Source organism: Amblyomma maculatum, chromosome 5, assembly GCF_055883805.1.
Source record: "Amblyomma maculatum isolate TAMU_Amacu chromosome 5, ASM5588380v1, whole genome shotgun sequence".
NCBI classification, from domain to species: Eukaryota; Metazoa; Arthropoda; class Arachnida; order Ixodida; family Ixodidae; genus Amblyomma; species Amblyomma maculatum.
Window position 1 is genome coordinate 36,402,936 of NC_139348.1, and position 143,253 is coordinate 36,546,188.

The 143,253-nt window shown below is 45.2% G+C and overlaps 6 protein-coding genes, 1 non-coding gene and 1 pseudogene across 11 annotated transcripts; 4 read left to right on the forward strand and 4 right to left on the reverse strand.

Annotated features, from left to right (window-relative positions):
- The first annotated feature begins 2,844 nt into the window (after nt 1-2,844).
- LOC146188030 (uncharacterized) lies at nt 2,845-10,240 on the forward strand. Its single transcript, XM_084603610.1, has 3 exons — nt 2,845-3,176; nt 4,759-5,056; nt 8,296-10,240. Exons 1-3 carry the CDS (start codon nt 3,146-3,148, stop codon nt 9,260-9,262), a joined length of 1,296 nt encoding a protein of 431 aa, XP_084459736.1. The 5' UTR covers nt 2,845-3,145; the 3' UTR covers nt 9,263-10,240.
- A 6,342-nt stretch (nt 10,241-16,582) lies between these two features.
- On the reverse strand, nt 16,583-18,844 carry LOC146188031 (uncharacterized). The gene has a single exon (XM_084603611.1). It carries the CDS (start codon nt 18,624-18,626, stop codon nt 17,205-17,207), a length of 1,422 nt encoding a protein of 473 aa, XP_084459737.1. The 5' UTR covers nt 18,627-18,844; the 3' UTR covers nt 16,583-17,204.
- A 439-nt stretch (nt 18,845-19,283) lies between these two features.
- On the reverse strand, nt 19,284-19,386 carry LOC146188032 (U6 spliceosomal RNA). Its single transcript, XR_014707748.1, has one exon. It is a non-coding gene; the product is annotated as a U6 spliceosomal RNA (small nuclear RNA).
- A 1,311-nt stretch (nt 19,387-20,697) lies between these two features.
- Rpp21 (ribonuclease P protein subunit Rpp21) lies at nt 20,698-28,646 on the forward strand. Its single transcript, XM_084603617.1, has 4 exons — nt 20,698-20,791; nt 20,894-20,994; nt 23,242-23,324; nt 28,419-28,646. Exons 1-4 carry the CDS (start codon nt 20,738-20,740, stop codon nt 28,538-28,540), a joined length of 360 nt encoding a protein of 119 aa, XP_084459743.1. The 5' UTR covers nt 20,698-20,737; the 3' UTR covers nt 28,541-28,646.
- On the forward strand, nt 28,463-79,971 carry LOC146188034 (uncharacterized). Of its 2 annotated transcripts, none has more exons than XM_084603612.1 (3): nt 28,463-28,603; nt 72,104-72,251; nt 79,032-79,971. In XM_084603612.1, the coding sequence occupies exons 2-3, from the start codon at nt 72,122-72,124 to the stop codon at nt 79,841-79,843; spliced, it is 942 nt and encodes a 313-aa protein (XP_084459738.1). In that variant the 5' UTR covers nt 28,463-28,603; nt 72,104-72,121; the 3' UTR covers nt 79,844-79,971. The 2 variants fall into 2 exon arrangements, with proteins under 2 accessions (XP_084459738.1, XP_084459739.1); XM_084603613.1 differs by having other exon boundaries at nt 28,492-28,603; nt 72,109-72,251.
- LOC146188035 (methionine-R-sulfoxide reductase B1-A-like) lies at nt 46,099-63,190 on the reverse strand. The gene is made up of 3 exons (XM_084604979.1): nt 63,139-63,190; nt 47,479-47,621; nt 46,099-46,304 (listed from the first exon to the last, which is right to left on the reverse strand). Exons 1-3 carry the CDS (start codon nt 63,188-63,190, stop codon nt 46,227-46,229), a joined length of 273 nt encoding a protein of 90 aa, XP_084461105.1. The 3' UTR covers nt 46,099-46,226.
- A 2,023-nt stretch (nt 79,972-81,994) lies between the features above and the next one.
- On the reverse strand, nt 81,995-105,590 carry LOC146188036 (methionine-R-sulfoxide reductase B1-like; annotated as a pseudogene). The gene is made up of 4 exons (XR_014707479.1): nt 105,376-105,590; nt 91,266-91,414; nt 87,217-87,337; nt 81,995-84,251 (listed from the first exon to the last, which is right to left on the reverse strand). The product of XR_014707479.1 is annotated as a methionine-R-sulfoxide reductase B1-like (transcript).
- A 79-nt stretch (nt 105,591-105,669) lies between these two features.
- On the forward strand, nt 105,670-135,110 carry LOC146188037 (ubiquitin domain-containing protein UBFD1-like). 3 transcript variants are annotated; one of them, XM_084603615.1, is made up of 10 exons: nt 105,670-105,809; nt 110,182-110,322; nt 113,709-113,873; nt 116,837-116,872; nt 117,943-118,089; nt 123,672-123,700; nt 123,956-124,021; nt 132,370-132,475; nt 133,025-133,107; nt 134,749-135,110. In XM_084603615.1, exons 1-10 carry the CDS (start codon nt 105,776-105,778, stop codon nt 134,845-134,847), a joined length of 906 nt encoding a protein of 301 aa, XP_084459741.1. In that variant the 5' UTR covers nt 105,670-105,775; the 3' UTR covers nt 134,848-135,110. The 3 variants fall into 3 exon arrangements, with proteins under 3 accessions (XP_084459741.1, XP_084459740.1, XP_084459742.1); XM_084603614.1 differs by having other exon boundaries at nt 105,767-105,904; XM_084603616.1 differs by having other exon boundaries at nt 105,769-105,908.
- Nucleotides 135,111-143,253: the final 8,143 nt, after the last annotated feature.

Below are 143,253 nucleotides of genomic sequence, written 5' to 3' on the forward strand. Positions count from 1 at the left end.
GGTGCGGTAATACGACGCAGTAAGCAAAACACGCAGCAAGGGGAGCGGAACGGAAGGCTTTGAGCAATGCGACACGCTTCTTGGGGGCAATAAAATCTCACCTTCACCGCTCAATTAAAACCTGCAGCGATACGCCGCTCATGCAGACGTGTATCCGTAAAACAAGCCACCACTTTTGCGACGTGCCTGGGAGGCCGAGCCGAGCCGCCGAGCTGTGACGCAGCATTGTCCCATCGTCCGGAAATGCGCACATGCAGCGGCAATCAGTTTCTCATCGAGCACAGACAGTCTTCCCCTTGCAGTAAAGCTCTACCAAAACCAGCAGAATGAAATACTGACAGATAACCCACTCTGTACGCAGCACGCAACGATGAACGTTGAACCGGGGCCGACGACGCACCCAATCCGCGGATGAAAAAAGCTTTGGCCTGAACTGCCTGAACAGCCTGAACCATATCTGAGCTTTGGGGCTTTGGGCAGGCCGCGGAAAGTCAGGGGCACTTCCGTCCCGTCTAATTCTCCCAAGCGGGGGCGAAAGGAGGAAAGAAAAAGCTGAGAGGAGGACTTCTCCCTCGCGCCTAAATTTTCCCCTCGCACTGACGGCGCCGCCGACTGCGCTGCGTGGCTTGCTTCGTCGCGTGAACCGCTGCAACCGTTACGACTCCGCTCGTTTTGAATTAGAACTGTCGTCTGCGTCGGTCGTCTGCGTAGCCTAGCGCTGTGAATTCTCTGCGTGTTGGCTTATCGGCCAAAGTCGCGATTTTTCGTCGCGGTTCTTTTACTCTGTGCATCTCATTCCTGCTGGCTCTTCGCCCCTTCGTGAGACGAGAGACTTGTCTGCGTGCACCTCCAGTTCCGTGGACCCATCTCGTCTGCTCATTGTGCTGGCCATTACAGTCGGCGATATCCGCCGTGTTGAACTTGTTACCTTCATGTACTGTGGAAAGACGTGCGTTTCGAAGAAGACGGTTCTTCCAGGAAGGGTAGTGTAAATTTTTAATCATGCATTTTGGTTATGTATAGCGCAGTGACATGTGATTACTTGCATCAAATACCAACCACTAGGTAACTAGAACGCAGGTATTTGCTCATGTTTCTACATTGCTTTGATGGTATGGAATGCGTAAAATGAATATGTGCATCATTTATTTAATTTCATATCAACTGTACACATGCTGACAGAAGCAGTGCCGGCAAGCTGGGTTCTTTTGTAGTGATAAAGCAAGAATGCAAGATTACAATGTTAGCGCAGAACGCATAACACTACTGTAAACTGTTAGCTATGTAAAGTGCGCATGTGTGAGGGATACCTTGTCGCATCTTTTCATTTTCTGTTTCACGTGCAGTTAATAAAAAAGAGAAACGATATCTGCTGTTCTCTGTGCTATTTCTTGCTGCGGTCGGGTACGCTTGCTCGCGAGCGCCTGCGCCCTCGAAAGCGCTATGTTTGTGGTTTTTCTTTCCATCACATGCCCCGCCGGGGTGGTGCAGTGGTAAGACGCCCGACTACTGTGCCGGAGTTCCCGGGTTCGAACCCGACCGCGGCGGCTGCGTTTCGATGGAGGCGAAACGAAGAGGCGTCGTGTGCTGTGCGATGTCAGCGCACGTTAAAGATCCCCAGGTGGTCGAAATTACTCCGTAGCCCTCCACTACGGCTCCTCTTTCTCTCTTTCCACTTTCATTCCCACCTTCCTCCCTTCCCCTACGGCGCGGTTCGGGTGTCCACAGAGCAAGTGTGACAGTTACTGCGCCTTTCCCTTCCTGTGAACCAATTTAACTTTAACTTTCCATCACACTGTTCCTGCCGCGAGCCGGTCGCATGGTCGCGCCGCGGCAGAACGATGATGCGGTAGAAAATCCACGGGCAGAGCGTTTTCCCGGGCGCGGGCGCACGCGAGCGCGCGACCCGCGCTGCTTGAAGCAGCCTACCGACACCCCCTTCAGCGCACCGTTTTTTTGGACCAGTCCGCTATACGGCCTCCCCCGTCAAGTCCATTTTTTACGCGCCCCCGCCCGCTATAATCCTATAATGGGGAGTTTGGCGCTAGCGTCTGTAATTCGTGGCCGCTGGGAGGTATAGGGAGTTTCACACCCCTGCAACTACGCAGCGGATAATAAGTGGCCGAGAGAGGCCGTTAGAAACAAGTTTAAATATTATTAAAAACGTGACACGTTTTTTTTTTACGCAAGAAACAAAAACTGCATTCATTCCTGAGCGCGAATATTATGTTTACTTTCTAGTTCTTTGGAGTTCTGGCAGATCTTATTTTCTGTGCGTTAGTAATTTGCCTCACAGTTCGCAGGAGCCCTCATCATCGAGTTGATGCCGCTGGCAGTAGGCAGCTGCACGCGTTTTCTTCCGAGTTGCGCGACCAGTTGTACATTGACCTTAGTATATTCTAAGCACTATAGTCTGGTTATGTTCCCTGGCTTTCTGGATGTCCCCAACCAAGGTTTGTTGTATGCTTCCATTACGGCATAGAGTTCCTTGGTAAGAAACTCTATGCACTACGGGCCTTGCTCAAGGGATGTGGTCACGTGGTGAACGCATTACTGCTGCGTTAATGGATGCATAAATATAGCAGGCATAAAATATTTTGTCAAAAAATAACTCAAATAAGAAAATAAAATTTTAAACATTAATTTTATGTACTTTTGAATAGACCCGATCATAGAGTTAATACAAAGACTTTTGTATTAACTCTATGGGCCCGTTATTAACCAAAATACAACAAGCACAAAAAGCAGGGGCGGCTGGGGAAATCTCTGACTGAGCCAAACAGCCCAACCTAGGTACCCATCGTACCCATCAGCCGTCATGGGGAAAGTGGGCGGAGCCTCGCGGGTTCAGCTCACTACTCACTACTATTTCTCCATGTCTCTGTTTATTGCGCTCCGTTTTGCCAGTTTTGCCGTCCGGCGCTCACTGTAACGCTTACGCCAGCGTTTACTGTTACGTGACTGTGCCATGGACCGAACTTTGTCATATAGTTTGTTGAATTTGCTTCGTTTCTAAACCGGCTGAACAGCGTCGGTAGTCATCATTTGCTGGGGAGTTGAGGTTGAGTCACTCAGCGCCTGTGCATTTGTTTTTTGTGTAGTGTTCGTGCAGTACTTGCGTACGCTCCTGGATTTGCGGTTCCTGATGGCATCTTCAAGGCCCCACCGGAAGTGTGGTATGAAATCATTATTTACAAACAACTAACGCGCCGCGAAAGCCTGCTTGCCTGAAACAAGATAATGGAATGCTTGGACGCGGGTGAAGTTGCGGTAGGCGCGCCATGTAGGCCTTTGCGCGTCTCGGTGCCGCGGTATCAGTTCGTAGGCCTTCATTGTACCCATGTGACTGGCTGGCACTCTGTGAGGAGCAGTCGATCGCGAGCCGCTGCGAATAATTATTGAAATAGGGCTGTTATACAAGCATCGGTGATGATATGAGCATGTGTGCTCGCCGTGAATGCGGCAGCAACGAACGCGCTGTAATAATTTTACTTTTATTTTGCACTCGACATGTATATAACCAAATGCATCAGTTCTGCGAATTTAGTACGCGTGTTACGAAGATGACGCGTGATATGACTTGAGAGCTTTTTGTCGCATATGCATGCGCGCGGAGTATGCCTCTAAGCGCGAAAGTGCAGTGGATATATGCCACTTGAGAGTGATATTATTGGGAAATGCTTAATTTGCCATTTGCGTTTTCGAATACAGTGCTAGCATATACATTGTGTTCACTGCATGCCTTGCGGGCTGACTATCGAAAGATGATGACTATTCTGCCACAGGCGGAAAATTTTCCTGTGCAAAATTCACCATGCAGTCGGCTCTAATAGGCTACAAAAGGCCATGTGACATTTTTCCATGAAAACAGTCGTCGGTGACCGATTTTTCATTTTGTCATAGTAGTCTTTCAGCAAACAAAGTGCTCCTACGGTCTGTTGTGTACACCGTGCAATGTCCTGAAAAATTGCAATGCATTTTGAGCAGTCAGTGACTGCAAGCAAATGACATATGTCACCTGCAACCAAAGGATGTGACATATGTCCTTTGCTTGAAGTAGCTTGCTGTCCAAAAAGACAAATACTGTATGTGGGCTGTACTTGTGGTGGTCTTCATGCATGTTAGCCACATATCTCTCATCTTTCCAAGGGAACAATATTGTCGCATGTAAACGTAGTGTAATTGAATTAAGTGCAGCCCACTGGGAGCTGACTGATGGGAAATTGTGTGCATGAAATAGAAGGAGCAAGAAAACACTATAGAAAGAGCAAAAAACACTAGATAGCTCTAACACTTGAGAGCACCACAGTGTGGTCAGTGCACCACTTTAAGGAGCTACCTTAACAAAACCTAGCTGCACCTTTTTTAGTATCTCAATTGAGCATGGCTTATCCTTTTCGTCTTACACTTATATATAATTTTTTTATTTTTTCCACCGCGGTGGTGCAGTGGTTAATCGAATCTTGGCTGTGGCAGCCGCTTTTCGATGGAGACAAAAAGCAAGGCGCTCATGTGCTATGCGATCTCAGTGCATGTTAAAGAATCCCAGGTGTTCGAAATTTCCGGAGCCCTCCACTGTGACGTCTATCATAGCCTGAGTCACTTTGGGATGTTAAAACCCATAACTAAACCAAATTTTTGTATTTATGTGAATTATATATATCTTTATATATTTTCCCTTTTATTTTTTGAAACCCATCTTAAAGCAATTTTTGGAGACATTGCTGATGAACATTTTCCCAATTATATTGATTGCAGTGAGACGGCTGTCGCAAGATGCAATCAGCGAAATCTTGAGTGACTTCTCTGACCCGGATGATGACCCAGACGACCCAGACTTCGAATTAGAGGCTGACACGACTCCTAAACTTCCTCGTGTTGCGGCAAAGAGGCTGCGGCCATCTGAATATTCAGACAGTTCCAATGACTCTGTGCAGTCAGTAAGGAAGACAGTTGAGGTGCCTAAGCTGCCAGTGCCTACACCTACTACTGGAAGCACATTCACCATTTACAAGCCAGGCTTCAGTACTGTGGGCCAAGACATCATGCAACATACGTAAGTTATTTGGTACTCAAAACCAGCGCAATTTAAAGGGACAATAAAGTCAATATTAAACATCATTTATTTGCTTGCAAGGGGACCTCTTGGCCATACTATTTGTTCTTTATGTGCATTGAGGCTATTTTCATTGCAAAAGAAAGTAACATACAACCTTTCTTTAATAGATTGTATTTTCTGCTCTCTAATGCAACCTGATTGTAATACTTTAAATAATGTTATTGTAAATGCAGGGAAGGGTTAAGAGTTTGTGTGGTACTCACCCTCATAGAGGCCATGTGCTGGTTTCAATATAGCAAGGACACTCAAAATATTGGCATTTATTTTATTTATTTATTTACAGGCACTGCCAGCCCTGTTATCAGGCCTTAGGCAGGAGTGGACAATATAAGTTGACAAAAGCAAAAACAGAAAACAAGATACTGTAGACACTGAAGGATAAATCAGAGCAAAACACAGAATATTTACATGATAAAGGTCATTTGTGGTGGAGAGGCACATTTAACATGATTTATGCTCAAGTGCATAGAGGAATGAGGAAATTGTTGGACAATCAACAGCAATGGCGGGTGATGCATTTCTTTCACAAATAGTACACGGAAAAAAAGGAGTCTCTAAATGCGTTAGTCCTGCACGAATTATCTACAACTTCTTTGCTGTGATACGATGCCGTGGAGCGGCAGAAGAAACTCTAGAGAATGGCCAAGAACTCTGTTATGTCTACATGCAACCACATTCAATATTTAATATCTAAGAACTATATTGAACTTCTTTAAAGAATTTCATTGTTTTGCTTTTTTTTTGATGTTAGGAGTATGTGACGAATCATTTGAATATTAATATGATACTGCTGTTATATCTTTGATAAGCACTCCAGGCATTTTTCTTTACCTTGGGAATGACAGTGACCCTCATCATAACTACACTGTAGAGTGGCATTTTTAGTCTTATTCTGAAAAAAAAATAAAAAATCTGCGGGCAACGAGTTTTACTATTAAAGTGTCATTTTGCTAAAATTTAATGGCTATCCAGCAAAGTTCTTGCATTGGCATTTCTATAATGTCTTGAAAAGTTTATTTTAACATGTTTCATTGAGCCACCACTGCTTGAAATGTGAGGAGTAGCTGTATTTCCTATGTGAGCACTAAATTGAGCTTCTAGAGAAAAAAAATATTAAGCGGAAGCTCTGACTTAAACTTCGACTGCAACAGAATTTTTTCTTCGTAAAAGGAGACTTTTCTAGCAGTATGTCAGGAGAAAGTACTCAAAAATTTTGCATTTGTAATTGAAGCTAATCGCACGCAAAAACTGGTGGTGTTGGAACTGAAGCTGTACATTGCTAAGAGCCGGAAATGATGTCGAGACGGGCGCAATCGGACCCTCTGGCACCAGTTGTGGCATTTTGTGCTGCCTGTAAAAAGCTCTGCCATTGGGCATGTGTTATATTTGGGTATTCTGAGATAGGCAAACGCGGATTGAACAAATTTACATCACTGCAAATGAATGCCAACCATCAGTGCAAACTTGTAATTTATTTAGCACTATGTTTTCTGCACTTCAGAGACGCTCATACAGCATGTGCATTTTTGCATGCTGTGTGTGTTCGTGCCTTTTGACTGCACAGCATTTTAGTATGGCATTCGCGGCAAAAATAAGACTTTGCAATTGCAATAAGCTTCAGCCTTCAGCTCATTACCGCATATAATTGGTTCACAGGAAGGGAAAGGCGCAGTATATGTCACACTTGTTTCTGTGGATACCTGAACCGCGCCGTAAGGGTAGGGAGGAAGGTAGGAGTTAAAGTGGAAAGAGAAACGCATGCCATCAGCAATATGTTCACCGGCAATGGGCCCAGCTTGAGCAACAGCGTTGGAGTGCTGTTTCTCCATCATATTTGGAATGTTGCCCAACTCCGAAGCACGCCGCCAGTGCCTGCATCGTCTACTACACAGATTTTGAATCGTTACGATCAGTTGTAGGGTTCATCGATCACAATAACAGGCATTTTTGGGCAAAGCGAAAGCTTATTGCAAATGGCATTAAGGGTATGATGCGACAGCATTAATGGCTCCCATTTGTCGGCCCTGTTTGCGGATCTTGTTTGTAGACATGCCCTTTGGTATTCACTTAATCACTTATCTCTTAATTTGTGCTTTCTGCTATCCTACACATATTCATTACCAAAAGTATCGCATTATATGAAAGTGTGCCTAATATAAAACTCCACTTCAACCAAGCCATACAGTCGTGCCTGCATGGTCTTCGGGCAGCGAGGATCCAAAAGTGCTTTCCGATCTTGAGAGGGCAAACTTGAGATGACACCCGACAACCAGTCAGCTCCTGGCTATGTCACCTTCCTTACTTATCACCTGCCAGAATCACACGTGTGACTTTTCACTCACATCACTGATGCCAACTTTTTTGGAAAAGGGGCCTTTAACATGTTAAAACTTCTAATGCTACCACATTGAAAGGTCCAGCTTGCATTGCACCGTATTCCCAATGCCATGTTTTGTGCAAAATTTACATGCAAGGGCACTGCTGAGTGCAGTGAAACATGCCGTAGCACCTGAGCCAAGGAGAATAACGATAAAAAGTTGATCTTGCAGCAATTTTTTATACTTTGTGCAGTGATGCTGCATGCTTAACTCTGAAGCAGCGAGAAGTATTTGTGTAATGGACACCCACGAACATTGGAGATATTCAGTGGCATGGCACAATCTATTATCCAAACGCCTTCATCTTGTGTACCATTGGGATTTAAACTTTTCATAAATACCTACTATTACGAGAGTAGCCCAACTTGTGGTTTCATCAGTGAATTAAATAACCCTTGAGCCGTGCAGCTGATTATATCAGCGCTCCGAATACAACCAGCACTTCATCCAGTCACTGTCATCAGCTGAGCCGCACCTGCACCATGTGAGCAGAGCTGTCTTTGAACCATAGCTTGCTTTTTAAAGTTCAGAAAGAGAGGTCTTTGTGTTGGAGTGATTGCGTACAGGCTGATGGAGATATTAGCAATAACCACTGAGCATATATACTTTCTACGGGCTTGTCCGTGTCACTGCCAGGTGAGCAGAGGTACTTTATTCACCTAAACTTGTATTAGACTGCAGATGTTTCATGTCTCTTTTAGTTTAGTGACTGAGTGACATTGCGTGGTCGGATATCAAATAATTCCCATGCAACCAAAATGCTGTGATTGAATATATCTTTCCCCCCTTGTGATGCAGGCCCACTGACCAAGGGGTCAAGTATGTCTGCTGCGTGAAGGACTGCTCATCGGGTGGCCTGAGCAACCTGGACGGCTTGTGGCTGTTCCCCCTGCCCGAGGAGAATGAGACACGGGAGCTTTGGATCCAGGAGCTTCCCATCGACCTCGATGGCAATCGACCACACAGTCCACGTGTCTGCTTCCGTCATTTTGACAGCTCCAAGTTTGTGAAACGTCAGCAGCGCCTGCTGGGTCTGCTGAAAGATGCCGTTCCCTCGGCCAAGGCCACTGGGGGGACTTCTATTTTTACCAGTAATTCCAAATATAACCGCGCAAGGAATTCACTTTCAGGCAGTGTGAGCACTCCGAAGCAGTCCACACCTACTCACACACAGCCTAATATTGTGACGGTGGGGATCACTCCCTCGACCTCGGCATCAAAAGCTTCTGGGAACCCTGGCCAGTCCAGTTCAAATTTGACTCCAAAGTTGGGGACAGTCTCATCCAGCGCGACTTCCTCGAACTCTTCCCTGCGTGAGCCAAAAACTGAAGTTTTTATTGATCTCACATCAGAGGAAGCTGTGATTAATGATGATGAAGAAGTCAGTAAGGGAAGCATTATGGCTAAAGGATATACCATTGGAACCTCCTATGTCGTTGAATCTTCTGCAGCGGCAAATGGGGCAGAGTGGATCGAAAGTGCTGGTGGTGTAGATGATGATGCATATGAGCTCACACTTGAAGACATCGAAGAAGAGCTTCCATGGGTGGTCCCCGACATGCACTGGGACTCCAGGCTAGAGAATGATGAGCTGCACTTGGTCTGGAATAATTCACCTGATCAAAACAGATGCAAGAAGGTAGTCCTCGATAAGCGTTTGGTGGTGCACGTGTTTGTGGGCGAGCAAGAGGTGGCAATGGGTGTGAAAAAGATCATGACTGTCGAAAACTTGAAGGAACTTTTTACAGAACTCGGGAAGCTGTGAGTGCTGACCTCAAGTGCTTTCACACCCTTTGAGTTTGTTGTGCTTCTTTTCTTTCTTTCTTTCCTTTTTTTTTTGTGGTGAGGATGGGCAGAGCACATTGTTCAGAGATGTGCATATTGGAAAGCTCTGTGCTCCGCTGGTGGAACTTGAGAACTCTCCGTGTGTGGCTGTTTCCTCTGTGCATTGGCATTCTTGTCACCTCCATTTTGTGTTTTTTTCATTTTTGTGCCCTTTCCATTTCCCTTCTTTAATTAAACATTGTCTGACATGTTGAACAAAAAGAGAAGGAGAATGATTCAGTTTGTCAGTTACTGCCCTAAATGGAGGATATTCCAGGACTCCAATGGCAATGTCCAGGCCCACTGGACAAGCTGGACTGGCCTCCTGTAAGCTGATGCTGTCACAAGGCAAGCTTTGGATGGGGCTTGAGGTGATTCTCGGTAATCATTGGCAAAGCCAAATCGTATGTGACAGGGATATGGGCGGGAACATGATAACATGATGCCTTTGTACCAAAAAGAACATGCGGCGTTGAGCTGCAACATTTGATTTTCCTTGTTGTCCTAGTCACTGTTCATTATTTCTTCAACAGCAGAGCAGCTACGATTTCAATGTGGGGGATGTAGTGAGCTTGCTGGGGGCTAGTTGAGAATGACAAAGCATTGTCATGCTAGCCCAGTTTAGTGTCATTCGGTTTTTATGCCTTCATCTTTTGTGTGATATAACTTGCTTTGTAATTAGCCTTTTCTGTTCATTTTGTTCTGCCTTGCTGCCCTTCGTGATCAGCTTTTAACAGCCAGGACCAATTGTTTCGTTTAAACTGTAACAATTTCGTTGTCACATTGATGATGCAGTTTTACCTTTGTAGCATATGTTGTTAGACAAGACTGCATTGTACATCTTAATTATTATCCATAAGTAGTGGTTTATGCACTCAATAAAAAACTGTTCACGTTTGTGTATATGCACACATATGCACTTTCTGTAGCTTGTTTTGAAGCCAACAAGCTTCAGATTTTGATAGTTTCCTAAGCCATGAACTAGAGAAAGGTACATGCTGCTGAACTACCAGGAACTGCTATTGTTCCTAAAGAAAATCTGGGAGGTGTCATCATTATAATCGCTTTTAAGATCCTGAATTGCTCTAGGTTGGGCATTACACAAGGAGGTGGCAAAAAAGTAGACTTGCGCTAATATTTTTGTTTATGTAGAATGAAAAACAAAAAGGCATGGTTACATTATACATTTACGTGGGACCTTGCATAAAGAATATGTTGAAAACCAAGTGAATGACGAACTCCCATGCGATTCATGTTCATGTTTACATGTGAAGGCAGGAGCACAAAGAAACCCATCTGCACAGCTCATGGAAATTCCTTACCCATTAATACCAGAATAGGAGCTCGAATGCAACATTGAGAATCTCAAGGAAGACATGCTTTGATGCTGCAAGCCTTGCAAAAGGAGAGTACTCTTGCAGTTAAGATTGAACTTGTGCTTAATTGAAAGTCTTGAACAGACATGAAAAACAAAAGCTGCAGTTGCAGACATGCTTTTTTGGGGCATGATAAGTGCAACAAAGTTTTTTCAGCCCAAAGTATGTGCATAGTTGACTGCTTGGCCATGTGGAAGAAGAGTCAAAAAGCATGCCTTATCTATAGATCTTTTAAATAGTGTTTTGTGCTTTAAATCAGTCCACCAGATTTCGTGGCTAGGCAGTGCTTCTAGTTCGGCTACTTGTTTTGAGAACATGTAAGAGGCGAGACCTTTTTATTTTGTGGTGACGCTCAGTTCGTTTGTAGGCTCTTTTTATTAGCAGCGTTACTTTGGGGTAGAGCTCCAGGATGGTAAAGCTCAGTTTGGTAGCGGAGTCTGCTACCTAGCATTATTAGTTCCCAACTTCGTGGTGTCTAGCCACTGCTGCTGCAGGGGCACTGATCTTTCTTATTCTATTGCCATCCTTTGGTGGGCAATCTCCTAAAAACAGAGCCTCCGCTTGTGGGCTGTTGGTTGACATTGGTAGCCTTGTGTGCACGCCAGACACACAATGGAGACTTGTTGCAGTAGCAAACGTGTCATTAACATGATGGATGTACTACACTCGCCTTGCTCCGCTAAGGAGTTTATTTTTGTCTGCGTTGAGAACAAAAAAAAAAAAAAAAAAAGAGCACTTTAATAGTGTGGCTTGCTCGTTGTTAAAAACGACGAATATTTAGATTCATTTAGGGCTCTGCCAGCTTAACTGTGCTGCATATAAACTGCTTACATTTGCTCATATTTCTAGCGCACAGCTACTGAGGTGAAAATACTGAAATAGTAATTATTTGGGTTAAAATAGTTTGTTTCATTGTTAACAGAACATTTTACTGGTTCTCTCTCAGAGTGAGTCACAGAGTAGTTTAAGTTCAGCTGTTCCTAGTGTTACTTCCAGTAACAAAAGTTGCTTTCTGGTGGGTATTCCTAACTGCACACCATGGTGACACTGGCAAGGCAACCTGCAAGGCATATGTGTTAGGCACTGGACTGTTAATCTGTGCAGTATACAAATGAATACCAACACTAACAGTACACTTGTGGACAAGTTTGTTGGAGTCTGGTTCATGAAAAAAAAATGTTTGATTTCTGTGTGGTCAGTCCAGCTCAATGTAAGCTTAAAAGCACAATAAGACTGCTCAGTTCACTAGAACAAATACAAGCTGACTGTCTACTGAGCTGATAGCGGAAATTGTTTTCTGAAAATCGGCGTCCCGCTGACTTTTGCCCATAACTACTCCGGTATGTTAGCTGTTATGTACTTAACCGAGGTATAAAATCCTTTGCTTTCAGGGACCTATGCAAAAATTGCCGTATCATTCATCATTATCAGCGACGCTTTATCCCAGTTTGGGGTCAGCGGCCTTGATCAGCTTCCTCCATCCTGGGCGATTATCATATCATTGCTTCATGTAAAAAGAATGCTGCACCATGTATAGTACCACAGCATGTGCTTATGAAGAAAAGAAACTCAGTCAATTCCAGTACCTGAAGTTGTGAAAAAAAACAAAAAAACTCTTCCTTTTATCTTGCATTCATGTAGACACTAACACAACTTATTGCAGAAGCAAATCAAGAAATGCCCTTTGTATAAATGACACAGCTATTTTATGTGGTATGTAGGCTGCCATGGTAACTACCACAAAATTTTAAATGTTTCTTGAATGTACGATTTGGACGGCAGTGCAGAGAAAAGTCTGTACACTCTTTTCTTTTTGGTAAAAAAAAGGGACTGAAATAGGAGTATGAAGACAATGTGTGCCTATCTCAAGAATACAACGTTGCCTGTGCCTGATTCTTGAGCTTATATGAATTTTCTAAAAAGCTTTAAAAATATATATATATATATATATAGTGCCTGGTAAGTGTTCGACTCGTTCTTGAGTCATTGCACATTTTTGAGTACGTAGCTGTGTTTGAAATTTCATGGCACAGCACCCATGTGCATTTTTGTTTTTAACTTTCTGCAGAAATTTTCTTTGTGAGGTATTTTATTTTAAGAGTTAATGCTTTCCCTATTTGTGTCAAAGGATTAACATGCTAAGGCACAAATGTATACTATCATTACAATGTGCACCCTCTAATTATTTCAACTGGATCAGGTAGACTAGGGTTGGCTGGAAATATCTGGCCGGAATCGAGCTATGAGGATGTCGTGAGCAGGTTTGTGGCCTAGAATAAATATGTCCGACACAGAAGAGCATTCCTGGCAGCAAAAGCACAAAGGAATGGCTGAAGAATGCTCCATGCCAGCCTTTCACATTAAAAAATATTGACATCAGTTTTTTGTGATTCGCAGAAAATTATCTGCACTGATTCCGTACCGAAAAGAGAAACCATTAATGCTGTCTGTTACTTGCAGCTGTTACAGTGCCTGCAGCAAAAGGTCTTGAGTTGGATGCAAATTAGAACACTGTGTCCTGCTTCCACATGGCAATGCACCGTGCCCCACCAAGTGCAGCAGCAACTTCACACCTACATCTTCAAGCTCGTCTAACAGTTGCTGTATTCCCCTATATGTCCACCTTCAGGTTGCCATCTGTTTACTGTTATGAAGGCACACCTTATAGGCACGTATTTTCCGAGTAATGATGATGTCGAGGATGATGTGATCGAGTGACTAGACTATAGACTAGACCCAAGAACATTAATTATTTTTCGCTAATGCATTGGAAAAGTTGCTGCATCAGTGGAAAAAAAGTGTATTCAAGCGCAGATGCACTATGTTGAAAGTAGTGTGATGTTGTAGCCTGATGTCAAATATCTTTCCTTGTCAGTCCCAGAACTTTCCAGCTGTTTGTCGTACATAATTGCGCATCTGTCTTTTACAGCATTTAAAGCAGTATGAATGCCACTGGGAATCAGAGGCTACCCACTCTGCTCCCACAGTGTCACCGTTTCGAGAAAAGTTTAATTAACAAGCAGGGTGTTATGAGAAGCCTACCAAATTAGTTGGTTTGTCGAAATAAGTTTCCTGCTCCCAATGGCCGAATACTTCCCCAGTTTCTTGTGTTTGACGCTGAGATCGGTTGCAATTTAAATAGCTTACATTTGAAACACATGTTCTGTTGTATATTTGTTGAGCTATGTGTGTCATAAATAAATGGGGGTTTGACATTTCATTGTTTGCTGAAAATTTGGCAGGCACTTTTTTTTTTGTGCTGTTTGGAACATGAATTTTTTTTGGGTGGGGGTTAAAAAATGTTGGTTAAAAAAAATAAAATAAGCCACATAATGGGCTTCTGCCGCATGAGGTTGTCTGATGACGGAACGAATACAAAGGGGGATTTCCCTCAATATTCAATCAACACCATTCCCACTTCGAGTTATTGATGCACTCGCTCTCGCCCTACCATCTGACCTGCTGACTTTCCTGGTTAGTGCAGTTGGTAGAGCGACTGCCCCTGAAAGGCGATGGTCCCGGGTTCGATCTGCAGACCAGGACGATATTTTCTTTAACTACGAATTTTCTGAGGAAGCTGTATAGCTTTCCTTTGCAGCCGCATGGCTGCGCTTGGGTTGATGCCAGTGAATAATTACTTCCTTATTAAATCTACTCCACCTTGAGGGATTCTCCTAAATATTCAATCAATAAATTAATCATGTCCAAAGCTTTCTGAAACAGAGGTTTGCTCATACAAGCAGGAAATAACATTATGCAGCATTACATATCAGGGAGCCAACAGTCACTGAGAAGTAGGGAAGCATAGTGGACATTATTATTTCTTTTTTTGTTGATTGATAGTGTAGTCATGGATGTATTTGAAAGTAGAAGGACAAATGATGGTGTTCCTGACGTTATAGGTAATGTAAATGCGCAAAGCACCCGAATTGTTAATCACATTCCTCGTGACAGCTAGTTGTGATCCGTCCCACATCTGCTGCTGTAGATGAGGGTGGCACTGGCCCTCTCAAGGACAGGTTGCATGCAGCAAAGATAACTAAGAAAGTAGCAGATTGAACAGATATTACAGTAGCTCAGTTGATAGAAGACCAGCAGCCAAATATGAAGGCCGTGAGTTTGGTTCCCACCGGTGACGTGGTTGTTTTTCATCTACTTACGAATCAATTATATTCAGAAATATATTATTACTTGACATTTATCAACACAAAAAAGAGTATTATATATACCCTTTATGCTTTCCTTTGTGTCAATGGCTCCCTTACAACTAGCTGATAGCAAAGCCCCTCATTTTTTCTACACTTGTTTACTGATTATGCAACAATGTCAAAATGCATCAAAAGTTAGTTAAGAATTCATATAAAGATTGCTGTCCATAGAAATAATTTTTTTTTTATTGCTTTGGGAAATGGATGAAGAGGGGCACCTTGAGCTACAACGCAAGTGACGCCTTAATTGCGAGGTTTCTTCCATAGTATTCCATGACACCCAAACCTTGAATTGTGGGATGGCGCCTAAGATGAGGCATGGGCTCCAGTGCATCGGTTTTGCTGCCCTAAAGCTTTGACTGCAGTGGGATTGTAAAGGCTGTCGAATTTTAATCTGCATCAGAGCAGTAATCTTGGCAGCAGTATTTTCGTCTGGGCGTACAAATATGACATCCAACTTATCAGACTCATCAGTTTTGGGACCTAATTAAAATTATGCCTATAATCTTTTGTGCTGCTTTGATGATTTACAGTAGTGGTGGTCATGCTAAATGGAATCATGCATTCTTTCACAAACTTTCAGGAAACTCTCTAAGTTACACTGTGTGTGCTTAAATGGGGTGTCATGCATTACTTGAAGTCTTATACTATTTGTGTGTTTATCATTTATCTCAGATACCTGTTGCGCTAGCAGCATTGCCATTGGGCAAGCGCAAGACAATCTTCACAAATAGTAGCAACTACTTGGGACCTTGTTAATGTAGTTTGAATCTCAGAGTTTGCTTTTGGATGAACTTGCTTCCAGTCCTGCATGGTGTGCAAGATCAGCATAGCCTGGGTCAGTATTCAGTTTGTGTCCTTATTGAAACTGTCACTAACTTGGAATACGGACCCTGAAGGGTGAGCAATAAAGAATGACGATCTTGGAGTAAGTGATTTTTGATGGCGCGGTATTCCAGTGCGGTACTTTTTGCAAGTATTCTGAAAGTGCACAAATTGCCCGTACCACTAAACTGTTCCAGGCTTTTCTGCAAAAAGATGCTCTTGAATGTGGCTACACTCCTGGGGCAGCAGCAGCCTCAACTAGTGAGTGTGGCAACCATTGTTGTACAATATTAACCGGCGTCTCATGGCCAATGAAAAAGGATAGCTGAAATCAAGGACAGGACGCTGCACCTTGTACATGTACTAATTAGCAGTTTGTTAATTTAAATTGGTGCCTTTTCCCCGGCTTCGACACATTCTGAAGTTATCCCTGACCGACAAACAAGTATGCTCCACCACCCCACTACCTCTTCATGGGAAGCTACTCTGTCCAGCTCTGGATTAATTGTTTGATTAACAACAGCTGACTTGTGTGGGCCTGTAGGCTAGACACAGAAGCTATCAAAGTCCTGCACTGCTGACCTCAGCCTTGAGGGCAATCCACTTCTCCACTCCCAAATTTCCTTGCACACCTGCCATGAGCCAGGTAACTTGAGACCCTGTGACAATTAAAAGTGGACTACACTCGAGAAGGCAGTGACTGTGAGCAGATGTCTACATATTGTTATGAAAGGTTATGTTGAAAGCAGATTAGAGTATCTCCCATGCAGTTACCGCATGTGCAGTGGAAGACCATAAGGTGCAGGTTACAGCAGCATACAAGTAAGAACACTCAACCAAACTTTTTCAGAAACTTCAGTTGTATTCAAAAGGCATTTGAATTTTTCAGGACAATGGTTTTGGCAACAGACTGGATTCGGTCAAGAGCATCACTCTAGTCACGATAGAGAAACAACACAAACGTGCAATATACGTTGACACTGTACACTTCTATCAGATGCCCCTCTGACAATGCGGCAGAAGTTTAGTAGTGGCTTCAGCAGCATTTTTGAATGCATGCTGTTGCAAATCAAAAAAGCACCATGCAAGCGTACATAGTATATCACGCTGTAGGAACTATGCAGCTAAAAACAAATAAGTAGGTAGAGGAAAACTTAACCAGTAAGGCTTTCATAACAAGTACACATTTCATTGCACATTATTGCATCCAGTACAAAATATTTCTCAAAAATTCCTCCCATAGGGCCTGTTTGCAAACAGGCACTCACTGATCTTAGCAATATATTCTTGTTGTTGATCAACAGACAAAAGTACCAACGCCTGTCAACAAATCAAATAAACCAGAGACACAGCACAATAAACACGAAAAAGCAGCCACTGTCCAAGTCAAACAAGTTCAGTAGCGTCACAGTTGACATGAGTGTCTTGACGCCTGGCAATGAGATTGCTGAAAGGAACAAAGTTCAGGTGTTCTCTACCCCCAAGGGTCCAGTGCAGGTGGCTTCAACTGTAGGCTGTGTGCCCTACGAGGCTTTTTTCTATTCGGTGGCGTCAAACCAGCAGTGCTCTTTAAAGCTTGTGGATGATCGCTGTTGGAACGTACAGCGCAGTTGTCTTGCTTTACATTATCACTGCTGCTGCGCCTGAACAAGAGAGACTCTACAAAAGACGGCCGCCTCTTGACTTTAGTCTTCTCGTTCTTTGTTGCAGAGCCTTGTGAGGCATTCATTTCGTTCTCCTTGCTAGTGTTGAGTAGTCGTTCCAGGGCACGCATGAGAGAAGACCTGCGTCTCAGCTTACTCTTTGGTGAGGTCTGTGTGCCCTGTGACACTAGTGATGGCGAAGAGAGCGTGCAGCCTGCGTAGTTTTGTTGGCTTCGAGCGACGAGTGGTGACGCACTCCCAGTCTGAGCATTCTGATTGAATGGTGTCAGAACCCACGTTGGTTGATGGTCGAAAAGAGGCCCCGTGCTAAGCTTCGTTCTCAGGGTCGGAGCAATGCTAGCTGGTCCCAAGTTCGGTGCCGGTGGCGTCACAAACCCACGGGGAGTTACCGCGCCAGGACCAGCCAGAAGCCTTGGAGGTAACGTTGGCGTCGGGGATGACAGGGGTGTAGTCGCAGTTGGTATCGGTATCGCAAAAGGCTTTCCGTGCTGTACCCTACAGGGTCGTTTCGAATGCGTCACCTGTGCCTTTTTGATAACCCCGTGGTCTGGCGCGGCTTCGTTAGCCTTTTGTCGCTTCGGCGCCTGCATTTCTTGTGGCTCGTTAGACGGCGGATCGCCGGCAATTGCTTCGCGGTAGGACCAACTACGACGCAATCTCCTCTTTATGGCAGCCGCGCTTACGACGCTGCAGTTTCTCGGCGATCCCAACTTACGAGGTGACGTTGCAGAGCGTGCATCTACCGGCGGACTTCTCGCCGTGGACGTCACGAGAGTCGCGACCCGGACTTGAACGCCGCCTGCAAGTTTCCTGCCGGCTACCTGCGGGAACACTGTCGTTGGACTGTTGCCACGCTTGGCCCATTGCCTGAAACTACTTGGAGGCGTAGCCAGCGCAGGCGTCGATGCTTGGGGTGTTGTCGAGAGCACCAAATCAGGCTGCGTGGTCGCTTCGTTCGAAACGCCGTTCTCACGAATGAGGTTCGTCTCGAGCACGCGACGCCGCAGGTCATACCGAGGCGATGCTTTCGTGACTTTCCTGCGCGACCTGCCGAATCCCTCGTGGAGAAGCAGCATTTTACGGGCAGCTTCCAACTTGGGTCGGTGCAGGTTGCTGCCTCCGTAAACTGCCGAGACGGCCGACATCGAAGCCCGGCAAACCGATGGCGGCTGACCGTTTGAACGATGAACGAGATCCGCGGGGGACGCGATGTCGTCTTCTCTTGTTTGCATGTTACAACTTTTGAGTAGACGCAACGGTCTCACCCCCAGCACGATTCGAGTGGCCCTCAACGGTCGTCAGAACGCGGGAGAAGTACGCGCACCATTTGCGAACTTCGCGCTGTCATGTGCTATTGACCAATGGTGCGGCGCCGTTCAAGGAACATCCAACCACCGCACAGCAAGTTCTACCACGTGGCCGCGTTGCTCAGCCGTTCAGCCCCGACGGATAAAAAAAAAAAAAAAAAGAGAGAGAGCGATGAAATGCGAGAAGAAAATAAATACACAACTAATCGACCGGTTGCGGAATGCGCCTCCTCGTCTTTTCGTCGATCGCGTTCAACGTTCAACCGTGTTCAATCCTTCCGCATGTTCATTTGAGCAGCCCCTGTACGTAGGTACCGTGAGGCAGAAGACAGGGCATAGGACACATGGGCGATTTTGAACTACATAATGTGCCACATTGTACTGCCAGTACAGTGGCCATACTGCCAGCAACAAATAATGGCGAACTGAAATATCGACACACGACCTTTGTACAAGATATATTCTAAATGACAGTCTTTGCGCCTTCGAAGTGGCATCTATTATCTTAACATTTTCATTTTGCCGTTTACAAAATGGAGTCAGCATTTTTTGCAAAAATTATAACCGAAAAGAAAAAAAAAAAAAAATGTGGAACGCTTCACGATTTTGCGTGTCATCCTTGCGCAGGGGCCATGCTAATCTTCTCTGTATCGTTCCAATTTTAGTATATGTACTTTGGAAGTACAACCACATATTTCGAAAAGCTGCATATATACTCACGTTCTAACATTGAAAAACTGGCCCAGTGATATTTGAAACGTAGCTATAATTTTTAACCCAGTGCAAAAATTTTGACTAAAATAAAAAAAGCTTGAATTTGAAAGAGTATTTGCATTGAGTTCTTAGCTGTAATCATGACTTTAGGACATATCAAACGTCAGAAACGATAAAAACTTACTTAATTCATAGAAGTTTCTGGCTGCCACTGTTGAGATACTCCCTGTAGTCTACTCTATTGAGATCCGGCAGGCAGATCGAGCTAAATTTGGGAGACTACAGACTGTAGTGCCACTTGCGGCAGCAGACGAACTGCTCAACAATCGTTTTGGTACAGTTTCGGTCGGACCTCCGGTAGATGATTTTCCGTTAGATCTAGGCATTAGATAGCCAATTTATAGCGTTATAGTAATCGTGTAGAGCACATATAAATAGAATAGACAAAGCAGAATAATGCGTCTCACTAATGGTGTTTCACACCAAACTGGTTGCAGTGTTCATATCAGAAAATAGATGGCGCTTACATATAAAAGGTGTGCTAACGCGAGTTTACAAAATAAGACTTTCTTTGTTTTCTTACTCATTCCACAGAAAAACTTGAATAACAGTTTTGTACAAAAACAACCAAAATAGAAAAAATATGTTTAGTTTTAACTTGAAATGCCGTAAATTATGCGCATTTTTATAACACTCAGTGCAGCTAACTAGCCTTACATAGGCTATCAGAATGTCTCCGTATAAAAGCAAAGCAATTCTTAAAGTAAGCGGTATCCGATGAGGAGCATTGCTGGAATTACCGTATGATTCGTGATTATAGCTTGTTTACTGAGGATGCTTGGTATTTTAAATCAACAAAGCTATGCAAGCACGGCACGATTGCTGCGATCACCGTACTGGCATTTCAAATCTTACCAAGGTTTTGCGAGCACGGTGCGGTGGTAACGCGCATCCAACGCTAGCTGTGCGGAAATTATTTTGCAACGGCAGCTGTGCTGATTTTGCTCAATGGGACGAGAAATAAGCAAGCTACGCATGGAGGAAGGATGGAGGAAAGAGTTCTTTCCTTCCTCCATGAAGCTACGTTTTGCAAGCACGGCGCGGTGGTAGGCTACACGTCAAAAGCAAGCTGTGATGAAATCATTTTTTTGCAACTAAAATAAAACTATCAAACATATCAAATTGTATGAGCCCTTTCAGAAACGAAACCGAAAGTTGCTAGCTTACAGCCTCTCGGCTAGCCATGCCAGTCCGATACAAGCCAGCTTTTTTGTGAGTGATTTTTCCTTCTTTTTGTAGTAGTAGCATTGGTAGTTGTAGTAATGTCTTTGGTGAAAGGCGGCGACGCATTCCAACGCATGAACTTTTTGTATCAGGTGCCGTATTGTTGCTTATGTGCGACATAAAACATGCAAAGCGAAAAGTTGTGAACAGGTGCAAGAAGTGCGCGCGTTATTCCTCTCCAAATTTCGTTTCAGGTAGCTGGCAAAGTTTTGGAGAATGGTTCGTCTGCCACCAAGCTTGCTTCTTTTTACGGTCATGTGCTGCACATGATTTCTCGACGTGTTCAGGCCAAGCTGTAAGTGCAAACTTATATAACCGTTTCCCTAAATATTCCTATAGCCTGATTTCGCTTGCTGTTCAACACTTACTGCCAAGTCAGTGTGAACTAAACAGTGCAGCGAATTTCGGTAGTTCAGTGACATTTCTGTTTCAAATGCTTTACAAGTGAAAAGGTAGGCACCAAGGGTAGGTGGAGTCTGTTTTTCCTGTCGGCGCTAACTGTGCGCTCTATAAGTGCAACTGTGACAGCCTGACGACTACACAGCAGTGCCGTGACTCTCTCTTTGCAAGCTTTGATAGCTGGCGATCAGACTCGTGCTAGCCAGTGATACCTACATGGTCACGATTTTGATGCTTGGTTTCATTGATAGGCTCCGCATACAACCGATACAACTCTGAAGTCATCCTTCGTTTATGGATACTTGTACCCAGATACTTAGTACTGCCCGCAAAGCAAATTTATCACTATTAATATAATCGTGAAGAAAGAAAAAAATATGTTATGAAAAAAAAAAAAAAAAAACTTACTAGTACGGACTGCTTGGGTACATAAATGTTAAGTAGTGAAGTTGAGGAAATCTTGAGCTAGAGGTGATCTAGTCACCACTATTTTTAAGATGATGTAGTGCTGTTTCACTTGCCCATTAACACACAGCACACAAGCTGCCACAGGGTGGTAGGATGACACATCTCCTAGTTCACATCCTACGAATTGATAATGCTTAGCCGTATCATGGCAGCTGACAGCTGCTGATGGGGACTTTTAGTGACATGCGAGCTGCAAAGGAGTTTTCACTGCCACTCATGCAGTACGGCAAAATTCAAGGTGTGACGATTGGGTCCTTTGGCACCACACAAAGCTCGAGAAAAAAAAATCTTGCAGGATGCCTCATTATCGTTAGCCGTAACAAGGTGACAGTGCAAGGGCTTCATTGTCAGCTTCCATGTTCAGCCACACATGCCAATGTATTACAACATGCACATTGCATGACCATGCATATAGACTGAATGGCCGCACACACATTTAACTTGATCAGAATGTTTCTCCTCTTGCTGCCTTCTGGTCTTTAATCAGAGTAGTTGCAGCTGGTTCTTCCATCTACCAACCTTGGTAGATGACAGGAGGCAAGTGTGTGGTACTGCTGGCGTTTTATCCCAGTGGGGCTCTTATGCCATCGCATGAAAAAAAAAAAAATAGTTCGATCATTTCTACATTTGCACTGCCTTTTGCTCGTGTCAATACCGGGAAGAAAATACCTGGTTTGGGCATTTGAAGCTTTGGTTTTATCACTGGCCATATATGGGCTCCAATGGCCTGAGTACATTTAAAAATCACCCCATCTCTTGTGCGGACCCTGAGTTTTCATATTAGTAAGGCTGAGTACATAGGAAAAGCTTGGTTCCCACAAAAACTTGTGGTGTACAAGAACCGGACTGAAAATAAGTGCCTGGTGTCCATATATATATATTATCAGGTCTGCTCGGTGAGACAGTAATGAGGTTTTGCACAGTTAGAGGTCCATCTTGCCAGGCACCGAATCTGCACTGCTCGCGCACCGCGCGTGAGCTCGCGCTTGTCGTCTTCGGCTGCACCATCATCGCACATGGAAGGACACTACAAACTGTTGACAATTCTAGTTGTTCATACTAACAGTCAACATATTAATGGTGCCCGACTGTACTTCCGTTTGGTATTGACCACTTGAGAACATCAGCATGCCCAGTATATAGTGTGTGAGAAGACACTGAGTGCATCATTTGCGTATACATTGTGTCATCACAAATGTTCCTTGGAATTATCTTGTTCCTCTGCATATGCGCGTCAGTGTACAATAATGTTCTTGGACCTTGGTGGTCTTTGTTTTGTGTTCTGTGAAAGCAGTGGTGACATGCTAGCAGTGTTCGTGTAGCACGCCTTGTTAATGACCAGGAACAGATCCTTGAGAATGTATATGATGTGTGCATGCCATCCTTTGCCTTATCATTTCACAGTGAAACTTTACTTACTCCAAGAAATCATGTGACAGACCTTTTTTTTTTTTCCCTAAAGTGGCAGTGCTGAAAGAAAGCAGCAAATGCCTTTTTTCTTTGTTTGCTTATCCTCTTACAGTGGGCTAAGGAAGTCTTACTGTAAATCTGTAAATCTTACTGTAATGACTGTAATGAAGGTATTACTGTACGTCACACCCAATTTGTGGCACAACTGGCAATATTGTAGCGCAGTTTTGTGTGAAATATTGATTGCCTCCATGACTCACTGCAGAGACCCGAGCATAAAACGCAGCCTGTGCAAGAAGTGCAGTGTCCTCCTGTGTCCTGGGGTCACCTGCACTGAACGCCTAAGAGGTGAGCAGTTGTCATGGTACCAATGGAAATTTTAATAGATTTTATGCTTTAACTCGACACTATGATGACTTGCACTGTTGGAACTGAAAAGCACCCTGTGATCACCTTCTTAAAGTTAATGCCATTGTAGCTTAGTCTCAGAAGTTCGTGCAAAAAAAAAAAAAGCGTTATCAAGGCTGCAGCTTGCTGGTAGAGATGGGCAAAGCAGCTCACTTTAATAAGCGGCTCAGAACGACTCAGCTCACTGAAGTGAGCCAGCTAATTTCAACGGCTCACCGGCTCGCTTAAGACTGGGCCGTTTAGGAGCGAGCAGTGGTTCTATTGGAGAGAGAGAAAGCCAGCTCTGTCTCTCACTCTCTCTCTCTCGTTCACTCCCGAACCGTTCCGTTGCAGCTGGGTGGCTGGGTGCGACTTCCACGCTTCTGTTAGCGGTGCGACAAAGCAACTGCTCTCCCGCCGTTCCTTGTAATAGTTGCAACCACTCTCGCTAGAGCACTGTACCCTCCTCGCCTTTGGCTGTCTTTTCAACTGCTCTTATTAAAGAACGAGTGAGCCGTAGTTTAGTATAAGTGAGCGGTGGCTCTTTTGGGCTTTGGAGGGCCGGTTCGCCCTCTCATTCAGTGAGCCGTCCCGAACCTTTCTTCAGAGCCAGATCTTTCAAAGCATGGCACCTTACTTTGACCACTGCTGTTCGAACGATGAGTATGACTTTCACTGATCGTGCATCGTGTGCTGGTGCAACCGTTCAAAGGTATCAGTGAAAATATAACACGGTTGTTCAATAAGGCATTTATGCTTCTTCAAACTGTGTTAGTCATGAGTAAAATAGGAGGGGGGGAGGGGGGGCTCTGACCGGGCTCTGACCGATGGCAGTCAACGGCATGCAGAGGATTGTGCAGACGGCAGTCCTTTTTCTTTTCTTTGTATGCCTGTTCGATCCACCCCTATCGTCTCACTGGAGTTGCCTTCCCGCACTGCAATAGATGGCGCTGAAGTCGCAGCAATCAGAAGACCCGACTCAGGCAGAATAGTTCCTGATGGCTCACTGAACGGGAGGCTCTCCAAAAGAACCGCCGCTCACGGTTCCTGACGGCTCAGTGAACAACGGCTCTCCAAAAGTGTCGCCGCTCACTGAGCCGCTGGCTTTCCAAAAGAGCCGCCGCTCAGTGAGCTGCCGGCTCTCCAAAAGAACCGCTGCTCAATGAGCCGCCGGCTCTCCTAGAGCCACCGCTCATTCTCGCTCTTTGCAAGAGCATCTCAAAACACAGCCGAAGGCTAGGGGATGCGAGGGGATGTTTAAAACTCTTGTGAGGAAGGGCGGGAGGCCATGCAGGAGAGCTGTTGCTTTCTTGCATAGTTAATAGATGGCGCCGAAGTCTCACCGAGAATATCCGACTCCCAAGCACGAATCGGATCTCTGAGCGAGAGAGCCGGCTCACTAAAAGAACTGCAGCTCACTTTTAGTGAGCTGCCGCTCACCTGCTCTTTTGAAAGAGCCACTCAAAAGATCCGACTCGCTCCTGAGCGACACATCTCTACTTGCTGGTGAACGCCTGCTTTTTGTTTTCAGAACTCTTCTAGCTTTCTTAATATTTCAGTGAATGCACATCACTTGCGTGCCAGTGAGTAGTCAATGTTGGCCAATTTTAAATTTTTCTTGTCCCTCCAAACATTGTTGCTGAGCATGCATGTGGGAAGCAATACAGTTTTATGCGTTTATGCTGCAACTAGTAGTAGTAACAAAACCATAAGAGTAGGGACACCAAATGTATTGCTTGCATACTGTCAAGAAAGACATTAAAATGTATGGATCACCCTATAATGCTTGCCTTCGATCACAAAGTGAATTAGAGTTCAAATTTTTTTCTCGTGCTGATTTGGCTTTGGTTGCATCAGCCGTGGCAGCCATTAAGGGGGGACCCTGGTCTTAAGACAATATTTTTTATTTACTGGTAGATTTTGATGAAAGTTGTACCATTTATGCAGCTTTTTGTGCTGATTTCAAATATGCACATTAATTTTATGTAAGCCATTTAGTTCTGAATATATTGAGCACTTTATGTTCTTTGTTTGCAGGTGAGCTGTCAATAAAACTACAGGAGTTATAATAAAAACTGACATATCAAATCAATTTAGAACACACAGAGAATGCAAAAATCAAGATTGAATGTCCTGTTTCCATTTTAACCAAAGTTACAGCTTGTCAAAGTTCAGAGACCAAAAAAGCCACCTTGACACTCCAGAAAACATGAAAATTTTAAAAACTTTCCTCATTAAATACCACAAATTCATTTATATTTTTTGCACTGTACATGAGTCTACCTTTCTGGTGCAAAAGGAATTACAGCAATATCATAAGTAGAACCAGAGATATCGCACCTCCAAACATGTACCGTCCTCAATATTTTGATTTTGAGAAATTGAGGAAAAACGTGTTGATAAATTTCTGAAGCACCAAAGCTAACAGTAACTTATTAAAGTGGGTTCTGACCAGCTTCTGATGCCAATGCATCATTTACCATCGATATAATTCGCCCTCAAAGAATGAAATTTCCAGCGAACGGAACGCATGGTGCGGAGGCCGCCACCAAGACGAGTGTGTTTGCATTGTGACCTCCGTAAAAGTTGGTGCCAAGTTCTGGCGCGCGATCGCCATTCTCACGTTCATGCAGTAAACGCAGTCGGCCTGCAACTAGTGATAAGCGACCGTTGCTCGTCTTGCACCGCGTAGCATTCAGAAGAAAGTTTATTTCGACAAGATTTGGGATTCCGCACAATCTTCTCTATGTTCCGCGTGTCGCGGGACGCTGCTTCGCAACTGCCGCTGCGGTTGGTCGCAGCACTGCCTCACAGGGCAATCCATCCCGGCATTGAAAGCTGCACTTGCTCATCTGCACCCTCACAGTTCCGTACGCGGCAGATTGTGCCGCTCCTCGCTATCGCACTGAGCACGACCAGCTATGCTACGCCATTATCAGGCCATCGCGGACTTCGTCATTGATTGCAGATAACTAGATGCGGCGATGCAGCGTCCCCGGCGCGTTTATCTCCTCTCGCTACTTTTTTTTTTAGGCTAATAACGGAGCGTGAATCTCAATATTGCGCGCTAGGTCGACTAGGCCTAAAGGAGAGACCTTTTCGAAATGGCGCCGGACCGCGAGCAGTCGACGCCGCCAGCCAACCAAAGCTCGCCTTTTGCTCACGTGCGGTGGGAGTCCAATAGCAGGCCGTGTTTCACGCAATTTTGTTCCTTTGTTTTCCACTTCGGTGGGCTCGCTTATGGTCACCAACCGAGATATAGGAATGGCCTTAATCGCGATCTTTCGAACGACACCAAGATTATGCCCGCGGATCGCGGATTTCTCGAACTGCGGGAGATCCAAATTCGGCACGATTTGTCCTCAGTTTAAAGGGCCACACGCTCAGATTGTCATCTTTGGAACGCTGTAACACGCAAAATAGGCGATATTTTTCAACGAAACTTCGGAGATAGCTGCGGAAAGATCTCAGAATCGTGAAAACGATGATTGAAAATCCGATTTTCTGACCGATTTTCGGCTGCAAAGACCCGGGTCCCCCCTTAAGAAGGAAGATGGGAGTCACACATCAGGAGTCCATGTCGAAAGGAGCTTTATTGCTTGAGCATTGGGTATTTGTGTGCCCAGCTCATGTGCTTGATGATGATAGAATTCAAAAACAATTCACAGACAGAAACCGAAACCGGACGAAAACAAAACTAAAACAGAATTGATAGAACACACGATAATAACAGGTTTCATTAACTGAGTGATGACTGTGACGTGGAAGTGCTTAGGTCATATGAGACATGAAAAAGCTGCAATATAACCACTGATATGTCGTTTGTTGTCACTTCAGCTCCTGAAGCAGGTGGCTTAAGCATTGCAGTGAATTAGAGCAGTTTTTCTGCACATCAAGTAATCGAAAGCTCTTTTACAGGTCACAGACATTGTTCAGTTGTTGAAACCAAAAGAGCACCAAGGAAGAAATTCAGTCAGAAAGTATTTAGCAGTTATAGGCAGATACCGCAGGTTTATCCATCTAAGGAATCGCATTGCTTCATCCGCTCGGGTCTGCCACAGTGCAATGTCATGACATCTCTAGTTACCTTAAAGGGCCCATGAAAGCTATTTATGAAAACTGGAAAGCACGCACGAGCAATAGGCATCCCATCAATCGTCCCTGCAATGCAAAAATTGTTAGGCTACCTTTACTGAAGATATGGCCGATCGAAAATGATGCTCCTCCTCTCCCCCCTCAACTCAGCCCCCGCCGGCACGCAAGGAAAAAAGAATGAAACAAGTCGTGATGGCACCCATCACGCCCTGTGCCGCCTGCGTAACTTAGGAATATCCAATGAGCAGGTGTGCCCTGCAACCCCGTGAGGTTTGCGCGCAGCACGCATGGAAATGTGTCGCCCCAATCAGTCTCGAGCAGTCGCCAGTTGCATTATTTGAAAATTATGTGCTCTATGCAAAGCTCTTAAATTTAAGTTTAATACTCATAAGGACCACCTTTATGGATTTCTTTCGTTAGAATTTTACCGCAAGCAGCATTTCAGGGTTCTTTTAACTGACAAAGGCAGGCACCTGTGGCACAGCATCACATGTGGCATGACTGCTGTGGACACTGACAAGACAGGTCTCCTGCTCTGTGTCCTCTTTGGCCTTGGGAACTTGATGCATTCGAATGCTTCAAAGCAGATCCGCATTCCGCTTCGCAGAAACCTATCCCACAAGCTCGTCCCATCTGACCTCAGAGCGTATTGCCTGCCCTAGCACTCACTCGTAATCCCGCTCTTGAATTAGATGACTTTGATACTTTAGCATATGTTTTTTGCTTACCAGTGTTATTGTACCAGTAAATGCCATTTTTTACCAGTAAATGCCATTTTGAGGCATTTATTTCAATTGTTTTAAAGACCATTGTACGGTATAGTTGGCATGTGCTTGATAGTGCTTGCTGATGTTTACGTATGCAAGTCCCACCCTGTTATGGCCCATGTAATGGGGCTAGCGGTATTGTAAGTAAATAAGAGTAAATAAATTTCATGTCCACTACGAAATATATTTGCAGCTTCTGCTCGGCGTGGTAAGCGGTTGGTTGTTACCTGCCTCGTGTGCGGCACCATCAAGCGGTTTCCAACTAAGAGGGGCTACCAGCTCTGGTACGACACCGCAGAAGCACTGGGCAACTAGACCACTGTTCCTGAAAAAGGCACCACTGCTCCAGTTGCCAGCACAGCAAACTAGGGCAGTTCGGTAGGGTTCTTTCTTCTTGTAGCAGTAAACTGAATGCTCCATATCATGTGTGCCTGGGAAGTCGTGCTTTGAATGGACTGTTTTATGTGAAGGGTAACAGTTTTTACAACCTAGCTGGGAGGAGTGTTGATCCTACATCCTAGTATTGTTAGATGGCCTTGTCTGAGAAATTCACACTGCCCAACCCCTGACTTATTCTGGATAAGACGAGTGCAGAACTATGCAGTGTCCACCAGGTACACACACACTACATTTGCCATAGGCCATAAATGACACTGAATAGCAAAAGCTCAAACTTATGCATCCAGAAACTTATGACAGATACTGCGCCTTTCCTTTCCAGTAAACCAATTATAGAACGCCGGTGAACTTTGATGTGTTCAACAGAACACATCAAAGTTCTGTTGTGTTCGACAGTTCGAAAGTTGGTTGTGTTCGACAAGGGGCGTGCGGTGTACCATGTGCAGCAGCGATGTTCAGGCTTTCACTGCAGATTCTGCTGTGTTCTAGAACTTTTTGATTTATTGACGCTCATTACACACTTCTAATCACTATCACACATTTATTTGCCTCATTAAGTCAGAAACACATCCACTTCTGGTTGGCGTGACGTCACATCGTTTGGATGTAGACATTAGTTGTATCTGATTGATTTTTCTTTTACATTTTAGCTCTAATTAATTAACTAATCATCCTATTGGCATGTTTTTTTTCTGCAGCATCCTCACATCATTCTCTATCAATCACAACCATCCGCTTTGATCCTAATTCTTCCGAGAACGACACAACGGCTGCGGACATGTTCTGTACCTGCGACCTTGCCGACATAGCTTAGTAATGCCTTCGCATTAATAATCTGGATTTATTGCACGGGCATTGTTTTTATACGCTCATATGCTGACACCACGGGCGTTAGACGGCACGGTATTGCTTGAGATGATGTCATAGGACTTTCTGCCTGCAGGCAGTTGGCGACACGCTTGCACGACACAGCATTTCCCACGTATGTTGTTCCCATCACAGTGGTTTTGATTGATGACTGTACAGGGCACATCCAGAGAAATCGTGGCTTCATCTTTGTGTTGTCCAATGTACATTGCACACACCTGATACTCCAGTCTCTAATCCCATGACTAGTAGCTTCCTAACCCCATGATTGATCCAGCACATCTGTCTGCTCAAGCAGTTGCAGAAAAAAAAAAAAAAAAAATCTGTTGAGCTTGCTGCTGTGTAAACGCAAGTGTAATGGTTTCAACACAATCAACATCCATACTCCTGTTCTCAGTACTAAACATTTTATGCTAGCAGTAACATTTAATACTAACCCTACTGTTACTTAAAGTCACATTATGCTATAAGGATAATGTTTGAGGAATTTTATTTTACATGCCATTGTCATGTGGTATTCTCTAAAATCAATGCAGCAAGAAACATGCATTAGCTTCTGACTGCCCCTATCTTATTTCTACGGAAAAGCTTAAGCACCTTTAACGCGACATGCCTGTGACTTGTGTATCGTTTGCCACTGTTTCGGGGAACCAGAGCATTGGTAGTTGCCGTCAGCATTCGTTACCATAGTTATCTTTGTAGCACTGCCATTCCAAATGCTCTTTCACATGACTGAAAATCTTGTGATTTTGGAATGGCCCTGCCATGGCCGGATATAGCTTGTTAAAGTAGTAGACACCCCTCCAAGAAGGTTTTCCAAACCAGTATATGTCACAAGTCCTCGCCTTTATGGTCAACAGAGGCGTGGGATCCCCTTTACGGTTACCTGTCGTCCCTCTATGAGGCTTGAGAACGCAGTTAAAAGTTAGGCCGGTCAACTCCTGAAGTATGTGTGCCGATGTGCGGTTGAGGAATAAGTTCAAGGAAGTCACTTTTGATTTACAATTGGATATTTATAGCTAGTAGTCCAAATTACACTGCATAATATTGGAAAAAAGAAGAAAACGCCAAGACACAATATAGTGATTAAAGACGACTCGGTAAATGACAAAAGGGAAAAGTGACAATGAATAAAACACTGCGATAAAACAAGACTATAAAGATAACAAAGCAAGTATTCCAGATATAGTAAGTAGGGGCAAGAGTGAGACAGAAACACAGCGTAAAATACTAAGCCAGATGAAGGTTTAAACAAAGGTGAAAACAGTATTAAAAAATCTGACAGTCTGTGGCAAAAAGGAATTCTCATGGTTTTATTGTTCGATGAGGCGTCATAGTCGCAGAGTTGATGGCTAGTGGTGGCTGTACAAGATGAGGATAAACAATGAGTTGATCGCGGGCTCGGTGAAAAACAAAAGACATTTTCCCAGAGCGAGCGGCTGCGAAAGAGGCCCGGAAGACTGAATCTTCCCAGGGTGCACTGCCGTGGGCATGCTGCGGTGTGCTCTTTTATACTCTCTGCTAGTTGCGCTGCAGCCCATTGTCAAGGACGCGCGCTTGCAGGTCGCTGCCCCGGAGATTCGCGTCGAAGCATGCTCGGAGGAGCGGTTAAATCCTGTAAGTGCCGCTCTATATGTGAGGCAGGAGATCCCGTAACTTCTGCTCTACATGTGAGGCAGCTTGTTACACAGTAGCACTAACTCATAGTCATGACCCTCTCTGAGGTGTCGCACAGGACGCCACGCAACCCGAGCACCCACGCTTAGCCGTGCGTGGCATCGCCATGTCCGGAAAAAAAGGGATCCTGGTGGTTGAGCCGATGCCAAGTGTTTGGACCTTTCAGGTTCCTTGTTGCAGGCAACACGCCAATTTGGCCCCCACCTCCTACAGACTGCACCTCTGGGTTGACCGGACCAGCGGAAACTAGAAGTTGCCTTTTCCTGTCCTTCTCTCAGTCTTTCACTTTTTAATCTTCTTTTTCACAACTGTCCTGTCTTCTTCTCCCTTGCTTTTTTCCTTCTTTTTTTCTGGTGGCAAGGGTTAACCATTTTATTGCTAATCACCATGTGTTATGTCACATTTACTGCCAGCGTGTACAGCTAGGCTGCCCCCTTCGAAATGGGAATGCATTGAGTGCACTGGACAGTTCTTCATGAAGAGCCAAAATAACCTTTCCAAAATTCCATGTGATTCCTAGTGAACATGCCAAAGGGGACAGCACTCATAGTACATCACAGGATATTCTATGTCTAAGCCTTGTTCTCGCGGCATAAATTTTACCTCTGAACTGCCGGATGACAAAGCCATTAGGTTCCATGACTTGTAGCTAACTTCCATGACAATGACCATGTTTGCTGGATGTTTTCAACATGGGCAAAGAAGGCATTGATGCTGTATGAAACTGATCATTCAAAGCTGATCAAGAGATGTGTAGTGATGAGACGCCTTCTGGATGCAGTGCAGAAGGGCTGTTGCTACAGGATGTCGTGTAGCCTGATGCAGCAAGGAGAGAGGTTGTTGATGGCGGGTTTTCGTTTTCTATTTTTGGTCTTTAGGGCTGTTGTTGAAGCCTGATTGCGAAGAGTGAAGGGTCTTGCAGGTCAGAAGATGCTTATATTGGAGCAAATGAAGAAATTCGAAGTCATACCTTATGATATCAAGGACGCGCGCTTGCCGGTCGCTGCCCCAGAAATTCATGTCGAAGCATGGTCGGAGAAGCGGAGAAGTTCCGCTCTATATTTGAGGCAGGAGATCCCGTGGCTACCACTGCTCTACCATATAGCCTCACCTATATGGTAGAGCAGCGGTGGTGTAGAGGTAGAACATCCGCCTTGCATGCAAGAGGATTGTGGTTCGAATTCCAATGTGATGCAGTTCTGCATCGGATAAAAAAAAAGAAAAAAATCCACGTGTCAATGGAATTGCATAAACAGGTTTTGGGTGCGACCTGATGCTGATGAACACCTCCGACAACACACTCCCTCACCATAACAGGAGTTGGCCACCCTGGTGCAGTAATTGGTCGCAACCTCCCATGATTAGTCCTATAAAATCCCGGCCCTCAGTCACCAGCGGGTGCAGAGCGATTCATCTAAAACAGCGCACATAAAACACGAAACACAGAGAAGAGCAGGAGTGCTCTTCTCTGTGTTTCGTGTTTTATGTGCACTGTTTTAGATGGATCGCTACCAACTAGCCCAAATTTCAACATTACCGAGATGCGGAGCAGCTGACCACGGCGGCAGTCAGACCTGTGACGCAGGGGGGGGTGCTAAGAATCCTTGGCTCCGCTGGACAGGCCGCCATTGGAAACTGACCCTGGCAACGTTTAACGCTAGAACCCTGGCTAGTTTAGCAGTGCTGTTAGAGGAACTAGAGGGTATGAAATGGAATGTCATAGGGCTTAGCGAGGTTAGGAGACCGAATGAGGCATATACAGTACTGAAGGACGGGCATGTACTGTGTTATCGAGGTTTACCGTAGAAGCGAGAACTAGGAGTAGGTTTCCTTGTCGATAAGTATATAGCTGGTGATATAGATGAATTCTATAGCAATAATGAGAGGGTGGCAGGCCTCGTAATTAAGCTTAATAAGCGGTATAAACTGAAGGTTGTACAGGCCTACGCACCTACGTGTAGTCATAATGACCAGGAAGTTGAAAGCTCCTATGAAGATGTAGAATTGGCAATGCAGAAAGGAAAGACGCAGTATACTGTACTAATAGGCGACTTCAATGCTGAGGTAGGGAAAAAGCAGGCAGGAGACCAGGCAGTGGGTGATTATGCTATTGGTTCTAGGAATAGCAGGCGGGAGTTACTAGTTGAGTTTGCAGAGCGCAATAACTTAAGAATCATGAATACCTTCTTCAGCAAACTGAAGAACCGGAAATGGACATGAAAAAGTCCTAACGGGGAGACTAAAAATGAAGTTGACTTCATAATGTGTTTAACCCCCGCCATTATGCAAGATGTAGAGGTAATCGGGAAAGTGCGATGTAGTGACCACAGGATAGTAAGGTCTGGAATTAGTCTAAATCTGAAGAGGGAACGAAACAGGTTAGTAAGAAAGAAGTCCATCAACGAATTAGCGGTGAGGGGGAGAGCAGAAGAGTTCAAGATCTCGCTACAAAATAGACATGTAGCTCTTACCGAGAATGACGACATTGGCCTAGAAGCAATGAACAATAATTTCAGAGATATCATTACTGAGTGCGTTGTAGAAGTAGGCGGTAGGGTTGTTAGAGAGGATACCGGTAAACTGTCTAAGGGGATGAAAGATTTGATTAAGAAATGCCAAATGTATGAAAGCTTCCAATCCAACAGACCAGATAGAATTGGCAGAGATATCAAAGTGGCCGATATAAGGAAGTATAACTTGGAGAAAATTGAGCATGCTGTAAAGAACAGGGGAAGCCTTAAAGAGATGAAGAAGAAATTGGGCATAGGCAAAAATCAGATGTATGCGCTAAGGGAAAAGGTTAATAACGGCAATTTCATCACGATAGTCAAAGTAGCCGAGGAGTTCTATACTGATCTCTACAGTAGCCAAACAAGTCAGGACAGTAATGAAATTGGCGGTAGGTGAAATGCAGTCAGGCGTTCCGCCAGTGATGAAGGACGAAGTCAAGAAAGCATTAGAAACTATGAAAAGGGGGAAAGCAGCTGGAGAAGATCAGGTAACTATAGATTTGTTGAAGGACGGGGGGATATCGCGCTAGAAAAACTGGCCACCTTGTATATGCAGTGCCTGGTGTCATCGACGGTACTGGAACCATGGAAAAACGCAGATATTGCCTTAATTCATAAGAAAGGGGACGCTAAGAACTTGAAAAATTAGACTAATCAGCTTACTGTCTGTTAAGTATAAGGTATTTACCAAGGTAATCGCTAATAGAATCAGGACAACCTTAGACTGCAACCAAGCAAAGGATCAAGCAGGGTTTCGGAAAGGGTACTGTACTGTCGATCATATCGTTACCATCAACCAGGTGATAGAAAAATGCTCGGAATATAACCAGCCCTTATACATAGCATTCATTGATTACGAAAAAGCATTTGACTCAGTAGAAACCTCGGCAGTCATACAGGCATTGCGAAATCAGGGTGTAGATGAGCTGTACGTGAAAGTGCTGGAAGATATATATAGCGGGTGCACAGCAACCACAGTTCTGCATAAAGAAAGTAACAAAATTCCTATAAAGAAAGGTGTTAGACAAGGAGACACGATCTCCCCAGTACTATTCACAGCTTGCTTAGGAGTAGTATTCAGAGACGTGAAATGGGAGCAGTTGGGGATAAGAGTAGATGGAGAATACCTCAGTAATCTGCGATTTGCTGATGACATTGCCTTGCTAAGCAACTCGGGGGATGAGCTGCAAAGAATGATTGATGAACTAGACAGGAAAAGTTGAAAGGTAGGCTTGAAAAATCAATATGCAGAAGACCAAGGTATTGTTCAACAGCCTCAAGAAGGAACAGCAGTTTACGTTGGGTAGCGAAGCACTGGAAGTAATAGGCGAATATGTCTGCTTAGGACAGGTAATAATTGCAGATTGGGGGGGGGGGGGGGGGGGGTGAAAAAACTGACACAAGAGGCCAGGTTGGAAAAGTATTTATTCTTTACATATTAATGTGACGTGGTGACGACAATGCACAGTAGCACTGAAATCAACAATTTATTGGGCTGACTTGCATCCGCAAAAGAAGTGACATGGTGGTGGTGACAGCAGCAAACGTTCTTGCTGGTTGGTGAACCACGAATGCCCGTCGGGCTCGTTAGTGGTCAGTTTAAATTCAGTGATGAAACATCTGGATAGAGCCGCAGCAATCATTGGGGACGCAACTTGGCGCATCTTTGAGCATTCGCAAAAAAAACAACAAAAAAACAAGACCTTCGTGCCATTGTGTAGATCATTATGCGTGTGTTGGCAGCAACAAATAAACAAAAATAGTCAATGACAATAATGTCTGTTAGTGAACATGAGTCAATCTACCTACTGCTTCCTGACCTCAGGGAAGAGGTTTTTAGAGTTATTATTTAGCTCATCTATATTTAGCGATTTTAAATAGAGACAATCCATATGGAAGCGATCATGCACCGTTTTTTATTGGCTTGTCACCCTTGCCTGCAGTCACCCAAACCAAACCTTGGCATTGGAAGCTAAATTTAGCTCCCCGATTTAGAGAAAAAACTACTTTGTGGAAAATATTTTCAGAACATCATACTATTGACGAACAAAACGAGAACTTCACAACATGTATCTTTGCTTCCACTTGCCTCACCATTCCTCAATCTACGGGGATTGTGAAACAGAATCACAAAACGTGGTGGACACAAGATTGTAAGGAGGCAAAAAGGCAACAAAATAAAGTCTCGAGTGCCTCCTGTACATACCCAGGACATGAAAACCTCTTCAATTAAAAAAAAAGCAAGTTCGAGAGCCTGGTTTATTTGCTGAAATGCCTTCCGTACATACCCAGGGCATGAAAACCTCTTCAATTTAAAATAAAAGCAAGTGCGAGAGCCTGGTTTATTTGCTGAAATGCCTTCTGTACATACCCAGGACATGTTTCAATTTAAAAAAGAAAAGCAAGAGCGAGAGCCAGGTTTATTTGTTGAAATGCCGAAAAAAGCTACTTTGCCGGAAAAAAACAATTATGTTATCTATGAGCAGCTCAGCCTAGAGGTGTGCATGGCCTCGGGCCGGCCCAAAAAGCTCGTACCCGGCTTGACCCGCGGGCCATGCTTTGGCTGCTCTAAAGCCGTCGGGCCGGGAACACCGATGCCTTGTACACCCAATTTTTGTGAAAGCGTGATGTAGCCATGGCACCCAAGGCATCTCGAACGCACAACATTCCTGCATCCTCCCATGCGACAGCATCTACATTCTCACCAGACTTCGATCCGCCTGTCCAATAGGCGTCCCCCGCCATTAACAGGCGTTTTATTATCAGCTTTGAGATATGTGCCATGCTGTTTCCTCTCGCATCTCTGTTGTGGCTTGCTGCTGGCCGCGGTGGAAGCAATGCGTAACTTCTATAGTCAAAGCATCCGCCGAGCTGAAGTTGCTTTGTGTTTGCTGAGTCCAGACAGTTGCGGTGTGCCTTGCCGGCACCGTGAAAGGCACATGGTGACCAAGACAAGGTCAAAGAGTATTCGGCCACCGAATTAGTTCTTTGCTCATATTTCGAGCACCTGCGCTTTAAGGAAAGCAAGAAAACTGTGTACAAAATTTGTTTTTCTTCCTAATAATGTATTAATTATTCCAGTCACAAGTTAGAGCAGTGAGAGTAACTTCAGTGTTGCTGGATTTATGATCTGGATTTAGGCCGTGCCGGACCCCGGACTTAAGTCTGAGCACAGGGCCAGGCCGGGCAAAGTTTTTTCTAGTGTCTGCCTGAGCCAGGCTAGGACTAAGAATTTCGGCTAGTGCAAACCTCTAGTTCTGCCTTTTCAAAAGAAATATGGGAGCAGGTGCAAGAGGTGAATAGGAGGTACTTCCCGTTCACTGTCCTGCTCTTGACAACGCCTGGTATTCAAGCAGGTGTAGAGGAACAAGCAGACATATTGGGGAACATTTTGCTGCAGTGTCTAGTTCTTCACATTACGCAGTTATTTTTGAAGTAGGAAAACATAGCTGAAGAACATAGACACGCAACAAGTGACAGCAATCATGAACATTAAAGCAATGAAATTAATCTCAAAGAAGTTGATACCATCCTGCGTGCTGTGAAACACATTGCACCAAGTCGTGACGAAATCCACTATGAAATGCTGGCCCGTCTGCCCGAACGTGAGCGGACTTGACAACCGAAGGTATCGTTAAGTGTTTGTGGCATCTCCAGTGACGCTGACGACCTGAATGAAGGTGACTGTGGGCCACTCAGCACCGAAGAGGAGAGGTGATATCGAACGTCAATGTTTTAATGCATAGGAACAAAATATGTACAGCCTTTGCCAAAAATATATGGCCCAAGGGGTTTGCTTCTCACCCTTGTGATGAAGCTCCTGGAAGCAGTACAGGAATATATACGTACGCTTGAGTAGAGTTAAGACAAAATGTGTCATCTACGAGATTTTGAACTCTGGAAACGCACACTCCGTCACAGGTCTTAGAAGCGATATCCTTGGTCTGTATATTTTTAACAAAGGCTGTACCTTCATCACTTGGTGCAGTGACATTCCAGATGAGGTGCTGCGCAAAGTAGAAGCTAAAGAGACATTCCTAATCGGTTGTGTTTGCTGCACGCACTAGAAGAAAATAACCAATTTCTTCAAATGAAGCAGCTTTGAAATGGGTGAAACTTTTCATTTGAGAGTTTGCATGACTGCACGTGTGTCCACTGCTAAGGTACGTCATTTCCATTTCTAATTTTGATTGCTGGCTTATACATGCAAGGTTTTCATTATGATATTTCAAAATAATGAACACAATTTTTGCTGGTCCCACGTGGTTCGTTATATAGAGATTTGACTGTACCGATTTTATTCTAGTAAAAATGGGGAATCCTTCTTTTTATATTTTTCTAAGACAAATCTAACATAATTGCATATTTTCAGCATTCATTCATTTCAAGGGTATTTTTTTTTTTTTTTTAATTTGGGGGATTCTTGGGGGTATGCATGGCTGCGTGTAGCTTCTGTAAATGGTGCCAGCTGTACTATTGAAGGGGCAATTGAGCTGCATGATAAGCTATGTTTCAGGCAGCCATACTGTGGCAAAACTGTTGGCAGAGGGACACGGTTACAGAAGCTCTGCCCCTGAAGCTTTCCCTTCACTCCCAAAAATTGTCTTTTATGGAGTATAGCGGCTATGGAAGGTGCAAGGCAGTTGACCGTGACGGGCCTTCTTTGAAAGGAATCTGCTGCTTTATTCTGGAATTGTTTTGACTATAATATATTCTTTGCCCTTTGTAACAGGGGTGCTACAAAAAATATGAATGGGTTTGTTGCAAATATTTCCTAGATGGCCAGGTTACCGTGTAATTAAGAGCAGCAAATGTGCAGGCCTAGTCTGTACCAATATAGGACAGCATGCTGTAAGTGAACAAACTCATTTCTTGCATGCTGTTCTCAAAGAATAGCTGTGCATGCAGTGGTGTGACGTTTTGTGACAGTCAAGAAACATTTCCTGTTTGCTTCAGCACTGTGTTGCAAACAGTTGGCTTACTGCCCACTGCATCGCCGTTTTGCATTGGCTTAGTGGCACTTGGCTGCTGAGCTCAAGATTGTGGGAGCATATCCAGACCACAGCAACTGCATTTCAGTGACGGCGAAATGAGTTCACATGCTTGTATGATGTTGGCGCTTAATTTAGAGTCCTCAGCTGCGCCCTTTCTCATTAATGACTCGCATGCAGCATTGGGATATTCAACCTCATGTGCCTGACCCTACGCTTGAACCATTTCACACATTAAAAACATGTTTTGGGGTATTGGTGCACCATTTATTACAAGATGAACTGTGACTTTGCACTCTTCCGCTTGCCCGTGACCTGGTCAGGCTTTTTCGGGCAGACTTCATATGGTGAAAACCAAGCAGTCCATTACAGCAGCCTGGACTAGGAACAGACGGATTGCCTAGCTTCTACGTGCCTCATGTTGCCGATTTTGACCTGGCTGGTCCTTTAGGCTTCTGGCTAGGCCTTGCAGAAATAGGTTCTGTTGACGCCACGTCGCTCTTGCCTTGCCCTCCTTTGGCCTGCGTAGTATGGTCAGGCAGGTTTGTATTGTCTTCTGGCTTCGACTTTGCCTTGGCCTTCTGGTCCGCCTTGGTTTGGGAACCTTGCGAAGACTGTTTGCCCGGTCATCCTGTAGGCTTGGTTTCTGGCTTGACTTCTGGCATGGCATCTGGCTTGGTTCCTGACTTTGCCTTTGGGGCTGCCTTAACGCGAGAACTTTGGGCGGATCGCTTACCCGGTCAGTCTATTGACTCTGTGCTTAACTTGGACTTTGAGTCTGCCTTTTGAGAACCTTGACCAGACTGTTCACCCTGACATTCCTTCGTCGTAGAGGCAGGCTTTGCCTGTGATTTAGCAGAGACCTCCTCTGCAGATGGAGAAAAAAAAAAAAAAGGGAGGGGGGCAGGAATGGTGACAGAAATAATGTCACTGTTTATCAAATACTGAAATTTGTATTTGTTACAGATAGCATTTCTACTGTACTTTTAGCTTAGATGATGTACTGTCTTGGATATCAGAACTGATCGTAGTGGCCACAATTGGTCTTTGCCAATCAGGTCTGTTGGAATCTTAGTTGTCATCAATTTCTTGGGCAAGGTTAAAAAAATATCAGCAAGTTACCAAAAAAATTACAGGACTGTGCTTATGTCTGCTTAAGAGGGGAAATGGCAGAAGCCATTTCACAGGACTGTTCTCACTAACTGCATTGTCCCTGTCATCATCACTAGTAGAAAAATGAACACTTTCCAAAATAAGGAAGAGGATTCTGGCATCATTATTGTCATCATTGTCACTGACTACATCGTCATTGTCATCGCTACTATTATCTCCATGCTAGACGAGGACAAGGAGAATTACGATTGGTTTCTTACGAGCCCGGCGTGGCCTAGTGGTTTGAGTGCTCGGCTGGGGATCGGAGGTACTATAGTGGTTCGATTCCCGGTGAAGACGTTTTTAAGGTGAAAGCCTTTAATGCCTCATTGTTGTCGACAGAAGGTTGTCAGCAGAGGTGCCACGCTTTCGAGAGCGAGAGTTAAACATAAATGAATAAACCGTGTCTCCACCGGGAATCGAACCTCCATCCCTTGGATCCCCAGCCCAGCGCTTTACCAACTGTGCCACGCCCCGGATCATGAAACGCTCTTCACAATTCCCCTTGTCTACCATGAGGATGATAGCAGGATTCCACGAGTGACAGATACTGCGCCTTTCCTTTCCTGTAAAAGAATTATAGAATGCCGGTGAACTTAATGTATTCAATGAAATGCTGGTTGTGTTCAACAAGGGGCACGCGATGTACCGTCACGGCAGGTTATGACGTCACCAGGCGATTCATGCATATACGAAGCTGACCCCACAGGGCGTCTGATCCAGGGGTCCATGCGGTGCCTTTTATTTGCCCTTTCCTCGAATGCCGCACCACACAGCAAACAAAAGAAGACCCAGATGTCTTGGAGGCGTTTGTACAGCAAGCATTAGTGGTGTTTGAAATTGATTTACAGGATAGAAAAGGTGCAGTATCTGTCACAATTCTCCGTGGACACATGTACCATGCTGTAAAGAAAGGGAGGAAGGTGAGAGTGAAAGAAGAGAGGGAGATCGAGAGGCCGTAGTGGATGTCTATGATCCATCGCACTATAATGGCTTTCGTCTCATCGCACTTTAGTGGTCAAAAGTGCCCTCTAGAATTTTTTTTTTCTTATTTGTCAGTTCGTGTGAACATTTCCTGCTCACATTTCACAGCTCAAGAGCCTAGAAAGGTCTTCGCCTTATAACTAGGTCTGTTCAAAAATTTATGCTTAAGAGCTGCCTGACACTTGAAGTAAATGTCTGATTGCTCTCAGTAAGCCTTTCATTTCAGCTTCCTGGCTGATATTGCTTTAAGTTCTGTAGGAAGCAGCTTTACATGAAAGATGTTACTTCAGTACCACATTGTGTACGGTCCCACAAACTGAAAGATATTTTCTTTGTACTTTGCATTTAGGTGTGAATTTCTAATTCTATTTCCCGATTTTACAAGGATATTGTGGTGGAAAAGGATTGGTGTGTAGTTTGCTGGTAACTAGAGGAACATGGGCCCTGCCCCTAACTATATTGGAAGTTGATGAACTACCTTGGTCAAATGCTGCAGTGAGTGACTGGAAACTACCGTATAAACCATATTATAGGTCGAGTAGGAATATAGGTCAACCCCTTTACCTTGAAGTGAAAATAAAAATGAAATGAAGAAAAAATGCGGAGGAGCACATATATTTTTATCGGCTGTGTCCCTGCATCACCGGAGCTACGATCTTGCTCCAAACTTTCAGCAGCGTAGTCGGAAGACAACTCTTTGCTGCTCACCGCCTCCCAGAGTGTGTCATCTAGTTCCAACAAGTGTGTTGCTTACGCAGCATTTCTTGAAAGGCTACATGCAAACAGCTGATCTTGTCCGAGGCACCGCACGCTGAACCGCCAACTTTCGCTGAGAGAGCGGCCATGTAGCCGTTTGCTTCGGTGAACACCAATTTTTCTGGAAAGCCACTGTAAACTGCCTCCACATGTCGTTATTCATTGCTAAAGAGGTATTTTATACTCTCATAGGTTGAACGAAAAAGTGCGCGCAAAGATAAATGCGCTTGGGACGGGAAAACAAAATGCCAGCAGCTGCAGGATATCGATACGGCTTTGGCTGTCCATTCATGAGCAGACACGCCACTTGTTGCCAGACTGTGCCTCAAATTCAGCTAAAGACCGCTGTATAAGACTAGAGGCGACATTAGCTTGCTTTAAAAAAAAAAAAAAAATCTCGACCTATATTCCGGTTTATACGGTATTATGCATGGTGTTGTATGGCTATGGTGACCACGTCTTGCTCCTGTTATTATCTGGTGGCATGTAACCGTGACACTATCATCAATAGTCTCTCCTCGACCTTGCCCTGACCTTCCTGAGCCTTCTTTGTCTTGTCCCTACCCCTGTCTCTGCTGCCCTTGGCAATGTTTCTTTTCCCTTTGTGTCCACTGTGTCATCTCCACATATTCCTGGTTACCGATTTTGCAAGTTGCATATCTTTCCAGAGTCCATGCTTTTGTTTCATATTGATTTTTGTTGCGATACCTCCTTCAGGTGCAAATTATCACCCTGGGTAGCAAACACGTTCATAAATTCACACCTCGTCGGTGCAGTGCAGTGGTTAAGGCGCCGACTACTGTGCCCAAGGATGTGGGATCAAGTCCCGGGCGCGGCGGCCGCTTTTCGATGGAGGCGAAAAGCAAGGCGCCCATATGCTGTGCGATGTCATTGCACGTTAAAGAACCCCAGGTGGTCGCAATTTCCGGAGCTCTCCACTAGGGTGCCTCTCATAGCCTTAGTCACTTTGGGACGTTAAACCCCGCAAACCAAAGCAAACCAGTTGTACTTTTCTTTTTTTGACTCATTCATGTAACGGCGAACCCTGATGGAAATAAGTCTGCATGCTTGGGGAAAATTGACACCCACCAGAGCCATACCATAGATATTGTAAAATATGAAGCCATGCCTTGATCAATACATTGATAACAAGTGATGGCATGACAGGCCACGAATGCATGCAGTTCCTCCACTAGACACAGTTTCGATATAGGCGGGACGTCTGTTGAGTGTCACATGACCTAATCCACAGATAAGCGCTGCTAGCCTAAAACACTGACGGTGAGGAACTATTTCTGTGAAGATTCGCTACATTAATCTGAAATGCTTTGGGGACAGCTTTCAAGGACAAGCTCTGCTCATGCAAAGCACTCTAAATGTTGATGGGAATGTGTGCCGCAGATGTGCATTTGGCATGCCACCTGTCACACCGCCGTAATCGCATTGCTAGTGCACTTTGTCAAAAAAGGTGATGACGACAATGATCACCACCACCACCATCATCATCATCATCAGCTGGACTATACCCACTGCAGGGTGAAAGCTTCTCCATTAAGCCGGTTCTGTGCTAGCTGCATCCACTTGGCCCCTGTGAACTTCTTAACTTCATCTGCCCACCTGACTTTCTGCCACCCCCTGCTACGCTTTCCTTCCCTTGGTATCCAATTTGTTACCCTTTTCAACCATTGGTTATCCTCCCTTTGCAATACATGCCCTGCCCATGCCCATTTGTTCTTGATTTTCACTAGAATGTCATTAACTCGAGTTGTTTCTCTGATCCATTCACTCTGCATGCTTCCTATCTCTTAACGTTACACCTACCATTTTTCGTTCCAAGCTCTGTGGACAATGCAGAGAGCCATGGAACGGAATAAAAATCCAAAAGGATGCTTCTCTGTGAAGTCTTTCACTCCCGTCTCCACCCTTTACCTCACACTGCATGGTTTGAATGTTGGCCATGACTGAGAAAATCACACGACACCTTTGTTTTCTTCATAACATTTACTGTTAAAACTCTGTCAGGTTCATCATGTTGTAAGGTCGAAAGTTGATTTCACAATTGTAACCTGCAGGCAAAGTAGCACAGTAGTATTTTTCAAGCTTTGGTTTCCGGCTTGATCCCCTGCAGCCGGTATAGTGTTTCTTAGTCAAACCAGTGAAGAAATTTAAGCCTCATTGGGAGTTTTTCATTCGTTCAGCAGTGTTTCCTAAAGAGAAAGCTAAAAGAGCGTGGAACTGGGAATTGCAATGACAGGCATCATTGTTTTTTGTGATTCGATTGAAAGGCTCTATGATCGTTGTGTAGCTTTGAAATTTTCAGCATTGTTTTCGACATCTTTCAAAGAAACCTCTAATTTTTCTTTGTTTGTTATTTTCAACAAATTTTTATGCCTCATACACACAAGTTTTGCACTGAATGTGATTCAGTTCGAACTAGTCATGCCTCCCTGTGCATAGGCACATGCATGTTCTATGTTTTATTATGTTGCCATTTTTACTGTGCATGTCTTGAAAAAAGAGCGTTACTGCGTTCAGCATAGAAAATTTATTACTAAGCACCATTGTTTGAAGACAAAAAAAAAACAATTCTTTTCTTCCCCCTTGCTTGCACATTGTGGTCTATAAGAAATTGTAGTCCATAAGATAGCAAAAGAGAATTGAAAATAGGGTGATGTTTTCAGTGTCTGTGAAAGTCACGGTGTCGACTAAAGGGATGACAAAACCAAGACCGGATTTGCCCCGCCATAGTGGCGCAGTGGTTACGGCGCTCGACTACTGTGCCCAAGGGTGTGGGATCGAATCCCAGCCCCGCCGGGTGCTTTTTGATGGTGGCGAAAAGCAAGGGGCCCGCGTGCTGTGCGATGTCAGGGCGCGTTAAAGAACCCCAGGTGGTTGAAATTTCTGGAGTCTTCCACTGCGGCGTGTTTCATAGCCTGAGTCGCTTTGGGACGTTAAACCCCACAAACCAAACCAAAACACCTGATTTAAGAACTTAGAACTGCAGGTTCAAACTTCTTGCTCTATTATACAGTTGCTTTATTATTGAAAGCAACAAGTTTCATTCAGCTGCTCTGCATAATAACGCAGATTGTTTCCTGTGAAGTTAAGGCACCCTTGCAGTCATTGTCAGCGCAGTTGTTTACCGCAGATCAAAGGCCTTTCTCAGTTCCTTTCAGCTAGCCCCATCATGCTTCAGCCATGGTCCCTTTATCCCTGCAAAATTTCTAGTCTCATCCGTCTACATGACTCTGTGACACTCCCTGCTTTATGTGCCTTGTTCTAGAATTCATTGTGTTACCTAATGGACCGTCAATATCTCCTCTGTGAAATACATGTCGCGACTGTACCTATCTTCTGTTCATGATTTTGACCTTGCTCTTTTCCAGTCTCTTTATGTTATGCCTGTTATTTTTCTTTCAATAGCTTGCTGCACTTTGCTCAGCTTAATCTGAAGTCTTTTCGTTGACCTCATAGTTTCTACCCTGTAGTTGATTGCTGGTGACTTACTGTGCCGTTTCAGACTGTGTGGATGTGACTGCCTACAGAGCATGCTAAAAGTGCTGTGTACAAGTGCTTGAGCTAGGCAGGGAAATGTGTGTGACATTTTAAAAAATTTTTTTGGACAATAGTTTGGGCTATGAGGCACGGCTGCACAGCTGCCAACCTGTCAACTGCTGGCACTGCATGGTCCATCATGTACACTAGAGAACACAGAAAGACATCCACACTGGTGAAGCGCACACTACCAACTGGCACTTCATTTCTAGTATAAAGAAAAATGGAGAAAATGTTTTGTGACTGAAGAAAAAAAAATGGAGAGGGAACCATAAGAAGGAGAAAACTTGAGAAGGGGGACAGAACATCAGAGGAAAAAGAAAATGAAAACAAACAATATAGGAAAAAAAGGCAAAATCTTGAGAAAAAAGGTAACAAAGACAAAACATCAAACTATGGAAAAATGCGTCTATCTTCTGCTGCCGTCCTGAAGAAGCAGCTGCATCTCCTTCCTGCTGAGGGCTACCGATGGTACACTCACACGAAGTCATTCTGAAGGCTTCGGTAATCTCTCTCTTCAAAGTATCCCTGGATCTTCTTAAAACAGTTGTCTCCCCGAACCTAGCCCTACAAAAGCTTCAAGGTTAAATATTTTTCTGTGACACCTTTTCCATAATGGGAGCTGTGGGTTGCCAAGTTTCCTGGAGCTGACAATGTACCCAGCAGTTTACAGATTCACGTAACCAACTAGCCCGCACGCTAGTCTTTTTTGAAGCTATTGATGGTTATGCTGCTTGTGTAAATTTCATCTCAGCTCTGCAAGTTGCTGAGCGGGAAGCAACTTTATTTTGTCTGAGTGGAGGTGCTGAAGCACTAGGTTTTGGAGATTATCCATGAATGTTGAGAAGGCGAGGTTGGTTTCTTAAATTAAGAGGATGTTTTCTGTTCAGAAAAATGTTTAAGAAAAGAGTAGGAAGTTGCTAGAAAAGTAGTTTACGCATAGCACAGCAAGGGTCTTTCAGCTTTATTTTCGCTACTGAATTGAAGAGTGAGTGTCCTCTGAATCGCTGGTCAGTTCTGTTGGACCAGTATACTAGTAGTTTCACTGGTGAATTATGGTCATTTCATTTGCTCACCTTTTGGGATGAAAGAGAGGGATTCTGAGAATATTCAGAAGCGCGATTTCCCATTTGGTCCTTCACCCAGGAACTCGTGGCCCAGGCCATTGTTGCACTTGCTGCAGTAGACCTGCGAGGTATTAATATACTGGGTGCTTCATTAAAAGCTTTCAAGGACCCGGGGAAAAAAGGATCGTCAAAACGAAAGGAAGTTTTAGAAACCGTTGGCTGCAGGAGATTTCAGTAACCTTGATACCCATTTTAATTATCTAATGTCTCTTTTAATAACTAACGTTCAGTAATCAAAGTTTTGAAGTTAGGGCAAACAGTGAGCTCGTAGTCGCGAGGAAACCTGGTGAATTGTTTCACAAGAGATTAAAGCATAGTGCAAGAAGTTCAGTGCATGTACGTCATCTGCTGGCAAGGCATTACACTGCCTCTACGAGGTTGTTTGAACCATCTGTGCTGTTGTACTGCAGCATGTACTCATTTCGTTGCTTGGTGCAAGAGAAAAGATTGTTGCCGCTAACTTTGAAGGTGAAAGCTGAGATTACGCCAGCTAATTGGAACATTGTTTAGGTGGATGATTCTTGAGTGTGTTGCAAGTTTGTTGTGAGGAAGCCATGCGAACAGAAAGGAGACGAGAATGTGCGACTTCCAACTAGTGTTCAACAGCTCCGCATCTTCTCATTTCCTAGTTATTGTTCTCTAAACTCAAAATTCCAAGGACTGCAGACAATATCCAGCTAGTGTCTTCCTATTTGTCCAGCGTATCAGAAAATGAAAAGATGTGGTGCTGTTGGATATTAGTTGTTGGAAGACACTTGTTGGATAAAAAAATTGCACTCCTTGGAATCTTGAGTTTAGAGAAGACTAACTAGGCGCCCAAATTGAATCAAATTATAATATTTTGAATTTGCGATGTCAACTAGTTTGAAGTATGGTATTTTCAATATGGCACATTAGCTAGTGTAGTGTAGCGGCAGTTAATTTGCTTCTTCGTAATCGGGGCCAGCGGTAACATGTCCAATGTACAGGGTCCATTTTCAGAGTTTGTGTCATTATCGAAAGTGTCGCTATCTCCCTTACCTTGGGTCAAGATTAATGAAATGAAAACGCTGGAACAGGAAGGCGCAGTAACATCCGGTTCCGGCATTTCCACCAGTCAGATAACTCAAGGTCAGGGAAGTAGCGACACTTTCGATAATGATGCAAACTCGTAATACAGGCCCAGGAGCGATGCATGACTACTTATTTCTTCATTTATTTTGCTATGTTGAACATAGCAGGTGGGACATGCATACCTTGAGCACGTTTCTGTGCTCCTTGACCTTGCGCACGCTGTCGGGCCTTGTGGTGCGGCTGAAGGCGGGCCATGGCGAGCTGTGGGCGAACTTGGAACCGCTCTCGAACAGGTCGTTCCCGCATGCGGCGCACACGTACACACCTACACGAGAGACATGTATACATGTGCACTTGACAGACAAACATGGGCCGCCCTGTGGCCAGGCCTTATCGGCAAGCGGTTCTAGGCCACTGCCTTATTTGACCCTGGGCTGTGGGAGCGTATTAACATGAAATACTTTAGCTCCCATTGTCGGTGACGTTAAGTTGACCTCGAGTCAAAAGTGAAATTTGGCCACAATTGATGTTCAACCTAGTTTGAACATGGTGGACATGGTGGCCTCCAAGTTTAAATGGGCCGCACCCAAAATTTGGCCCTCTGGACCCCGAAATTTGACTGTCTGAGTTAGATCAAAATTGGTGTCCAACCTAATTTGAACATGGAATTTGACATCAAATTTAGATGGGCCACTCCCTAAATTTGGTCCTCTAGACTGCAAAATTTTGCTTCATTCAATTTGGTCAAAATTGGTGTCCAGCCTATTGAGCATGGCCAATTGAGTGGTGACCTCCGAATTTAATTTTTCTTTTCGCCAGCTTTCATATTTTCCAATGCATGATTTGCGAGGGGTGGTTTACGTAGCCAAGGACTGTGAGCAGACAAGGATTAGACGACCCGGTGAAAATTCTGTTGACTGTACCCAAGATTGCATTGCAGCGAGGGCATGCTCGGTGTTCTGACCTTCCTCTATAGGTATTTAAAATTTAAAAGTGGACTTAGGCTGGTTGCTACTTATGCCTATATAGTTGATAAATTAGCACTGCCACACTTCGACCTCTGGCGTTGCTCCACGACATGCGCCTCCTCCTCACTTTCAGCTAGTACTAAAGTCCCTAGACTGCTTTGTTGAATGGGAACTTTAGCCAGAACCACCCAAGTTCATGAAGAAAGTGGCAGGCGCCTCTGGTATGGACCGTTGCAGCCAATGGCATCAATTGATTTTCAGTTAAGCCGTGGTGAATCCCCTTTCATTTGCCGGACCATGTGATGTCACTTGAGCAAGTACACGGGAATCATCTGCTATGTCAAGGAAATCTCTTGACGCCATTGAGTGGACAGTCTAATTTGAGGGGCAATTGCACTTCGTTCTCGAGTTATTTTACACTAGGTGGGCCCGGCCCAATGCGTCCTTGCCGGTCAAAACGGATTGTTGCCCGCTATTCTGGACGATGATTGGTTCCCCTGCTTTGTTACCCTTGAAAATGTGCATACCTTGCGTTTTTTTCTTTGATGCCATTTTCCCGAAGAGCAACATCATGTCTGGCACTGTGCTTTGTGTTTTGCTGTACCACTGTGCCATGATTTTGCATGATTAACTGCAGCTAGTGGCCTGAAAACGGTTGCACAGTTTCTATACTGCACTGCTGCATAAAAAAGAAAAGGAAAGGTATGGTGGTTTCTGCGAAAAACTATGGTTCCCAACTTAAGAAGGGAAGACTAAAAAAACTATTTTCGCCAAAACATAGCTGGTTTGCCGCTGTAGAGTGCGGCTCTCGTCCACAGCTCCAATACCCTTGTTTTCAGAAACTGTTTTTTTTAGGCGCATAATTGTAGCTCAAGTTTAATCCATCCCCGTTTCAACATTTTTTAAGGCGAAAGCCTTACTGTAGCTCCATATTATTACACTCGATACTCAGAAAACTTTTTAATGCAAAATGGCATTTTGTAGACAAAATTCTATCGGCGGCTGTCCATTGTGATTGAGAGGTGGGCATGGTGGCAGCCCAGCTAGGCAACGGATGGGGAGGCCAAGCATGCTGTACGCAAGATCAGATGGCTTCGCGGCTGGTGCGGACGAGGCATGTAAGCAGAAGAAATGGAGCCAGGCATACATTTCGACATACTTCACTGACTACAAGGCCACGATTGTTGACCCGATTCCGCCGCCTCCACCACCGCCTCACCTGCTTCATCGATAAGACTATACATGCCAGACTTCCTAGTGATGACGGGGACATTAGAACGACATTTTCAAGACGGACTTGCCCCTTTAAGCTCTTATCGCCTAAGAGTAAACGGCTGTTGTTCTCTTCTAATTTGTCCCCTCTCATCGCTGGTCGGCTCCCGTGCTGGTCTTTATGCAGAACAAGCAACACAGATGAACTATCCTGAAGAAGGAACTTTGATGAGAGAAACTCGCAAAGAAGTAATGCTTTCGCACAATCCCACACGTGTGTCTACCTAATTTGTTTCGTTCTGCCTGCTTGCTGCTCATTCTGTCTGTGTCATTGGCAGGGTAATTTCTCTTCGCTGTATTCGTTTGAAAATCTTCCTTCACGTCTATGTCTAAAAGAACATTCAGCACACCTCACACTCCAGCTGTGATCAATGTGGCTGCTGCCACAGCTTGGTGGCCTTGAAATTAGGGAACTGTCACCTCGGATTTCTGCAGTGTGAAAGCCTTGTTCGTGTCGTAAAGCTACACATGTAGATGCCGCACTCTCAACCAGTCGAGGAAGTGATTACAATCACTTCATCTGAAATGCAAGCAGTTTCAGTGGTCAGTTACAGCCCATGATAGCCATTTGAACAATTCTAGATAACTAATTCGACCACTGTTATGTTATTTTTTGTACATCTTTTATTTCAATAGCAGAGATATATGCGGGCGAAATGCTATGGTGCACTTGCTCGATCTATCTAGTCAGTGGACGTGTTTGCAATTTCGCCTGCTGCTGTTTTTCTAAGCTCTCTTTGGCACATTTCTTTGTGAACACATCGGCGTGGTGACACTGAAGAGTGTCTTGATGTATGCACCGAAGGAGAACGGTCACAATTCTTATGGCTGTAGATGCTTCAACATACGATTTTGCGCACCACCTTGTTTGAGGGCACAAGTCGCGGGTTTATTAAACATGACGCTTCTTTATGCTGTCGTGTTGAAAGGCGAAGCACGGAACACGCGGATGGTCTGATGCAGGATCTTGCACGTGGAAGACGGCTCTGTGTACGCGGCTTTTTCGAGTTTTTCTGCAAGAAAATGGCATCCTCAGGATGATGTGCCGAGTTGTACATTGTTCATCCTGAAAATGAATTCCTTGCTGGCCTTAATACTGGCCTCTGTTTGCTATACAATATATGTGGATGACTTGCAGATCAGTTTTCGGTCTTGCAATTTGGCTATATGCGAGAGACAGGCACAGGTGACGATTGACCATCTAGTAAAATGGGCCTACAAGAATGGTTTTGAATTTAGTGCTGAGAAAACTGCCTGCATACTTTTCTCATGGAAAGGAGGAATGATGCCAATGCTTTCCGCCTTTCTTGGCAGGCAGGAATTAACGGCAACGGGGGAGTAAGAATTCTTACGTGCCGTCTTGGACAACACTCATATTTTTATTCCACGCCAAACATAAAAAAGGAAGTGCATAAAAGCCATGAACATCCTAAAGATCCTGTTGCACCCTTCATGGGGTGCCAATACAAAATACCTTCTAAAACTTCACTGTTGTCTTATTCTTTCAAGAATAGGCCATGCATGGGCCCTCGCCTGTCTGCTGGTACATTCAGAGCCAGTTCATCCAAGCAGCCACCATACCTATTCATGATGTACGCTTTGAAGGTCAAATCGTTTAGGGACCACCCTTCTCAGAGTTCATGAATTGAAACCTCAGCACTGAGGCTGTAAGCAAACCAGTCTACCAGCACCCGTTCCTCATACGTGTGAACAAATTAGTGGATGAACCTGAAGTGCCTTATGACTGTCCAACAAACTGACCAACAAATAGCTTGAATGAAGTGCCAGTCCTATGGTCAACTCAACTAATCGAATGTGATCAATCATTTTTGGTTATTCTCAAAAAGAAGAACCCCTTTGAAGCTATTCAACATTTTCTGTGACTTCAAGAAAAATACAGCTGTGAATTGTTCTACACTGGTGGATTGAAAAGTGCAGATTCTGTTGCTAGTGCAGTCGTTAGATATTCTAGGCAACAGACACCACCATCAAGGATGAGACAGCTGAAATGGTCACGATCCTCATGGCTGTAGATTATATGTTAGAAACAGAATAATAAAATTAATCCCCCATGTGAATACCAGGTGTGACATGACAGAACTAATGGCTTCTGTGTCTACCCTTGGGGATCCTTGTTTGAGTACATGCACTTTGATGCTCGCTTCATCACTCCATGACCACATTACTCCACGACCACATTATTTGAAAGACTGGCCATAATAGATAGGAAGCTGCACTTTAACCAAGCTCTGTGCCTGCATGGCCGAGGGGTACCATGTCTGACTCTTCTGCAGAGTTCCACTGTTTCCACTCCAGTCTCAAAAGGAGCTACCCACACACCACCCACCAAGCAATCATTGCCCAACCATGTCACCTGCCAACTACCACCTGCCATAGGCATTACAATAATTACAGTTAATTGTTGCAATTAAATTATTACAATAGTCAATTGTGATACTTTGCACAAGTGTGTGAGTCATGACTGATATATAGCAGGAAGGAATTCTGAATAAGAAATCTGCGTTGCCTATATGCCCGGGTATAATTAGCAGAGTACAGATAGGCATGTGGCAGAGGCTGATGCATGCTGTAAATTATCTTGCAACGGAGTGTAAACCAAGTTGGCAGCTTTACCTCCTGCTTTAAAAATATAGTAACGCTCACTTTATTGTTTCCTGTTCAAGCGACATAGAAAAAGTGGCCTGTACACATTAACGTTACTTCCTGCGTTCTCGGTCTGTTGTCGCCGTTTTTCATACAATATCGAGGCGATGAAATGACCCTAAAATGCGCTTTCACTGCCTGCTGCGGCTGGCCAGCGAGTACTTTGAAGCAAAATACGAAGAGGAGAGTGTCGCTGATTTCAATTTTTCAGTGGGCTTTCACAAGAAGGACGCCACAGAAACAAGACATTGAAATGCTACGCTTACATGCGCTGTGTTTATTCTCCCATGTCCTGTTTCTGTGAACGCGGCGCAGACATTTCCTTGACCTAATGGCTACCGCATACCATGGCTAAACACTATAGTCACGGCTATCGGCTGAACTCTTCACGAGCAGCTACGAATCCCCTGCCCCCATTAACGGCAGCGCGCAATTTTCACGCGAGTTGCGCGCGCTGTTAGGGAATTGGTGAAGGAGAGGGCACACTGGCCACCCCCTCCGCCTCCCAGTCTCCCGCAGCGGGTTTCTTTCCCTCTATCCTCCCGGCCTACTCGGGACACGCACCCCTTCTCCCCGGTCCGAGGAGCGCGTCTGTCGCAAATCCCTCGGCGTCTTCGATGGTTGAGCGTGCACGCGCACGGTTGCAGTTTCCGCCGAGGCTTTTCGGCGGTTGAGCGCGCACGCGCGCAGTTCATGATTTCCGCCGAGGAGACCACCGCCGTCACCGAGAATCGCCCAGTCACCTTACGCAGCTGCCGCAACGGACTATGAGCGCGAAGCCGCGCCAGGTGATTAGACTTTCTCTCACCTCCTTGTGTGTGCTTCCCCATTAGGTGTTCCACCCCCGTACGCAAGCGGGAGGTTCGCTGGCTACGGCGGTTGTATGTGTTGTGCCCTAACTGCCGTGTACTCTAGCACAATGAACTCTGTTCGAGTGCGTAACTCGGTGTTTGTCTCCTCTGGCCCGAACCCGCCGCAGTAGCGACTTCTCGCACCGCGGGTTGGGGGTCACAGCTCTATCTGTTAGGGCTGTCACGCCGGGGATAACTCGCATACTCTTGGCGCCCAGAATAACCCCCATACTCATGGCCACCGCGCTCACGGCCCGTTGCGGGCGATACTCGGTGACGGCGGTAATCTCGCCGGCGGAAATCATGAACCCCGCGCGTGCGCGCTCAACCGCCGAAGAACCCCGTTCGAGTTTTGACGGACGCGCTCAGCTCGGACCGGGGAGAGGAGTGTCCCGGCGGAGAGAGTGAAGCAGCGGTAGCGCAGCGCCATCTAGGGTAGCGTCGCCGTGGGAGACAGGGAGGCAGTGGGAGGTGGCCAGTGTGCCCTCTCCTCCGCCAACCTCGCTAACCTCGCGCGTAACTCGCGTTATAATGGAGGCAGGGATTGTGAATCCCCACACGTTTTATCATTATCATCATCATCAGCCTGATTATACCCACTGCAGGGCGAAGGCCTCTCCCATATTTCTCCACTTAACCCGGTTCTGTGCTAGCTGCATCCACTTGACCCCTGCGAACTTCTTAATCTCATCCGCCCACCTAACTTTCTGCCGCCCCCTGCTACGCTTTCCTTCCCTTGGAATCCAGTTTGTTACCCTCAGCGACCATCGGTTATCCTCTCTTCGCACTGCATGTCCTGCCCATGTCCACACGTTTTAACCAAACCGTATACGACACATGGCCTGGAAGTAGCATGTCGGAGATTCCCATCTCAAAAAGAACTGCCCATACTGGCGGCTCCTGCCGATTCTGCCATGCCCCGTTGTCTCGTGACGTGACACAGACAGTGACTGACCAATCAGTGCCGGGCCATGTCACATGACAACTAATACCGCCTCCTATATGGTTTGGTTTTGTTTGTGGGGTTTAACGTCCCAAAGCGACAGGCTATGAGAGACGCCGTAGTGGAGGCCTCCGGTAATTTCGACCACCTGGGGTTCTTTAACGTGCACTGACATCGCACAGCACATGGTCGCCACTCCGTTTCGCCTCCCTCGAAACTCAGCCGCCGAGACCGGGATTCGATCCCGCGTCATTGGGCACAGTAGTCGAGCTCCTTAACCGCTGCGCCATCCCGGCGGCATGCCGGTCAGAAGGGCACACACGGTGGCTTTTCGATGGAGGGGGAGCACTATAGTACCCCTGCGTAGATCACCTTGAGTGCCACTGCACATCATGCTAGCACATTAAAATATTATAACCCAGTAACTCGGAAGTGTATGGCAATCCCTATACGCATTCACTGAGTAGGAAAAGACGCTTAGGGGCCGTGCCCGTCTTCTCTGTGGCTTGCCCACTCTAGGCTTGAATAGGGTCACTGTCTTCAAAGTGCCGTTGTGCCTGACGCTGCAGAATATCGAAGCAAACTGATGCAAGCACAGAGGGATCTGGAGGCGCTGCTTCGCATGGCTAGCACTCGGCTTCTGTGCGCGGCCGGGCTGGACGCGATGACGGTTTCAAGACCGTGTTCGGACTTGGCGACCCTCGCTTCCTCGTTACTGAGAAAACGATTGTCTGTTTCTGGCAGCCATGGAGACAGTGCAGTCGTGGCGCCCATAGGCATGCGCATAGGGGGCCAGCCTCCTTCCGCCCCCCCCCCCTATCGTCTCGTGAGGGGGGGGGGGGGTCGCCAAGTGGTCCCATACCTTTACCCCATCGCATCTGTCCCATCATTTTTAAATGTGCAGGGCTATGGCCGTGAAGGTTTTTTGAAGATACTGATGGCAGAGGATCCGAGATGTGTTGCACGAACTGTTTACTTGCCACCTTTACCTCCGGAAAGCCTGTGGCTCAAAGAACCATTGTGAGAAGCACATCTTCGCGTCATTTTCAATTTTGCATCCATGGCGAAGCTTGTTTTGGAGGGGGAAACGCAAGCGCACTGATAAACGCACACGGAACGAAGAAAACGGGGCTAATTCTTATGAGATTTAGCGCTTGCCCTGTTGTTTTCTTCGTCCCGTGTGCGTTTATCAGTGCGCTTGCTTTTCCCCTTCCAGAACTATGTACCATACAGCCCAGATGCAAGTTTTGTCAATATTGTGTACATTGCAATTCCTTCGCATCAAAATAATGATCTGGCCATTCCTCGACATTGCTCTCTTGGAAGAAGGCAGCAGAGATATATGACCAACTAGCTCATCGTTCGACTCTATTATTGTTCCTCGACATTGCGCGGCGTTTTGGCCGTAGGGGTCTTGGTGGGAATGGGAATCTGGAAGGGGAGGGGGGTGCGCTGGGGTGGAACTTTGCTCCCCCTAATACAGAACTCTGCGCACGCTTATGTACGCGCCTGTAGCACGAGCGGTGAGTTGAGATCTGAGGAAGGCGGCTGACCCTGCCAGTATGGAAAACCGGGCTGCATTGTCTCTCATTAGCAACGAAACACGGCGCGGTCCGGTCTGTGTGTGAAGATTCATGTAAATTCAAGTAAAAGAAAATCCGGATTGCGGCCACATTTCTCAAGGAGATCCTTGTAACCAAAATGAAGTAATTGACCTGAAAATTCGGTTAATGTGGGCATAGGACAACCCTGCAGTGGCCACAGGATTGGAAGAGGTCAGTTTACATCCCCATCCCAATGAAAGGCAGTGCCAAAGATTGTTCCAACTACCGCACGATCGCGCTTATTTCGCATGCTAGCAAGGTGATGTTGAAAATACTTCAAGGTAGGCTGCAGCAGTATGTGGATCGGGAGCTTCCGGACGTGCAAGCTGGGTTTCGCAAGGGCAGAGGAACTAGAGACCAGATTGCCAACCTTCGCTGGATCATGGAAAAAGCAAGAGTTCCAGAAACCCATCTACTTCTGCTTTATTGATTATGCGAATGCGTTTGACTGCGTAGATCCCAGCAGATTGTGGCAAGCTCTCCAAGAGATGGGAGTTCCAATTCACCTCATCTGTCTCCTCAGGAACCTGTATGAAGGGCAAGAGGCCACAGTCAGAACTGGGCATGGTCTTACTGATTGGTTTCCGATTGAGAAATGAGTGAGACAAGGCTGCATACTGTCGCCCTGCCTATTTAACCTATATGCTGAGTGCATCATGAGGAAGGCCGGTCTGGACGAGTCTTCAGCTGGAGTGAAGATTGCTGGAAAACGTATCAACAACCTCAGATATGCGGACGGGCAGAAAGTGAAGTGGAACTCAAGAGACTTCTGATGCGCGTACAAGAAGAGAGTGAGAAGTTTGGGCTTAAACTGAACATTAAAAAGACAAGGATCATGGCGTCTTGCCCTATCAAGTCCTAGAGCATCAAGGGACAAGAAGTGGAAGCTGTGACGGATTTTCTCTTCTTGGGCTCCAAGATTACCCCGGAAGGAGACTGCAGCCATGAAATTAGGAGATGCCTGCTTCTGGGAAAGAGAGCCATGGCTAGCCTTGACCGCCTAGTAAAGAGCAGAGATATTACACTGCCAACCAAGATCCGTATAACTCGTGCTATGGTCTTTCCAGTTGTGATGTATGGATGCAAGAGTTGGACTGTGAAGAAGGCTGACCGCCGAAGAATCGACGCGTTTGAATTGTGGTGCTGGCGGAGACTTGAGAGTTGCTTGGACGGCCAGAAGATCAAATCAGTCGATATTGTAGACCATAAACCCTGACTGCTCATTGGAGGGTCAAATTCTAAAGTTAAAGCTCAGCTACTTTGGTCATCTGATGAGAAGAGAGGAGTCGCTGGAGAAAGATTTGATGTTGGGAAAGGTTGAGGGTCACCGGAGAAGGGGTAGGAGCGAACGCGATGGTTATTAGATGGCATCCTCGAGGCGCTGCAGATGAAGTAATGTATGTTAGGAAGATAGTGAGAGACCGGAAAGCGTGGCGTGTAATGGTCCATATGGTCACGAAGAGTCGTACACGACTGAACTGAACTGAACTGAAATGTAGGCATAGGGTGGGAATTGAATCCAGAACCTTCGGGTTGGGAGAAGGGAACGCTGCCTCCGAGCCACTAATGCAGTCAAATATAGTAGCGATAGTGACGTCAGGTGGCATTGTGACCATGGCCCTTTTCATCTGTCATAACATGCGCAGAAACGGCACTAGCAGAAAATATTTAATTGGCGGCGTACTACATATGGGCCATAAATCTTTCAGAGCACACAAGCAGTTATTCGAAACCTTTTTTTTTTCAACTGCTCGGAAGCAATTAGGCGTTATTTTACGAGAATTGGGAGCAATGGTGATGAAAAGCGTGCTTTTTAATAAATTTTGAATATACTTTGCTCTTAGTTGACTGTCTGTCTTGCATCCTTGTGTGCCTATGCACGTTTTCCCCAAATGTATAGAATTAGTTTACTGCTTGCTCCCGTTGTTTTTAAAGCCCATGAATATTTTTCAAGCGCGAAAATTTTCAAATGCTTCCGCACTTTGAGGTGGTGATAAGTCGCTCAACTCTTGGACTTGTAAATAAGGTGGCATATGGTATACAGCAAAAGTGATTTATGTCGGCGATGAAAAAAACAGAAAGCTCATTTGAGATATTTAGGACCGCCTACGTGTCCTATGGCGAAAGCTATGGCTCGTGCGATAAGCTGCCGCGACGCGATGCTCTCATGCTCTCTGCTCTTGTGGCGTCCGCCACCACGTGACCGCAGTGCGCGGAGAAGTCTTCGAAGGCCACATGGTGTGGTCATGCCAATCAACCCTGAACCTCGGCTTAAAACTGAACCCTACCCGGGAGGACTGGGAGGCAGCTGCCCTGCACGGCTGCTCCAACCTGTCGCTCCAGAAGGCCCTGGTCGGCCGAGCCCGAGACGCGGTGGCCGCCAACGGGCCCTGTAATGAGGAGCTTACCTAGTGACTGATTTGGTTTTCGTTTGTGGGGCTTAACATCCCTAAGCGACTCAGGCTATGAGATACGCCGTAGTAAAGGACTCCGGAAATTTCGACCACCTGGGGTTCTTTAACGTGCACTGACATCGTACAGCACACGGCCGCCTTGTTTTTCGCCTCCATCGAAAAGCGGCCGCCGGGGCCGGGATTCGATCCTACAACCTAATGATTGTAAGAGATGGATTGTGAGAGATGTCCCCGACCACCTCAAACTTCATGTTTTTCAGACCATGTGATCGGTAGCGCGATGCCCGCTTACTATTTTCCTTTCTCTTATGATTTTTGCTTTCACCACTCCCGCTGCGCTTGGTCACGTGGTGTGTTGAATTGATTAAAACATACAATTGGCGGCACACAATGTTGCGGTTCGAATCCATATCGCCAACTGGCCTGCAGCTTGGCTACCAGATGCACGCGAAATGGGGAGCGAAATGGTATGACGTTGCATCGGCGTTTCCGTAGCTCTTTTAAGGCGAAAGCCTTTTATGCCTCATCGTTGTCGACAGCAGGTTGTCAGCAGAGGCACGGCCGCTCGATGGAAGCGCACTAGGTGCGGCCTGCTACTTCGCCCGAAACCGGCGGGAGGCGCCTACTTCCCCTCGCCACCGCCGCGGCGCCACCGTTCGGGGACAGCCGCGCGCGGAGAGCTGTGCCTGGCTGCGCTTTCAGGGAGGCGTCGGCGTGGTAGGAGCGCTTTATTTTAAGGATATAAGAGCTCCGCTTCATACAATTTGGCAACACGAATTAGTATATAATGTCATATCTAGTGTGACCCTGTCAGCACCTAGCGCTTGCTCGGCAACGATGCATACTGGAGTGTACCCCGAAAAACTTAATGTGGCGGTGGATCAAGGCCACTCGATTGGAGAGCTCGCATTACCGTGATGTTGCATTCGGATCAAGTTGTTTGTCATACGAAAATGTCACCTGGCTGTGAACAATTCGAAGCTGTTCAGCTGCCATGGTAGCCTAATGCATAACCACTTAACTATGTCGCGAATTCCGTGGGTCATTTTCATACCATTTACTCATTCCTGCATACAGCTTTTATACACAAATTTATGTAAACCTTTTCTAAGCTGACAGCGCTATCCAATAAAAATATATTGTCCTACTATGAGCAACCTCTGTGAAAATGTGACATGTAACCTCCCTTTCTATCTCATTCTGACAAATGTTACGTTGGAAATAGGAAGATGTTTGTTAGGTCAAATCTACATGATAACCTGGGATCTCCGACTCAGTTGGAGACCCTAAACTTTTTACGCCAGAAGGCTATCCGTCATAGCTTCTCGCATTTCGCATGACCGAACTAAGCGCGCTTCATAGAGCCGGGTTGCCCCAAGGTGCTACGTATATGCGCCGAAAGTTTTTATTACCATTTTTATTGGCTGCTCGCAAACCCGCACAATTTTTGCTGGTTTGTAATTTTCAATGGAAGAACGCGCATCGAGTGTTCCTGTTGTGAAACTCTTAGCTGCGATCACAAGAATGTTCACGCTTCAGAGCGCAACTGCAGCCGAGATTCAGCGAACAGCCGAGTACGCTTATTAAATGGCCACACAAAAACGGAAGAAAATTACCAATCGCAGATGGAAAACCTTTCATGAGAGAGGTTTATGCCATAGCCACAAATGTCGCTCCACTGTTGAGTTGACATTTCCAGCCCAGCTCGCTATCAGTGGGTTATATAAAAAAACGCTTCGTACCGTTTTCTGATATGTCCTCGCAACATAACCTGCGAGAAAAGCTTCTGGTGCTACCTCATCATGTTCATCTGCTTCACAAAACATCGTTAAAAATCTTTGTCCACTGGCCAGCTTCCTGGTAACTAAATAGGTTAAACAACGTGACGGAAACACAGGAAAAGAGGACGACACAACTAGCGCGGTTGTGTCGTCCTCTTCTCCTGTGTTCCCGTCACGTTGTTCGTACTGTTAACCTATAATTGATCACCAACAAGTCCAATCTGCTGTCCCTTGTAGCAAATTCAATGGCAGCTGATAGGGCATTATGCTTTAGCATCTGGACTTTTAACCTCAGCGCCGCTTTCATTTCAGAGGAAGCGAGTGCATTTCCACTCCTCGCTACTGCCTTTGTCTGAAGCGAGCTCAGCATATAAAATTTGAGGGTCTCTTAGATGTCTCTTAAGCGGAGGACGGCGAAAGCCTACCCTTCTCCTATCATTTGCCTCTCATCGTTTGCCACAGTTCGTCATTTCAAGTCGTTTAATATATTGGTCGTTTCCCAGTCATGATGAGTCTACCTGCGTAGTCATTGTAGCCCTTACTACTCGTAACTAAGCAGGTTACTCATTTAGAATCAGCAGTGGTCATTACATGTCATCCTTTCACATATTGGTTATTTCGTAGTAATTAGCAGTAATGATGAGTCATGCCTAGCTATATTCATTACCACACATCGCTAAGCACTTGTACTCATTTCTAATCAATTGCGGTCATTACATGCCACAGTTTGATATACTGGTCATTACAAATCATTTTAGTCATTATTACCCATTATTAGTCATTAGCATTAGTCATTACCTCTATCAATGTCTATTTAAAACTTTTATTGATTACCTATCACCATCAATCATTTTCATTCTTAATCTCCCTCTTTGCACGTCCGCTTTTGCGACTGACACACCAGGGCACAGATGCGACGCACAGATTACAGCCACAGCTTCTGCGCACAGATTTCCGCTCCATGAGCCTAGAACGGCTTTCGCCTTAAAAACAAACGCATCCCGCCTCAACGTTAAAGTGCTTGCACACGCGCACACAAAATTTTGCGTTTACCACGCAGACACGAGGCGAACGCGTCCTGAAAGGAAGCAAACCGCACGCTCAGAGCCGGCGACCCCGGCGGCGACGTGTCCCCGAACAGTGGCGCCCTCAGCAGAAATAGCGGGCGCAACTGTAAACTCCCCAAGGACGCGCTTGCCCATTGACGGCGGCGCGACGCAGCAGGCCGCACCAAGTACGGTGCGCTTCCATCGAGCGGCCGTGGCAGAGGTGTCACGCTTTCGAGAGCGACAGTTGAAAATAAATTAATAAACCTTGTCTCCACCGGGAATCGAACCTACACCCCTTGGATCCCCAGCCCAGCGCTTTACCACTGTGTTATGCCTCGGATCGTGAAACGCTTTTTCCCCCTTGTCTACCGTGAGGATAGCGGGATTCCGCGAGTGACAGATACTGCGCCTTTCCTTTCCTGTAAACGAATTATAGAATGCCTTGAACTTTAATGCGTTCAATGAAATGCTGGTTGTGCTCGACAAGGGGCGCGGGTGATGCGAGGAAGGGTGGCTGTTCCTGGCCCTACGGGGCTGGGACGATACGTCAACGCCGCTTGCGGCGGGGGTTAGCCAGCCACCGAATTTTTATCTGTTGTAGACCGTCATTGCACCCGCCACCGCTTAGGTGGTGGACGACGGCTGTTGCGGCGCGCGTCTTTCTCTCCCTCTTTTTCTTCTCTACTTTCTCCCTTCTGTCCGCACGAGGCAGCGGAGGTGGCTCAGCTACAGAGCCAGTAGCAGGCCCGTGCATTTGCTTTTCCACAACATCCATAACAACAAGGGGCGCGCGATGTATACCGTCACGACAGTTCATGATGTCACCTGGCGATTCATGCGTATACGAAGCTGACCCCGCTGGGCGTCCGATCCAGGCGTCCGTGCGGCGCATTTCATTTGCCTCTTCCTTGAATGCCGCACGACACAGCAAACAAAAGCAGACCCAGATGTCTAGGTGGCTAGTACAGCAGACATTAGCGGCGTTTGAAATTGATTTACAGGATAGAAAAGGCGCAGTATCTGTCATAATTCTCTGCGGACACATGTACCACGCTGTAAGGGAAGAGAGGAAGATGGGAGTGAAAGAAGAGAGGGAGATAGAAGTGCCATAGTGGAGGGCTACATCCACCGCGCTATAATGGCTTTCGCCTCATCGCACGTTAATGGTCCAAAGGGCCCTCTGGAATTTTTTCTTATTTGTCAGTTCGTGTGAACATTTCCTGCTCACATTTCCATAGCTCATATGGGCTTAGAAAGGCCTTCGCTTTATAACTAGGTCTCCAACCGCCAACCACAGCAGCCAGCCACATGCAGCCAACCGACGATCGTACCGCGCACGGCTGTTCAGTTGCTCTTCCTCCGATGCCATGGCGCGGCAACCCTCTATATTCGCGATTGACGTCAGCGATCATGTTTCTCGCCACGCAGCTGCTCACGCGTTAAGCTACTTCCCACGTCAGTTGACCTTGACATTTATTGGGAACATAGCTACCCAAAGTGATTGTGGCTTAAGTTCCAACATGACCTCGAAGCTGTTTGAGGGCCATCGGAAGCACACGGTGACCTCGGATTTGCCTCGCGTAGTGAAGCTTTCGCTTCATAACCGAGCGGTAAAGCCGTTCGGCGGCGCAGCATGAGTGCGAGGTGTTGCGACTGTAAGAAGGAAAAGAAAATGCACGGGCCTGCTACTGCCTCTGTAGATGAGCCATACTCCGCTGCCTCGTGCGGACAGAGGAGAAAATAGAGAAGAAAAAGAAGAGGGAGGGAGAAAGACGCGCGTAGCAACATCCGTCGTCCGCCATCGAAGCGCTGGCGGGTGCAATGACGGCCTACAAGAGGTACAACGGCCGGTGGCAGGCGAGCCCTCGCCGCAAACGGCGGGGCCCACCATTTCCAGCCATCTTACGGTCAGGAACAGCCATTCCCTTTACCTCAGTGCGAGGTGCTTCGGGCAGCGAAAGTTGCAAAGCGCATACAGGCCGACTGCCGTCTTGGACCAAATCCTTGGCGCTCTGGAGTGAGAGCGTAGGAAACATAGGGAACGTCTGGGCGAAAAATTGAAATCACCATTATGCAGGCGCCGGCTCACCAGTATATCGTCCTTCCAACCATTTGGCAATGACTAAAAGATGTCACTAACTGTTTCTCACGGAAGTCCGCACTGGCGTTCAGTAAGCTTTAGGCAGTGTTCTAGTGACTGCATGCTGAAGGTCGACAGAAGTGCCTGCGTGGAGAGGGCCTCGAAAGTACGCTAATGCCGTCTGGATGCCGAGGCAACTATATCGGCCGCTCTTACCGGCTTTGAAGTGGTCCCGGTACGCCTCCGACCCCTGCCATCGGAAGAACATGGCGCCTCCCGACCAGGCGCAGCCGCGGTCCGGTCAGGACCGCACCCCAGCAAGTGGCCAAGCTTTTTCCTTTTCTTCTCGCCGCTGTAGCCTTTTTTTCCTCGTCTTTCTCCGTGTACACGAGGGAGACTCGATGCGCCCCGCCGCGGTGGCTCAGTGGCGCGCTGGACTATACTGATCCGGCATTTTGATTTGTGCCCCCATACTGCGCGTTAAAGGGGCCCAGGTTAGCATGAAATTATCCGGAGCCCTCCACTACGGTATTGCTTATAGACGATATCGCTTTAAGCCCTATAAACCGAATAGAACCGCGATGCACTACGTGAGTCGTTTATGTTATGCAGTTGAAAAATGACACATGCCTGCGGAGAACATCGGCCGCATATAATTCAGCGTACTAACACACGAGACCACACGAGGCAAACACAAAACAGTCACCAGCTTGTCAACTTGAGCTTAGAATGAAAAGACAATTGGTTTTCAGAGAGAAAGAAAAGAGAGAACTTTATTGAAGGCTTTTCTCGTGTCTCACATCTCGATGGAGACCTCAGCCGCGCCTTGAGGTAAGGGAGTGAATGAAGAAAGCTACGGTTAGTAACCGTTAAGCAAGTTTTGCTGTATTCGTCTATTGAAAGACAAAAGCCTCCTCTCTGCGACCTCCGACAAGAGTCAACCTGTCGGCAATATTCGTCAAGCCCAGGATTCTGGTACACCTAATATGTGAAGCAATTGTGGGATACTGTAAGGTACTGTTATACACACGCATTTTGGCGGGAATAGTCTGCGTGCCAAAATTTTGCTTAAATGTTTTCCTGCGATCGCACCGAGCTATTTAATCTACCGTGTACAAAACCAGTCGGGTGCGTTTTTAAACGACTGTTAGGCAATTCTGAAATACTGTGAGGTGCTGTTATATATTGACAGGAATGTAGCAAAATCTTGCTTCTGAAGGTTGCGCTACTCTCGCAATTAGTAATAAATACTAAAATGTTAGGAAGATAGTGAGAGACCGGAAAGCGTGGCGTGACATGGTCCATAGGGTCACGAAGAGTCGGACACGACTGAACGACTGAACTGAACTAAAATCAGTGAGGTACGTTTTTGAAAATACCACGAAACTAAAAGCATTCCAGAGAGGGCCTGTGAATATATTGATTGTTATTGTTAAAGCCTCTGTATTGTCCGCCGGAGCGAAAGAAGGGATCTGGTTATCGTGAAGTTATGCAAAATGAGTAAAAAAGATCGCGTCCAAGAACTGTTTTCCATGTAGGAAATGTCCAGAATTTTCGAGTATTGATCCCGTCACCACACCTAACCCTGCTGCCGCTGTGTGCGTTAAAAATAATGCGCAGCATTGCAATCACGGATTTCGCCGATGTCTGTCCGACGCCGCTGAGGCGGAGCGGCTGTGTACAGCTGCAGCCAAATAGAGTGTGGCGCGTGTCACAGTTGCGTCAGTCACAGCGCGCACTAAACTTCGGCCTTCCCTCTCCTCAGTCACCTCTCAGCCTTCACGGGCAGCAGACGTGTACTCACGGTGCTCGGCTGCGCGCTGCAGGTCGCATCGTAAAACCGCTTAATTGTGTTCATCTCCACGCCTTAACGGGCCTTCAAGCGCATGGCCAATTAATAGAGTCAAGTCAATCAGACATCGCAATAGCCAATGAGGGTAATGTCGACGTTCAAGGGGAGCGACGTGGTACCCAACTTCTATGGGGTATTGCGTCATAGGGTGACGTCACGAACCGAAGCCTCATTCGTGGTCCTGCTTTCCCTACTAACACTGATTTCCCTAGAAACATGCATCCAGAATTTAATGTCGAAAGAAGGGCCAAACGAGCCGAAGCTCTAGAGCGACGGTTCAAGAACATGGGAGCGAAGGAAGTAGTCTATGTTGATGCGGCAAGTGGCAGAACAGGTGCGGCTGTAGCCTCGGTAGTCGATGGCTGAGGGGCGCTGGTATCCGCGGCAGCCATCAGAGGCCGCAACATAGACTGCGGAGGAAGTTGCGATAGCGTGAGCTTGCGTAGGTATACGGAAGCCAAGTTGATAATTAGCGACAGCAAAACTTATCCAAAATTTTGGAAAGGGGAGGATATCGCCGGAGGCAGCCAAAATCCTCACCCAAAGAACGCTGAATAGAAAAATTCAGTTAATTTGGACACCCGCTCTCGCTGCCGTCCCTGGTAACGAGACGGCTCACGAGCTAGCCCGAGCTCTCTACTTTCGGATAGCCGTCGAGCCCCCCGAACACTGGGCATACGACGAGTGTCTGCAAAATTACGGGGAAATCATCGACCATTATAAATTGGGACGTAGACTGGCACCCCCGTCAGATGTTAACCTAAATAATAGAGAAGCTGTCGCGTGGAGGCGGCTACAAACTAACGTTCATGAACCCGGTCTGGGCGTTTCACGCGCTACCAGACCTTAGGGACAATGATCTGTGCAAACACTGGGCCGAGAGGGACCCTCGACCACATAATTTGAGAGAGCCCACAATCTCCAGGGATAGGACAAAATATTACAAGTAGAGAAACCTGTGATACCCTGCTGCGAAGCGCGGACCCTGCGATCCAGCACCGCGCACCGTCCATCTGGCGGAAGAGGCCGCAACAAGCCAAGGGCTACCTGCCAGCCTCTAATCCGCGGGCGCACGACTCCCCACGTGCCGGGGGCGGGGAAGAGGACGCCCATTTCCGATGGAAATAAAAGTTGTGCAACCAGCCAACCAACCTCTTTCGTGTCACTCCTGCTTTTAGAGATTTCTAACTATTCAACGTAGGGGGATCTTTAACGAGGTTTTTGATGGTAATGATGATGTCGTCAGTCGTATTGGCACATACCAACGGTGGGGGATTGGCCAGGTGCATTGCAGATACAAAAGACTCGTGGACAAAGAGTGGATTTGAAAAGAACAAAAAAATAAATAAAAAAGAAGCAGTTTTCATTTTTGAAGGTGGAAGAGTGAGCAAGCGTTCGCCTGTTTCCGTCTCCATACACGAGCGGCTTTTAATTCCCTCCTATGCGCCCCAAAAGGGAACTATCGCTCACTTCTGGACTTCATAAAATCAGCCAACCTTTTTCCATTCATTTAATCATTTATTCATCCTTCATCTCATAACCTACTGATGCCCTGAGGCAATAAATATCGACTAAAAAAAAAAGGGAACTAACCCACTAACACTAACCCAGTGAGACTCGTTATGGCGGAGTGTGTTTCCACATCCAGACCCATGGAGGAAGGAAAGAACTTAGGAGAGGCCCTGTCGTCATTTTTTTGAAGCCGGCGCGGCCGCGCCACGACCGGACGCTGCAACGTCTCTCCTCCTCCTTTACCCTCCGCATTCTCTTTCTTCGCGACGCTCACGCACCTAGGGCCCTTAGCAACGCTGTTGCTAGTGGCCCGAGTTTTCATAGCAACAGCGTCGCCGTTGCTAATGGCCCGACTTGGCTAACCCGAAATTTTCACGTCACTTCCGCCAAACTTTCTCCAATGCATTCCTCCATGTCCAGACCCCTAGTGGCGGAGGAGGCCGTCATCGCTGCGGCCATCGCTTTTACTAATGCAACAACCATATAGTAAGCGACTCCAAACTGGCAATCAGTAACTTTGCTAGAGGTAAAGTCTCCAAACCCGCCTCAGTGAAATGAGAGAATCTCCTCTCGAGAGAGATATCGAATTAGCATGGACCCCAGCTCATGCGGGGAATCCGGGAATTGAGGCTGCCCACCAATAATCTCGAGAATTAGCCGACCAAGCGGTGGCGCAAAATTAGGAACCGGAACCCTTCGGTGAGCCAGCCGTATCATACCACAAACTGACTGCGCATTACAAAGCAATGAGAACATTCCCACCACCCCATAAAACACTGACCAGACAACAAGTAATATGGAGACAGCTACAGACGGGGACCTTCCCCAATCCAAACTACATATCAAAATTCATAAATAAGGATATGAATCCCTTCTGCCAGTTTGCGAGGAGAAAGACAACTTAGAGCATATTGTCACGTCTCGGTAGAACACCAAGGAGAACCTAGCAATAGATGGTTTGAATGGTAGACCAGAACAAGTCTTGCGTTCAAGCTTCTTTCACTTCCAGGCTCGCGCTTGTCATCTCAGATGTCATCTTTTGCGTCGTCTTCTATATGCGTCAATATGATCTGGGCGTGCAAAGTCCATAAGCCTCCCTCAGAACTCTTGCCTGATCCCTCTAAAGAAACTTGGGACAAGCTAAGGTCCAGCGATGACCCTGGCATTCAGTTCAAGGCCGTCGAATGGGCCGGCGTTGCCAAAAGTCTCCACGGCCTGCGGCACACTAGCTGACTTCCCCTATTCCTCCCACTTATTGTGAATAAAGTTTTATCAGCTTCAGCCAAAAGGGGAGCTTGGGGTATATCTCGCAAAGTAAAAACCGGAGGAAGAGGAGGATGATTTCAGTGGCAAAGGGCCTGCCTTCGTGTGACAACTTACTCTGCTGACGCTTTTGCTGTTTGCCTTCCCTGTGCTTGCTGTAGTGTACGTACGTCGCTCTAATGGTACGTCCTCACTTGGACTTTCGGCGTCAAGATCCAAGCGCTGCGCTCTCCTCTTTGCTTAGCCTGCGGCGACGCGGTTACGTACCGTGCTTTCGGCCTGGTTGCCCGTCAAGTGGCGGCGATTTAGAAATCTGTTGATGGTAAATAAATGCCAGGTTGTTAGCTGAATTCTTGCAAATTTTCCCCACGAGTCTCGCGAGAGGGATATTTTAATAATGGCGCGTTTGTTCATATTCTCTGAGCAGTGCATGACCCGCCTTTACCTTGGCCACATATGCTGCAGGAAGCAGTCACCTTCATAACGGATATCATTGTCAAGGGGGAAAGGAAGATGCGAATATTTACTACGTGAAATGAGCGAGGTGTGTGTGTGGAGGGGGGGAGGGGGGGGGGGGGGCGTGCAGCTTCACTTTACGCTTGCCAACATTTCGGCTGCGTGATTTGTCGAATCCAGTTGAATGCAAATCCTGTTGTATGCCCTCCTGTATACCTTTATTTTTGCCGCCAAAGACTGTGATTGTTCGTCATCGCCACATATAGGGACCACTATTAGTGTTTTGTAATTTCTTTCGATGCTTCTGTCTCCCTGTTTCTCTGAAATTTTGATGGTGATATTGAGGCCAGTTCCTAATTCCTCCCGTCCTCCTTGGGATACACCTTCAGCGGGGAATCGGGCATGCAATACGTGCATTTAACTGTGTTCTTTTCAACAGTGCCGTGGACGCCATTGCTTGTAGAGATTGTGTGGCTGTGGTTTTCGTTTTAGTGGCCGAAACTGTTTGTGCAGATACAAGGTCATCTCCTTGTAATGCGGTGCTCGCCATTGTGGTTTGGTTCACGTGCTGCGAGAGGAATCTATTAACTTGTTCGAGGTACCCCCGAAAAGCCTTCGAACAGAGGGCATATAGTGGAAGGTTCTATGTCGTGCTCAGAAAAACGCCAGGACGCGCGAACAGTAACGGAAATGGGCTGTGTTTCAGACACGCATCATTGGGCAGTGATAAGAGAAAATGGCCCCCTTTATTACGACGATGTTTCATGTACCGCATGTACCGCTGACCACATTATTTGTGTCATCGCTCTGGATGGATGAGTGAAAGAAGCGTGCTCACTCGTCAGCTTCCAGACAAAAGTGAGCACGCTTCTTTCGAACTCTAATATTAGAGTTCGAAACCACCATATTGACACATGCCATTCATAGGCGACGAAGATTTGAACCGGCGATTCGGAGAAGACGACGAAGCGAAACAGTGCTCCGCTTTCGTGCTGCCCTGACTGGCTGTTGGTGTCCTTCGGTGTCAGAGTGCCAGAACGCCTTCTGTGTAGCGTTACGTTACAAATCTGGTGGAGGAATCGCCAGGTATCGATCCAGTCCTGCAGAATCAACCTGCCAATACGGAGCTTACCCCCGTACATCAACGCCTCGGCCGCCGCCTACGTGGAGAGCCCCCTGAATTCGGACCCCTTCCGGCTGCTACCAGAACGACGCATCCTCAGACGGCCGTCGAACCTGCTGCCATAGACGGGCCACGGCATACCACCCACAAACTAATGGCTTGGTGGAAAGGCTGAACAAAACTCTGGCTGACATGCTGTCTATGTACGTGGATATAGAGCATAAGACCTGGGATAAAATCCTCCCATATGCCACGTTCGCATATAATACGGCACTTCAGGAGACGACGCGGCTCACACCCTTCGAGCTTGTCTTCGGCCGTCGAGTGACCACTCCACTGGATACAATGCTGCCCGTATACACCGACGACGAAGATGAGCTTGACCTGGACATCGCTAGTTTTACCCAGCGTGCGGAAGAAGCACGGCAGCTGGCAAGGCAGCGCATATACCTACAACAGCAACTAGACGCTGACCGTTACAACAAGGGACGGCGCTTCGCTGCCTACGAGCCTGGAGACTATGTCTGGATTTGGACGCCCGTTCGTCATCGTGGGCTGTCTGAAAAATTGCTGCGCCGGTACTTCGGCCCATATCGTGTCCTCCGCCGCCTCAGCGACGTTACTTACGAAGTTGAATCCGCGACCCAAGATCCCGCAAGCCGCAGACGACGCAAGTTCACTGATGTTGTACACGTCGTCCGGATGAAACCCTACCACGATCGCCCCGCTGACTATTCTTGAGACTGATGGTGCCCCGTTTTGTGTTGTGGTATCCCACACCAACCTAGCATAACATCTGTCAGCTCATCGCATCAAGCAGCATTTGCAGCATCGAGGCGATGCTGCCAAGAAGGGGGGCAATGACACATGCCATTCATAGGCGACGAAGATTTGAACCGGCGATTCGGAGAAGACGACGAAGCGAAACAGTGCTCCGCTTTCGTGCTGCCCCAGGTCTCCTCTTTAGGGTTCGCTCCGCTGGTGCATAAATGAGGCAAGGCAGTAACATCGTGAAGGACGGCAACAGCCGTATCCTTGGCGAGATGCCGCATCTCCTTAGCAAAATTTGTCAGGAGGACAGTAGCACAACTGTTCTGGAGTTGTACGAGTCCTCGAGCAACGGCTAATTCCTTCTCGAGTAGTAGCGGAAGGTGCCCATCCGCGATGCCCTCGTAATCGTGGAATAAGTCATGCTTTACAAGAACCAACACACTAGAACGTGCCGGAACCCTCACGTCATCGTCGACTATACGCAAAACGTTCAGACCCGGATCTTCGTTTTCAATGCGCGCCACGGCTCGTTTCGTCGAAAAGGAAACACGCGCTTCTTTCAGGTCAATGACAGCGCCGTTGGTCTGCAGGAAGTCTAGACCGAGGATCAAGCTCGAAGGGTGTGAGCCGCGTCGTCTCCTGAAGTGCCGTATTATATGCGAACGTGGCATATGGGAGGATTTTATCCCAGGTCTTATGCTCTATATCCACGTACACCAACAGCCAGTCAGGGCAGCACGAAAGCGGAGCACTGTTTCGCTTCGTCGTCTTCTCCGAATCGCCGGTTCAAATCTTCGTCGCCTATGAATGGCATGTGTCAATATTGGAGATGAAAGTTAGACTCGCCTGTTCTATAGTGTACAAGTCAGGTCACATGTTCGCTGGCACACTGCATTTACACATCGGTTGAATCACCAGGACTAGCGTCGTGTATTACAGCATGAACTACCACTTGGGTGCAACTTCGGATTCCCCCGCTATTTCGAATCACCTCGACCCGCCTCGGTGGGTTCGTATCTAGGTGTCACCCGAAAAGTGAGGTACATGCTCCTTCTTTTTTTTAAAAAAAAACCGACTTTGCGAAAAATTACAAAACCGAGGAAAGAAAAGGCGGTGTTAAATGCGCTATCGCGTATAAGTCGAAACTTGAGCGTCCCACTAATTCAAGCCGCGTATAAACTTGCTAAACATTGTAAAAGGATGCTTATTAGAGCTTTCGCTCGTATCACTAAGTTCAAGCCATGCTTAAACCCCCACCATTTTGTTTTCTCACATCGTCAAAGCGTTCACGGCAATAAACGTGTTAATGCCGTCAAAAACACTAGTAAACAGTACATATATCGGGTGTTTTAGCGAACTTTCAATAATTCCTTTAAAGAAGGATCTTGTCCTGCAATTATACTTTTTCGATTTCAAACTCTGAGCCGTGTGGACACAATTTGCTGCAAAACTCTTCTAAATACACAACCAATACAAGCAGCTCGAGGAAATCCGACGCGTTTCCCCGTAGGAAATCGAAACTGAGCGTAACACAGGAAGCTCGGTGCAAACGTGACGTCCGAGACGACGTATGCAATGGCACCAAATTTGAACTTGCAGGTTTGCTACGAGGTGTCATAAGCTGTCATGAACTTTATTTTTCCCCATCGCTGGCAAAAATAATGACCATGCAGTTGACAATGACAGGCCTTTCCCTTGGATTAAGCTGTGAGGGAAGAAACCGTCATCACCGGATGTCTCATCACCAACGACCTTTCTACGCGTCGCTTGCGGTCAGTTTCGGTTTCGCAAAGAAAAAAAGCGGCGGATTTCTCCGCGCTGCAGGGCTCTAGAAAATGAGTTTTCTTCATTTCAAAAACTGATATGACATCGTCTTGTCCACGACTTCAAACTCACCCCCTTTGGACTACCCACTCAATTGTGATAATTAAAAAATAATTAGTGAGCTTTGCCAATTACACGGACAATCAGAAGAGTTGTGCAGCAAGTTGTGACCGTCGCGGCTGAGAGTTCTTTATGCAAATGTTTTTCTGTTTCGAACTCGATATATGTTCAGGGTAAGCCACACCGACAACTGACGATTTTTTTCGCAGCGCAGTCTCACGTACGTCTTGCGTGGCAGTCTTGAAGTCGTCCGGTTGTTTGTGATCAGCTGCAGGCTTTGTTGTTAGTATCGTCCTGCATTTTGCTCCATTTGCACGCAGCTTAGCCGATACAGCACCATGAAGCGATGCGCTGTGCCCGACTGCACCTCCCGGAGGGGTCGCACCAAGGACGTGTTCTTCCACGAGTTCCCCGCCAACTACGAGCGCCGAGAAGCGTGGGTCAAGATTGTGGGAGCCCTGCACAATGGCAAGCGCACTCTCGATAGTTACCGAGCGCTCCTCCCGCGTGGTAACCCAGTGGTTTGAGCGTCCGCCTCGCATGCGCTTTATAAGGGTGAAATGTCCGGAAATGTTCTTTGGCGTGCGTCTCTTCGACGAGTCAACGATTCGGCGAAGCTTGAATTCGCCGTGTGTGATTAAAACGCGTTACAGGTTTTTTATCGGAGCGCAATGCATTTGGCAGGTAGCGTAAGGTCACGAATAGCAAGTACAACCTTATTCTGTAAAGTTGGGGGGATCAGGCCATAAAAGAGACGTTCAGCATTATAAAGCCATCCCGAGTGCTACCCTTTCGAAGTAGCTTCGATAAGCAGTTAAAGAGGAGGAGGAGGAAACAACTTTATTTAACGCATTGCATTAAGCGTTAAGAATGTCCTGGGCCAGGGTCACCAAGGCCAACTGATCTTGCAGCTGGTCAGAGGCTAACCAAGCCCGCCACGTTGGGGGAGGAGGGTGTGGAAAGTGAGGAGATTGGAGGGCGACAGGGCATGAAAAGATGCAATGCTCCAAGTTTGCATAGTGTTCTGGGCAATTTGGGCATGCAGGGGAATGTATGATTCTGTATAGAAAAGATCGGGCAGGAGTAAGCAGTGTATTTAGTTGTATATGCGTCAAAGATTGCTTTGGCAAAGCCGTGAAATTCTTCGTCGTGGCTCCCAGAATACCTTTACACTATCCGTCCGGCGCCTTGTTAGAGTTCTCTCCACGAGTGAACGAAAAAGTCTGCTGACTTTTCAACTTTTTTTCTTCCGTCATTCGAAAGCTCCATCCCCAAATTAACGAGTACCCGGCTGTAGAGCTGAGAAACGCGGCAGAACAATTTAAAACTTATGTTTTTCATGTGGTAGTCTCGTTTAATCAATGGTAGACGGCGTCTGCAACACACTGTAATCGTGGACACGACATGCACTTGGCATAACTATGCAGCTTCCAGTGCCGCCTAGGTTGCGTGCAGAAACCGTCAAACCGTCAAACCGTCAAAAAAGCTGTTCAAAATTCTCCAGAGGCCCTCATCCACTATGAGGGCCTCTGAAATGCTACTTCGGGCAAAAAATCCAATGCAAGTAATTCATAGGAGGGATCTTTGTGAGTATTCGAGTCAAATTTGAAAGGTCTACGTGGAGCCAATAATTTGCAAATAATTTTAAAAAAGTGGTCCTGGCAACCCCTCGCAGCCGATTTTGGGCAGCACATCGCCGCGCGCAAGACTCCCCACTGACATCAGTGGGGATGCGTGGCAAGCCCGCTCATTGGACGTTCTCAAGTTAGGCAGGCGGAACGGGGCGTGGCGGGACGCCGTCGTGACTTGTCTTCTCTTTTTCTTGTGCGCCTGCGTGGGTTGAGTTGAGTGGGGAGAGGAGGAGCATCATTTTCGATCGCCCATATTTTGGGGCTAATGTTTGTTTTCCCACGGCCGGTCTCGAGGGAGAGCGCGCGCTCTTTGCAAGAGAAGCGCGCGCTCTCCCTCACTCTTTGCAAGAGAAGCGCGCGCTCTCCCTCGAGACCGGCCGTGGTTTTCCAGAGAGGATTGATGGAATATCTATTACTAGTGCGCGTTTAATAATTTTAGCAAATAACTTTTCATGGGCTCCTTAATGATAGCAGTTAAAGGTTGACCTACAGAGCTGTAATACTCTCTGTTCGGCTGTTATTCGAAACAGCAGTAAATAGCATTTTATGAGCAGTTTAAGTCGAATGAAATGAATGAAAATTAACTTAATAAACCTGGTGATATCTACTACAGATACCAACCGCCGTTTCTGACGTACTGCCCTTAGCCTGCGGGGCGTGTCTCTATAAATATTATAACTTCCTTGTTCTGTACGTCGTGTCCACGACATCAGACGCCTCTGCTGGGTATTCTTTAATTTGGAAATGGAGCTTTCAAATGAAGCAAAAAAAGAAAGAAAAACATTGCTGAAAAAGTTAGGCTCGACACATAAAAATTCACCCGCGACAGAAAGTAGTTCGTTAGGATTTTTATGGCTACCCGAATAAAAATCTAACCGTCGGAACAAATTGAAAGCACAAGAATTTTGATGTCTCTTGTTTGTTTGGTATTGTCAAATATTAAAAATTGATTTTATGTGCTGTTCAGCCGAGTAATGCATACGCCGCGTACCAATGTTTACAGACCTTATAAACGAAGCCGCGTACAATAGTCAGCAAGTGCAGTTTTTTTATATATACGCCGGTAACGCCGGCTACCGGTGGTAACGGATCAGCACATGTTAACCGTAAAAGGTGACGCTACGCACGCGCACCAACATATTATTTCTGGGCATCGCTTTTACAGAAGAAAATATACCAGTTTCGGAACTTTGCTCACAAAGGTTTATATACAGGGTGTCCCAGCTACCGTTGACCAAGATTTAAAAAAAAAAAAAATACATCTATATAAAGGATGTGCAAATACTCGAATAACTGAATACGTATCGATTAACAATTAAGGATGATCGAATATTCGATATGTTTTGTGTCAGGCTCAGTGCAGGTGCGTTAATTCGACCCCGTTAATTCGGAAATTCGAACAAGGTGTGCTGTCCGCGCCCATGCAAATCTGTGACGTCGAACGCTCTTTAATTTTGACAGGGGAAGGGGGGGGGGGGGAGAGGGGGGACGACCTGCGAACTCAACGATCGTCCAAATAGATCTTTCTGAACTTGAATTGCTTGGAACAGTGGTGTTCGTGCACCTTGGTGCGCGCTGTGTAGTAGGCGCAACGGAGATCGGCAATCCCCGATTGCAGAAATTAGCCCAGCACTATAGTTGCAGTTTCGCTTCTCTTTAATCCCGTCGATGCAGTCTGGACAGCGCACTGGCCAGTCGTACCGTTTCGGACGCTGTTTTGCGCGTCATTTAGTTTTATCTTATGATGGCGTCATGTCTTTCGGACGCCTGCACGCACTTCCTCCGCGCTTCAAGTACGCTGACCCGACGCGTTTTGAGGATGCTTCACTGCGCGCACGTGTGCGTGCGGTGAAGCATCTTTTAAATGCGACGGGGCCATTTGCGAAGAGGCACCACTGCTACTGCGTCGCGCTGCTAAAACAGCTGCGGAAGCACTGGTGATTCTGGTCGATATGACTGACAGTGTGCGCAAAACTGAGCACGTCACGAATTCGTGTAATATCGTCGCTGTAGATTAGTTTTCATCGAAACCTATAGTGTTTACCAGTAGATGAGATCACTATGATGATGCAAAAGGTTCGTGGCATTTCTTTAGGAACAATCTATAATTCGATACTACTTCCGGATGGTAATTTGAACATTTTTTTTTGTCGCGTGAAGGCGCTACGTATGTTTTATTATTAAGATATTGAGGGAAAAAAACGAGCATGATAGCAACTGTTATCACCCCGTTTCAAAGGGGACGCTCCTATATCCATCCATCTATCCATCCGCTGAACAAAGTTCAGTATTCGATTTATTCGATTTGATATTCGTTTTTTTTCTTGTTTATATTAAATATTTGAGTTAATGGTTTGCATTTGCACACCACGAAAAAAAAAAAAACCCCTATAAGTATTCGATCTTTTCTATTGAAGCGGATGTTGTTAGGAGCCATGTAAAGGACATACTGGTATTTTTTTCCCGTTCTGTCCATACTTGAATAATTAGCCCGACATTCATAGGCGTGCGCAGGTGTCTGCATGAGGGGGAAAGAAGTTTAAAATCCTAGTTTAAAATATTGTGCGCTTAAAAAGCAAAATGAGCTTCACAATGGATGCAAAATTGAAAATGACGCGACGACGCGCTTCTCACAACGTGAGTAAAGGTGGCAAGAAAGCAGTTCGTGGAACGCAACATCACCCCCCTCCCCCTGTGCGCGCGCTTATGCAGACATCAGAGAATTTTAGCATTATCCGGTCAGCCGAGGTACAGTACGCGTTGTCGTCGTTGCCAGGTTTGCCCAGCCACATTTGCCTTGTGGTCGCAGTTGCCATGGTTAACGTACAGCGGAGCTGTGTTTAACCATAGCCTCCTTTGGTTAACTAATAAACATTTAAATACTGCTTACTTTAAATATGAAAGTTATCGAGCGTCACGAAAATTGCCCGACCCATCCTGCTTCCGACAAGGTATACCTTTAGCGTAGCCCTCCTGATCTGGTGAATATGGTCCTAAATGCGCAGTGGGGTAATAAACGTTGCCAGGAACTGCTCACGACGTAGTTCTTACTACTTTGGTACTGGTTGCGAGATAAGAGTCAAAGACCGATAATTTCCGGCACGTCTAACGCTGCCGCTTATCTTCGAGCCAGCGTATCTGGCACTGTTTTACGGTGAGAGCGCTGTTCTTGCGGCGCATGTGGGCGCAAGGAGCGCGTTGTCACGTGGCGATTTTTAAACTTCGCGGGCTTTCGTTTCGCAGTATAGTAAGGCTGCACCGTCAGAAACACCTGGATTGGACCATTTTTGTGGAAGTCGACAACTTTTCTCTTCTTACTCAAGAGTTGAGCGATATTTAAAAAAAAAAAAATGTTCATTAGTTAATGTTTATGGATTCAAGTTGATGGAACGAAAAAAAAAAAATGCTCGTGGATACTTTACAAGACTCCAAGTAACATTCAGTTGACTTCAGTTCAGAAGAATGCTTCGTTTATTTTTTTTTTTTAAATCTTAGCCGATCATAGCTAAAGCATGGTAGAAGTACATAGACCTTGGCTAGAGCCACTAGAGCACCGTGCATACATACATGTTGCACCTTGCCAGTACTCACACATATGGGGCAGAAGTTTGAGGACTAAAGAGGTTGAATATAAATCGAGATCTGCCAGTGGGTGGAAGTGGATCTTTCTGTGAAAAAGGTAGCCACGGCTGGTTCAGGAAAGCTAGGGGTAATTAGAGGTGCATGCGACGGGAGGCCTTGGTCTTGCAGAGGATGTATGATGGTTTCTGTACAGAGGGTCCACACTTACCAGAACGGGTACTCTGGTGGGAATTTGTTCAGGTGTAAAAGTGGTTCCAGAGTGGGGCAGGTGAGATTATAGTTGAATAGTCAACTGGATCAGTTTCATCTAGACGAAGTCTGCTTGTGGTTGTGCGTGGATAGACTTCCATTTCAGTCGACCGGCAGGGCTGTCCTAGAAATGCCAGACTGCTAATGCTGCACTTTTTTCAGTGCAGCAGCCGCGGCTCAGCCGTCTCACGAGGCTATGCAACTTGAAAGAGGCAGCCTTTGTTGTTTGAAGTGCTGCTAGTGCTACAGTTGGAGTGTTCAAAATTCTCCGAAGCTGCATATGGGCTATTTGGGCAGTGCTGCATTACAAGGTTCTGGTTAAGTACGGTGATGTCACACAGCACTTTGTCGTGTTTGCATTTCGCCCACACTGAAATGCAGCTGCCATAGGTGGGACTCGATCCTGCTACCGTGGGCTCAGCAGTCCGACTCTATAGCATACCATGGCAGGGTGCACTGTTCGTATTGCCAGTTGATGCTATCTTGTATGCACGAAGCCCTCAAAAGACAGCACAGCTGATTTCAAGCAGTGATGCTGGTGTCATGATTAAATTAAGCACCCATTTTTTCCCTTTTATTGCAGCTTCAAGAAATAGGCAGTGGTTTTTTACTTATATCATGAAATCATTGGTTTATCAGAAAGCTAATGGCATATTTGAAACCGGCTACAAGACTAGATGGGGTTGCGGAGTTTTATTAAGGATCTTCAAAAATCAAAAAAATTTATTCAGTCTGCAGAGCATGATTAGGACATAAGTGTGCATCCGAAAGAAGGTAGCGAACTTTGAAAAAGTGTGAAAAGTTGGGTAAAATGTGTGCATAGGGTTCGGTAGCCATTTCAGAGTTCAATATTGTTTTTCTTCCTCTCACTAAAATAAATCCTTTCTTTTTTTCGTTTCTTCAGAATCAGAACGCATTTCATGTATGCCTGCAAGTTTTTTCAGTGAATTTCTCAGCACCCAGAGCAGCTAGAGCTACAATAAAACTGCGAGTTAAGTGAGTTGGTACATAATTAAACAAAAAATAGCGCAGCTACGGAGACAAGAGAGAAGAAAGTGCTGGGCCCCGTCTTCTTTCTTCTCTCTTGTCTCGTTGTTGCGCTGCTTTCTGTTTAATTAGAGCTACGATTCTTTTTGCAGTGTGAAAATATAAAAAATGTACTGCTGGGAGTAATTTTGTTTACTTACACTTCTGTATAGTTTTAATTTTTTCCATCAATCACCTTGCCATGAGCACCAAGTTCAGTGGGCTTCTAGACCTCTATTTTAGCTCATTTTTTGTAAAATGCTTATAGTGTCACACTCCTTGTGTTGTATGTATTCTTTGGCCATATATATGTAAAATAAATTTGCAGTGAGCAATTTTTTTTATTGCTTCAACAGACCATGGCAAGAGAGTTCTAATATCCTGGGAACTGGGCTTTGTGTAATTGAAATCTGCAAGGAAAGAAAAAGCTGATCATGTCTGTGCGATTTCCTAAAATTTGGTCTGTAAATAAAAAGTTAGTACTCATGTCCCCCTTCGTTTGCTTGCCTAGCCGCATTTGCTGTATGGACGTAGTCATTGTAGGTAGCATATTTACTGTACAGCAGTGTGCCAAAATCGGTGCTTTCAAGTGCATCATCACAAAGGAAGGAAAACAGCGGCCGAGGTATTGGGCTATTGTTGGTCCTAGCCTACCTGAAAGAAAGGGTCTTAAAGAAGAGATTTGCTCAGTGACAAGTATTTTCTTCGTGCAATCACTTGTATGTGAGGCATTGGTGATGTCTTCCTCACATTGTCACAGGTGCCAGTGATCCATGGGTTCCAGCCGAGAATGCGAAGGTCTGCAGCAAGCATTTCAAGCCAGAGGACTATGTTAAGGGTGCCAAGAGGTGCCTCCTGCTGCCCTATGCTGTGCCTTCCCAGTTCCAGCCGTCTGCTCAGCAGAAGCAGACCCAGTGTTGTAGGTTTCATCCGAGGAGGTGCCAACAGCTGGCACTAGAAGACTGTGGTTCCGCCGCCTTTGGCGTTCAGCCTAAGACTTGCACAGAGCCTGTCAGCGGCAGTGGACAGCAAGCAGGATCTCTGAGGGACAATTCTTTGGAGCATGATGATGACGGGCAGCAAACCACCGGTGTCAAATTTGGCTCTCATGTTGGGGTCGCGACCTTGCCGATGGTCATACGACCTCTCAGGGACAGTGCTTCAGAGTGCACATGTAAAGGCCAGCAAATCGCTGATGGTGAGGTTGGACCTTCCGTCAGGGTAATAACAATGCCAGGTATGGCCAACAGATCCCCGAGGGACACTATTACGGGGATGGATGGGCAAGGCCCAGTGTTGACCACGAATGCAGTGGAGGAGAGCAATGGGAGCAGAGGAAGTGATGTCAGCGATACGCCTTGCAGTGTGTCTATTGCGGCAGGGAACTGTGTGGAAGCTGTGCCAGTGGATGCCTTAGAGACATCGTCCGTTGCCTGCCAGACACACGTGTCAGGGCTGACAATAGCTGCATATGAGGAACAGATCAAGTTGCTGAAGAAAGAATGCAAGCACCTACGGGAAGAAGTGTGCGAACTGAGAAGACGTCAACTCTGCACGGAAGTGACACAGTGATGACTATGCTACTGCAGACGCTGTGGGTCAGTCTACCGATTGCATTTGATTTCGCTAAGCAAAGCACATTTGAAGACTTTTTTGAAGACAGCTTAGTTTTTACAGAATTAAAGTGCTTTATTACTGACTACAGTTGTGATGTGCTGACAATGTATCATTTGAGGTCATCCTTTAGTTTCAGTGTCAAGCTCTGGCAAAGAAACTGACATGGAGCCAAATATGCGTCAGTTTCTGACTTTTGACGTGAAGATAATCACTTAAACCTAAAGGAAAAATCTTTGTTATACTATTTGCGTTAGTCTGCATGCTGTCTTCCTGCCCCACCCCCTCAAAAAAAGCACGGTTAACAAATTTACTTAATTGGCAAACAAATTAAAGCATTCTCTCTCTTACCTGGTGCCCACCGTAGATACCAATAAATTCCCAGGGCTAAAAGTAATCTGAAGCAGGTTTCCTTTTTATGAGAATTTTGGACCCTCCTTAAAAAAAAAAAAAAAGGCACACCCCTATATACTAGTTTCTTTTCCATTTTTACCACATCTATTTATCGCTGTGAACTGTACAACAATCGGGCCATTTGCTGTCCCTTCACTATCAGCAGCTAGGCATTGCTTGTGCTGAGGTTGAGGAGTAGCAACCTTCTGTTCATGCTCTGCAGGTCTGTCACCTTTTGGCGTTCACTGCCTCCATGTTGGCAACAGAATTAAATGGTCCTAAATGGCACGACAGGTGTGCTACCCTCTCCCTGCCTGCACACTGCCTCCTTTCTGGCAGCTGGCCCATGGCAGACGGTAAAGTCACTGTGGGTTGCATGGCGAGATGTGTCGGAGGCTCCGACACCAAATGCTGTGCAGTATGTAAATACTTGTGCCTTGCTCTCTTGTTAACTCCTCCACAGTGTATCGGTGAAGCAAAGTGCCCACAGTACTCTGCAGTAGACTGTCATGCCTCTACTGTTTCCCCTCTTTGTAATAAGGAGGAACTAATAAAAAAAAAAGCATGTGTCAATCACCACAAGTTTTACTGCACTTGGAATGAGAAGCAAAAGCGGCATTGTGCCTAAATTCGTTCTTCGGCTGTGGGGCAGCATGGAGCTGTTAAAAGTTAGGAACAGATGTCAAGGTCAAAGATATGTCCCTTGGGTGTTCAGGCAGAAGAATTTGTCTCCTGCCTTAAAGCTATTTGTGACTGTTCTTTTTCTCTTAGCGATCTACCTGCATAGCGTCTACTACCATTTCACCCGCCATATTCCTGAAACTCCTACGCTGAAGTTTTCCAAAATTTCCCTTTTGGAGCTATGTTATGTAGCTTACGTGACATCCTTGTCCCTGCTGTAAGTTTCTCCACCACGGATGGGTCAGATTGAATGACTAATATGCTTTGACTGGAATCTTTATCAGAGATTGCAGTCTTACATGAGCGAGAGAAAAGCAGGTGCTTGAAGGCTTGGTGCAAGTGTTCATTAAGCTTCTCAAGGTGCTGTGAATGGCGTATTTTTTCTGAGCTGAGTATTTTGCAAATTTAGGTAAAGCCTCATTATCAGGTTACTATTAGCAAGTGCTACTTAGTACAGAGTTGATAGGCCCCATGGCACTCCTTTTGCCCCAATTATTTACCGGATAAATGTTTCACACTGCCTATAAGATTACCAGAAACGGTGAAAATTAGGTCACATACTGTTGTACTCCAAATCATCCAGGGTTGTGCACACTGACTTGTGCTAGAAACCCGTGCTGCTGCATCAACCCTGTCGGATAGAGCCCAGCGGATGAAGATCTGAGCCTGTTCTGTTTGATTAAGGCTGCCTTGGCTAAAGCTGTGTGGGAATGTCATGGTCTCCTCATTTGGCAGGTATATTGTGTGGGGATTTCTTCTCAAGCCTCACTTTCGAATCTCACTCTTTCCTTCTGTTAAACACGGTCATTGCATGGTTCACAAAGGTTCTCACAGGCCAGACTGGTGTGTGACCGGCACTGTTGCATGAACAGTGTGTGACCGGCACTATCACATGAACTGTTGGCAGAATGTTGCTAGCCAGTCAAGAATAGAAGTTAGACATTGCCACATGGGTGAATCCAGCGAGTGGTCTTTTACAATCAACTAAAAAATATGACACTCATTTATCATAAAGGAAAAAGTTTCAAGAGGCACTTGCATGCACAGGAACTTTATTCCGACCAGCAGCAATAAAAGGTGCCAGCATTGTGCGACAGGTAACGAGAGTAACTGTCAGCACTCAAAAGAAGAGAGGTGTGCCCAGAACTCTCAACACTGCCATGTAAAATGCATCAGCAGCACCGCGCCTGTCGTTTCGAAGGCTTTACCAGCACCACATCATTTGTGCAGTGATCAGTGTGTGACACAAGGCCCTTTTGAGTGCATGACTCTTAAAATAACAATCTGGGAAAGACAAGATGGGGCAGGTATAAATACACAAGCCTTTTCAAAAATACTAGTCCAAAACTACTGGCAGGTCATTTAGCAACGAGGCCACCATGCAACACTCGCTCAATTTTGATTAGAGGCGATTGCAAACAACTTCTTTGTGCGACACTACCTACATAAAAATTGCAATCTTAAACTCCTGTGAGAAAACAAATAAAAATGAGAACAGACAAATGTTAGATCTGGTGATTGCCAATACCAACACAATCTGCTAGAACTCTACATGCAAAAGCAATAACTATTTGTTTCCACATTCACTGCGATTTCTGCACATAGTGTCAGGCACATGGTCATCAATATACTTGTGAGATCGTTTATGATTTCAAGTTCATCATGCTCTTAAAACACCAAATCAACCAAATGCAATGTTGAAAATAACATTAGTCTTTCAAAAGAAGTCATTGGAATGTAATGCCCGCAATTGTTTAAGGTGTAGTATTGACAACTGCTGCCACTATACCCACCACTGTGAAGCTGGAGATCATTTCTGTCGGATTTGAATGTCGTTCTTCGCTGGTAATGTATACTAAACACAACAGAAGCTTTCTTTTATAGATGTTACTGAAGCAGGCGGCACAGTTCGTCATTAATTAGGGGCGTGGAAATATTAGAAATTTCGAATATGAATCAAATATGTTTGTTAGTTGATTCAAAAACTGATATTTGGAATTTTCCAAAGATTCGAAAATTACCAAATACATAAAACATTTTCAAATTCAATGCAGTTTCATCGGACTCGTCACGGTCAACACAGTCAGGCACTTGAATCAATGCCTGATTGTGTTGACTGTGCATTGAAGCATCCTCAAGTCGTGGCAGGGCCGTTTTGTGAAGACAGACCATTGCCACCGCATTGTACAGTGAAAAGGGTAATGGAGGCCTGTTTGACAGTGTACGCAAAGTGAAACAACTGACAAAACCAGCAAAAAACATTGTTCTCTCTTGTGTTTCATATAAAATGCAGACAGCCATCGTGGTCAGATGGTATAATTGCCGAGATGCAAATGGTTTTCAGTTGCTTTTTTTTCAGGCCCATTTAATAATTGAAGCTTTCAGTTAACACAAACATTTTTTTCTGGTTTACTGTATCCAGAAATGATATGATAACTCCACACTCTTTCATAAAGGTGCTTCCAGTACGATAAACTTGGGTACTGCATCTTGTACAAAATTCATACCGAATTTTTCAGTACAATAAACACTTCTGTGCACTTCTAGTATAATTCCATTTGCAAATACTATGCACATTCTGAAATAAACAAAATGGACAATGTTTGCTACTTTTTTAATTTTCCATTTTTCTTCAATGATCAGATATTCAACATTCGAAGGTGTCTTATCCCATATTCGTATTAAAAAATTTTTGATATTCACGCATCTCTAATTTTACTCTTGGTTCTGAACATAATTGGCTGTCCAAATGTGACTTACTTAACACGTTCACTGCATTGTCTGTAACCGGTGAGTTATGTCCCGTGTTCATGCTGTGCAGCAGCAAATGCTAAGCCATGCAATGAAGCTGGCGGGGTATCGCAGCAAGTTTGAAGAGCACATAAAAGTTCATACCCGTTTTGGTGGCTCATGGAAGGGTAACAATGCACCTCGACAAAATTTGAAGGGAGACCCAGGGGTGGGCCGTGCCACTCGGGACTGGCACTCTAAAAGTCACCACTGCAGCGAACGTGTTAAGTGAGGCAGAGTAACTTACATTGCGGACCACGGCACCTAGTGTACACGTCTAATGAATGTTGCAGGCACGTTGTGGATCACTTTCACATGGGATGGGCTTGCTGTTGACTGGGCGGCAGTGGTTGACGCTGCCAAGTCACACTGCGTTCATTATGGACGGGCTCGGACAGTGCTTAGGACAGGTTGCAGCGATACAGCAGACCCAGAGGTTTCGGTTTCTGTTCCATGTTGTCGTTGGGCACGTCTCCCGCTTTTGTTGCTTCGGTGCCTGGCACTGAAGTGAGAGTGAGTCACAGCTCGACAAATGTCCAGGCAGTCACAGTTTCCCGCTACTACAGACACGAGGCCATTGATTACTAGGCCACTGAAGAGATCTCAAAACATTATCTCTAGCCTTTATCTCTATTTAAGCAGTCAGTATTGCATATAAAATTTAAAGTGATGTCATTTCGCTGGAAGTAACACATTGCCAAATCAATGCACAACAGACAACAGAATTGGAATGAAGCAACTGAAGACTGATTGTACGATGAGTTTTCCCACTATAGATATGAGACATGAGACTAGAAAATATTAGGCCATCAGAGGGACTACAGAATGATCTTACAACCTCAATCTCTACATGAAAAATAAATGTAAATATATATGATAGTTATATTTAAGTTAATTTAATTTGCATAAATTGAAAATTTCTCAATTGAAAGAAAAAAATAATCAGTATTTTAACTGAACCATGGAACAAGGTTATGCATGCATGAGTAGTTTATTTTACGGTCTCGCCACTCAATTGATCCAGCCAGCAGAAATAAAATATTTCGAAGTGTGCAAATCTGCCGCTGCCTCCAGTTTTGAGCTCTTCACACATCTTCCCTTCTGTATCATTAGCGAGGAATCCCAATCAGATGCGACACTCGACTGAAACAGGCTAGCTAAGGTACCATGGCACGTACCCATTAAGATGGAATGGATACAGCGGATCGTTACCTATCCACACTAGGAGTTGTGTAAAAGGGGCTAGCGCAAGGCTATCGTCCTGGTTACTTGTGCTGAGGCAGTCAGACCTTGACATGTACCAACTGATAGCAATATAAAATCCGAGTAGTAGTTGCACAAGTACTCAATGCCATCAGGCAGTGATCAGAGCCAAGTGTTTGCAAAAGAGGCTGAAAACGACAAGTCAAGTAAACCACTGCCGTGGGAGCGTTTCCACATCACGGTATTCAGGACAAAGTGTCCTTGCATAGCAGTGGACGAGCCAAAGAACTTGCACAGAAACGGCAGAGTTCAAGGACAAAACACGAGATAAAGCGCACAAAACTATCAAACTTCCTGTAGCTCAATGGTTTTGCCTCTAGATGCAAAAGCACAGAGCACGAAAAGAAGAAAATGGTACTACAGTGTCAAGTTGTAAGGCCAATGCATTGATAACTGTGTGTATTTGTTTGTTGTACAACTGAAAAATGCCCCTGAAAGTTTGCGTAGCAAGCTAGGTAGTTGGGGAGGGGTGCCTCATTGGTAAAGCTGGTTTCTGACAAAACTAAGCATACAAAAGCACTACGAACGTATTACATGCAAACAAATGCGTTGCAAAAAACAAACGCTGCCAGCTGTCAAGTAAACAACTATATCAGAAGCCATTCTTTTATCACAGAGTGTACAGATATAATAGGTATAATCAGATATACCCAATTAATGTCTTCATGCACAGCACGAGAAGTCAAATAAGTTAATAAATAGAGTATAAATATTGTTTTCCATGTATTATTTGAAAGCACTGCAGTGCATCTTGAGTACTGACGAGATTTCCACATTCTATACTCTAGCTCATCTAATGCAGAGACCAACGTGGCTGACCAACAGCAGGTTGAAATGTGTATCCTTAAGTTTCAGTGTTATAGCAATGCAGCATGAACAGCTGCTACTACAGAGCCATTCACTACAATCCAGATAAACTTGAAGCTACTCCACTTTTCAATCCCCTAGAAGACATGCATAGGCCAGGCCATGAGCAGACCACCATTCCTGATGGGTCCAGCCTCACCAAATGCTTTATGACATACTGTGTCCACTTTGTACCAAGTAGGGCTTTGTTCTACAAACAATTTTGATCAGCCATTTTGGCTTAAATTTTCTAAAGAAATATGTTCATCAGATGTACCTATAGAATCACATGCTGTAATAATGCATGCACAACGCAAACTTCATGCAACAGTTAAGCTATTGGTTTGGTTTACGGGGTTTAACGTCCCAAAGTGACCCAGGCTATGAGAGATGTTGTAGTGGAGGGCTCCGGAAATTTTGACCGCCTCGGGTTCTTTAATATGGGCACTGTCATCGCATAGCACATGGACGCCTCGCTTTTCGCGTCGAGTGAAAAGCGGCTCTCGCAGCTGTGATTCGACCTTGCATTCTTGGGTACAGCAGTCGGGCGCCCTAAACACTGTGCCACTGTGGGGGGTTGCATTAAGTTGTTGTTTCAGAAATCTACCACATTGGTTTCAAAGAGCACCAGAAGAAGAAACTCTTGAGTGCATCTCATGACAAAACTTGAGAACCTTATTTCGTCTTACAGCTGCGTTTCAAGAGAGAGAGAGAGAGAGAAAAAGATGGAGAGAAAGAAGCTATGGCATACAAAGGCAGTGAGGGGGCTGCTGGTTACACCACCACTATATACTTGATGCACGGCAATCTCGATTCAACGTGGATGGCACTATGCAAGTCAAATTTTGTTTTCTGCGGACTGCTCCTTTCGCGCGGCACGCGAGAATGCATCAACTGTAATAAGCAAATGGCTACATCCCCTGAGGTTCTGTCAGCTGAATTTGACCTTGTATACCCTGTTTAAAGACAGAGACGAGTGTTTTTTTTTACCAGCGAAACACACAGTTACAGTACATACAGTTTAGAGCTCATTTTATATAGGAATTCTTATAACTCCTACGCTGCACTTTCACTATCCGTTTCTTTTTTCACTCTGCGTTCCTAAGACAGGAATAGCACGAGACAAGTGATGAAACAAGTCTCAAGACCATTGATTCTTCCTCAGCTTGTGAACAGCATATCAATTGCAAATTTTCTCTACACACTAGAACATAGGAGTGAATTCTGATGCCCATACTCAGAGACTAGAAAGAAAAAAACACACAGCCCAGCCGAGGCAGTGTGGGAAAGGTGAAAGCAAGGCACGTGTCCAAGCGCAACGGCCGGGCCCTTTTAGGCCGACCCTTTGGTGCAGTCACCTGAGTCGCTGCTGGGGATGAGCCGCAGCGACTCCGAGAAGATTCAGAAGCGTGATTTGCCGCTGGGCCCATCTCGGAGGAACTCGTGGCCAAGGCCCTGGTTGCACTTCCCACAGTACACCTGCAAGCAGAGAGTGCTCAAGAAAAAATGTGCAGCAACTTCCCAGAATACAAAAGTAGAATTTAGGATGGCAGAGGGCTCAGTTGCTCCATACTACAAGAGGCACACCATGCATACACAAGCTTCATCCTTTAACAGTCTGGCAGATGGGCGAGCTTTGTTTTGGAATATGCACAAATTGCACATGGATGGATGGAATATAGGAGCGTCCCCATTGAAACGGGGTGGTAGCAGTAGCTATCATGCTCATTTTTCTCCCTATACCTTAATTATTGATTTAGAATGGTTAACTAAACAATCATTCTATTTATTAAATTATTGTTCCTACATTACTAACATTATGTCACTTCTCTGCTTTTAAGCCACCAATCTTCCAGTCGTTTTTCGCTAGTTTCCACAGCCGGTTTATTCACTTGGCCACTGTTATCTCTAAACCCCAGAGCTTCAGGAACAGTGATTGCGCCTGCATCAACTTCCGGATGGATACCATTACATTCGACTATAATATGGTCAATTGTTTCACTGGAGTTACCACATACAGCACATGCGTCATCTCCATTGTTAAATTTCTTTTTGTAGCTGCATGTTCTAAGGCACCCTGATCTAGCTTCAAAAAGTAGGGCACTGCCTCTTGAGTTATCAAAGAAATCTTCCTTCCTGATCTGCATTTTCCACTTTCGGTATAATTCCACACTCTTTTCCATCAAATTTATGCAATTTTTACCTTCTGTGGTTTTCACCTGTTGCTTAATGCTCTTTATTTCTCCGTCCTTGTGACTAGCATACATACTAGTTAGTTTCCTAGTTCTTTTCCTCCATTGTGAGTCAATGCTTTTTAAGTACAGGTATTTAAATACTTTAGCTGCCCATCTGTTACTGTCCAATTTCCTCAGGCGTTCCCCATGTAATAATTTACTCTGAGCTTCCCGTACTTCGAAAGATGCCCAGCCCATATTTCCCTGTACCGCCTCATTTGTAGTTTTGCCGTGGGCACCTAGTGCTAATCGTCCAACGGACCTCTGATTTATTTCTAATGTCGACTGTACCTCTGATTTTGGCACAAAACTGCATTTCCGAAAGTAAGTCCGGGCACCATAATTCCTTTCCAAATACCCCTCAAAACCTTATACCTATTGTATCCCAATGCCCCAGAATGCCTTATGCTTCATTATCCCGGCATTCCTTTGCCCTTTGGCCTTAAGTGATTGCTCATGCTTTCCAATGTATGCCAATCTTTCGTTTACCCATACACCCAGATATTTATATTCTGCTACTCTAGGTATTTCATGGCCTTGTATTTTAGGACCCTGATCAGTTGAGCCGTTAAAAATCATCACGTACACCCTCCCAAATATTTTAATGACCTCACGTGCTGCATCACTAAATGTAACATATATAATGTGTCTCTCGGCTCACCGCTTGCTAATTCGTGCTGTCATTTATTGCATGAAGTGGTACTTGAAGGTCTCTGAATTTCTAATAATATGCTACTTGCCTGATTCAATCAGAAAAAAAAAAAAAAAAAAAAAAAAAACTGTGTTGTTTGGTGCGATCCAAAGCCAAACAAGCAGCATACATCGGCGCATCTGCCCTAAAATAATTACCAAAACAAATTTGCAGGCACTTCCAGTTTTAGACCAATCTCTTACCTGAATGAAGTGAAAGGGATGACAACTACTGTTGTGTATGCTGCCTTAGTTGGCCTTTCTTGGCAGCAAAGGATGGTGATTTTTCGTTCATTCTGAAGGAATCAAGCAATCCTCCCACTCTAACATGTTATTATAGTAAAAGAATCATTCATTACCACGCCATGCATAGACATTTTCACGAATGAAGCACCTGTAATGTCGAGAGAAGAATTTTACACGTTGCATTTAGAGACACAACATTTAATATCGAAAAAAAAAAAAATTGGGCGGGTTTACAGCTGCAGCCCATAGCGCACAAATATGGTAAGATTGCTTTTTTTTAAATAGTTCTTAGTGTGCTTAGACTGTGACCAAAGAAGAAAGAACAGATACACAGCCTTTTTTTTTTTCTCTTTGTTTTGGTAAAGAGAGAACATAACCCAAATTGCAGCTCTGGAAAACATCACTGGTGGTGACACACTATTCAAACATCTGCCCTTCTCTCAGCCTTTGGTTCTTCATTCACTTTTTGTCCTTATACAGTACTTATACAACCATGCACAGCTTATACACTCACGTTCAAACTAAGATCATGAACTCGTGCCCATGGACTCTTGCAAAATTCTGGAAGTCAGCTTCTCTGCATAGCGAATACCACTTCACCATGGTGATCAAGCCTCCTTTTGGGGGCAAAAATTGAATGCAGTGCTGCAGACGTTTAACAATAACGTCAGACATTCCCTGCATGCCTCTGCCTTGTGTTGTTGCTGTCATACCCACTGACCTGTTCACGGTTGTTCTAGTGGCGAAAGTCAGTTCGGACAGCCGTGCATCCCAATCTCTGTGCTGCTCGGTCGTCGCGACCAGCATACTCTTAACATTCCGATTCACTCTCTCGGTTATGTTGCTCTGAGCGTGGTAGGGACTCGGTACCATTCATCCTTCCCTCATTGGAATCCTGCTTGCCAAGGTAGTGCACAATATAAGGATCCAAATAAATGTATTGGGCGATGCACTTAAAGGGCCACTGTCCACTCTCCAGACGAAAATATTTTCTTCCCCGGTGATTGTGAGGCTTCGCCCCCAGAACGCGAGGCGGAAAAAATGTTTTTGAAGAAAGTAATTAATAATGCAGTTACAGCCACCACAATCACCAGATTCTGTCGTGTTTCCTCCTCCCGTTCCTTCGCAAAGGTTTTTCACTCTCCTGCCTGGTCGCCTAGCCTCCGCAAGCCAAATTCCCCTTCCTCCTCCGCGTTTGGCAGGAGGGAGGCGTGGCACTCTGCATATGCGAAAACGAAACGGGCGAGGGAGCGCGTTCTGCTGCATTCATTGCATTCGGCCGTGGCGAGGAAAAAACGCACAGCGAGCGGCGCACACAATTAGTTGCGTATGCCTATCCTTCACACATCAGTCAGCGAGATGGACCAGTGGATGTCGTTGCCTTCTGACGTCAGCCGCGGTCCGACGGGCCAGCGTAGAGAACGGGGAAGCTGGTTTCCCGAAGGAGAGGATAAGAGAGCTTTGATTTGTATTTTTGCTGCTTTGCGATGTGCATATTGCTGTTTTGCAGACTATCTCCGATACCTGATCCAAGCATTGGGCTACTTTGCTTAAAAAGTCCTACCCTGGACAGTGGCCCTTTAACAGCCTCTTCGACAAGCTGTGCAGCCATGATAAAAAGATTTTTGCTATGCTGCAAAACTGACTTAAAGTAAGTTAAAGAGGAATGGTAAGTTTTTCCATAAAATTTTGGCATCATTTATGCAATTGTAGTAAAACAAATAGAGCTGAAAATTTATGTTTGCGGACCACCTCTAATACATAAACAATGAAAGAAGGAAGCTCAATTGAACAACAGAAAAGTTCTCAGTTGGAACCAGCAGATCCTAACATATAAGACCAGTTGCTACTCTTCTGGGACCATATACACCAAAAGAAAAGCAGAAAGCTTAATTCCTTCTGGATCCAGTACAATACGGAACAAAACCACCAGTTAGACTAGTGCAACCAGGAGCAAAGCAGAAGGTTTCCAGCTGGCCCCAGATTGGGCCATTACAATTAGACCAGCAGATTCCCATCACCAGATTTTATCCGGGTCATCATGCAATGACATCGTTTAAAACGGACAGGGTATTGTCTAATTTTAGACACTGATGTGGACAATAACCATGGCATTGAGAGGAAAGGGCAGCTTGGTGCCAAGGTCAACTGGCACCAGTGGCCACGTGATATTATTCGCAGATGATGCACTGACGCTGTGAAAAAAAGTTTATATTCAACAGCCTTAAATAGTATACCTTGAGGGCACTTGGCCGGCCGATCTCGGGGCGTTTCGATACACTGTTCTCATGTACCGTCTCAGTGAATGATGGCCAAGGAGAGTGGTGGGCGAATTTTGTCCGGCTTGAGAACAGTTCGTGACCACACTGGGAGCAGACGTAAGTACCTGCAAGCAAGACCCCATAAAGTGAACAACCGGCAACTATGCAGTGTTGCAGAGATGGCTGAAGAAGGTGATGAATACATGGACAGGGGCAACATATATATAGGCACGAGGTGGCATGTTGCCGACCAAATGCCATCTTAGCGGACTATGCGGGGCTTGTTGCACCTGCCCGTGGAGGCAAAGTTCAATGCAAGGCTTTAAGAGAGTATGGTGTCACATGTTGCTGACCAAATGCCATCTTAGCAGACTATGTGGGGCTTGTTGCACCTGTCCGTGGAGGCAAACAACAGGTATACTACATGGGACGCGGAAAAGGTAGAGCGCAGACTCCCACCCCCTCTAAATTTGTTTCCATTGGATAAATGATCTGTCACTTCCTAGAAGCCAATCTGGAGGTCAAATAATTAAAAGGCAAGCTTGATGATCACCTATCCTGCATATGCATGGTCGTGTGACACTGCAGTTGACATCGTAAGTCTCCCTTATTTTGACATTTATTCATGAAGCAGACACTGCTCAGCAGGCTGCCGCAGTTGATAGGCTAGGTCATTAGATGAATTTTTAACATTCCCTATTGCTTCCTATTCTGCTCGGATCAGCCATGGTAGCAGCACATGTAAAGATAGAGTACTGTGGTGGGCACAGATACTCTCCTTCCATGCTAGCCGCTGACAGAGCACAACTCCTTGGTTAGAGTCCCATGAAAGATGCACATGGCAAATGTGGAATTACAGCAGACATGTCGTTCAAGGTACACGAGCTGCCAGCGATGATTACAGGATATGAGGCAAATCCCCTTCGGGAGAGGCAGTGACAGGTGAGTGTAATAGTGTTTGTGCAAGAAAATAATAAAGGCTGCTACCTGAGGCAATGTGCAAGGCTAGTTGGCATAAAAGTTATCATCAGTGCATGCTGCTAGTTGCGACTGAAGGAAGACTGAGGAGGAAAGTGCGAGCACCTCTTGAAGTTGAAAGCATGCACTTCATCTGTCATTGTTTGTTCCTGGCTCCAGCTGGCTAACAATTAAAGCTATGAGCAGACAGGAGAAAGAGATGTGAGGAATGAGTGAAAAACAAAAGATAAGCAGCCAAGTCTGTTGAGGCATCAACAAAGGCTGCCTCAGCAATAGGTAAATGCATTTGTAAGACAACTAAAAAAAACAATAATGCACACAGTGCGAAATGTGGCTAATTTCAGGTACCACTGTGGTGACGTGCCACAGACGTGAAGGCAAACGGGACACAAATATTTTCATATGCTGCTAAATGAAACAACAGGTAGGATGCATTTCACTGCATTAACTTCTGAGACCACGCAATAAAAGACCTGGCAATAACCCCAGGAAGCCCCGAAGCATTGCAACGAGTTTACTTTTACTTTTGTTTTGGTCAAACACTAACACACTGCGCACAGTACCCTTTCTTGTTTCTAACATTTCTTAGACATTACAAGTAAACGTTGGAATAATGTTGCCCAAAATTTAATTAAACATATAATATAAATTCCCTTTTTTCTAAAATAGTAAATAAACCTTGCAATATCATGCAGGCCTGCCAATTGTGAGGGTATATGGCTTAACACTTTGCACGGATCAACAACGAGAGTGACTATATTGAGTTGTGTAATGTATACCACAGCTAATATCTGCAATTCGCTCACCTCTGAGCGGACACCATGGAGAGAACCTTATATGTAAAGGTGTGCTGTGAGTGATAGAGGTGAATGACTAATAAGCAAATTTTCCTACAAAACAGTGGGACTGTACATTCAATCCATGGTAGGCAGAACCGAGAGATTTACGGCAAAGTACTGCTAGCCACAAAACAACTGTAAGGACAGGGGAGAAAGTTGTTGTGCTCCTATTGCTTACCTATGTTTCTGTTTAATTTATCGTCGTGTGGCTACCAGTCACTCACATTTATTCTAGTTTATTTTGATATGTAGTGCAAACTCTGTTTTTCATGTACTCTCCTGCCTGGACTGCCAAGAGGCAGTTGGCACTATCAAATAAATAAATAAGCAATGATTGAAAAATATTGGTAATGTTATTCATAGTTATGATTTCAATGTTACAGTAATGTTTTGAACACAATATTAAAAATGTGCTCAGTCTGATCATTAATCTAATATTCCACATACAACATACAACATATAACAATAGCTGTTACATTTAAACACAGCATAAGGACAATGTGTCATCTGAATATTAAACTAATACTGATGATATGCATATAACTTTATTGCATTATTTTACCATTACATTAATATTCCAGTGTAACATGTTAGCATTGCTACAACCTAGATGTATTTCATCTGGCTATCGGGAGCCTGCTAGTATTTTGAATAATTAAATATATAATAAACTTTGCTAACAATTTTATAACATCATTTCAATGTTTGGTGCGACGTCAGGGATGTTACCACAAGTTCTCTTTTTAATGAAATTGAAACTGGTTTTCAGCTGACAGACAAACACAGGAAAGAACGAAGTGACAGGACAGAGCCCTAACTATAACAATTTCGGGCATTTCACTGATCTGTCAGTCGCTTATATACATCAGCTGTTGATTTCAGTAATGCACCAACTAGCCTGAAAAAATGTTCTCACAAGCTCATTCCTTGAAAGAAGAATATGAAGATGATATCTTCTTTTTTGACATCTCTTGTCAGCAGCAAGAACACAAAGCAACCAAGTCTGGTGTGCTTGCATTTGATAGAGTCCCTCACGTCCTGCCATTACAGCACACAGGTTATCAAATGTGTCACCTACTTGCATTGTTAGATGCAGATTGTTCCAATAAATAGTTGGAAGTCAAAAGTGTTGCTATTCGGTCTAGCGGGATATGGGAAAGAGAGGTAGGGCATCTGCTCTTTGAGGACTTGCCTGTTTGTTCTGAATTGAAACCTTCAGTTTCTTCATTATATGCATAGCATATGCAGTGGACATTTTATTTTCTGTTCTTCTATGGCCTCAATTTGTGAAATGCAACTTCCCATTTTCTCAATCCTGCAATGATGCCTAGATGTCACTGCAAGTAACTGTAGTGAATAATATTTCAAGCTTGCTTCCTTCCACCATATTGGCTGACTGGCTCAGCAAAAGGTGTAGCTGTTCATATTTGACAGAAGAAACAGTACCATGATAGGACCCAAATGCCACTTTCACAAATAAGGCAGTGAAGTTCACACAGTACCACTAAGTAGCAATGACTATGAAGAATGACTGTTATAACTGTAATAAGCATTAATAATCTATTTCAGAATGCAGCAGGCCATGCAGCAGTGATAATAAACAGCTATTTGAAGCTGTAACTGTCCTTGTACCTTTCTTGAAATGTTTGCCATTTCAAGCAAGGCTTGTTTGTTAGTTACAGTTGGATAAAAGATGAGTTTGCCATCGCTGTCATGGCTTCATGAAAAGGAACATGACAGAAGATAACAGCATACAGAGCAAACAAGCAACCCACAAGCACTATAGCCTTACAATACCAAGTAATGAAACATGACTGGCTGAGACCTGTGTAGTATGGCAAGGACGTTTGACCTACACTCCATCTTATATATAACTCATGTTGAGGGGCAGTAAAACATTTTGCTCACATATAAGATTACAAAATAAAATGTCCCACTTTTTGCCACACGACTTACATGACGCTGATGCATCCCTGTTTTTATTTTGCATGACCTTTTTTCAGATATGATATGGAGAAAGATAATAGTAAACATACCCACATCTGCCGCTTTTACTACCTGCAAGCTTTTTCTACTGCTGGCTCTTGAAATTCGGACGAAAACATACAGTGTGCCATGGCCTCATGAGATAGGTCAAGACCATCAGTGCTATCTTCAATAACAAAAATGTTGTGCTTCAAAAGCACTCTACAGAATGTGTACATAATCACTTTCGCTCTGTGGTAGGAAAGGTCAAACAGAAGATAAGGCAGTACATGGGCAAAAGATTAAAAGATGTTTGCTGTGGCCTTCTTTGAACGGTAGCCAAATGCATCCTGGCATCTAGAACCACTATAGGTTGTGCAGGTGAGTACAAAAAGGCAAACTCTGCTTTCAAAGGTATGATACAACTGCGCTAATAGCTTTCGTCTACGTCTTCTTTTACAGATCCTCACTTGCGTACATGTATTTGCAACTTCCTCAATCCTACTATTACCTCACACATACTCATTAGCATACAGCTGTAAGCTAGCGCACTATGTGAAAGATCACCAGACATAGATATATACCCTTACTTTAACCAGTCTGCATGAACTTGCCTGCACCATCAATGGCTTACAAACGGTTCGATCAACTAAGAGTGCCAATTAGGCCATGTCATGGTCTCAAAGTGTCACACAACCTGATGACCAATCAGCAGCCGACCATGTCACCTACCAACTACCACCCACCAACGCATGCCCATGATCTCTTGGTCACAGCATCAGATTTCCAGAGAACAGGGCCTTTAACACTGTTGCATTAAAAGCTCAGTGGCAGGAGTGCAGGAAGTGTAGGTAGCCTAGTGGGTGTGCTTATATGCATTGAAAAGGAAGGTCATTAAATGCAGGAAATAAAGGGCTGCAAAAACTTGCTCAGACTGCTGGCAGAACACTTGTGCAAATATTCATTCTTTGCCACGCTGACATAATGGACATGTCTGGAGAGAGGTCAAGGGACAGGCTGTTGGGTTGGACAGTACATGAAGACACACACTGGCTATGTGGTACACTGTAATGAAGAGTTCTATGTCAAGTTAGATCGCCTGGCAGTCTTTCAACATGTTCTGGTGTTTTTCAAAGGTCCATCAACATGTGCCGAGCATATGGGAGTTTTTTCATATTGTTACGCCGCGTAGCGGCGCATGAGAAGCAGCAGAAAGAGAAGAAGAAGGAGGGGAAGCGAGCCACGCGCAGACTGATCTGGGTTTTCTGAGCCGTGTGCGTTCGTCCTTCATACGATGTTCATCTGTACGCATTTCATCTGTTACATTTGGTGGAGGTGCTGGGTGAAAACGTTCTGGATCCGCCAGTACCTCGTCGCAGCTGTCGTGTAGCAGGTTTGCCACCTTTATCTTCTCAACAGTGCCTTTCAATGGCTACCACCCGCACGACGCAGACTCATGAACAGCGATCTGAAGAGACGACAACCTTTCCCCACCAGCGAGAGCTGCGTACGTTCCACGGTGAGCCCGAAGATGACGTTAAGGAATGGCTCCAACATTATGAAAGATGCAGCAAGTACAACCACTGGAATTCGATTGCACGTCTGTACAATGTTGTTTTCTTCCTCGCTGGCACGGCTCTGACATGGTTTGATAACCACGAAGAAATCCTGACGACCTGGGACCGATTCATTGAAGAAATTACGAAGTCCTTTGGGGATACCCTTGCGAAGAAGGAACGCACTGAGCATCAACTTTCCCAGAGAGGCCAGCTGCCCGGTGAGACATGCACACGTTACATCGAGGAAATATTGAAACTTTGTCGCATTGTAAACAGGCAGATGTCAGAAAACAAGGTAGGGCACCTTCTCAAGGGGATTGCTGAGGATGCGTACAACTTCCTTATTCCGCGGGACACCCTTGCCACAGTAGCAGATGTCATCAAGCAGTGTCGGGCATTTGAGGTGTTAAAGGCACGTATAAATTTCGATGTACCTTTCCACCTGACATCGAGGTCCGTATCATCATGGGAACAGCACACGCCATGGGCTGCACAAAATAACTGCGAACCAGCTTACAACAACGGCGTGGAGCGGACCCTGCAACCAACATCGCACTCTTATTTCCAGCAGCGTCCAGCCCATCCGGATGAAGTGCCTCGTGGTGCTTTCATCTTTCATGGGTAAACATTCAATAGTCGTCGAACCAGATGTCTTGAATGGAGTGAAAAAAAATATTTTGGTGCCACGCTTCGTCGCGGAGGCAGAGGATGGTCGCGCATACCTCTGGGCTGTGAACGTGTCAGAAGAGCCTGTCCGTCTTCCTTCTGGTTTGACACTCGCGAGATTTGAGAATTATGCGACTCATACCGTTGGAATTATTCCCGATTGCACAGGAGCCGCGAAAGACAAGACTGAATATTGTGCTGAGTTTGAGGGCATGGTCAACAAATCGCTCCCATCTAGTGAACGTCGTATTCTGCAAGACATTTTGACAATGCATGCCCAAGTGTTCGACTTTGCCTCAAACGGATCGGGTAGCCATTTCCCAGCTTCTTGGCTACAGCACAAAATTAACACAGGAAACGCATCCCCTATTCGCCAAAAACCTTACAGAGTCTCCCCGGCAGAGCGCAAGATAATTCAAGAACAGGTGGACGAAATGCTGCAGAAAGGAATCATCCGAGAATCTTCGAGTCCATGGGCCGCACCTGTGATCCTAGTGCGAAAAAAAGACAATTCTTGGCGATTTTGTGTAGACTACCGTCGTTTGAATGCGGTAACAAAGAAAGACGTATACCCATTACCTCACATTAATGGCGCTGTCGATTGTCTGCATTCGGCGTCATATTTCTCCTCTGTTGATTTGCGATCTGGTTATTGGCAAATTCCTCTACATCCATCCGACCGTGAGAAGACTGCTTTTGTAACACCAGATGGTTTATACGAATTTAATGTAATGCCCTTTGGATTATGCAACGCTCCCGCGACGTTCGAGTGATTTATGGACACTATCCTTCGTGGCCTCAAATGGGAAATATGCATGTGTTACCTTGATGAGTTATCATTTTTGGAAAGACCTTCCAAGAGCACAATGAGAGGCTCCATAATGTTCTTGAATGTATTGGCAAAGCGGGCCTCATTTTGAATTCAAAGAAGTGCCATTTTGCAGAGCAACAAACTTTAGTTCTTGGGTTCCTCGTCAACGAGGATGGTATCAGACCGGATCCACAGAAGATTGCTGCAGTATGTGACTTCGAAACTCCACGCACCCTGAAAAGTCTTCAGAGCTTTCTTGGCCTCTCTTCTTATTTTCGTCGGTTCATTGCTGGTTTTGCACAACCTGCCCACCCCCTTACTTCTCTACTGCACAAGGATTCACAATTTGTGTGGACCCCACAGTGCGAATCCTCTTTCAATCTGCTCAAGTCTTCCCTAACTTCAGCACCACTGCTGCGCCACTTCGACCCTTTTGCTGTGACGGAGGTTCACACTGACGCCAGTGGCATTGGTCTTGGGGCGGTGCTTGCGCAGCTGCATAGAGGGGCTGAGCACGTTGTTGCATATGCCAGCCGCACGTTGACAAAATGTGAACGGAACTACACACCGAATTGGAGTGCCTCGCAGTTGTGTTCGCTGTGCGCAAGTTCCGACCATACCTATATGAATGCTATTTTACCATAGTTACTGACCACCATTCGCTATGCTGGCTTATTGGACTTCGCAATCCATCTGGTCGTCTGGCGTGCTGGGCATTGCGCCTACATGAATACAACTTTGGTGTCGCGTACAAGAGTGGACGACATCACGGTGATGCAGACTGCTTGTCACGGCACCCATTGCCGTCATCCATTAACGATGAAGACGGCTTTGACTGGTGTTTAGCCTCAATCGCGTCGACGTTTCCTAGTATGCCGACCTTTAGGCGAGAACAACGCAACGACCGGTCACTACAGGCTCTTGTACAAGAGGCAGAAGGAAGAGCAGTGTCAACGCAGTTTATTATTGAAGACGGTGTTTTGTTCAAGAAGAACTACTCAGTTGACGGTGCTGCCCTCCTTTTGGTCGTCCCAAAAAGTCTCCGTGCACAGGTTTTGCATGCCATGCACGATGACATTACCGCTGGACATGGCTTCTGTCGTACTCTGCACCGAATTCGCCAGTGTTTTTATTGGCCACAAATTTATAAGACAACCAAGCAATATGTTGCGACATGTCAACAATGCCAGCGACTTAAGGCACGCACCACCACGCTAGACGGACCTTTACAACCCTTCAAGCCACCTACCTTACCTTTTGAAAAGATTGGAATTGACCTGCTCGGTCCATTTCCAAAGACTGTAGAGGGCTGCCGCTGGGTTATCGTCTGCGTTGACTATCTTACCAGATAAGCGGAGACCGCTGCTCTCGCTACCGCAAAGGCTGCTGTTTCGTCGTTTCTTTTGCATTCCATTATTCTTCGCCATGGCGCACCCCGTGTTATTATAAGTGATCATGGTTGGCAATTCACTGCTGATGTCGTGGAAGAAATGCTCCGACTTTGTGGTTCACACTACCGACACTCGACACCGTATCATCCGCAGACCAACGGTCCTACCGAGCGCACCAACCGCATCTTGACAACCATGCTGTCCATGTACGTCTCGTCTGATCATCACAACTGGGATGCAGTGCTACCGTATGTGATGTACGCTTATAACACTGCAAATCATGAGGTTGTCGGCTATTCTGCTTTCTATTTACTCTATGCAAGAACTCCCCACGTTTTCCTTGACACCATCTTCCCATTTTCCCCCAACGACGATGCGTTTGTCTCCCAGATATTATGCCATGCCGAAGAAGACAGTCATATAGCCCGTTTACGCACACTGGCTTCTCAAAGCCGCTCGAAAGAGCACTACGATCTGCATCATCGTGCAGTTACTTACTCCCCTGGAGACTACGTCTGGCTTTGGACGCCTATTCGCAAGCGAGGACTATATGAGAAGTTTCTCTGCAAGTATGATGGTCCCTTCATCGTGTTGGACCAACTGAATGACATGAATTACGTTATCGCCAAAGTCACGATGGATAACTGCCGATCTCGCAAGACACAAGTTGTTCACGTGGCTTGCCTGAAGCGCTGCCATCTTCGATCTGCTTAATTTTCTCGAGGACAAAAATCGTTTGCCCGGAGGGAATTGTTACGTCGCGTAGCGGCGCATGAGAAGCAGCAAAAAGAGAAGAAGAAGGAGGGGAAGCGAGCCGCACGCAGATTGATCTGGGTTTTCTAAGCCGTGTGCGTCTGTCCTTCATACAACATTCATCTGTATTAAAACCATTTCATCCGTTACAATATTAACAAAGATATGGCCACCATGGCAACACAGAACAAAGACAACAATCAGTAGCCATGTTTTGCTTGCAAAGAGCACTCTCAGCATAAATTGCAAACAGATAACACGTGAATTCTGGCTGTACCATGCACAATAGTATCTTAAAGGGGTCATGAAAAGCTATTTACTAAGATTATAAAACGTGCACAAGCAATAAATAACTCATCAATCCTCTCCGCAACACAAAAATGATTCTCAACTCAGCCCACGCTGGCGCACAAGAAAGAATGAATAAAACAAGTCACGACAGCGCCCTGCCCCGCCCACATAACTTGGGGGTGCCCAATAAGTGGGTGTGCCCAGCTGCCCCAATGACTAACGTCAGTGGGGAGGTTTCCGCGCAGGGATGTGTCGCTTAGATCGCTTGTGAGTGGTCGCCAGGAGCACTTTTAAATTTTTTTTTTGTAAATTATCGGCTCCACGCAAAGCTTTCAAATTTGAATCAAATACTCACAAAGACCACCTCTATGAATTTCTTACATTTTACATTTACTAAAACTACCATTTCAGGGGCCCTGTAATGTACACGTCTCAGTAAGAATTTTGAGAGCAGTGCATGGTTACTACTGAAAACAGGGGACATGCATTCATGTATCTGAAGTAGCAGTCTATTTGTCTCAGCAACAACATGCTTCATCATCATTAACTCGACTATACCCACTACAGAGCAAAAGCCTCTCCCTTATTCTTTAAATTAACTCAGTCTTGCACCAGCTGTATCCACCTGACTCCCAAAAACCTCTAAATTTCATCCACCCACCTAACTTTCTGACGCCATCTGTTAAACCTGCCTACCCCATGGAATATGTTTTTTTTACCCTAAGCGACCACTGTTTACCCTCCCATCATGTTACATACCCTGCTCATCTCCATTTCTTCCTCTTGATTTCCATTAGAATGTCATTAACTGGTGCAATTTCTCTGACCCACTTTGCATGCTTCATATCTCTTAGTGTTCCATAGCCCTCTGTGTTGTCCTAAACTTAGTAGAACCCTTATATCCATTCACCCCCTTCTCCCAGTGCAGGGTAGCAAACCAGTTTCTTCTACTAATTACCCCCTTTTCCTCCTCCTTCTCCTCTTCCTCCTCCTTTTCACTGGCCTTCAAGTTTCTGCTCCATAGGTGAGTACTGGTAAGATGCAGCTGTTGTATACTTTCCTCTTGAGTGATACCGGTAAGCTGCTGGTCATGATCTACAAGTACTGCCAAATGCACTCCATCCTAATCACATTCTTATTGTTATTTCCCTTTTGTAGTCCAGATCTGCAGTTACTACTTGTTCTAAGTAGACATATTCGCCTACCACTTCCAGCACCTCGCTACCTATTGTAAATTGTTGTTCCTTTCCTGACTCTTGATCATTATTTTAGTCTTCTGCGTATTAACATTAAAGGGACAGTATACTGGCCAAAATATGTCACGAGATTGTGGTGGAGATGAAAAGACCTTGCCTCGTATAGCAAAGATCGAGCACTACAATATCAAAGAAAAGAGGCATTGAAAATAACATAAAAACAACTGAGGCGCTATCTAGCGGAGAAAGCCTATTACTTTCGGCGTAGTACCCCAAGTGACTACATGTCAGCAAAATATCGCTGATTTTCATAAGTGCACATAGTTCCTTTTTCTTCTAGGAGTGCTTGTATTAATTCATTATATTTTGCACTCTATCCACTGCGTCCTTAAATAAAAACCACCCCACCTTTTGCACCGCGAGAGGCATGCTTTCAGGTCTCTTGGAAGAAGGCAGCAGAGCAGGTAAAACCAACACAAAGCACAAGAGGCACACACACGCACTATGCTGCACTGACAACTATATTAACTGGAAACCGCACATCTTCTTCTTTCACTTCTTCCTTCACTTTAAGTCTGCAGCCAACTTCTTTCTTGTCGTTAACATCCTGCCAGTTTGCGCAAAAATTCTACTTCCTTCTTCAACAAAACCACCGACGGCATGCTGACACATTGGTCTCCCAAGTCACAGATTGCATATGCTTAATAAATCTCTCTGGCTAACTTGTCCTTCATCCTTCTCATAACCTTAACATTGTGAAGGTCAGCCGGACATTTTTGGTCTCTACAATCAACACAGTCTTTGCAGTGCACAGCCAGATTTGTGCCAGACTTGTCCGATATTGCCTTAGCGTGCTCTCTAATCATTTCATTGAGGCATCTTCCTGTTTGTCCAATATATTTCTTTCCACAATGCAAGGGAATCTCATGAACAACCCCCTGAATACACTTAGAGTACCTAGTCCGGTGGGAAGTTTTGCATCCAGAGTTGGAGTCCTGGTTATTAACCTGCACCCACATCCCTTTAGCCCTGTTTGGTGCCGTCTGAATAATCCGGATGCCATGTCTTTGACCAATCTTCATTAGATTATGGGTGAAGCCATGCATATATGGTGCCACTGACCACTTGTTTCCTTGAGTAAGGTTTTCGTTTCGAATCCTCCCCTTGATCGGCAGGACAATGCTTTCTATTATGCTACACAGCAAATGCTCAGGATACCCTGCCTCCAGAAGCCTCTCAGTCTGGCTTAGAAAACTTTTTTTAACACGGTGGTGGCATGATTTTTTGAGAGCCGACGTCAATGCAGCCTTCGCAACACCTCTTTTTACAGTCATTGAATGTTGAGACATGTACAGAAGAAACTGCTTGTTCGCTCTTGGCTGGTAAGTCCAACATAAGTGTTCTAGTAAGAATTCAAGACTCAAATCCAGGAAGCGCAAAACACTTTCGTTTGGAAGTTCCCAGGTGAATCTTAGATCAGGGCAACTTTCTTCAAACACAGCAAGGGCTGTGTCTTTTAGTTGATCAGTCGCCTTTCCTCTCTCTAATTCACACAATACCAAAAAGTCGTCAACGTAACGAACTATCTTTACAATCCCTTTATCTTTAATAGCCGTCAGAATTCTTCTGTCACATGCGGCTAGGTACACATCGCTCAGAATGGGAGCAACTCTCAAACCTATGCATACACCACTCCTTTGTACATACAATATTCCATCATGGGATGCAACAGTTGACTTGAGATAGGCTGCAATCAACTTCAAGAATGTATCCACAAATACCCCCGCTGAATTCTGAAAAACAATAGCCTCCTTCTCAATCGTTTCTCGTAGTTCTTTTAACAAGCCTTCTTGTGAGATAGAATAGTACATGTGTTCAATATCGAGTGAAAATCCAGAAAGTCTCTTCTTATCATATCCCTTGATCTCAGATCTCCCGCGGGTCGGGGACCCGTGTTGCGTACGAGTCGGCACTGGAGCTCGCCTTCTCCGCCTGCTATGCGTAGTGCGACTCCATAAGGTCAATGCAAATCCATTCTAGAAAGGACGGTGGTTTTAGACAGAAGCCGCGAACATGTTGCCCGTGAACTGAGAGAAGCTTTCTGGATTAGAAAAAAAAGGGCCAAAATTGTGTAAGCAATGCTTCGGTTTCCCCGTATAAGAGTGAAGAAAGTTTTTTGGGAAGATTTGGCTGAGCAAATATCAAGTGTACGAGTTGTGCTGCCATACTGTATGTATTCAGAAGACGAAACCATTTGTGAATGTATTACGCTGTTACATGTGTTTGGTTCTGGTCCTTAGGTTTCGCTTTCACAACCCTTCAAATATATCACTGGGCCCCATCATCACCTGTTCTGCAGTTGCACAATTGGTGCTTAGTGCATGAAGCATCAAATAAGTTTTAGGATATGTTACATGTGTTTTTCTGGGTTTCCGGGCTTGGCCTTTCTTTAGGTTCCGCTATCTTCCTATCCATTACAACATATGTTACTTTGGCCATTTACACCATGTGCCATTTTGTTTTTAAAGAGTCATCGGTTGTTTTCATCAGTTTTTGGTCAACCTATATGTTAAACATATGGGTTTTTATTGTTATATAATTACATGGCTTTCTGATGTGTACGGTCAGTAGCTGCATGATAGGTGGTGTGACAATGTCCCTATAATGACTTTTCTCCCGTACGATAATGATTTCTTACCCCTCTCATGGTATACTAGAGCGCATATATAGTTTTGCAAGCTTGAGGGGCGCTAAGCAGACAATATCCACTCCAAAATTCCCTGTCATTGTTTTCAAGTTGTTCGAAAGCTTGTGTACATAGGGCATAACCTGAAACTTCCTTTGCTGCTCTCCTATGTGCATTTTCCTGTGGCAACTGGGCGTGTTCTTTTTCTTTTTGTAGCCTTTTCCTGAGATTTACAACTGCCACAAGGACATCAAACCTGAGTCTCAAAACTAATACCAACTTTGTGCGGACATGACTTGAGGAGTGATGAGTTAAGAAGGCATGTGGCTGCTATGCCTCGCTTAATGAGCTTCGAATGAGAAGAGTCGTAATTAGGCAGTAGCGCTTTCTTGAACTGAAGTTCGTATAAGCCCAGCAAAAGTTACCGACAGGATTAAAAAAAAAAAAAAAAAAAGTCTGGAATCGTGCACTGGTAGTTCAATGGAAATGTTCAGTAAATTCACGATTCCTTTTGCTCACCTAGGAGTTTTCATTGGGAGATCACGCACTTCACCTTAACAAAAAAAGAAAAAAAAAAAAAAGAAAAAGAAATCCACGCGCGTACGCGTACCGACGCCGCTTTCCGCCTAGATCCGTCGCGCGATTGTCGAGCGGTGTCAGGAAACAGCGTCGTTTCTGCCCATTTTGTTCCGCGTCGCTGCATCCGCTCGTGCCGCGGTTTCAGAATATTCCTGCCAAATGTCGCGGATTCGGGCCAATGTCGTACTACGCACAAGATAATTAAACGCGCAGTTGATCAGACTTTTTTATATTCCCTGTCACCAAGCTGTCAGTGACTGGTGTGGGACACCCTGACCTTAGGGGGAAAAGCTGACGCAAGTTGTCGCGATAGCAACTACGACAGCTTCGAGGCAGAGACAAACACTGTGAAATGAATATTTTGCAGCTTACCTGACACGAAAGTGTCTCGGTACTTCTCGGCGCCGTTCCACATGCAGTACGCCATCGCGATCGGGTGACAAGGTGCAGAAGCACGAACAATTTCAAGTCCGAACAAACAGCGAAACAAAAGTTATATACGACTTCGCTACCGATCGCGCAGCCTACACTGGAGGTTACGCAAATCTGCGAAGCAGACCGCCGCTACCGCCGCCAAGAACCCGGCAAAAATCCTCAGCAGACTGAATGTGGGCCCGCAGCAAACGGCAAAAAGCTAAGCATTTTATTTCAATAATTTTGTACATATCAGAATTGTGAATGTATATTTAAACGTTTCTAACAATGTTATTTAATAATTTTATGCTTAAATTGTGTGCAACAAAAAAATATAGCCCCGCAGTCAAAATTCAACATGGCTTCCGAGAACAACACAACCGACGGCGAAAGTGAGTTGCTGGCCCGATACTAACGATTGCTCGATCTTAATTAGCCGAGACCGTAATGGAGGCGAACCTTAAGAGACCGCACGAGTCCTCGAACCGTAAGTAAGTCGAACGGTCGGCTTTGAGGCGGGAATGCGGCGCAGTTGACGCGTCAGTTTACGTGAACTGAGTCATGATGCTCAGCTGTTTTGCTCCGCACTGTTGACTCGTGTGGCATACGCTGGACTATAACGCTGGGGCGATGCGTTCTCCGCGCCTTTCGCTGCTCCGTACTGGCGTCCGCTCTTTGCGCTGTCTGATGCGTTAATTAACAGCTCGGCAAATATCGCCGAGCGCACTTTTTCATCGTTTGAACTTGACACGAGTGCTTTGTTTTGAAGACGAATAAGAAAAAAAAAAAAGATAAAAAAGGCACATTGCCATGAACGGATTTGTTGTGGTCATGAAACGTGGTCATCGTCTTCTCCGTGCGCGCGAGTTAGCTGCGTCGAGATTTCCGGAGTATCGTGTTGCCGTTGCTTTTACACGCAATGCCGCGTTCCCGGGGACGTCGCAGTGTTTAAATGCGCAAGTCATTTGGCGGTTTCCAGGTGGTTCGCTGATTGCGCAAATGTGCCTTTTGGCGTAAACAGTGCACTTGCGCAAAAATCCTTTGGCCGAATTGAGACCGATTCTTGTTGTCTGCGGCGCTACAGTGAGTGTTTACGGGAGAGAACGGGTATTTTACCGCCGTGTCTTTTAATTGTCACTGTAGTTTGACAGCTTGGAAGAAGGGGGGTGGGGGGGGGGGGGGGGGGGGTTGTGAGAAACCAAGTTCTAAGCTTCCGACAGTTGTTTTGTTTTAGGAATACCGTAAAGAGTAAAGAGGTACAGTACAAAAGATGCCTTGTCTCACTTCTTGCATGTTTGTGTTGAACGTATGTTGGTAACAGGATCAGCCGTTCTGAGGTTGTCACTCGTTAGGCAGTGACAACCTTAAGCAGTAAGCATTGGTCACTATTTCCTTCCCGAGCATTGCTCTATTTAGATTAAACTCGAATATTCTTGGGATTGCTTCCTTCTTATACTCACACCAGTAGTTCACCTGTTCTTGAAGACTTATGCTACCGTGACCGCTGGATGTTGTATTGAAGTGTGAGGAAGTCATAAGCGTATTTAAACATATATTTATATATATATATATATATATATATATATATATATATATATATATATATATATTGCAAGTTGCAAACGCTTTTTTGTGAACGTTTCTGAACTGAAATTTCATTAACCTAGAATATGAATACCATTGAATACCCATCCAACGTATGGAAGGCAGCTGAGATTCTTGTAAACAGCCTCCTTTACATAATGTTGCAGGTTTCAGTATTCATAAACCGCTGAAATCATCAAGAAACAGTTACTCATGCATTCTGATTTGCCCCCATGTTTAAACTATGTGCTTTTAATGCTGTGTGTCATCTCAGTGCACGTTAAAGAACCCCAGGTAGTCGAAATTTCCGGAGTCCTCCACTACAGCGTCTCTCATAGCCTGAGTCACTTTGGGACGTTAAACCCCACACACCAACCAACCAGTCATCTTATCACACTGCTTGCTAACCACTGGGTTCTGTCAAATTTATTTAGTCTTTAGAAGGAGGGAATTGTCCTGTTAGTTGTGCTCAGAAGTTAGCTTAATTAGTTGAATGGAATTGCTCGCTTCCTGAACTGATAACTTGTATATACAAGTACAGACTGGCTTGTGATTGTGCAAGGTCTCGTAGTCTTTATTTTTTATCTCCTCCAGTTCGTTGATCACAGCAATATTTCAAAAAGAGAAGTAATGCCAAACCACGAAGATTCATGCACTACAAGTACTGTGAACATTTTTTAACAGCTGCAGAGGTTTTGGTGTAAGCTTCAAGGTTTTATAGAATTGTGCCCATATCCTGAGGAAGTTGATTGGGCTATTTCCTGTCAATGGGAATTTGTCTTGCTATGATGATAGCAAAAGATAACTTTTGACAGGGGTCACCATGCAGATACTTGGATATCATTAATGGATACTGGGATAAACCCTGTGCTTGCACTACGTGACATCACCTTATTTTCCTTAAATATTCTTTTCGGGGGTGTTACTTAAGGGGTAGGGTTCACAAAATACAGGCATCTACAGTATTTAAAAATATGATGAACATGTTATGGCAGTTATATGGTGAGGAAGGCCATTCCAGTCCACTGCGGCTCAGGGAGCTGGCAAAAACAGAGGTACGTGCACATGGACGCAAAATCTGAAGAGGGTGACCGATGCGATGGGATCTGTGTTGTGGGAGAGCACATATGTATCGTTCTTGTCTTAGTGGTGAATAACAAAAACTAATGAAACAAGAATGATACAGGCAATAGGTAAACCTGATTGTGATTTTAGAGATGATATACTCACCTCGTACGAGTATGAAGAGTGAAGGAACCTGGTGTCCCTGCTTTGAACAGCTTTGATTGTGTTTGTTAAATAGGTTTGATGAGAGTTCCAGGGTGGGTTATGCTTATTCAAGTTTTGTTCTGATGAGTGAAATGTATGCTTGTAGTCTGACATAATGTGGGGGTTTCCATAGGTGGCGTTTTAAGAAACCTAGTGTTTTATTAACCGTTGATATCAGGGTGGTAACGTGCCAAGATAAATCATGAGAAATGGTGACACCTATACTCAGTTTCATACATCAAGTGCTAGAGCTCTCGTTTGTGCTCCCCACATCCGCGATGAAAAATAGTGACTGCTCTTGATGAGAAGAAATAATAGTTGCTTTGTCTGCAAGCTTAATACATCTTACATTTGCCATCAACTCCATAAACAGCACCTTTTTTAGGGAGAAAAGATCGGATTCAGTGAATTTGTATGTTTGGTTTGTCGTTTTCGTTCGTGTCGTGTTTTTGCTTGCCCGCAACCCTGCCAGCGGTGCCCTCTGTGCTGTGCAATGCAGCGACCTCGACTGCCTCTTCGGAGTGAGTTTTTTTCTATAAGATCCGCACTGCGAAGATGTCCAGGCACGCGAAGCAAGCTATTGCAAAAGTGTATGATCGGAATAGAGCCTGTTTCCGCAGAAACCACTCGGCCACGGAATGAGCGCGTAGTGATACGCCTCCTTTTTTTTTTTCTTGCGGACTACTTGCGTAGCTTTTGCTGCATTGCACCTGATGTATGAAACGGAGTATAAATATTTATACGACCTGACGAGGTCAACTAGAGAGTTAGAAGCTGTGTACTGCAAAGCTAGAGGATTGCAATGGTGGTGAAAAGACATGCACTTACTTTTGTTAGAGTTGAGTCTCATCTACTGCAAGCACCAGTTTTGCACATCGTGTAGGTTTGTCTGAAGGCCTATGCCATACTTGCCTGCATAGACATTTGAACAGACAGACGTAGCAACTACTTCCCTATGAAGCCATAATGCTATATTGTCGTGAAATTCAACTTATGCTGATGAGCTGAATTGGCAATATGCTGGCTCATGTATGTTAAGTGGTGGCAAGACACTTGTGCTTTCAAGTGCACTGAGACACTGCCATTTATATTGTGTGGCCGTTGGACCTTTTTTGTGGGCTTTACAGAAAATTAGATTGACTCTTGAAACCAAATAAGAGACAGGGCAGCATGTGTGCATGACTGTGATGGTGTGACAGTAAACTAAGGATAGAACCAGGGAATTGTGAGAATTAGATTGCACTGGATATTACACAATTGTAGCATAAAGAAAGGTGTAATGGTACAGAACTTGACGGGGGATTTTTTTACACAGATATTGTCTCCTGCCATTCAAATGGTGTAGCTTCCAATTTGTTTTTTTTTTTTTTTTCTCCAATAGAAACAGTTTTCTCCAATAGAAATAGTGCACCCTTAAGGGGACTGTGAGGACAAATTGAAGCTGGCATCAACAATAGATCGCAGTATTCTAATGATAGAAGGATTCATCTTGTTGGAAGCAGAGCTGTGGCACGGAATTTTTGTCGCAGGTTCTTGAGGTCATGCTGTACCACAATTGTCTTCAGAAAGATGGCAACCAGTCCTCGGTATGGATGTCGGAAGTCTGAGCAGAGTGGCGAATATTTGTGACATCTAATTTTAAGTGTACCCGGAAGACTTGATTTTTACTGCCACCAGTAATTGCATGACATTGGCCTTGTGTTATCTAAGAAAATAAATGGGCCGAAGAATGGTCTTAGTATACAGTTCTTGATAAGCCTTTCTGGTGAAGTGCCGTCACTTGGCTGCTTTGTTTGTGGGACGGAAGTGAATGTATAAAGTTCCAAAGTTCCAAGTGTGCATTGAGGAAACCCAGGCTGTCTATGCCACAGAAGCACCTGAACTCCATACTGCGTGCCTGTTTATGTGTAGCTGCCATGGCCGGCCAACGGAATAACAGTGGAACTAGCACCCAACAGCAGACAGTGGACAAGGAGAGTGGGGAGACAGAAGCCAAAATACCCAAGACGAGCTGCGAGGAGAGCAACCAAAACGGCACCCCCACACCTCAGGGTGAGCCAGACTGCTCTGTATTGCTCATTGCACTGCCCCTACCATGGCGCATTGCCGTTGACTTAGTTATGACTTTGAAAGATAGTGATTTGTAGTGCGGCATTGTTGATTTTTTTTATTTGAGAAGTTTATGGATGTTTGAAACAAGGTACCATGCTGCTGTGATGACACGCCATCAGTGTTTGATGAAATGTGCTTATGCGGCACTCTTTGTGTGGCCGGTCTTATACAGCAGTATTGTTCCCTTTTTCTGATTGTTGAACCTCCTTCACTGCCGTGCTGAGGGGCCCACTAAAATTAAAACTGCCAATTATTTTAAGAGTGTAAGCAATGCTCTGTGCTTTTATACGGAAAGTTGAGCTAGTTGTGCTAGCTGTGAGCTAGCTGTGCTTTTGTTCTTGAACACTCAGTATATGTTGATGCAGTTCCTATGACAACATCACACACGCCTTGCATCCACTAACATAACATGCGTGTAATGACACCACTGGGCATCAGATAAAGCGGGATATTGGGAAGCCAAATTAATGGGCAGAAAAAGGGTGCTTTTGCAATCAGATAAGGATGAAAGGGGCAGCAGATTGGCGAGGGAATTCAGCCGAGCATGTATGCTCGTATGACCACATCCATAACGGGGCAGAGAAAGAGGTGTGAAGAGGGAAGACTGAAGAAGGTTGGACATGTGGAAAGGAAAAGCTGTATAACTGTCTGCTTCTTGGTGGAGACATTAACTGCATTGTCAGGGAGGGGATGGCGAGGGAGTGAAAGAAGGGAAAGAGAAAGAGGCTTTGTAATTTCAACCATTTGCAGTTCTCTAATGTGTGCCGCTGTCATCTTATATTTTGTTGCTGTCAAAATGTGGCAAGCATTTCATCCTCCGTGACCTCGGACCCAAAGGCCATATATCGTACTGGCTCAGCACTGTGGGAACTGGAGGGAGTTCTGTGTATTATTGGGAATGTTTTGGCCGAGGGTCGGTTCCATGGCTGCAGAGATTGATGGCAATAAACACTTGCGTGGTGCGTTTTTGACAGTGCTTGAACAGAGACTGAATTGACATACTTTCCAACACTTGTGAGCAGCGGTCTTGCACATTTGGTGTGGACTTACCCAATTACTGAATATTTGCCTTGGTACTTTTGACACTACAAGAAGTTCAAGAAGCACAATTATTTGGCATGTAAACGCATGCACGAGGCTTGCACCTACTAACTGTTAGTGCTTTTATTTTGCCTGCACTAAAAGGTGTGGTTTTTATGAGTGTTGAAAATGGTTGATGTAAGAGTCCTGTTGGTTGGTTGGGCTTGATAAAGAGCAAGCATACTCTGGAAATAGCCAGTTGTTTTTGTGAGCAAGCTGCAGTGTATTGATGCTGCTCTTATATGGAGGTCCCTGATGCTAGGCCACACTGCTGTTCATTGTCAAATGAGGATCGCACAGTGAAAGTCTTTAAATGGACAGTCTGCCCAATTTTGTATTCACTGAATATATTTTTGTGGTGGTCGAAAGCCTGTTGCCCGAATAAGCAAATACCTGGATTTAGTTATAAGCAAAGCAAAAGAAGAGTTTAAAACCAGAATTTCTTCCGTAATTTTTTCCACTCTCTCGTGGTAGATGGGAGTCTACAAACTCTGACTTCAGGCACGTGAATAGTAGTCAATGCACTTATTGGCTTTATGCAAGTCTGTGGACACGCCAGCTGCCTTGTCACCTGGGTGGCTTGCAGTGGCAGTAAGGAGTGGGACATTAACCAAGATCTACAAGTTTTATTAAGACCATAGTGGTTGGTTTTAAAAAATACTGTCAATATCTTAGGGGTGATATCTATCACAGGTTCCAGCAACCGCTATTGCCAGTAGTAGTGCTGCCATTGTGGCTGCAACCAGTGTCAGTGTAGGTTGGGTGTTTTTTTCTTGACATTTTAACCCTGATGGTCGTATTGGTAAGAAAAAATTCTCCAGATGGTCAAATGTCTTTAATGCTGATTTTTAATTATAACAGTGAGTTCAGACAGGAAAGAGAGGATAAAAAGTATTCCAAGCAGTATTTTGGTTACCGCATGACTTAGATGTGGCATTTCTTAGAGTGCTGGCGGAGCTGGAGCTAGTGGAGTGTAGCTTGTTGTCCGATTCAGACTCGATGTGTGGAGCAAAATCTTAGTCGGAAGAGGCATCGCTGTCAGTGTCAAGAGAGTAGGCACCGTATGTGACCATAATTCCGTATTACCAGGCACCTGAACGATTCGAAAGAAATTCGGTAAATGCGGAGAAGAATAATACCCCGTGAGTATTGGCCACTAACTGAGGAGAGCACCAATAAACCATGCAAGTGTGTTCCTGTAAGCCATGCGGCGCATTAAAGATCACATTCAGTTCGCTTTTTCACCTCTAGATGGTATCAAAAGCAAGTAATGCTTCCTGTAAGTCTTAGAAGGTGGCAGCACCTGCCAGTGAGCACATATCTTCAGAAGGGTGCGAAATTTCAAAGCAATGCCAGCACCGTTTCCATATTTCTATATGCAAAACCCATGCGGGATGAAAATTCATCACAATGCCGTATTTGCTCGAATGTAGCATGAACGCGAATGTAATGTGAGGGGCGACATTGCATATTGCCCTATATGAAGAAAATAAAACCACGAATGTAATGCGAGATAAGTGCTTGAAAAATTACCTTTAATAAACAGTATGGCCCTTGCAGTCTTATCAAAATGCTCATTCGTAGTTGTCATCGGAGGCTGAGTACTCTAAAACCGAGCCTTCCTTTCCACTTTTGCCCTTCCAGACAATGACGTTGGAAGCCTTTGCTGTCAGGCTCATATTTAAAAATCACTTCTTGCTGCATTCGCCACCCATGTAAGGTAAATTAGTTCACTTCTAGCCATTGAGCTGCCTCAGGATTTACATTTCTTCTGCTATCAGAATAGCTTTTCTTTCGAAGCGAGTCTCGTACTGTGCACGGCACATTGCCATCACGTGATAAAGGTAACAACGTGATTCTGAGCCTACGAGCAAAAAGCGCAGTTTTGACTTTGGATGGATGGGGAGTTGGTTTCCCTGGTACCCATGTTGCCAACATAACATCATAAAACCACGAAACCAAAATCGAGTGGTGATGGATTCATTACGGCACACCCCACGCTGCTTTAGGCCAACCGAATCGCAGTATTCGATTATAATGCGAGGGTAGACTTTGAGAGCCAAAAATTGTGGAAAAAGCCACGTTACATTTGAGTAAATACAATAAATTTATGACGAAAACTATCAAAGGGTTAAATAAAATTTCCTTTCCAGTGAATCTACCATGGCGGTCAACTGAGTGTCAACATTGAAAGGAAGATCTGTACAATTGCTCTTTATGAAAACTAGAGGTCCTTTGTTCTGCAGAAGATGGTGATGCCGAGAGCTTGATGGGCAACAAGCAGCCAGAGGGGGAGGAGCAGGACAGCATCGTGCCCCTAGTTGTGATGTACAACAAGCGGCGGTACGACGTCAAGGTGGCACTCTCTGCCAAGATGTCTGCACTCAAAGAGGAACTGCAGAGGCTGACCGGTGAGCTTTCCTCCATCTTTCAGAAAGCTCGCGGGACGGTTGCCACCCTGCGGCACTAGATTCGGTGCCAGCTGTTCATGGTGGCTATTGTACTTTACGGCACTATCTCTTCTGATATCACTACATTCAAATCACATGGCATGGTGTGTTTTAACGGAACCTTGCGCTATTGTTACTGATGACTTCTATCATTCTGACGAATCACTGTGGCACGATGAAAGCGTACCTTTTTTGCTCCAAAGGATTGCGGGGAGCAGGTCTGCAGGATGACACCATGGTGACATGCGTCATTTCCCTGAATTGTCTACTAATATGAGGAGGTGCGGATGCTGCATCCAGTGATACCAGTACCAGGCAACTGGGCAATGATGCTGTGTTGCATGCAGGGAATTTGTTCTCAAGCTCACACGTCCCATGAGCTTTTGATGTCAATGAAAAAAAAAAAGGGGCCACTTTGTGAAGAATGTCTGGGACGGCCATATCATCTGTTTGATGCTTCTGACAGTGTGAATGCAACAAAACGGTGCAAGAGCAATCCAAGGAGCAGATAATAATTGCCCAGTCTTTCACTTAACCTTTTTGGGTGTCATTCATTGGAATCATTCATTGGAATGGCGCAAGGACACGATCACAGGAAAGAATAGGGATAGAAACAGTGCCTGCCACCAACTCAGTTGGTAGTAGGCATTCTTTCTATCCTTCTTTGCTGTGATCGTGTTCTTGTGTTATTTCAGTGAATAGCATGAACCAACTAACCCTACAGCAAGTACTTGTGCTTTGAGTGTTGAGCATTTTCGAAACAAATTTCCCCCACACTGTCATATTTTATTTTGTTGATTTTAAACAAACACAACTGTGAAAGTCCGGGAAGATAGATGAAAAATATATAGTGAGCGTATTACAGTCATAGCAAAAATGACACTAAATGGGAGAGCAATGGCACCCCATGAGTGTCGATAAGCTGAGAGAGCACGAATAAAGATAAAACTGAGCCTTCATTGGCCTCCACTAGCATCCCAACAAAGATAGAGATCAACTTCCGCATTTTGGTTGCGACCTTGCGGAGAAAATGAAACCGCGAAGGCGAGTCATTGTAAACCATGCATAGCACCGAAGGCCACGTTCCGTTTTTTTTTTTCTTTTTTCTGTTTTTTTTTTTGCAAGATAGTAGTGTAAACACTTTTTCAACCCTTCTTATAAGTCCTAGAAGGGCCTCTGCTAGCATCCCAACAACGATAGAGATCAAATTCCGCGTGTCTGTTGGGATCACACGGAGAAACCGAAACCGGGGGGGTGCGCCACCGCAGAGCGCGACGCGACAGTCATGGTCAGTTTTCTTTTCCTTCACAAGATAGTAGCATAGAGAATTTTTAATACTTCTTGCACGTTCTAGAAGGTGGCAGCACTTCCCAGTAAGTGAGTCTTTTCAAAAGACATGAAATTTCAAACATGCGCTCGGCGCAGCACAAATAAGGCAAAAACTCCACAGGATGGAATTCGGCCACAGGGCTAATAAGGTCATTCGATAATTCTAACTTCTTCCTGGGCTTCCGAAACTCGAATTGACGAGATTTTACTGTAGTTGGGTGTGCTGATTGTAACGAAAATAAAAGTGAGGGTGAACATGATGGAAGGTAGTTTAAAAAAACTTGAAGTTGGGCTAGATGGTGCATTGCAGCTTGACTGAAGAAAAGCGCACAGGAAGACACACACAGGAGTAGAAGACACAGGACACGATGATGGAAGCTTGCTTTGCTTTCACGGCAGGTAGTCGATGGTTTAAAATCAGTATGAGTGGACGCAAAGTGATGTGATGTCGCTTTTGCAAATATCGCTCAGCGGCACATAAGCTGGGTCAGGACGAATAGCTAGAGGCAAAATGAAGATGTGTAAAATGCACTAAAAAAGTTGGAGTGTATTCTCTCTGTCACCCCATCTCTATTTGTGGCACGGGCAGAGGCTCTTTATTTTTCTTTCCTTTTGCATGCCTCAACATAATATATGTCACCCCATCTCTGCCAGCTTTGTGGTGAACAAGATGCTTATCGTGCCAGCTTCTGAAGAAGGTGGCACTTTCTGCTTGTCATTGCCAGCATGTTCCTGCCTGCTCTTTTGCTTATGAGAGGCTATTTTTAATGCTTGTCCGAGTACATTTTTACCAATTTTGCCAATTTTTAGGCATTCATGAAATGCTCTCAGATGGGCGTCTGCATCAGAGAAAAAAAACTAGACTTCCAAAGCGCATGCACCCGACGTGCCCTCTTTTGTTGTCCAAATTGCAGTTTTATGTGTTTTTTTTTTTAAGTTGAAGAAGTCCTGTGTGAGCAGAACCGCACATGTTTTTATGGAGCACTGACAGCCACAAACATTTTGCACTTCCCAGATGCTTTGTTGTCATTACTGGCATAGGCTTGACCGAAAGAAACAGTGTCGCATGCATTGTCAAGTGGGGAACGAGCAGCCACGCAGTGTGTGCTCCCGAGATGGCCTGGCATTCTGTTTGTCATCGGGGTATTGTTAATGCCTTCTTCGTACGATCTTCATTACAATTAAGGGTGTGAAGGGAGCGTGCCTAATGTTGCAGAGCCGAGTTAAAATGAAGAAAGAGGATGCTGGCTCCAAAAGTTGATGGCACGTTTTCGCTGCCAGGCGAGAGCAATTCAGATAGCCGAGTTTGGTTGTGCCTTCCTTGAAAGCAGAAAACATAAAAACTCTGTTCTACCACTGGGGCATTCTCATGATCTCTTTAGTGCATCGTATTGGCTCTTCGTCTTTACCGTGTAGGGCTTAATTTTGCGCAGCTTGCTTTTTTTTATCGTACTAGGTTAAATATGGTGTGCTGGTCTGATGAAAAGGACCTTGGCATTAGCTTACGCTTTAAATTGCAACCGTGGCATCCTTTTGCAAGTCATATTTCTGGGGCATGTTGACATCGTTGTTTTTGTTTTTTCCTTTTCTTCTAGGAGTGCCACCAGCCATGCAGAAGCTCATCTACAAAGGTACATATTGCTTACTTCTGGGAAATAATCCTGGTGTAAGATGAATTTCGGTCCTTTCATTGGATGTGAAGTATTCTTAAGGTGCATATTAGGGCCAGAAGAAAGACGGGCACAGGACAAGCGCAGGTCCCTAGTCATTTGTTACGTTATGTTTCTTTCCCATGTGAACCTATGGCAACTTCCCCAACTGAACGTTCTGCAAAATTCTTAAGGCAGTTATATTAAAGGAAAAGGAATGCTGAAACTTCACAGAAAGCAAAAAAGAAAACTTTTAGTGGACAAAGTTCAGCATGCACCCTGTTGTAATACTATTTCACAGTTATCAGTTTGCAGACTGCATGGTTTTAAATGTGGGCGCTATTGGAGAGACATCTTAAGCATATCTTACCTTCGTGGTGTCAAGGTCAAAATGGAGTTGGCGAATCCACAATTTATTTTTCCAGTTCTTAAAATTTTGTCAGATTTCAATGTGCATCAACCACTTTTTGGGATTATTGAGTATTGTATATGTTGGTTTTGGACTTAGGGAATTGACAAAGGAAGGAAATACTTATGTCAGAAAGTTCAATTGTGGTTTTGGTTTGAGGGTGCAATGCCTACAACTGTGAGTAGTTTTCACCACAATGTTCCAAGTTTGTTGCATGGAGCTTGCTGCTTGCAAATGTAAGCTACAGCTAATGCTGTAGCTTACATTTGTAAGCTACAGCATTAGGTGAAATACCACTGTCCGGCCTAAGAGTAGCTTGTCTAACTCAGTATCCACAGGCCTTGGGAGGCTGGATTCCGATCTCACCCTCAAAGGCAAAGCCTGCTATGTGATGTAGTCTCGTGACATCATACATCTCTATGAATAACCGACGCCCAGCCAAGTCACCTGTCAGCTGCCATCTGCCTGTGATTTTTTACTCTTAATGCTGACAATGTTGGATGTTTGGGAGAACCGGGCCTTTATTGCTATTGCACTAAAAACTGGCCTACCTCTGGGTTCAAGATTAGGAGTGCCACAAATTGTTCTGGGACCTCTGGCCTTTGTGTCTTAGAGAGAAATGCCATTCTTCTGTGACCTGTAGGGGCACCCAAGCCGGATGATGGCAAGAGTCTGCTGGAGCTGAACCTGTCGGCCAATGCCAAGCTCATGCTGGTCGGATCCACCCTAGATGATGTGCTCAACCTCGAGGTTCCCACACCCGAGCAGCTCAAGGAGGAAACCCCACAGAGTATGTCCTATGCAGTCTCCTTGGGCCAGCATTGACAAGCCATTGTTCTCATTTCACCTTATAATACCGTATTTGTTTTTTTTGCTCTTGCCATCGATGGCAGCATTAATGTTTTTCTGTTTGAGAGAATATCACATACAGTTGAACACCACAGTAACGAAGCCACTGGGGAAGCAAACTTTTTCGTTCTTGTGAGATTGTCGCTGTTACGAATGGACAAATAAGTACACATTACATTCTGGAACTAAAATTTGAAATTTAAGGAAGAAAACTGCTCCAATTTTCCACACGATTTTCATGAACACAATACAGTATCTGACCGATTTTTTGGACTTCAATAATTCGGACACGCAATATCGGACTTCATTCAAAAACCATCACGCACCCACAGGAATGTGTACATTTTTTCCCGACCCCCGCAGGGGGCACCTGTTAAAGCAGGTGTTTGTGTGTACCATGCGACACCACGGACCCCGAGCACCCACGCTTAGCCGTGCGTGGCATGTGTGGGGAAAAGGAGATCCTCGTGGTTGAGCCAGTGCCGAGTGTTTGGACCTTTAAGGCCCCTTGGCGGAGGCAACACACCACTTTGGCCCAAGCTTCCCATAGACGGCACCTCCGGGCTGACCCACCCGGAGGGAATCAACAGTCGCCTTTTCTTGTCCTCCCCTCCATCTTTCACTTTCCTATTTGTTTTCTTCCAACTGTCCTGTCTTCTCTTACGTTCTCCACTTCTTCTTTCTTCCTGGCAGGGAGGGTCAACCTTGTGTGGTATAACCTCCCTGAGTTATGCCATGTTTGGTTATAGTTATGGTGTACAGCTGGCGTGGGCAGGACTCATTCTGTAGTTCCTGTCGCATCCCCTTGTTGGGCTCTGAGATGGGTGGCCGCCACCGTGGCCGAATAACAGTTTTTATGGCTCCTTTTCTTTCCAAAAATGATCGCCCTGCAAAAAGAGGGTGGACCTATGTAACTACAGGGTTCTTCCAAAAGACTAAAGAATCATTTCCAAAATACCACCTCGTGCATAGCGAGGCTGAAGAAAAACCAGCAAGGATCTTATCACCCTTCATAGTTGCAAAGTCTCTGACAGAAACCTTAGGCGCAGGGTATAAGGTAACCAAGATGACCAGTGGAGACCTCCTGCTTGAACTGAAAGATCATGCCCAGCACTCCAGACTTCCAAACATCAAGTCCATTGGTGACACCCCTATCACAATAACTGCTCACGGGTCACTGAACATGACTTTCTGCACTTGACGGAGAAAGAAATTTTTGAAGGGCTCAGCGACTAAGCCGTCATTGACGTTCATAAAATAAAAATCCGGAAGGGCAACGGAAAAATGTCGACAAAGCACTTAGTTCTGACCTTTAACTACAGCACACTTCCCGAGTCAATAGAAGTTGGGTTCCTGAAATAAATGTTCATCCATACATCCCAAACCCGTGTCGATGCTTCAACTGTCAACAATTCGGCCATGCCTCCCAGAGTTGTAGTGGCCGACAACGGAACACCCTACGGAGGCCTGCCAAGCGAAACCACACTGTGCAAACTACGAAGGCGAACACCCTGCCTACTCAAGTTCTTGTTCAACATGGAAAACAGAAAAAGAAATAATACCTTGAAAACAAAAGAGAACGTCACCTATAAAGAAGCTCGTCAGCGACTAATCAAGACCAGCAGTACCTTCACTTTCACTGCAAAACCAATTCTAGCAGATGTTGTGCGCCGATGTAGTGCGCTGCATCTGACTTTGGTCCCTGCCCAGACCACCACTAGTGGATCCCCAGCAGGATCATATATGCCCCAGGCTGGGACAGCTACAGCTGCCCAGCCAACTCCAAAAGAAGCCCCGCTGGCCGTTGAGCCAGCAAGCCGCAAGTCTTTCCCCCATTGGGGGAGACCTGCAAGCCATACACCTGCGGCTCCTTCACGGGAATCCAGCGCCTCTAGGGAGGCAATGGACACTAGCTTAAGCTCACTGCCACTTAAGCAGCGGAACAGCTCACTTGAGCGTGCAAAAAAAGAAAAGGCGTGTATAACAGGGCCCAAAAAGTCCGAATTCTAAATTTTTTAACTCATATCCAAAGCATCAAACATGACATTCCTAATACACTGGACTGCCATGGATTGATGAAAAATTTCAGTGATGTAACGGATATCTTAAATTCATTTTTACCAGTTGTTTTATGTCTCCAAGAGACAAACCTAGGAACTTGACACAAAAACATTTTAAAGAACTACAATGTCTTTCATTGTGATCGAGAACATGCCAACAAGCTTTCTGAAGGCGTCGCTATTGTAGTTAAGAGCGGGGTCGCAACCCGTGAAATCAGCCTCAGGATCAAATATGAAGCAGTTGCTGCTAGCATCCTTTATTTTGAAACAGTCGCAGTGTGCACCGTATACCTCCAGCCTCATCTAGTAACTGTAACACTCCATGACTTGGAAGAACTTTAACGCAGCTACCAGAACCCAATTTGTTAGTAGGAGATTTTAATGCCCACTCCCCTCTCAGGGGTAGCCAACAAACTGACACAAGGGGCAGAATTTTAGAAGATTTTTTGAAGTTCAAAAAAGTTTCCTTAATCTGGGATCACTTTTTAAAAGCTTTTGCAGTTTTTTAGAGGGCAAGTACATTGAACTTTGTGGGCGTTTGCCGGGAATGTCCAGTCATTGGCGTGAGAATTATGTTTGAGGGCTTTTGTTATTGAGGTGTTCAACTGTGTACAATCGAGCCTGCTTATAATGAACCTGAATCACGCGGATTGCGTTCGTTGTACCTGTTATTCGTAGTAAGTGAATTTGCCCTATTACAGCTAAAAAGGCAATGTCAGACAAAAAAATGTTTATTATTTATTTTTTTTTTTTATAATTGTGTTGTGCATTTGTGTTTCTTCAAACCGCTTTATAAGCTCCGAAGCTCGGTCATATACTCCTGGCCTAGACCCTTCCTGCAGACTAGCCACTTTAGGTACGCTTTAAGTAGCATTCGAGACACGGTGATTGGGGGAGGGCCTGGTACCCCAATATCAAACCTTGGCTAAGTTACAAGGATGCAGCGATGCAGTTACCACAACGTATGTCCACGCAGAACGCTCAGTGTAAATCACCTCTGTGTTAATTGCTCCATCAGTACAGCGGTCTCCCCCGCAGATACTAGGATCGTCATGCAACATTTGCATGGAGCTTGAGCTGCTTAGCCCTAAAACCAGATGGGAAGTAGCTTTCATCTGGAAACCATCAGCAAATGTCTGATTTCAGCCATCATTAATTGATGTGCAGTGCCGACTCTTTAGACACGAGCATGACGCAGACTGACTGCATATGGCAGCAGCACAGGAGGCAGATTGGATTGTTTAGACCGTGCAATTGCCACTAGACGGTTTTGATAGTCAAGGTGCGCCGCGTGTCTGGTGTCCAAAATTTCGAAATTGCTATTACAGTCGAACCCGGTTATATCAAACCCGGATATATCGAATTTTGGTTATATCGAACTCACAGAATATCCCCTTGAAAATCCCATGTAAAAGTATAGGAAAGCCGCGTCATATATCGAACTTAATTTCACCGGTCGTTTGATATATCGAACTCCGCACCACGAACTGGAAAATGTGCCTTCCCCAAAGACGATCGCATCACCCTTGGCCGTTTGCCGCGTGACGTTTTCAAGCCACGCACGGAAGGAATGAGAGGGGACAGTTTGGCGACGGCTGGTCTGGGCAGCGCCGCGCCCATTCCCCAAAGGCGCGCATCTGCAGTTATCGTTTCCCGCGCACCAACACATGACGTTTGCAAGCCATGTGTGTGGGTGTGCCCATCCTTTTGCCGAGCTATCTCTCTCCTTCAGCACGCGCTAGCTACGCATGCGCCAAGCCAGCTCAGCCCGTTTTCAGACAGGCGTCAGATGTTTTCTGTAGCGTTTGTTGTGAACCCTCTGCGCGCGGCGGCTGACGTGGCTATGGCACCTGCGGACGTTAAAAAACGGCAGCTCTCTCTCTGTTTTTTTTTTTTTTTTTTTGCGAGTTATCCTTTCTTATCATTGTGCTGTTCGGACGTTAAGAAGCGGCAGGCTTTTTTTTTCTTTTTTTTTTGCTGGAGTCGTTTATCCTTGCATGTATGAATCAACGAAAGCACGCGGCAGCTGCTGCGATCATGAGGCGTGGTAAATCGAACCAGGCTTGTACAATCAAGCCTTCATGGGCACTCTTCCAAGTTCGCTCCCCACCACCGCAGGAGCTATGAAAAGATAAGCCTTCATGGGCACTCTGCCAAGTTCGCTCCCCGCCACCGCAGGAGCTATGAAAAGATAAACGCGCCCCGACGTTATCGCTGCGTAGCATCTTGGCACGCTGCCAAGAAATGAGCTGTGGATGAGACGACCGAAACGGAGTGCGACATACAAGCGATAACGCTGGCGATTTCTACCGCGGCGACACAGAAACCTTGTTTTGAGCTGCCACGGTGGCTCGAGCAGCCAGAGGGACGCAGTTCCAACAAGTTTGAAATTTTTCGCTCTGTCGCTGCCGATCGTCGCTGAGATCGCTCAATCGCTTGCATGTGAGCGAGCTGGCCTTAACGCTTTTTTTTTTTCAAATTCTTGGGTGCAAAAGTGGAGGGTGGGCTCATTATGGGAGTGGGTTGATTACGCGACAAATACGGTATCGTTTTTTGGCATCGTAATGCCGTCACAAGCCGATTTTTGTATATCGAATTATCGATATATCGAACTATCTCACGATCCCCTTCAAGTTCAATACATCTGGGTTCGACTGTATTACTTCATCACAGGCCATGTGAAGCAGTTTTGCTTTCAATGCTGCCCTTGTTTCGGTGTTACCACTCATTCTAACCTAGACACTTTTCCTAGCTGGCATACATGTACACTCCAGTTGTCCTTCTAGCTTGTCGTGGCACGCTTTGCTAGTGGTCAACTGCTGATTCAGTGCATACTCTTTATTGTGTTCTTAGCAAAGGTGTTGCAGATTCGCAGTGGACTCAGCAAGCAGAACAAGGAGGGCGAAGAAGAGGTTTTGGGACGAAGAGAGCGTGCGGTAGAGGCTGAGCGCCATGTTGGCATGTCGTTAGCCGGGGGAAACGGGTATTAAACGCAGCCAAAGGCGGCCTGATGTCTGCTCTCCTTCTATAAAAAGGGAGGGGGTATTGTTGAAGCTAGCACATTTTTCAATTTTAGCGACGTGTTTACTGGACCTCCTCATTTGTTATAGCCAAGTGGTGTACCACTAATGGTCGTTTTATCTGAGACGCAGTGCCATAGCCCTGATACGTATTTTGATGGCAGGTCCATATTTGTTCACAACAAGTGAGTGTTGATTATAACTGTGTCTTTTATAAGTGGGCTAGACTATACCTGGTTGTAGATGGGTGGGGAACCAATTGTTACTTCTTTGTGTACCTTCACTGTTCTGCCCGGCCGTGGTGGTGCAGTGGTTAGGGCACTCCACAACCAAGCCAAGCCTTCACTGTTCTCCTGTATGGTTGTTGCTTTGAGCCTGATTGCTTGCTAAATTGCTGTTATTTGATATGCTTACCATTGTGTAAATTGTTTTTTTCTTTGTAGCCACAAAGGAGCCTATCTGCAAACAAAAAGTGAGTCAATATTTGTTCTTCCGCTGTCTTTCTTTTTGCTGGAACTACTACATACTTGCGGACATTGATTTGAGTACTACAAACAGAGAAATGGTGCACATATGTTAACGTTGTGCAGTTGTACCTGTGAATTACACCACTTGTGTGGTTAGTGTTTTGAAGCTCCCACCTGATTTTTTTGTGCTTAAAGTGTTTCTTCTTTATTGTCACATATATATCTGTGCTCATTTTGCTGGTCGTGCTGTCCTTTTGCAGCTCCACCAGAAAGTTGTCGAAAAGGGAGTTCCTGAGGACGCCATCCCAGGAATCCGCAATGTCAAAGTGAGTCAACAGAGGTTACTCACCTGTGGCAGGATGAACACAAGATTTAACCAAGAATTATTGTGTGGTGTAATTTGCGCACTTCTTTTCCATAAATTAAGGTTTCAAAAAGGGGGTGCGCAAATTACGCTAAAATATCGCAAACATGCCTTAAAAACTCATTCGCAAGAAAGGGGCATAATGTGCAATATATCTAGAAAGTGAGGCATCATATACAAGCAGAACTCTTTCCTTTATTAAGTGCACATACTGTATCTAGTCGGAGTCACTGCTGGAAAAACTGGATTCCGAGCCATGGCTGACATCGTCGCGGCCGTCATCACCATCGTCGCTGGCGTCCCAAATAGCGTCATCCTCGGTTCCATCAAGCGCATTTGACAGTCCAGTTTTTTTGGAGCTGTACTCCACAATGTTGGGAGAGACCCTGTCCCATGCTGCCAGTTCCCATTCGCAGACCATCTCCAAAGGAGGCCTCTTCATTCTTTCAGTGGGAGTGAGGCCGTGCTCTTAGCTGGCCATCCATTCGACGTACAACTACCGCACATTGTCTTTAAACGGGTGATTAATGGAGACATCTAACGGCTGCAGGACTGATGTTAGGCCGCCTGGGATGACAGCCAGGTTGGTCTTCATCTCCTTCAACTTCTGTTTGACACTGTCGACGAGATGGCCATTGAAGCTATCAAGGACCAACATCGATGGTAGTCACAAAAGAGCACCTGGTCGCTTCCCCTACACAGTGTCCAGCCAGACAAGCATTAATGCTTTATTTATCCACCCTTTTTCTTTAACATGAATATGGATGTGTCCTTTCACTTTCAATTTCGGAATTGTCTTTGCTTAAACATGATGAAGGGGGGTAGTTCGCGACCGTCAGCGATCACTGCCAGCAAAAGGAGCCGAAAAAACACAAAAAAAATTTTTTCAATCAATCGAATCGCCGGCCACAGAATTGTGTTTAAATCGCCCGCAGAGTGTGCTGCGCCATGTAGCGGCGGCAACAAAAACTACCGCTAACGGCTTACTGCTTCCGAGACAATACTACTGCGCGCGGTGATCTCGGAGGTCATGAACGACCCTCGAATGATTCGGAGGTCATGATCGCTGCCGCTGTGGCTCGAGTCCGGCCATGTGACGGCTGACAGGCATGTGACTGGCATGTCATCACCATTGCCTCGTCATGGCGTCAGCCCCTGCCGTGCCTCTGCCACTGCGACCGACCCGTGCGCGTGCGCTACACTCCTTGATTTTGTTGGCTCCGTCCTGCAAATTGGCCTAGGATGTGTTCTTAGTATTTATTTTTTCTCTCCAACATGGAACGAAAACCTTGATTTGATGTTACAATTTCATGTTTATGCCAAGCTCTTAATTAAAGAAAATTGGGCATTTTCGCATCTTTGTGTTGTCCATATTAGTGCGTATATTTTGTTTCGTTTATTAGCAAACTTACTTACAGGAATTGGGGCGTGCACTTTTATAACGAATATCCGATATAACTAATTTTCGCCCCCATACTACTTCGTTATAACGAGGTTCGACTGTATATTTTTTGACAGGAGTACATTCCTTGCGTTGCTAAGTATTTTATTTACTTCTTCAAGGTCAGCAAAGCATGAAGAAATAGTTCAAATGACTTCTAGATGGCATAGAAATAATCAGAGTAATCAATTAACTATTATTTTCTCATCATCATCATCATCATCAGCCTGATTATACCCACTGCAGGGCAAAGGCCTCTCCCATATTTCTCCACTTAACCCGGTTCTGTGCTAGCTGCATCCACTTGACCCCTGCGAACTTCTTAATCTCATCCGCCCACCTAACTTTCTGCCGCCCCCTGCTACGCTTTCCTTCCCTAGGAATCCAGTTTGTTACCCTCAGTGACCATCGGTTATCCTCTCTTCGCACTACATGTCCTGCCCATGTCCATTTCTTCTTCTTAATTTCTACTAGAATGTCGGTAACTTGAGTTATTTCTCTGACCCACTCTGCACGCTTTTTATCTCTTAATGTTACCCCTACCATTTTTCGTTCCGTAGCCCGCTAAGTTGTCCTCAACTTAAGTAGAACTCTCTTGGTTAGCCTCCACGTTTCAGCCCCATAGGTGAGTACAGGCAAGATGCAACTGTTGTATACTTTCCTCTTGAGCGATACCGGTAAGCTGCTAGTCATAATCTGCGAGTGCTTGCCAAATGCGCTCCATCCCAATCTTATTCTTCTTGTTATTTCCTTTTCATGGTCCGGATCTGCAGTTACTACCTGTCCTAAGTAGACATATTCACCTACTACTTCCAGTATTTCACTACCTAATGTAAACTGCTGTTCCTTCCCGAGGCTGTTGAACATTACCTTAGTCTTCTGCATATTGATTTTCAAGCCTACCTTTCTACTTTTCCTGTCTAGGTCATCAATCATTATTTGCAGTTCATCCCCCGAGTTGCTTAGCAAGGCAATATCATCAGCAAATCGCAGATTACTGAGGTATTCTCCATCTACCCTTATCCCTAACTGCTCCCATTCCAAGTCTCTGAATACTTCCTCTAAACAAGCTGTGAATAGTACTGGGGAGATTGTGTCTCCTTGCCTAACACCTTTCTGTATGGGAATTTTGTTACTTTCTTTATGCAGAACTATGGTTTCTGTGCAGCCACAGTACATATCTTCCAGCACTTTCACGTACGGCTCGTCTACCCCCTGATTTCGCAATGACTGCATCCCCGCCGAGGTTTCAACTGAGTCAAATGCTTTTTCGTAATCAATGAATGCTATGTATAAGGGCTGGTTATATTCCGAGCATTTTTCTATCACCTGATTGATGGTATGGATATGATCGATAGTAGAGTACCGTTTCCGAAACCCTGCTTGATCCTTTGCTTGATTGCCTAAGGTTGTTCGGATTCTATTAGCGATTACCTTAGTAAATACCTTATACGTAACAGACAGTAAGCTGATTGGTCTGTAATTTTTAAGGTCCTTCGAGTCCCCTTTCTTGTGAATGAGGATAATGTTTGCATTCTTCCATGGTTCTGGTACCGTCGATGACACCAGGCACTGCGTATACAAGGTGGCCAGTTTTTCTGGCACGATATCCCCCCCCGTCCTTCAGAAAAATGATTATTTTCTACTTTGGTGTTTTATACTTGAGGAAAAATGGGAAAGAATCTTTTCATTTCATAATATTTAAAAGCATGTCCTTTATTCATGAAAAAAATTTTTCCTTAGTGAAAAATTCGATTGCTTATATATATTTTTTGGTTAGATTATGTTTTGCTCTGATTCACCAACTGAAGATGTAGCCTTAGCGCTAAAAAAAGTTTTTTGTGCCAAGTACCAATCTAGGAACGGGCGTACCACATTAACACCATGGGCCATAATCTTTTTGAGAGAATTGATTGCAAACGTTCGAGCGCAGAGTCTGGGTCATTTGGTGTGGAATGAGCCAAGTGTGGTGCAAGGCTCAGACTAGGTGTAGTGAACAAGAAATGGCAAAATTTGCATGTCATATTTAACTAAACTGGGGCTTTAGTTGAGTCATCAGTGCATCAGTTACTACGATACAATTGTACTGTATCATTGTTCTGAGGAGGACTTTTTCTTTTTATTGGTATTGGTCTCAGTGAACATGTTGGAAAAAGTTTGAAAAAAAAAATATTATCCAAAAACTTTGCAGCAACACAGGAAGAAATATATAAAAATGTCTTTATTTTTTAACTGGCACAAAAAAAAGAAAAAATTAAGGATATAAATTATCTTCACAAAAGACCTGTACAATGTATCATAAATTTCAGCCTTGTGTACATGCAGAATTTACCGAGGTGTACAAGGAAACGTTAGGTACAGTGTCTATCATACATTCCGACGTTCGACACGGCAGATGGTTCTGTCCGAAAGATGTTGACACCCTGGAGTAGAGCACTGCATGGGCTTGAGCAGGACCCGAAATTTGCTGTTTTGCCGGGCGCACGCCGGGTTCGGGCTTGAAGTGGCGGGCCCGGGTGGCTGGCTGTGCACTGCTTCTTTCAGGAATGAAGAAATCCCGCTGCTAAAATCATTAAAGTGGTTTATGAATAAACCGCTAATGGTACATTTTTAATGGAGAATGAGAGAAAGCTCATTTATAGACCGAGTTTAGTCAGCTGCACTCAGTGGTTTGTCCAAGTAACTTAGGTGCTCACGCCTCTCGGCACTCAACAACACGAGCGAAAAACTTAAAAAGAAAATGCGCAAAACCCTGCAGCGCGCTCTGCTACAGTGCAGGTCTTATGGAGTGCTGCAACGCATGACACACGGCTTGTTTACATGAGCACGCGCCTACTAAAGTACGCAACTCAGCTAGCTTGGGATTTTTGAGCCATCAGTGAGCGCACTGCATCGTATCTAGCCGAAGGCACTCTTGTATCATTTTGTTTTCGTGTTATTGCAAACGACTGGACTTTAGAAGCCTCATAAGGCGCGGTTGAGGTGTCCACAGAAAATAAGTGAGACAGTTACCGCGCCTTTCCCTTCCCATAAATCAATCAGTGAAGCCTCATAAGAGCCACTGGAGAAGAACCTTTAATCGAGACTGCTCGGCAGGTAGCAGTCTCCCCCTGGATATCTCTGCGCTACGAGAAACGCCATTGAATAAGAGCATATTGCATTAGGAATATTTGGGTATTCAAACACATATATGTGCAAAATAAACGGGCGCCTTTTTTCGTCTTCATAAAAATGTGGAGGACGGCCATAACTTATTCAAAGAATATTGTTGCACAAGATCCTGTAGATTTTTTTCTTCTTTTCCTGCCCTTAATGACACAGGTTCCTGTGGCGTAGTTGCCGGGAGCAGTCTCTTTGTGTGTGAATAAGCAAATAACTTGCCTCAAGAGCAATTGATAATACGGAGCCATATTTAAAATTCCTGTAATCTATAGCCCTTGAGTGTGCATGAGCACAATAGCTTTAACTAAGATGGCATGCCAGAAATTTCTTGACCAATCATTTTTCTTCTGCCAGTACTTTAACAGTGCCCTCCTCAGCTCAGAAGAATACATTGTCACATTTTTCTCCCATCTTGATTTGTTGTATATACCATTTAAGCAGCATTATTTAATTTAACAGTACTATCAGTCCTATGCAGTGCTAATATAGGAATGCTTTGTTCAGGTCAAAAGTACACTCATAATAGTAAATTAGAAAAAAGCATTACACATGAAATACAGTCATGACCTAAGGAAAAAAGATGTGAACAGCATACCTACCATTGCTAATTCAGCAATTGAGACAACAAAGGGAATTACTCAAGGCTCTTAATATATGCAATATTATTGGTAAATTTATTACAATTTCGCTTCGGACATAGAGGCTAGCACACGTGGAAGACACATACAGAAGGTAGGTGGGTTCCTCGTGTGATAGCCACTACATCTAATCCTAGCAACCAACAAGCCCAAATAAGAGCCTTAGTAGTGCAGTGTTGCACTCTTTCGATAAAAAAAGGAATGCATACTTCATGCAGTCTTTTAAAAATCTTTTCCATTCTATGTGCTTGGAATTTTCGTTCCACGTTATTCGGGACTCAGTTATATACTGTTGGCATGTCAATCAGGACTAGGTCATTTGTGATGGAATAAAAAAGCGCCAAGCGTTTTTCTTTCGCCTCAACTGTACATACTTAAGGAGTCCGCGCAGACCGAGTGCCTGTCCTTGGCCGGGCCGAGTCATTATAGCGCGGGCCCATTTCGGGCCTGCTTTATGTCAGCTAGGGCCCGGACCGGGCACGAGCCGCAAAATCAGGCCCGTGCAATGCTTTACCACGGCCGCTCAATGGAGGTGCACTTGGTGCGGCCCGTCGCGTCGCGCCTCAATGGCTGGGGAAGCGCGTATTGAGAGAAGTTACAGTTTCTGCCGTCATTCTCCGCGGGGGCGCCACCACTCCATGACGAGGCGCCGCCGGCACGGACGAGCAGACGACGCGGAAGGAGCGTGCTGGCTGTGTTGGTGCGTGTTATCGTTTTGACTACTCAGCATAACCGCGTGGTTCTGATAGTTCTGCATGCGTGTCATCGGTGCCTGTGTCAACAGCATCCTAAGCGTATGCAGCACCATGCTAGGCAACTGCTGTGTGCCACTGTGCTCTACGAAAGCAAGAAAAGATCGGTTACCATGAGTTCCCGTGCGATTCACAACGTCGAGCAGCATGGCTGAAAAACATATCTCGGGAGGGCTAGGATGGAAAAGGAAGCTGGTGGAAGCCTAGTGACAAGTCACTGGTATACTCACTGCATTTCACAGATGATGATTACAGGAACAATATAAAACTGAAGATCCTGCTTCCTTCAGCTCTCCCCTCCGTGTTCCCGAACTGCCCACATTACAAGCGGGCTCATGCTGAGCCAAAAAACCTTGAAAAAATTAATGTGCGCAGGTCAATAGATATATTTTCCCCACTTGTTATAGCTACACTTCATTTCCTCCTGGACAACCCACCATGTCATCCTGAAGCATGTGTGTTTCAATATAGCTCCGCCACGATCACTTTTATGACAATATCAAAATGGTAAGCCTTGCCCAACATAGTGAAGCCATGGAGACACCAAGAGGAGCCACTCGATTTTTCAGATGACGAGCGACTCTCTTGGTTAGAGCTGGACTTTGCCATATCGAAGACATTCAGGTCCAATGAGGCACGTTGAAGCAAAGGCTAACCAAACAAATGTACGAAGCAACAATCATGACAACCAGATCCACAGTGGTGCAAATTAAGTACCTTCTTGATCACATCAAGTATCTTACAACAATGTCTTCTGAGTGCCTTCTAGTGCATTGCATTTAACCGAATCTTATTTTGAGCTTACGATACGCCCTAAAGCAGGCTCTCAAAGCGGGTCTATAGTATCGCTTTTTAGCAGCCTAAGGCAATTCAAAGGCGGGAACGACAAAGTTGACGCAAGGGCTGCAGTTTTCACCTCGGAGAAAATACTGAAGGTACCACTGGCGGAGGAACAGGCTGAACAATAATGTTGAATGCTACGTCCTCAATTGTAAGTTTCCAGAAAAGTGCACGCTGAATAAATGGCCCAAAACCTTGTCCTGATTTCAAGATTGTAATATCTAATACGTTATTACAGTGGTTGAAACGCAACTAAATGGGTGCGCACTAAGCGAAGCACACGACTGCCTCGATCTCGTTGTAAACGGAAGACCACGAATGACTTGGAAAAACCTAGTGCTGATGACATGCCGCTATCACCTTATCAATAGCAAACTTGCACGTAGCATCACATAATGTGTGAAACGTCGATCATAATCCTAAATTGAGCAAGCGCCGACCACGCGGACGCCGAAACGAAAGCACAGCCACGGCCGTTGCGCGCAGCTCTCCGCCCGGACTCGTCCCGGAGCGGTAGCACCGCAGTGGTGGCGATGAGAACTAGGCGCAGTACGGCTCTTCTGGGCGACGCGACGGGCCGCACCTAAGTGCGCCTCCATTGAGCGGCTTTGGCTTTACCCTGGAGATAAGAATTGTGACATTCAGAACATAGAGGATATCTACAGATCAGCAAAATGATTCGGAGAAAGCGAAGTTTACTGCTAGATGCCTGTTGTTGTTCCAGTGGTTCCAGGCTGCATTGACGCACATTTGCTTTCGGTGCTGAAATCTGATGAGTTGAAGTTGTTTTCGGGATCATTGCTGCTATCATCGTCACAAACGTAGCTCACAGATGCACCTGGATTGATGGAAGGGCGGCATTTTCGCTGAGCAGTGGTGCGCGCCATTGATGGCATCACTCGCACAACGAGCCTTGATAACCGAAACTTGAGCAGCTCTCCTCAAAGCCGCCTCGTGGGGAAGACTCAAAACAACACTGAAACTGAAAGACTAGTTCATATATTACTCACTGGGTGGCAGTAGTTGTCCATGGACTCGTATTTACATGCTGGGAAAGTGGGCAAATACATGTTTGCAGCCATCGATAGCAGGTTATTGATGGGAATAGACTTGGGCAGGAAGAGTGAAGAAAGAAAATACGGAGAAAAATCATGGGGGAGTAGAAAAGGGTTGGAAATTCGGATGGATGCTGAACTGTGTGGCACAGAGCGGCTAGGCAAGAAACTGCGGCACGGTGGCCGTCACTGTACGAAAAGCTTCCTGCGGAATATTGCAGGGAAACTTAGGACTTTGTGTTGCAGAAACTTGTTTATATATTGTCAAGATTGTAACAAGGAACTCATTAGTGCCTCCCTTCGGTGATGATTCACTCTACATGGTTATGCCTGTAAACTCATGGGCTTGCCAAGGTTGTTTAGATAGTTTGACATGCATCTGAACAGACTTGACTGAGCTGTTTTTTTTTCCGTGTGTGCAGGATTCACTGCCAGCTGTCCCACTGTCGGGGATGCTAAATAAATCTGGTGGGAAGGTCCGCCTCACTTTCAAGCTGGAGCTCGATCAGGTCTGGATTGGTACGAAAGGTGAGGAGAAAAAGTCACCCCCTTCCATGTCTAAACGAGTAGCGGGCTAAGACTGTGTGGAAACAATGTAGATTCAGTGATTAGAGAAAACTTGTTTGCGTGTTCTTATGGAAGGAATCGCACAGCATAGGGAACAGAAAGTAGGAATTCGTTTTGTATTTTTGTTTCACATTAAATTTGAATTCTGCGCCTGCCCACAGTTAATTTGCTTGATCGGTCTCTCTCGTTTTTAATTTAATGCCGTTTTTTTGGTGGTCAGGGATGTTTTGCAATAGCTGATGTTGGCTTGGGACGTTAACTCCATATACTTCCTTGCATGTTTCAAAAGGCACACCACGTCCTCTCACGAAATGGTTTTATGTGTTTACTGGACTTAACGACGCGTAAAGCAGGGCAGCACTTTCTTTATTTGTTTATCCAAGGTGGCTGGTTAGGCATGGCATGGTGTGGTATTTTCTAGGTAGCCAACTGTTAGAGGAGGAGCGATTATGATGTGCGTCTTTGCCCATCCCTCGAGTCAGTCTAACGTTGAGGTCTGCTGTCTTTCAGAGAGGACAGAAAAAATCAACATGAGCTCCATCAAACAAGTCATTAGTGAAGCCATTGAGGGTCACGAAGAATATCACATCATGGTGAGTTTGGTATCTTCTTTTTGTTGTTCACTGCAGAATGCCCATGCCATGCACAGAGCTTGGGTTTAGTGCACTGCAACAATGCTTGGCACGGTAACTTTATTTCCATCACTGCAGGCCATCAGACGTGGGAGACATTTTGTGAAGAGAAACTGCGATCAGCCTTATGTTATGCTTGTGCATGGAGTGCTTACATGCTATTAAGAACCTTGAAAAATTGCTCCAAAACTAAAAAGGCTTCCTCTGCCCTTGTCACAGTATGATGCAGTGGCTTCTCTCTTCACAAATTAGTCTTGTTGCATTTTGAGAACGCTTCACCACACAACCTACAGAGTGAGGCATTGAGGTGAAACTGCAGCGTGTGCTACCAAACCGCAGTTTCAGCATAGCATGTGGGTGCATGCAGGGCATAAATGCGTAGGCATTAGAACAGTGCCACGCCAAGCAGCACCCGAAACAGTGCAACGGGCTGATGTGCATGCACGATCGCATCTGTGGGACGGCACAAATTTAAAGATAGTGAAACTGAGCGTATGTGATTGAGCCTTGTTTCAGAAATGGTGAACTTTTGATCATCGTTGTGCCTGCCATCATGCACATGAATTACGGGGATGCTCTGTTTCATGCAATTCAGGTTCTGGAAAGCTTATTTCAGCAGTTGCTGGCTGCTTGAGTTGTACTTTGACAAGACTCCCCTGTCTGAATTAACCGGTGTCAGCCTACCCATGTTTGAATGAGTGAGCATGCAATACCATGGACTTACTTGGGCATTGGCTGGGACCACACTCCTTGTTTGAATTAGATGGGTTTCTGAACTAGCAGAGGTCAAATTGACACGATTTTACTGGACTATGTACTACTTCAACGCTAAGCCAGTCTGCCTCAAAAACAGGAATTTGAGCCAGGGGAAAAATCCACAAATGTGTCGCAGTTTTTTTTTATCCTGTCACATGACCTAGACCTCACTTTGATGTCAGTACGCCTGGCAGTTGAGACGGAAGCAAAAACAGCTGAGAAAAAGAAATTCAGTTATGAGTTATTTAATATCCATAGGTGAAAACAATGTACTGACCCATGTCTTAGTTGTCATTAACAAGAAAAATCCAACCAAAATTTGGTCCCTACACTCCTTTAATGGTTGTGCCAGCTGAAAGCAGCCAGAGGATAGGCTTGCTTTGTCAGTGTCATTCCCCCTTCCTGCATTTCTAGTCAGATTGGCATCCTGTCTTAGACATGATTTGCATATTTGTTGACCCCTGTTCAGGGAGAGATTGATTGAGAAGATGGTGGTTGCGTGATCAGCTATGACAGTCCTTGATAAGTAAAATAGTGATTGTGATTGGAAATGCCTATTGTGCCTAGCAGCAGATTGAATGTTTTCCTTTTTTTCCACGTTTCTGCATAAAATCATGACATCAATATACTCAAACAGGTCGCATCAAGCTTGCCATTTCAGCATTGATGTGGCATTTGCAAAAGGTATTGGCGAATACTGACAATACAGGTTGCCATTAGCCTAAGTATAGCAGTGAGGAAGACGGTGTTGTATGTACTAGTTGGTGCGATGACACTGTGGGTGACGCTGTCTTTCTGTTGCAAAAAGTCACCAGAAGCTACAAAATACATTTTACACGTATACAGGCTCTTCAGCTTGGCACAACAGAAGCATCTCGGTACTGGATCTACTGGGTTCCTGCACAGTATGTGGATGCCATCAAAGACACCATCCTAGGAAAATAGGGACACTACCTCCAAGTCAGACGAGGAGAAGGAAGAAGACAGCCATGACAACAGAGTTCTCCCTCCCCATGTTCTGTTCAACACGTGCAGTGCGGAATGATGTCTGAGAGTGAAAGAAACACTTGACGAGTGTGGTATTTTTGCAATTTTACACTTGGGGTGTCCCTTCCCTGTCTGTCCCCTGCCGTTTGAATGTTACACAAGCTCCCCCAATGGTGGTGTGCTGCGAGAAATTAAAGAAATAAAAACAAAAAAGAAGCTTTGGCGGCGTGTCTGTGTAGTGACTGCTTACCTGAGCTAGTTGTGCTTCTTGCCAACAAATTACTATTTCTAATGAGGGTGGCATTCCTTTGTGTCAGCTTGTCTCGCTGGTCCTGGTGTTACACACAAAATTTAAGCACAAAAAGATATTGCAACGCAGTAAAAAATTCACATCAGCAAATTGTCTGTAACAGCACTGGTCCAGACAGGCACAAGAGAAGAGAAATTCATATCTGCATGCTGTTCTTATTTTTGTGTCTAAATTATATTTTAAAAGCAAGCATAACTTATTTCGAAAAGAAATCCAACTGACATCTGTTTCATAGGCCGACCTTTTGTCTTTAGAGAAGGCTGCTATTTACACTCAGTGGTATATTTTAGACCATTTTAGCAGAAGTTCGTGGAGGAAGCCATTTATAGGTTTTAGGAATGCTGGCCTACTGACATACATGTTTTTCAAATTTCTGCAGGAAATCGGGTAGTTCGATCAAAGCAAGTTAGTTTCGAGAGTTGTTTTCACAGCCTTATTTACAGGGAGCCACAGGCACTGACACCCAGAGAAGCATCCGGGATTTTGGTTTCTTTTTGAAGTAGGGCAGGAAAGACCCCTATCTCCTTTTTTATTGCTGATTAGCCTGTCAAGGGCGTTAAATCTGGCAGCCTTAGTTCCATAAATAGTATATGAGGGTTATCGCTGTGACGCACCCGGAAGCAGATTTCACGTCTGCCACTGTGGATGCGGGTGATGCTAGCAAACAGGTTACACGCAGCATGAATATTTATGAAATTAAAAGGTTGAACAGCTGTTGCCGTAGCTCAGTTGTTAAGTGCACTGGGCACGAAATTTGGAGGTCATTGGTTTAGTTTTCACTTGTAGCATGTGTTCTCTTTTTCTACTTTTTCACTAATTATCTGATTACTATTTTGCATTGAATGCCAAAAATTCCCCAATGCTTTTCTTGGAGTCTGGCTGTTGGTTCCCCTTTTCATAGTGAGCCCTTGTTTTCAGAGCCTTAGATGTGTTAGTGTGTCAAGTGAAATCCTTGTCCTGCTTTTGTTCAAGGCCATACCAGTAAAATTGTGGAAAGCATGGCAAAATTTGATACTAAATAAGATTCCCAATGAAATGTGCCAATAAGCGGGGGGGGGGATGCAGTTTTAAATGAAAAGGAAAAGGGCGGCAGTTTCTCACACACAAATACTGCTTTGCACAGTGTTGGTGACAGTATGTGTAGATTTTTTAATAAGTGACTCGCAGCATTTGCATATGTTGGCCTGAGAAACCCATTGTGGGCCCATTCTTTGACAAGGATTACAACTGATAAGTGCTTGGCAGAAACAAAGCAGGCAAAATATTAAGTGCACTTAAGGCTCCTTCCTATCCCCAAAGCCTAATTTAAGAGCTGTCAGCATCACAGAGGTTTTCAACTTGAACAACCTTGAAGGTCTAACAGATGCATCTTTCTTATATTATAAAATAATTAGTTCACAGGAAAGAAATGGCGCAATATCTGTCACACTTGCTCTGTGGACTCCTGCACCTTGCCTTAAGGAAAGAAGAAGGTGGGAGTGAAAGCGGAAAGAGAGAAAGGGGTGTCGTAGTGGAGGGCTCTGGAGTAATTTCGGCCACCTGGGGATCTTTAATGTGCGCTTACATTGCACAGCACATGGACGCCACTTTGTTTCGCCTCCATCGGCGATGTATCCCTGCAACACTCTGCTTTCGTTCTATCGCTAGGTTCAAGGCATGCCTCATCATCATCATCATCAGTCGGACTATACCTGCTGCAGGGCTAAGGCCTCTTCCATTTTCTTCCAATTAATCCGGTCCTGTGCTAGCTGCATCCACTTGACCCCTGCGAATTTCTTAATCTCATCCACTCAACTGATTTTTTTCCACCCCCTGCTAAGCTTACCTTCCCTCGGAATCCAATCGGTTACTCTTAGAGACCATCGATTATCCTCTCTTCGAACTGCATGCCCTGCCCTGCTAATTTCTTGTTCTTAATTTTGAATATCAGTAAATTGACTTACTTCCTTGATCCACTCTGAACGCTTCTAATCTCTTAACAATACGCCTACTATTTTCCATTCCATGGCCCTCTGCGTTGTCCTCAACTTGAGTAGAACCCTTTTCGTTAACCTCCATGTTTCAGCCCCATAGGTCAGTACTGGTAGGATGCAACTGTTATACGTGCCTTTTTCCTCTTGAGTGATACCGGTAAGCTGCTTGTCATAACATTTAAGTACCTTCCAAATGTGCTGCATCCCAATCTTTTTCTCCTAGTTATTCCCTTTCGTTTTCCGGATCTGCGGTCACTACCTGTCCTATAGACATATTCGTCTACCACTTTCAACGCTCGCTACATATTTTAAACTGCTGTTCTTTTTCCAGGCTGTTCAACATTGCCTTCGTCTTCTGCATATTAATCTTAGGCCTATCTTTTTGCTTATCCTGTATAGATCATTTATCATTAGTTGCAGTTGGTCCCCTTACTTAACAAGGCAATGTCATCAGTAAATCACAGATTACCGAGATATTCTCCATCGATCCTGATGCCTAACTGCTCCCATTCCACGCCTTTGAACACACTCTAAGCAAGCTGTAAATATCACTAGGGAGATTGTGTCTCCTTGCCTAACACCTTTCTCAATTCTAATTTTATCACTTTCTTTATGCAGAAATATGGTTGCTGTGCAGCCACTGTAGATATCTTCCAGTACTTTCACATGTGGCTCACCTACACCCTGATCTCGCAATGCCTGGATGACCGCTGAGGTTTCGACCGAATCAAATGCTTTCTTGTAGTCAATGAATGCTATGTATAGGGGCATGGTTATATTCCGAGCACTTTTCTTTTACCTTGGTTTATAGTGTGGATATGATCGATGGTGGAGTACCCTTTCCGAAATCCTGCTTGATCCTTTGGTTGATTAAAGTCTAAGATTGTCCTGATCCTATTAGAGATTACCTTGGCAAACACCTTACACGTAACTGATAGTAAGCTGATTGGTCTGTAATTTTTCAAGTCCTTAGTGCCGCCTTTCTTATGAATAAGGATAACGTTAGCAATCTTCTATGATTCTGGTACTTGCGATGTCTTCAGCATTGCATATACTGGGCGTGGCCAGTTTTTCTAGCACGATATCCCCGCCGTCCTTCAACAAATTAGTTGTTACCTGATCCTACACAGCACTTTCGGATTTTTCATAGTTTCTAATGCTTTAATTCTTAACCTCGTCCTTCATTACTGGCGGTATGTCTGATTGCTCTTTATTACAGCTAATTTCATTCTTGTCCTGGCTATCTATAGCTACTGTAGAGGTCCGTATAGAACTCTGCTATACCTTGATTATCTTGTCCATATTGTCAGTAATGACATTGCCCGCCTTGTCTCTTAGTGCATACATCTGGTGTTTGCCTACTCCTAATTTCTGCTTGACCGCTTTCAGGCTACGACCATTCTTTAGAGCATGCTCAATTTTCCTCATGTTATACTTCCTTATGTAGGCCACCTTAAGCCTATTTGCTTTGACATCTCTGCCAGTTCTATTCGGTCTGTTGGGTTGGGAAGGAATGCTTAAACCCTCATAATTTTTTGCATATCATTTTCTCAACCTCACAGGCACACAGGCGCTATCTCACAGGCACAACAAAACTCGCCTGCCTGCCTGAATTACCTCTACATCCTCTCTTGGCCGTGGACTGTCCCCAGCGGAGCCTAGACTACCATAAAACTGGAGACTACTGTGCTCGAAGGACCAGCTAGGCTGTGCAGACCATCGACACTGGCAGGACCGCCAGGGTTAAGAGACATGGACAGTTGAATGCACTGGGGTCATGCGGTGACCCGGGGAGTGCATGCATGCATTCCTTCGTGCAAATAAAATTGTTGTCTTTCCGGGGAAAACATAGTGTTTTCACCAATACTGAGAAAGTTGCGGCACTTTTCCGTGCTGGCAGTTCCTAGCCCTACGGGGCTGGGATGGTAGGTCAACGCCGCTTGCGGCCGGGGCTAGCCAGCCACTGATTTTTATCTGTTGTAGGCCGTCATTGCACCCGCCAGGTGGTGGTGGACGACGGCTGGTTGCGGCGCGCGTCTTTCTCTCCCTCTTCTTTTTTCTTGTCTATTTTCTCGTCTGTCCGCACGAGGCAGCGGAGGTGGCTCAGCTACAGAGCCAGTAGCAGGCCCGTGCATTTTCTTTTCCTTCTTCCAACAGCCACAACAGCAACAACGTAACAGGTTTGTGTTTGCTTTTGAGCGAAGCAAATGCGCAATATCCGTCACACCTGTGTGTGTGTGTGTGTGTGTGTGTGTGTGTGCAGCAGCAGCAGCAGCAGCAGCAGCAGCAGCGGCAGCGGCAGCGGCAGCGGCGGCGGCGGCGGCGGCGGCGGCGGCGGCCGGCGGCCGGCGGCAGCAGCGGTTGCATTATTGCAGGAGGAGCGAAGAAAGGATTAAGTTCGAGCCGGCAGGAAGAGGGGGGAGGGGGGCGGCGTGTGGTGTTGGTACACCCAGCGGCAAACGATGGGGGCAGAAGCGCGCGAAGCAAGCGGACAACGCGATAAAGGGAGGAGGGAAGAGATAGCAGCGACTGACTGATGCTGCTGACGCCGATAGGTGGTCGAAATTACTCCGTAGCCCTCCACTACGGCTCCCCTTTCTCTCTTTCCACTTTCTCTCCCACCTTCCTCCCTTCCCTTACGGCGCGGTTCGGGTGTCCACAGAGCAAGTGTGACAGTTACTGCGCCTTTCCCTTCCTGTGAACCAATTTTAATTTAGTGAGTCAACCCCAGCTGCGGAGTTGGTTTCAGGGACAACGCCGCCGATTCGAACAGGGGGGGGGGGACCCTCCCCTCTTTCTGCATGGCGGCGACGGTGTTCTATGCAGTCACGTTATATATCTTGACTCTCTAGCGGCGTCAGCGGCATCCAGCGGTATCAGTCGGTCGTTGCTAGCGCTGGGGGGATGAAAGGGGGGCGGAGCTGGTTACGAGGCCGACGCCGACGCCGACGCGAAACCCAGGAACGGACGCCAAAGAGCTGCGCTCTAAAATATTTACCGAGTTCTGATAAACAGCAAGCCACAAGGTGACCGCGATTTCATGTGTAGATCATGTCATTATACAGTTTGCTTGCTACGAAGCGCTGTAGGTGATGTAACAGTTATATTCTGGCACACAAGCTCCCGTACGTACACCCCATTTAGCCCGTATCACTCACTGAAATTCGTCCGCTATATGGCAGGGCACTTGAGTAGATGCAACTTCGCATTGTAAGGGGAAAAAAGGCCATTGTGTAAAATAAAAGAAGCGGACAGAAGAGAAAAAGCACGCGGGGGCAGACATTATGCGCAGGGCACTGGCAAGCCTTGGCCGCAGTGAACGCTCCGGCAGGCAAGCAAAGAGACAAATTCTAAAAACATGACTTCGCAGCTGGAGAAGAGAAATGCGTATACGGAGGGAGACCTGGACGAAACAAACCGACCGCGCGCTCGGACTTTTCGAAGGAAGGGCGGAAAAGAGGGGGGAAATGGTGGGAATTATGTGCGGGGCAACTGTGATTGATTGATTTATAGGAAGGGAAACGCACGGTAACTGTCTCACTTGTTTCATGTGGACACCCCAACCGCGCCTTAAGGGAAGGAGGAGGTGGCAGCTGAAAGTGGAGAGAAAGAAGAGCCGTAGGGGAGGGCTACGGAGTCATTTCGGCCACCTGGGGATCTTTAACGTGCGCTGACATCGCACAGCACACGGACGCCTCTTCGTTTCGCCTCCATCAAAACGCAACCGCCGAAGCCAGGTTCGAACCCGGGTACTCCGGCACAGTGGTCGGGCGTCTTACCACTGCACCACCCCGGCGGGGCGCTGCCTTTTTTATGTATTTGATCGTAAGACAACCTTGTTCGAAAAGAGCTCCTTCAAAAATAGTATACAAACACCACAAAACTGCATGCTCTCTTCAAAGTCTGCGTGTACACATCTATACTTTCGCCCAGTCAGGAACGCTCGCCACCAACTTTCGAGCTGCGGGGTTGCGGGGCAACTGTGTCACCCGCAGCTCGAAAGTTGAAGGCGAGAGAACTTGGAGTTTACGATAAGCCATTCAATTTAGCTCATCAGCCAATACCTTCAGTGTGCATCATGATTTTATATATCTACGCAAGTTATAAACAAATGTTTTTATGCAGAACCTTCTGGGTGGATGGCAGTGAGTTTACACCAGTGCATTTGCATGCATGCCTGTAACAACTGTTTTTTGCCAGTGCAGGTTGTTTGGAATTTACTTTTGCAGAAGAACCTTAAAAAAAAAAGGCATCTGAAATCCATATTGTCAACAAGTTTATTTGCTGATTGCTTTTACTTTTGTAGATATGGAGTGCAATAAAAACTCGGACCGGAGAAGCATGTGTTCTTCATACATTCAGCACGGTCATTCACTATTGAGTGTAGCGATTTGTAGTTTGTGCTCACTGTCCTCAATTCTGCATGTGAGATCACACAATACTTTGCTTTGAGAACATTTTTTTCTAAATTTTAAATTTTACAGTTAACTGGGGAGAGGGTCAATTGTTGAAGGCTTGCATTTTCTACAGCACTATAAGACACGGCTAGAGATGGCACATAATCAGTGGGGTGGTAAAGGATTAAAATTTAAAATTCTGTACAAAAATTTTAAATTTTAATTCTCTTCAGCCCAACCGATTTTGTGCCATCTCTAGCTTGTCTTATTGTGTTGTACAAAGTGCGAGCCCTCATCAATTCGCCTTCTCCCCAGTTAAAGGTGTAATTTCATTAAATTTAGAAAAAAATGTTCTCAAAGCAGAGCACTGTGTGACTTCACATGGAGCTATAAATTTAGGATGAACAAGATGTCCGAGATTATTGAGTTCATGGTCTAGCCCTACACCGGCACGAAGCCGTGTGTGACGCATATGCACGCACGCACACACTTACGCACGTCTGCACTCGCACAGAGTAAATTGTTCCACGACCTTGCACAGTGATACGATGGAATAGTTAATAATAATTGAAAAAAGGAAATAAAAATTAGGGGGACGCTCAAGCTTCCCCTTACCATCGGAAGGGATACAACGCCTTCTCATTCTCTCTATCTCTCCATTTCGGTGGACAACCGCAGTTAATTGTAAATTGTTTATAGGAAAGTAAAGGCGCATCATCTGTCACAGATCCCGGTGGGAACCTGAACCGCTACCACGTACCGAATATTTCAGACAAAACTGGACAATACTCAAGCGAAAACCGGGTTAGCGAGGTGGCTTTTGGACCAAATAAGCTGTAACGCTTCGAATATATATACATATGTGCTGCACTCGCGATAGACGAAACTCGGGGATATTGCCGACATGAGGATAAATGGAACTGCTTAGGATAAATATTTGCCCGCCTAAGTTAAAACACGGGGATTAGGAAAGCTTTATTCCTGATATATCAATATGCCGAGGCCGACTGTCTTTATCCAGAACACAAATGTTGTCCTGATAGTTTCCAAATAAAAATGAAAGGCACGCAAAGAGCCTATCGCCCGGACAATTCACCTGTCGAACGTAACTTCCTGCGAACACAAGCATTGTGCAAGAAGTAACCTTTGGTTCTTTTGAGAAAATTCAAAGGGATTGCGTTTTGAGAATCCCGCGCAACATGACGAGAATCAATCTGCTCCTGCACCAGTGGCGGTCTACATTGCGTTAAATTCTTCAACGTCAGCCAATATGGTATGAAATGCCAGAATATATATAAAGTTCCTCGAATCCCCTTTTTTCCAGCCGCGTATTCACTGCTGCTATAATATATCATTAAATAACATTGTGCATATCAAAGTAAAGTTTCCTGCAATACAGCAGGTTTCCCCTCCATGTTCCATGAGGCAGTCGGCAAAGCATGAGAAAAGTGGAAAATTCGTATCATTGAAACAGCTATTTTTATGCAACATTGAATTATACCGCGCGCATGATATATATTGACACTATATCATTTAAGCCTGCTGATATAATTATACATCGCACAACAAAAGGTGAAATTAACTGTTATTTATACATATTTTGAAATAAAACTTTAACCGCGCGCTAATTGAGCTGCGGTGTGGATGGTACACTCTGTAGTTGATCGCGAGTTGTCATGAACTT

Excerpts from the sequence above, each read along its gene's own strand:
- LOC146188034 (XM_084603612.1), top strand. The coding sequence starts at position 72,122 with ATGAAGCGATGCGCTGTGCCCGACTGCACCTCCCGGAGGGGTCGCACC. Across the intron at positions 72,252-79,031 it reads TGTGGGAGCCCTGCACAATG|GTGCCAGTGATCCATGGGTT; the intron begins GCAAGCGCACTC and ends ACATTGTCACAG.
- LOC146188035 (XM_084604979.1), bottom strand. The coding sequence starts at position 63,190 with ATGTTCTTCCGATGGCAGGGGTCGGAGGCGTACCGGGACCACTTCAAA. Across the intron at positions 47,622-63,138 it reads CCGGGACCACTTCAAAGCCG|GTGTGTACGTGTGCGCCGCA; the intron begins GTAAGAGCGGCC and ends TCTCTCGTGTAG. Across the intron at positions 46,305-47,478 it reads AGCACAGAAACGTGCTCAAG|GTCTACTGCAGCAAGTGCAA; the intron begins GTATGCATGTCC and ends AATACCTCGCAG.
- Rpp21 (XM_084603617.1), top strand. The coding sequence starts at position 20,738 with ATGTCTTTGGTGAAAGGCGGCGACGCATTCCAACGCATGAACTTTTTG. Across the intron at positions 20,995-23,241 it reads CGACGTGTTCAGGCCAAGCT|AGACCCGAGCATAAAACGCA; the intron begins GTAAGTGCAAAC and ends GACTCACTGCAG. Across the intron at positions 23,325-28,418 it reads CTGCACTGAACGCCTAAGAG|CTTCTGCTCGGCGTGGTAAG; the intron begins GTGAGCAGTTGT and ends ATATATTTGCAG.
- LOC146188031 (XM_084603611.1), bottom strand. The coding sequence starts at position 18,626 with ATGCAAACAAGAGAAGACGACATCGCGTCCCCCGCGGATCTCGTTCAT.
- LOC146188030 (XM_084603610.1), top strand. The coding sequence starts at position 3,146 with ATGGCATCTTCAAGGCCCCACCGGAAGTGTG. Across the intron at positions 3,177-4,758 it reads AAGGCCCCACCGGAAGTGTG|TGAGACGGCTGTCGCAAGAT; the intron begins GTATGAAATCAT and ends TATTGATTGCAG. Across the intron at positions 5,057-8,295 it reads CAAGACATCATGCAACATAC|GCCCACTGACCAAGGGGTCA; the intron begins GTAAGTTATTTG and ends CTTGTGATGCAG.
- LOC146188037 (XM_084603614.1), top strand. The coding sequence starts at position 105,865 with ATGGAGGCGAACCTTAAGAGACCGCACGAGTCCTCGAACC. Across the intron at positions 118,090-123,671 it reads CAAGGAGGAAACCCCACAGA|CCACAAAGGAGCCTATCTGC; the intron begins GTATGTCCTATG and ends TTTTCTTTGTAG. Across the intron at positions 133,108-134,748 it reads ACGAAGAATATCACATCATG|GCTCTTCAGCTTGGCACAAC; the intron begins GTGAGTTTGGTA and ends ACACGTATACAG.